This window comes from Heptranchias perlo, chromosome 15 (genome assembly GCF_035084215.1).
Source record: "Heptranchias perlo isolate sHepPer1 chromosome 15, sHepPer1.hap1, whole genome shotgun sequence".
NCBI lineage: Eukaryota > Metazoa > Chordata > Chondrichthyes > Hexanchiformes > Hexanchidae > Heptranchias > Heptranchias perlo.
The window spans coordinates 35,433,553-35,577,731 of NC_090339.1; positions in this window are offsets into that span (position 1 = coordinate 35,433,553).

Below are 144,179 nucleotides of genomic sequence, written 5' to 3' on the forward strand. Positions count from 1 at the left end.
TTTACTAATTTGAACCTATGTCCTACTCCCATAGTTTAATTTAATGTAGTGTTCCAGATTAACTTTCTCCATTCCATTTACTATCTTATATACTGCTATAAGATCATCTCTCGGTCACCTTCTTTCTGGGCTGTAAAGCCCAAGTTTCTCCAATCTTTCCTCATTACTCAGAACTTTGATAATAGGGATTAGCCTTGTGGCTCTTCTCTGCACTACCTCTAGCATTTAAAAGTCTCCCTTTTTCTTGGTGATCGGAAATGGACACAGTATTCAAGGTGTGATCTGACCAGAGCATGGTACAGTTTTATCACAACTTCCTCTGACTTGTATTCTACCGTTTTGGCTATGTAATTCAACCATCTATTGTCTTTGTTGATTGCTCTATGCATTGACTGGACATGTTGAGCATTGAGTCTACTAAGACACCTAGAACTCCCAGACAATATTGTTCCTGCATTGGTGCTGCATTACCATTTAATTGTTGCATTATTCTTCGTGTATTCTTGCTACTTCATTATAATGTTTACTAATGTGAACTACCAAATGATGGTGGCGAATGAAATGGACTCACAGCCCAGTCCATATCTCTGAGTGTTTAAGGGCTTTGTCTTACAGGCTGTCTCATGGGGTCCATCTCATACCATCTATCACACTCCATGGGCGTGATCTTGATCTCAAGCTGGGAATGGAGTGGGGGGGAAGATTTTCGTGTGCAAAACAGAGACAGATCGTGACCTTAATGACGTCAACAAATTTTACTTCCGGGCTTCACGCCTGGCAGCCAACCTGATTGACAGGCTGGCTGGCTGTCGGGCAGGAAGGCCTGTGGTAGCAGGCCACAGCTGGGGAATGGAGGGAGGAAGCGAGGGATCGTGGGCCAGGGAGGACATTGGAGGGAAGGGGAGATTGTGGGGCCAGGGAAGAAGATCGGGGGGCTGGGGAGGCGATCAGGGGAGCGGGGAGGACATCAGAGGGACTGGGGAGATCGAAGGGCTATGGAGAAGATGGGGCGATGGGGAGAAGGGGAGAAGATTGGGGGGGACAGGGAGAAGATTGGGGGGGCCAGGAGAAGATCAGGAGGGTAAGGAGAAGATCAGGGGGGTGGGGAAATGATCGCGGGCTTGGAGGTGGAGATCAGAGGATCGGAAGGTGGAGATCGGGGGGTCTGCTGCCTGGACTTGGAGATCGGAGGTTGCTGGAGGTCAGGTGAAGAGTCAGAGGTAGATAGGGGGCCACCAACTGGGGGAGGGGTCCACCATGGGTGCTGTGGTTCCACCAATGGGGGAGGGTAGACCGGCCGATCGCAGGGATCCTGTCGGCCAGGTGAGCTTGTTAGGCCTGAAAGAAGCATTCCTGCTCCTCCGGGCCCATAAGCAGTGCAATAAAGGCACTCACATCATGGATCCGGTCCTTCCCGCCTGCTTTCACCTGATGTGAATCAGAAGCGATGGGAAACCCGAACAGTTAAGGTTAAATTCATTTAAGTTTTCCAATACACAAAGAATTAAGTACCTTAAGTATTTCAATGAGGTACATTTCCCCTTTAAGTATCGGCCCGCTGGCTTTAAGTGGGGGCAGGACTTCTTGGTGTCTGTTGTGTGCATGCATACAAACCGGCCTGGGTTAAATCCAGAAGTGGGCGCGTTGGAGCCGGGATGCGGCCCCGCTCCAAAAAGCTGCCATTTTAACCTCCCACCTGCCCCCAACCCAATCTTGGGAGTTAAAATTACGCCCTATGTCCCATGGAGACCAAAAAAATCTGTGGCCCTTCCAGCGCATATTCCTGCTGTAACCTTAATGAGAACGGACCAAGTCCTAGATCCACTCAGTCCTAGCGTTCTTCTGGGCTGGCCTGTTGGTTGTGCAGCCTCCACCCAACCCAAACAAGGGCATCGACATCAGAGGAGCATAGCCAGAGTGGAGGGAACTCCCTGTGTCAACGGATTGGTAGGCAGACAAATGATAATGCAATACTAGATGGGAAATTATTTCTCTCAGAGACCCAAACTTTGAACATTTCATTAGCTATGTCTGGTTGTTTAGAACTTGGTTGCTCTTGATCAAATCTTGCACAAGAACAGATAGATTACAGAATTTAATCATTATAACTTTATTTGCTGTTATACTTCTGGATGTAATTGGGAAACTAGAGCTGACAAAGTGGCCAGCTTCAAATGAAGTGGATATTCAATCACTATATAATGTGATAGGAGTTTGTTATATTTTGCACCTATTAAATGTAATATGAAAATTACACTGTGGCCTTGCTAGAATATATATCTGTAAATTCAAGGATTTATCCATACCTGCTAGGCCGTGACCATATTCTGTTTCTACAACCCTGCTCTGATCCTTTTGTTTGGAATTTCCCAGGCTGGCACAGGCTGGAAGTGGGGACCACCTGGGGATCCAGGCCATGATCTCACCTGGACTTCCAAAGACAAAGGTACTTAAAAAAAACATAGCAATCCAGCACTATTACAAAGTGGGCCACTGGGGATACATTGAAGTTGCTTCTTGGGGGAATCTAGCATCCCCCAAAACCAGCAACCTCCACCACAATTTTCAGCCTGAGAACAAAGCTGGCACCCGAGAAGTGCCCTTCCTTCCATTAGCACTGGTGATATTAAAATTAAGGGACCTCCTCTGATCCTGCAAACTTTGTGGAGGGATCAGCAACAAAGGTCCCAGGTAGGTGCATCTTGGCACTTACGCTGGATGTGCACCCACTCGTTCCCCCTGTAGATTTTAGGCCCTGGTCTCTGAGTGGCTGCACAAAACTGTCATGTCAGATCATGAGACAAATGAAGGCTATTCAGAGCATAATATAAATTCATTATCGGTTGCTCTTGATCAAATTCTGTCCAAGAACATATAGATTACAGAATTTGATCATTGTAATGCTATCTGCTGTTATACTGCTGGATGTAATTGGGAAATTAGAGCTGACAAAGTGGCCAGCTTCAAGTGAAGTGGATATTCAATCACTATATAATGTGATAAGAACTCATTGCATTTTGCACCTATTAAATTTAATATGAAAATAACAGTGTAGCATTGCTGAAATATAAATCTGTCCACCCCTGCAAGGCTGAGGCCATATTCTGCTTCCACAACTTGCTTTGATCCTTTTGTATGAACTTGTTCAGGGATTTGTTCAATGAGTTCAATGAAGATTTTGCTGCTGGAATGTTTATCCTGGAATCCCTAATTCTAATTCAGACCCAAGTACCTTATTTGATTTTTTTCCTTCCCTAACCCAGAGTGCTGGGGGTGAGGCTCCAGATTACAATCAAGTGGCTCCTGCCAGAAAATGAATGTGTGTGAACATTGGGTGAGGATGGGATTGGACTTAGCTGTGATGTATCCCTAGGCGAACACCATACCTATGCTCACTGTCTAGGCTCGCACAAGAAGAATGGCCACTTTGTTGAGATTTAGGAAGGATATCATAAAATTGTACCTCAGCAACAGTCAGTAGGGTAGATTTTTGTCTTTACCATCTGGGCATTAAACAACATTTCAGGGAAAAGCAGAGAGGAAAATGGGGTGGGCAGGATTGCACGCCTATTACAGAATGGAGGGAAAATCAGGCAGGTTCTAAAATTGAATTGCAATCCTCCCTGGTAGATTTTCTTCTCTGTGCTCTGCCCAGGCCATGATTAACATCCAGGCAGTAAAGAAGAAAAGTTACCTCAGTGCCATCAGGACAGGAGTGAAGAATGTATCAAAGAAAAAAAGAAGTTAAAAATCAGCCACAGCAACTTGCATTTATATAGTGCCTTTAATGTAGAAATAGGTTCCAAAGCATTCACCGATGTATAACGCATATATGGGCGCAAAGCCAAAGAAGGAGAGATTATGAGGAGTGACCAAAAGATTAGTCAGAGGTGGGTTTTAAGGAGGGTCTTCAAGGGGTAGAGGAAGGTGGAGAAGCCAAGGGGTTTATGGAGAACATTACAGAAGGTGGGACGTAGGTTGTTGAAGGCATAGTCACCAATGGTGAGGCAAAGGGATGGGGAGATGTACAAGAGGCCAAGGTCAGAGGAACAGAGGGTTTGGAGGTGGGATTGTAGGGCTGGAGGGGGTTACAGAGATAGGGAGAGATGCCCTAGTTACAATAAGATGGTGTTCCCCGGGGGTCGGTTCTAGGACCACTGCTTTTTTTGATATATATTAATGACTTGGACTTGGGTGTACAGGGCACAATTTCAAAATTTGCAGATGACACAAAACTTGGAAGTGTAGTAAAAAGTGAGGAGGATAGTAATAGACTTCAAGAGAACATAGCAGATAAAATTTAATGCAGAGAAGTGTGAAGTGATACATTTTGGTAGGAAGAATGAGGAGAGGTAATATAAACTAAATGGTACAATTCAAAAGGGGATGCAGGAACAGAGAGACCTGGGGGTATATGTACACAAATCTTTGAAGGTGGCAGGACAGGTGGAGAAAGCGGTTAAGAAAGCATACGAGATCCTGGGCTTTATAAATAAAGGCATAGAGTACAAAAGCAAGAAGTTATGTTGAACCTTTATAAAACACTGATTTGGCCACAATTGGGGTATTGTGTTCAATTCTGGGCACCACACTTTAGGAAGGATGTGAAGGCCTTAGAAAAGGTGCAGCAAAGATTTACTAGAATGGTTCCAGGGATGAGGGACCTCAGTTACGTGGATAGACAGGAGAGGCTGGGGTTGTTCTCCTTGGACTGGAGAAGGTTAAGAGGAGATTTGATAGAAGTGTTCAAAACCATGAAGGATTTAGATAAATTGAATAAAGAGAAACTTTTCCCATTGGCGGAATAGTCGAGAACCTGAAGACAAAAATTTAAGGTGATTAGCAAAAGAACCAAAGATGACATGGGGAAAAACTTTTTTACGCAGCGAGTAGTTATGATCTGGAATGCGCTACCTGAAAAGGTGGTGGAAGCAGATTCAATTGTGGATTTCAAAAAGGAATTGGATAAATACTTGAAGGGAAAATATTTGCAGGGTTATGGGGAAAGAGCGGGGGACTGGGACTAACTGGATTGCTCTTACGAAGAGCCGGCATGGGCTTGATGGGCCGAATGGCCTCCTTCTGTGCTGTAACCATTCTATGATTCTATGAAGAGTGTTGGACAATGGAGGAGAGGCAATGGAGGAGGATCATGGGAACGATTGTGTCAATGACTGCAAAGAGGTCCATGAGGACAAGGAGGGATAATGCACCACTGCCACAGTCACAAAGATTGTCGTTTACGATTTTGGTTAGGGCCATTTTTGGTACTGTGGGAAGGTTGCGAACTGATTGGAAGAATTAAAAAAGAGTTGTCAGCAATGTGGACATGAATCTGTACGGTGACATCAAGTTCAAGGACCTTGGAAGAGAAGGTAAGTTGTAGATAGGTTGGTAGAGGGGTCAGGACAAAGGGGTCAAGGGTGGGTTTTTTGAGAGGGGTGATGACAGTGGATTTGAAAGCTAGAGTGGCAGTGCCTGAGGAGAGGGAAACATTTACAATATTGACTAAAATGGGGGCCAGGAAGGGAAGTTGAGTTATGGGGAGTTTATTAGGAATGTTATCAATGGAGCAGGAGGTAGGTGTCATTGATGAGATGAGCTTGGAAAGGGCTGGGAAGAGATGGAGGAGAAATTAGAGAGAGAGGAGGGTTCAGGGGCAAGGATGGAAATGGGGCTGGGGGATGGTTTGACTTAGTGGATGGGGAAGAGGAAGCAACAGAAGGAACTGAATGGATGGTCTCCTTCTTGGAGTCAAAGAAATCCTCACACTTGTTATTAAAGCTGAAGATGGAAGGGGCAGGGGAGAGGGATTTAAGGAGGTGGTTGGTAATAAGAGAAAAATAGTCTGGAATTACCTTTGTTCTTAAGAATGATCCTAGTGTAGTAGACCACTTTGGCAGAGGCAAGTGAGGCCTGGTAGAACTTGATGTGATCAATCCAGATTTGGCGATGAATAGCTAAGATAGTTGTGATCCAGGTATGCCAATTTGGAGCCCCTGGCCACCTCTGCTATATCTGAATTAAACGCTGAAAGGATAGAATTGCCTCCCACTCATATCTTATGTACAAGAGTAAAGGAGCATAGTGAAGCAGAGTAAGAGATGGAGGGACTAATATAGCTAAGACCCCAAAATAGGGCAAATGTCATTCTGAGGGAAAGCAGACTGCTTTGCCCCCACAGATCCAATTTTCTGCTTTACAAAATATTTCAGTTTTGTTGGGAAGCACTGGGAGCAAATTTCCAGAGACACAGAGAATTTATGATTTCTGGCTGTTTTGAACTACAGTCAGAGTGGCTGGGTTAGAAGGAGTAGCAAAGTATCCTGTCTCTTTAAATCTTTGATCCTGCCAATTTCAGCTCACCAAGCCTGAATTTTACTCAGTTTGTTAATTAATGCCCCATATCAACACAGAGCGAGATGTGTATTCACCGTGTTGGCAAAATTAAAATTATTTATTTGCCTATTGATGGAATTAGAGTGATTTCTCAGAGTGATAACCTCTGGCAGCTACTTCCAACAATCTAATTGATTGCCCTGCAGGTAATTGTCCCACCCATTGACAACTGTATGATCTTATAATCCTTTTGGGGAAAATGTAGAATCGAATGCTGAGGAGATTCATTCTTGTTTCTGGAAGTAGAAGGATGGTTTTTAATGAGGAGGGAGATCATTTGTTGAGTTCAGTACCCATTGTTTGTATGTTTTTGAAGGTCTCTCATACGTCAGATCTTAGATTATGGCATTTCAAGAGTTGATGGATTTCTTTCCAAAAGATGTGACTATTGTCTCATTCTGTTTACAGAATCAAAGCTTGTCAGGAGGCCAAGGTCATAGTGAATGCTATTTAGAAACAGAAGTCGGTCCTTTCAACTCTCAATTTCAGCCTTTATGTTTAAATCTGATGTTGGAAAAGTAGACTGATTTTCAATCTTCCCAATTACTGGGCAACCTACCCTAAAACCCGACTTTTCAATTCAGAACTCTAGTTCTCTCACTGATCTATAACCTTGGCCTCATTACTGTGATCCTCCTGTTACAACAGGCTATGTTAGTATAAATCTCTCTAACTTATTTGCCTACATAATAATAGTCACTGCAATTACAAGTAATTAATTATGACACTCTTTAAGATGTTTGTGAGAGATGTGATAAGGCACCATATAAATGCAAGTCTTCGTTTTACTTTTCCTCATTAAAGGAACATTCTAGAAAGAGAAAAGGCAATCCAGCTTGTCCGAGCCCACTCTTTCTAATAGGCCCTGAACAACCTGCACTGTTATTGACTGTCTCCAATTTATTTAAACTCCTAAGGGAAGTAAATAACCTCAAGGAAAAGCGGCAAGAAGAGAAAGTTTTGTGAAATCTCTCCCAATTATCAGTCTAACATCACTTTACATTATTGGCCCTGAGCTATTGCAGTCCACAGACAACACTACCATAATCCCAACAGCAGTGTAGCCATGCTGAGTGCTTTGTAGAATTTACAGCTCCTTGCTGTGCAATCAGTATATTTTTTACATAGAATTTTACAGCACAGAAACAGGCCATTTGGCCCAACAGGTCTATACCAGTGTTTATACTCCATACGAGCCTCCTCCCACCTTACTTCATCTCACCCTATCAACATATCCTTCTATTTCTTTATCCCTCATGTAATTATCTAGCTTCCCCTTAAATGCATCTATGCTATTCTCCTCAACAACTCCATGTGGTAGCGAATTCAAAATTCTCACCACTCTCTGAGTAAAGAAGTTTCTCCTGTGTTCCTTATTGGATTTATTAGTGACTATCTTGTATTTATGGCCCCTAGTTTTGGACACCCCCACAAGTGTAAACATCTTCTCCACATCTACCCTACCGAACCTCTTCATAATTTTAAAGACATCTATCGGGTCACCTTTCAGTCTTCTCTTTTCTAGAGAAAAAGCCTCAGCCCATTCAATCTTTCCTGATAGTTGTACTCTCTCAGTTCTGGTATCATCCTTGTCATTTTTTTTGCACTTTCTCCTGTGCTTCTATATCCTTTTTGTAATATGGAGACCAGAACTGTGCTCTAACCAAGGTTCTATATAAGTTAAACATAACTTCTCTGCTTTTGAATTATATTCCTCTAGAAATGAGCCCCAGTGCTTTGTTTGCACTTTTTATGGCTTTGTTAACCTGAGTTGCAACTTTTAATGATTTGTGAATATGTACCCCTAGATTGCTTTGTATCTCTACCCAATTTAGACTCTTATTTTCCAAGGAGTAGGTGGCCTCCTTATTCCTTCCAGCAAAATGCACCACCTCAGTTATCTATATTGAAATTAACTTGTCATTTACACACCCATTCTGCAAGTTTTTTAATGTCTTGTATTTTGTCGTATTTTTTATTGAGAAACCTAGAGTGAAGGGCAATGGCAAATAGTTCAGGACACCATCAAGGTTGAAAAGATAAAAGTTACACTTTGGTTTGTTTACCGCACCTTTTTCTTATGTAAGGCTTGACATCAATTTCTGTAAACAGAATGTCCTATAAACTGAAACCTGATTCTTTAATTCTCTGCCACATTAAGTTAGCATAGCCCGGGTCCAGCAATTAACCCCAATTGCAGTAAATTGCCTACTGAAGAACATATAAGATGTTAGGAACCACATTTTTTCTCATGAAACTCTGCAACAGATTAGCGAAGCATGAACTGTATGGATTCCCTACAGTCCTTCAGAGGTAAGGTTGGACGCTTGACACGTTCATTTGAAATTACTTTGTCTGCTATTTTAATGGAGGTGTTAACCTGTTTATTTTAAATCGGTTTATTAAAATAGCAGATGAAATTATTTCATACAAATGAGTTATGCAATCATATAGTAATATCACAGAGTCTATAAATCCTTCTGAATCCGATTGCATTGATCCTCATTATTTGCTCTGTGTCCTACTTAAGACCATCTGCAAAATTATCAATTTTGCTTATTATACGAGCCATTTTTATATACATTACTTCCTACTTACTATGTAGCTGTTTTTAACATACCTGTCTATAAATCCACTGTCAGTGTAACCTAGTGGTAATGCCACTTGCATTTAACAAATTACCCATTTATAACTTCCAAATTAATCCCCAGTTAAGAAGTAAAATTCCATTCATTCAGCCGATTTGTAAATTTCTTTTTTTCAGTAGCTCCTTTCATTTGGTGCAGAAGCTCAGTCTGCTGACAACATGAGAGCCCATTCATAGGGGGAGATAATGGAGGCTTCTTTCCCAGCACAAATGGCGCAGTAGTACACCAAAAATGGTGGGATATGATTTAATGCCCCGCTCCTACCAACAGAATGGCCAACGCTATATTTCCAAGGGCCTAACGCTGAGTGTCCAGAGCGCCTGCTGAGCCAGGCGGAGGCTCTTTAAATAGACAAATTGGAATCCTATGACGTACATAGGACACCAATTGGCAATTTAGGACTCAACTGGGCGGATGTGCTGTGGATGTTCCGCAGTTTCAGCTGGAAATCCTGACGAAGAGGAACCCAGAAGATAAGATTTTTATTTATTTTGTGAGGCTGGGAGGAGCAGGAATGTTCAAATTGCACAAAGTCAAAATCTACTCTGAGGGCAATTTTAATCTAATCCGCCCGGCGGTAAACTGACACGATCAGATCGGCCGCCTGTTTTACACACTGCCTCATTTTACTTTCCGTTGACTTCAGTGAAAAGTAAAATTGGACGGTGTGTAAAACTTACGGCCGATTGGATCACATCAATTTCCCGCTGGGTGGATTATGTTAAAATTACTCCCTTAGTCTGCTAAGGAATAGGGAATAGAGGCAGGAGGAGAAAACTCTAAATTTCTCCCTGTCCCTTGAAAGTAATGGAGAGAAATTCCAGGATCTCAGAGTTACATCAGTCGTTACGATCCAACTCTGACCAGTTCCAAATCATATGACATTCTTATGGTTCCATCAGGACTGGACACACAGTTCTTCGTGCACTATTGGATCATTTATAACTCTAGTTATGCTGTCACCTCAATCAATATCTGAATCACACATCAGACCATCTTTTTAAACAAATTAATTAACAAAGTACTAGCTATTTTTAATGGAAGTCTGTTCTATATTTCTTCCACTCAGTGGAGAAAAAAAATGCATATGGGGGTAATTTTAACCACCAAGGATTGGCATCGGGGGGGGGGGGGGGGCGAAGGGGGGGTTAAAAATTCAAAAATGGGAAACCCGACCCCAACGCCAGTTTTAAACACATCCAGTTTTAAAGGAGACGGGTTTGGGTGCGGCCAAGTAACCCGCTCTTGAGAGGCGGGATTGTCATTATAATATTTTAATGAGGGCATTTTCATGAGCTTTTGGCAGCAATTTGAAATTAAGGCCTGCAGCACAGGTTTCCGGGAAATTTGGCAGTAAAACAGAGGTGAGTTTGAGCAGCACTTCATGGGGCTGGTTAAAGGTCAGGTTTCCCGATATGAATAAAGTCTCAGTGCTCATAGCTACTTTCTCCGAATCCTCTGGTAAACGATTTGCTGTGAGTTCTTGTGGTAACAGACATATTGAAGAACTTTGGAGGTTTTCAAACAGAGAAAATTAGGATGGGTGGTGCCATGGCTGTTTTAGATTGTCTTCATCCAAAATCCAATCACCATCCATGGCAGCAAGATTGAGCTGTGGTGGACAACAGAGAGGAGAGCAACAGAGGGGCTGAGTTCGCAGGATGTACAGCCAGAGGCTCAGCTTCCTTGACCTCTCTGAACAGCAGTGCTTCCAGAAGCTCAGATTGACACGTCAGGTGGTTGCAGATATCTGCAGCCTCCTACAAGAAGTGCTTCTGTTTGCTGGACCTGGGGGCCATGCATTGCCAGTTGCTGTAAAAGTCACCACTGCCCTCAATTTCATTGCCTCTGGCTCCTTCCAGGGTGTCACTAGAGACATATCGAGGATCTTCCAGTCGGCTGCGCAAAAATCCTTTAGGCAGGTGATGGATGGGTTGTTTGCCAGGGTGTCCCTTATGTTAACTTTCCCTGCAACGACAATAGCCAGAGGGTTGTAAATCTTTGGAATTCTCTACCCCAGAGGGCTGTGGATGCTGAGTGGTTGAATATGTTCAAGGCTGAGAGATAGATTTTTGGACTCTAGGGGAATCAAGGGGTATGGGGATCGGGCAGGAAAGTGGAATTGAAGTCAAAGATCAGCCATGATCTTGTTGAATGGTGGAGCAGGCTTGAGGGGCTGTATGGCCTACTCCTGCTCCAATTTCTTATGTTCTTATGAACGGACTACAACACTCCTGCTGCTGACCTTCTCGGCCACCTCCAACCACGCCCTCTTCGTGACAGCAGCAGGTTTCTTCCTCCAGTTGCTTGGAAAGATTATCTCCTGCCTGCTCCTCACTGCACCCAGCAGTACATCAAGTGATGTGCCGTTAAATCGGGGCGCAGCTCTTGACCATCCAGAATCAATGTTTAAACTTTGCCTAGCTCCTCCAAATCCCATCTTTGGATTGGCCCTTTAAATAGTCGAGTTGCAATCGTGTCACGGCCGCTGTCGCGCAATGGAACCATGAAACCTGGAAGTAAAATTATAATTAGGCAGCCATGTTGAAATCAGACATTCTGACACGCCAAAACTTCTGATTACATCTGCATTATCCATACTTCTCAGCAACTCAAAGAATTGGCTCATACCCCTCACCCCTGTCAACTCTCTATTATCCAATTAGATGACGTCCAAATCTGTGAACCCAGCCTCATAATTTGAGTCCTTGGTTCATCGTCAATATGTCAATATCATTTGAATGTAGGCTACCAACAGATTGCTCACATCCTTCCATTGATTAATACAAGTTAAAAAACCTATAACAAATTATAATCAGATAGCCTTGAAATGCATCCTGGGACTTGATTAGCTTTTACCCAATTGCACCAAGTAATATAAAGAGCTTATGCAACTTAGAAATTAGAAAAGATACATTCATCAGGCAGTAGTTAGCTGTAATGGAATAAGGCCAGAAGCAGTCCTGCTCAAATATAGATGGCACACACATACACACAGGCACACACAAAAATATGCTGCCAATAAGCGAGATTCACATAGACACAGATATAAACACACTCACACACACACACACACACACACACACACTGCCACATTCACACAGTTGCACATGCAGATACCTTGACATGAGGGGGAATTTTAACCCCAAAGAACGAGTGGGTTGGGGTCGTGTGGGAAATAAAAATTGCTGAAATTTGTAGCCTGACCGCAACCCGGCTCCATTGTGCCCACTTCCGGTTTAACGGAGGTGGGTCGGTCAGTGAAATCTTTTAAGGAGGCTGTGTGCCTCCATTTTTACCCAAATTTTTATTTTTAATCCACGGAGGCTGGGTTTTCCCGGGCTACGGGATTCCCGGCAAGTAAAAGGAGGTAAGAAGGGCCAGATCCATGAGGTAAGTGCATTTACAGCACTGCTTGTGGGCCAGGAGGAGCAGGAGTGCACTCACCACCCCCTTCCCCCCCCAAGCTAACCTCTTTACACACCACAAAATTGGACCCCACGATATCCGACTTCCCCCACCCCCCCCCCCGCAATCGACCCCCCCATCCAAACCCGGAAGACCAGCTCTCCCCGACCCCCACCCCCCCATCCAAACCTACTGAAAAAATTAAAAAGACTGTACTACCATCAAAATCGTCATGACATGCGGGAAACCCTTACTTTCCCCCTGCTCTCTTTCCTGAGTAAATATCCAACCCATAGTCTCTATTTTGCTATGTACAGAACACCTTGGCTAAACTCCACATGGCTGGCATTAAAATCTTCACCTCATAAATGTCACATCAGAGGAAACTAAAATTTCATTCAAATTCCTGATGGAGGCATGATCAGGTATTTGAGATTAGTAACATTTCACTCAAGTGTCTGCTAAAAACTACAAATATTTAATAACCGTCACCATACCGAGTGTTTAATTAGCTCAATAAAATTACCAGAAATAATGAGCTCTGAAAGCATAGTCCTCTTGTGAGTGAGCGAGATCTTTCAGTGAGGCTGCATTATACGAATGGGATCAGTATAGAAATGTTTGGTAATAATGGGGTGAACATTTCCTCTGTACACTGTGTAACAAAATCTTAAACCAATTATTTATAAATGGGTTTACAATCTTTTTACAATAAGCCCGTGCAATTTTGCAAGTAGGAGTTGGAAAATTGCAACTTCAGAAACTTGCTACTTATACGCCAACATTTTCCTGACCTGGTTGCCTTCAAGTGATTCACGTATAGAATGTGCTAGAGCTTCATTTTACAGTACTTTAAATCCCATGATAGGTAGGTGCTAATGGAAGGGGGCTGTGATTTTCCTGAATTCTAGCACCACATGCGTAATGGACAAATCTCATCCATTTCAAACGGGAATTAAAGGCCAGTCGCATTCTTGCTTGTTGGATGGGATTCCTTAAAGCCGCACTATACTATTTGCTGCCATTCAATTATTAGCTATGAGGATTGCTTTCAATCTACTCTCAAAGACAACAAAGATAGAACAAAGAAGGATTGCCAGGAATATCAGATAGGGATATCACCATTGGCACATTAGCCAAACCCACCATTCTTCCACCAACCATATGTACAGGCTTATGCACAGCAGCCTGAAAATGATGGAGAGCTGCCTCTGAAGACTCAGGCTCATCAGGGAGGCAGTCACAGAACTGGGCCATGTACTTTGAGGCGAGTTGCAGCCAACCTTTATCATGGCGATGGCACTGCCAACATTCCTGCTCCTCCCGGCTCCATATTCAGATAAGTATTTTTTTAAAAAGTACCTTTTTGGTGACGTCCTGCAGCGGTCCCTTTAGGGATCCAAAAGGACCGCTAGTTAGACCATATGTAGACTACGTTTTCCTGACGCAGCTGGCCTGGTGACGTCTACGTTCAGGGCAGCCCAATTTTGCAAAGGAGGCCTCAAGCAGGCGTTTGACCCCATATTTGCATACGTAAAGGGCCGAATGCCTGTTTCAGGTGCGGGCCCTAGTTGCCTCTTTTTCTGCCTTTACCAATATGGTGGGCAGCACTCTTCCGGTGCGTAATGATTGCGCGTGCTCCACCCTCCATATCGGATGGTTAGATGCCCGTTTTGCATCTGAAAAACGGGAGCAATGCCATTGAATTTCTAGGCCTATGTTTCTACATTTATTATTTTTCTTTCCTCTCTGGCCTCTCTCTCGTTCTTTCTCTTTGCGTAAATTATGTTAGGAGTCAGCCATGTGTGGTTAAAAATAACTGTTATTCATTACTGAAGTAATTTCATCGAGTCAGCCATACTACAATTGTCAGCAATGTACGGACAACTGACTAATCTGACAAATGAGCCAATAACATAAAAGTTTAATGTGGTGGTAACTTTAACTGCAACAGGCAGGGGTGTTGCTGTGGTAGATGTAGTCTGAAGATCATGTCCCAGCATCAGGCACAATTCAGTGACTGCCTCTTTGCTGAATCATAGGTTTCAAAGGCAGGTCTCTTCTGATATGCCCAAATAACTGTGCCTGGGTCACTCATAAGACATAGTTCCTAGTCCGCCTCCTAGGTAACTGCCAGTGTAACTGCCTGTTCTCCCTCCTCAGGAATTCCTCCTCTTCCTCCAAATCCTGGAAAGCCATTAGCAGGCCAAATAGTAAACCCACAGTCAACACTGTTTGCAGCTGCCCAGGCAAATTTGTAGGAGCAGGAATGCTTCTGCAAGAAGTGTGCACCAAAAGCCGTGTTGAAACAAAGTTAAACAGCAGCAAGCAGCAGGCAAAAGACACAAGAAATAATGCACAACGTTCAGTTAATCAAGCCAAAAACATCAGTCAGAATACAGGACTCACTAATGTGGCAGTCTAAGTTTAAGTGGTGGAGTTCTCCAATGAACAACTTGCAGGTCTCAAAGTGTCCGTTTTGTGCAGGCACTTGATGCATCAAAAGCTGTGCTTCAAAACTGTACGGAGAATCCAGAATGGGATCACTTTGCCCTCCATATCGGATGGTTAGATGCCCATTTTGCATCTGAAAAACGGGAGCATCACCATCGAATTTCTAGGCCTATGTTTCTACATTTATTATTTTTCCTTCCTCTATGGTCTCTCTCTCGTTCTTTCTCTTTGTATAAATTACATTTAGGAGTCAGCCATGTGTGGTTAAAAATAACTGCTATTCATCACTGAAGTAATTTCATCGAGTCAGCCATACTACAATTGTCAGCAATGTATGGACAACTGACTAATCTGACAAATGGAATCCAGAATGGGATCACGAGTAATGTGACATTTACTGCCCAATATCTAGTTAAACAAGAGTTGGGGGTCATGACAATACGACCTTCCATGTATGTACTGGATTCTATGATCTCACATGCTGCACCATGTGCTTTCTCCTCACTTTTCAGAAGATAGACTGAAAAGCATTCTAGTGAGATGAGGCCAATCGTAACCTAACAAACTGGTTTATTTTACATGAAATACACAAATGAATATAATGCAGTCTTCTAATGAAATACATCCATTTCATGGTGCTCCTCATACTATGGACTATAACAAATATGCCATTCTACCCCTGTTAGTGAGCTCAGCTTACTTTACTAGCTGGCACTAAACTTTCCCTTACATGACATACGTGTTCACATCTTGGCCAGGAGACCCTCAACCTCTCTCTGGCTTTTTAGAAAGTGAGACTTCTATGCTCTCACATTAGACCAGGCTCAATCTGAATTGGACTGCCTTTTCCAGAGAGAGAGAGAGGGAGAGAGAGAGCGAGAGAGGAAGAGACAAAGAGACAGAGAGGCAGAGGCAAAGGGTGACCTTCCTTCCCTCAGCTCTCTGTGTCAAGTATTGCTCACTGAGCTGTCAATCAAATTTACCACCTTGAATAGGCCATACCCCAACTTTGGTTTGGTAGGCGTGGCTGTTTAGCTAAGCACCATACTGGGCACCACTGAATGAAAACCATACTAAATTTAAAGGTCTCTGGGATGTTTTCGATGACTCCCCATTTTTCATATGGTATATGGGAATACACATTGTGAAATGGCAGATTCATCTGTATTCAAACTAATTTGTCCTAAACAACATCCCAGATAAGTCGCCTCTCTGAGAGTTAACCCTTTGTGAACTGAATCTAATCATACTGCAACATTATAATATAAACTAACCTAAAATTATTTCCAGGTCAAATAAGTAAAATCTTAAAACTTACAAGGCCAATGAGGCCAGTGCATACACAAAACACTACCTCAAAATCTTTAAAAACTCTTGCTCCCGCGGAAGGGAAGCTCAGCACTAAGTGTGCTGAGGCCTATCTGCCCAATTCGTCAACAATGTGCTCTCTATCGAGGGACCACTCCAGAAGTGCACCACTGTAGAATTGGCTGTTATCGACCTACATTGCATACTTGGGTAATAGCAAGCCCTCGCTGGAAGTTAAAGCAGCAAATGCATATTGACAGATGTGCCCTACCTGTGGGCCTAGCTGGGTGTCAGTGTGTGCTATGCAACTAGGTTGTGTTACATTGATTTGAGGTGTGATGCCCTTGAAAGATGTGAGTATGGAAGGCTTTCAATTGTATGTTGCATCTTGAATGTATACCCTACAATGGTATGGGTATGCATGAAATACAAAGAAAGAGGTGTATATTTGTTTGAAGGCTTGGCATGGGTATGTAGTAAATGTGGAACAGCACTTCTGGAGTGGTCCCTCAATGGAGAGCACATTGTTGATGAATTGGGCAGATAGGCCTCAGCACACTTAGTGCTGCGCTTCCCTTCCGCGGGAGCAAGAGTTATTAAAGATTTTGAGCTAGTGTTTTGTGTATGCACTGGCCTCATTGGCCTTGTAACACTTCGTGGCATGCAATCTTGAGCTGTCGACCTAATACATACTATAGTTGGGTTAATTTACCTTCCCAGATGCCTTATTGTCTGCCATCTTTTTCTGCATCTATTTGCAGCTTCTGCAGGCAGTTTTAAGCCTGGCCACCACCTCCAGCCAGGGATGGTACATTGCAATCCTTTGGGGAGGGTGCCCTGGAGTGCGAAACGAGACAACCGTCTTCACATCCAACTCACGCAGCAGCATCTCCACTTTGGCAGGCATGGAAGAGGACGTCAGATGCTGCACTGCTCTGTCATTTGCCTGCAGACTCTGTTTTATGCCTCTACATTGGGTTTCCTTTCACTCCATTTTTTTTTCCTGGCACTTCTGTTCTCCCATTCACCCATTGGCCATGGCAAAGTCTATCAAAGGATTGAATTGCAAGCTTCAAATTCTGAGCAGTTTGGGGCCTTGGAAGTGACTCACTTGACATTATATCTGACTCACACCCAGTGCACAGCCCACTGGAGAGTTGCTGTGTCAGGCAAGTTCTGTAACATGGATCATTAATTTTACTGTATTCAGAAGTAATCCATTATTAATTATTAGAACCAATTAACTTTGAAACACATTACAGTAAAAATAATGAGGAGCTAGGCCATGGTTTATTGTACTGCAGAATGCAACTCATCCTAGCCTAACATCACAAATTGACTTGAGTTATTAAGTTGCTTTCGTATTTCCTTGAACACTGTCAGCTCCAATGGGTTGTGTGTTTATTATGGTTTGACAGACAGCAAGGCCAGTAATCATTGATCAGTGCAGCAATTTGTATTTGTCAAAAGGCAGCTTTTGTTAACTCAGTCTGAATGGAAGGTATGTTAGAGTGGGGCCTGCTTCATAAATAGATCTCACAATCCACTGTCAGACTTCAATTGGTCATTAAATTCAATGAAAGACCTTGATTGGTGAACACATAGACCCAGTTGTCACAGTTTGGGCTTTTCCCCAATACCTTTCTCCATAGCTAGACTGCAGTTTCTATAAGACCAAATCGCTTATTAACTGAAATCTGTATATCTATTTTTTGATGTACATGATTTAGAATCATAGAAATTTCAGAACAGAAGGAGGACATTTGACCCATTCCACCAATGCCAGTGCTAACTCTTCCAATGGAGCTTTCTACTCTAAACAGAATTCTCTGCCATTTAACCATGGCCATCCCAGTCTAAAACTTAACCATGAATAGTGGTAAATTGCTTAGTGTAGAATATATGGAAAGCCCATTATGTTTTTCCAACATCTTAGAAAGTGAAAAAATATCACATTGCTAGACCACAGTGTACAGAATAAACTACTTGTGCAGATTTATTTACAGATAAAATAATGCAAAGCAGAGAGATGGATAGGATATGATTCAGTATAATATATAATGAGTGAAATTGAGCTAGTCCACAAGGTATTAATATACCCTATTCTGAAAGCTACTTCTTGCAGTCTCTTGACAAAAAAACAGTTGGGTTTTTTCTTTCATGGTCTGTTGGGATGAGATGTTACACTTGAAAGACATAAGTAGCAAACACCCACAGAGTTTGCTGCATTTATGCCAGAACTGATAACGACTTAAAAATTCCCAGTTTATATAGGTTAATGTCTTTGAAGACAGTGCTGTCAACCAAGCACAATACATGAGGACAATAAAATGGAATGCTAATGAGCCGACAAACACACACCTGCTGAAGTCCATTACAGCATATAATTCAATTTGCAACTATTAACTAATTTCCTGATCCGTGGGCCTTTTCCTATTCCTAAAGATTATTCTATTCTTTACATACGGTGGAAATTCAACTACCTGGCATTAAATTGAAATTACTTCTGTGAGCATTTCACCTTTTCATCTTTGACATTGCAAGGGTTGGCCTCGAAATGTCTTTTCTGGGCATTTCTGAAAGTATTTTGGCTCTCCTTTTTACAGATGGTATTGCGATATTGACAAACTCACCTGGGAATCTAGTGCACTCTGCTCATCTTCTTAAACAATTTGTTAATCAGCGGGACATGTGGTGGGTGCTCTCAAGTGCAATATTAGGGCTTTGTATAGTTGAAGAGGAAATCTTAAAAGGTATTGATTGTAAGACACGTGGCATCTGTCCAAATTGTTAATTGATATTGGTACCTGGGAGTCCTGGTGGATGCCAACTTAAGGTCGGATTCAGTTCTTCAAAACCTTGCTGGGAGGGGGCAAAGGGCACTCCCCTTGCTCGAAGCAGTGCAGGGAAGAGCCACAAGGCTGATCCCTAGTATCAGGAGTTGGAGTTATGAAGAAAGGCTGCAGAAACTTTGACTTTACAGCCTGGAAGGGAAGCATTCAAGTCGTGATCTTATTAAGGTATATAAGATAGTAAATTGCATAGAAAAGGTTAACCTGGAATACTACTTTAAATTAAAATGTGGGAGTAGGACAGGGGGACACAGGTTCAAATTAGTATAATGTAACTGTAGTGCTATTATCAGGAGGTTTTTCTTCATGGAAGAGTGATCAGTACTTGGAATGGACTTCCAGGCAAAATGATGGGGTCAAAAAACCTGAGATCATTTAAGAAACAATTAGATGCAGCAATGGGGGGCGGGAGTTGTTCTGGGAGATGAATTAAAATAGGCAGAATGGCTTTATTCATCCATAAGTATCTTGCAATTCTGTGATCCCCAGCCTTAGAGCAAATCCTCCCCTACTGCAGCAGTGCAACAATTCCATTTGCTGCAAGCGTTGTCCTTTAAGTAGAATGACTAGTATTCAATTAATGAAGATCAGTGCTTATTCAGTGCTGAAACTGAAGAACATTTAATACAGTAAATCAAATCTCTTAGAAACTAGAGTGAAGTTAATTTAATTCATTAATTTATCTGCCAGACAGAGAGGAATTTCCTTTTCCATGCCTGGATTTATTTCCTAACAATTCTGCTTTCAGATTTCACCAAATGTGGAAACTTTTTGTGGAAAAAAAACAAGATTCATCATCTTGCAACACACCCAGGGCAGCCACAAACACACTGCTACAGAAAAAAGACAAAGGTCCCATGCCATGTGCACTCTTGAGAACCCATCCTCCTCCTCATTAATAACTATAGAATACTGGCTTCCAGAAAATCCTAGCTTCCAGACTGCAAACAATAGCTCCCAGACTAATCATCAATGCCAAACAGACTTTCTTGGGTGCAAATCTGGGGAGAACATCACCCATTTATTATACTTCATCCACCACTTTAATGGCACCAAAACCCCTGCTTCAGTCCTATCCCTGTATATGGAAATTCCATTTGATACAGTATAATGTGACTACCATCTCCCTGTGCTAGATGGAATGAGCCTTACAGAGACATTCCAGAAATGGGTCAGAACTTTTTATTCACATTGTACATTCACAGTTTACGTCAATGGTCATTCCTCCTGACATTCCTGTTCCAACATGGGACCAGACAGGGCTACCCCTTCTCCCTCTTCTCTTTACCCTGGCTTGAGAACCACTGACAACAGCCATAAGGACAAAACCAGAATCTTATAATTTTCCAAATCATCAAGCACTCAGGTTATAAACCTAACTACATCAAAACAGGAGATATGTTTCTCATGCAAGGCAATCCTGCACAAATCCTGCTCAAACATGGGTTTCAGATACCTGGGTATAGCAGTAATCCCTACACTTTCAGCAATGTACAGAAGGAATTATTTTTAGACCAGTACATTGAAGAGCCAGCCAGGGAACAGGCTATCCTAGATTGGGTATAGTGCAATGAGAAGGGGTTAATTAATAATCTTGTTGTGCGGGGTCCTTTAGGGAAGAGTGACCATAACATGATAGAATTCTTCATTAAGATGGAAATTGAAGTAGTCCAATCCGAAACTAGGATCCTAAATCTAAACAAAGGAAACTACGAAGGTATGAGGAATGAGTTGACTATGTTAGATTGGGAAGCTTCATTAAAAGGCATGACGGTGGATAGGCAATGGCTGACATTTAAGGAACGAATGCATGAATTGCAACAATCCTTTCTGGCGCAAAAGCACAAAAGGAAAAGTGGCCCAACCATGGCTAACAAAAGAAATTAAGGATAGTATTAGATCCAAAGAGGAGTCATATAAAGTTGCCAGAAAAAGTAGCAAGCCTGAGGATTGGGAGCAATTTAGAATTCAGCAAAAAAGGACCAAGAGATTGATTAAGAAGGGAAAAATAGAGTATGAGAATAAACATGCAAGAAACATAAAAGTGAACTGTAAAAGCTTCTACAAGTATGTAAAAAGAAAAAGATTAGTGAAGACAAATGTAGGTCCCTTACAGCCAGAAACGGGAGAATTGATAATGGGGAACAGGGAAATTAAACAAATACTTTGGTTCAATCTTCACGGAAGAGGACACAAATAACTTCCCAGAAATGCTAGGGAACCAAGGGACTAGTGAGAAGGAGGAATTAAAGGAAATTAGTATTAGTAAAACAATAGTGATGGAGAAATTAATGGGACTGAAAGCCGATAAATCCCCAGGGCCTGATAATCTGCATCCCAGAGTACCAAAAGAGGTAGCCATGGAAATAGTGGATGCATTAGTTGTCATCTTCCAAAATTCTATAGATTATGGAACAGTTCCTGCAGATTGGAGGGTGGCAAATGTAACCCCACTATTTAAAAAAGGAGGGATAGAGAAAACAGGGAACCACAGACTGGTTAGCCTAACATCAGTAGTAGGGAAAATGCTAGTCTATTATAAAGGATGTGATAATAGGACATTTAGAAAATATCAATGGGATTAGACAAAGTCAACATGGATTTATGAAAGGGAAGTCATGTTTGACAAACCTACTTGAGTTTTTAAAGAATGTAACTGGTAGAATAGATAAGGGAAAGCCAGTGGATATGGTTTATTTGGATTTTCAGAAGGCCTTTGATAAAGTCCCACATGAGAGGTTAACGTGCAAAATTAAAGCACATGGGTTTAGGGGTAATATACTGGCATGGATTGAAAATTGGTTAACAGACAGGAAACAGAGAGTAGGCATAAATGTGTCCTTTCCTGGGTGGCAGGCGGTGACTAGTGGGGTACCGTAGGGATCAGTGCTTGGGCCCCAGCTATTCACAATATATATCAATGATTTGGATGAGGGAACCAAATGTAATATTTCCAAGTTTGCTGATGACACAAAACTAGGTGGGATCGTGAGTTGTGAGAAGGATGCAAAGAGGCTTCAAGGCAATTTAGACAAGTTGAGTGAGTGAGCAAATACATGGCAGATGCAGTATAATGTGGATACATGTGAAGTTATCCACTTCGGAAGGAAAAACAGAAAGGCAGAGTATTATTTAAATGGTGATAGATTGGGGAATATTGATGTACAAAGGGACCTAGGTGTCCTTGTACACCAGTCACTTATAACAAATATGCAGATGCAGCAAGCAGTTAGGAAGGCAAATGGTATGTCGGCCTTCACTGCAAGAGGATTTGCGTATACGAGCAAGGATGTCTTACTGCAGTTTTACAGGGTCTTGGTGAGACCATACCTGGAGTATTGTGTGCAGTTTTGGTCTTCTTACCTAAGAAAGGATATACTTGCCATAGAGGGAGTGCAGCGAAGGTTCACCAGTCCGATTCCTGGGATGGCAGGACTGTCGTATGAGAAGAGATTGGGTCGACTTGGCCTGTATTCACTCGAGTTTAGAAGAATGAGAGGGGATCTCATTGAAACATATAAAATTCTGACAGGGCTAGACAGACTGGATGCAGAGAGGATGTTTCCCCTGGCTGGGGGGTCCAGAACAAAGGGTCACAGTCTCAGAATACGGGGTAGGACATTTAGGACTGAGATGAGGAGAAATTTCTTCACTCAGAGGGTGGTGAACCTGTGGAATTCTCTACCACGGAAGGCTGTGAAGACCAAGTCACTGAATATATTTAAGAAAGAGCTAGATAGATTTCTAGACACAAAAGGCAACAAGGGGTATGGGGAGAGAGCAGGAATATGGTATTGAGATAGAGGATCAGCCATGATCATATTGAATGGCGGAGCGGGCTTGAAGGGCTGAATGGCCTACTCCTGCTCCTATTTTCTATGTTTCTATGTTTCTGTCCCAACTCATAGCAACCATATATACTGCTATAGACAAATGAGGTAACCTGCTTATATTACTGGGATGGGCAAGCGCAATGAAGTTTAATATGTTGCCCCAGTGACCTGTTCCATCCCGGCACCAGCGCACCCACTTCCGGATTTGACCCAGGCGCGTTTGGTTGCATGCGTGCAACAGGCACCCGGAAGTCCCGCTGGCACGTAAAGCCGGCGGGCCGATTGAGTCGCCAGGTGGTCACAGACATCTGCAGGCTCCTTCATGCAGAGCTGATCCTGGCTGGGCCTGGTGGCCACGCATTGCTGTCGCTGTTAAAGTCACCACTGCCCTCAATTTCATCCCCAGGGTCTCTCAGACGTCTGCACATAATTGTATGGCGATGGATGGCTTGTTTTCCAAGACATCCGATTACGTCAACTTTGCCCCGAAGATATCAGCCAGACTGAGAGGGCAGTGGGTTTCAACTCTCTGGTTGGCTTCCCACGGGTGCAGGGCACAATTGATGGCGCACACACGTAGCAATACGAGCACCTCCACATGAGCCAGGACTGTTCATAAATCAAAAGGGATATCAATCCATCAATGCACAGCTGGTTTGCGACCACCGGAAGAGGTTTCTGCAGATGTGTGCCAATTCCCTGGCAGCTGTCATGATTCCTTCATTTTGCTCGAGTCCAACATCCCGGCCCTCTTCCATGCATAAGACAGACTTAGGGGCTGGCTCCTTGTAGACAAGGGATACCCTCCCGCAGACATGGCTCATGACACCTGTAAGAAACCCCACCAATGAGGCACAGCGGCGGTACAACGACAGTCACATCACCATCAGGTCTGGCATTGAACAAGCTGTAGGAATGCTAAAGATGCACTTCAGGTGTTTGGATCGATCTGGAGGAGCCCTTCAGCACTCACCATCTAGGGTGTGCAGAATAATAGTCGTGTGCTGCGTCCTGCACAACATCGCTCAGCAGAGAGTGTTACAGGTGGAGGAGCTCGAATGCGCTCATGAAGCATCCTCATCTGGCGGCAACGTGGCAGAAGAGGATGAGGATGAGGAGGAGGAGGACGAGGACAAGGACAAGAATGAAGATGGGGAGCCCATCGCCAGAGCAGCGGCACATATGGCTGCCTGTGATGCCAGGGATTCACTCATATCTAACAGGTTCTCATAATGAGATCTGAAAATAGTGAACTACTCAGTCCGCCTGGAACAATCGCCACCACCAGCCCACCCCTTCAATCATGCATACAACCATTATACCCAATGGGTAACATCATGCCTTGCCGTTCATGATGAAGCACATGAAAGGACGCTTTCACAAAAGGGGCTCAAGAATGGGCAAGACGTGGCAATGGTGGTGAAAATTATAACATTTAATGTGCAGTTAACAAAAAACAAATATAAATGAAAAACATGACATTCCGTCAGACACCCTTGGTGTTTACAACACCTTAGCCTTCCTCGTCCCAGCGCTTCTACGTGGTGCATCCCCTGTGGCTTCATAGAGATAGTGGCAGGTTGCTCAGATTTATGTCTTGACTGATATATCTTTCTCTGCATCTGTCAGGGGTACTATTTGTGGTGACCACCCCCTCCAGTCCTACTTCTCTTCCGTGCATATTGCACTCTCTTCTCCTACAAGGGGAGAAATAACAGGCTTGTGAGTAACTGATGGATGCATTGCTTTGGGTGAGGCTGACAATGAAGCAGATGCATCAGAGGGTGACTATCAGACAGATTCATCACGTTGCTTCAAGATTGGGGTGAGTGGGAGTGGTAGGTTCACAAATGGGGAGGTGAGGGAGTGCACAGAAAGTGATGAGAAGTTGATGAGACTTAAGTGGGTGTGAGGAGTGATGTGATGGAGTAGACGGGCCAACACAGAGTGAGTGAGGGGGGATTTCTTTTCACAGGATGTGGGTGAATCACCAAAAGTACTCACTTTTCCTGATCTATTTAGGTCATTAAATCGCTTCCTGCATTGCACCCAGGACCTGCGCACCGTGGTCCTGCTGCTGATCTCCTCTGCCACCTCCAGCCACGCCTTTTTGGTGGCAGAAGCAGGGCATTTCCTCCTATCCATTGGGTATAGGACTTCCCTCCTGCTTCTGACACCAGCCAGTAGCAACTCAAGGGTGGAGTCGCTGAAACGGGGTGCTGCCTTCGCCCTATGCTGCTGCATTTTAGAATTTTTCTCCTTTCTCCTTCAAAATCCATGGTTGCAATGGTCCTTTAAATACTCCAGTTCACAGCACATTATTCAGGTGTGCAGTACACCTGCTGCGCAGCTTGAAGACACGACACCCGGAAGGTAAATTAAGGGCCTTCAGTTCAGACGCAATCGGTCAAACCAATGTGCAGAAAATTTTTCTGGGTTTCCGACTTGACTCCTCACCCACCCAATGACTTCCCGCCGCTATGTTAAAATCATGCCCCTGCTTTATCTCTCCCACCCCTCTTAAGTAATGGAGTGACATGCCCAATTTTCCAATTTAGTTGCAGATTTTTGTGGTGGATTTGAGGCTGTAGTCTTTAAGAATGAATGTCCCTCTGTTTTCCATCCCAAATCAAGCTCAAAATGGACAGTAATTCAGAGAAATGAGAGATAAAATAGAACATTTTCGAAAAGAAATTGTCAGTAATGAATGACAATTAAAGGAACAATTCCTTCTTATCAGACACCAAGGGCTGGATTCTCCCCTTTGAGGCAGATTTCCTATTCACTCTCTTACCAAGCCTCTGCCTCAACCATTCTCTCAAACCAATTGACAGAGGGAGTGGACCTCCTTCTGTTAGGTACTCTAATTAAATCCCCTCCCTCAGTCACTCACATTTCCAACCTATCCACTCCCTCTGTCAATCACATCTCTAACAAATTCTGTCCCTCTGTTATTCATATCACCACTCACTCTCTATTCAATCCCTTCTCTGTCACTCTTTTCTCAAATTAATCCCTTCACTATCAATCACATAGTCACATCTTCAACCATTACCCCGCCTCTTATTCAAATCTGTAACCGATCCCCTCGCCCTGCTACTTATTCTAATACCAATCTCTTTCATGTGTCACTCACTGAAAAGTGGTTGCTCTGAGCATTTTGTGAAATTCTCTTTTCCCTTGTCACACAGAAAGCAGTTTGCTCCAAGCTATTAGGCCAGAGATAATTCCTTAATCAGTCTCTGCAATTGAGGTGCTTTTCCAATATATTCTGTAGACACTTAATTGCCTCGCATTCTTTACAATACAAGGATATAGCCCAATTCACATTAAAGATACAAACATTTTAATTGCCTTTATACCATCAGACCTTTATTCTTTGGAGGAAATCATTCCACATAATTACATTGAATTCATCTTTAATTGGCAAGAGTAAAGAAAAAAGCAGTACTAATCCCCTGCAAGATTACTGTAAACTGTCCTGGGGGATTCCAATCAAACCAGCTTTGAAAAACAGACACGGAAACTTGTGCACCTGAAGGATTTAGTACACCTTTTATCCTATCCATGGTGCAACAAGCAAAAACCCTTCAGTTTGATTCGCAGTGACACACTCTCAGAGTGAGGAGATACAGTGCTAATCTGTCACTCACCCCTCCAACCTGTCACTTACTGACATCCTTAACTGTCCCCACTTCTAACCTTTCACTCACTGATGTACTTGACTGACCCCCTCCAACTTGTTATTCGCTGATATTCCTGATTAACCCCCTTGAATCCTGACCAAATCTCTCCAAACAATTATACATAGAGATCCCTGACTAAACCCCTCCAATCTTTCGCTCAGTAACATCCCTGAGTAACTTCCTCCAACCTGTCACTCACTTGGCTAGTCCCCTCCAGTCCATCACTTATATCGTTCTATTTGTGTGTCATATGTCTAAATAGCCCAATGTGAGGTTAAAGAGGAATTACATGTGTAGGGAATTCCTTATTTCCTGTGATTCTTGGAACTAGATGAATAGTCAAGCAAAGAAAGTCACCCTCACTCACTGTAGTTTCATTAATCAAAAGTAATTATTTAATGATGTTATAATTCATTCGAGCATTCATGAAGCAAAATCAAACTATACATATGACTTTCCTCTATAAAATCCCATTGTACATTTAATAATTTTGCAATGTTATTACATAACGACTTAACAATTCATATACACATCAGGCAAATCATTAATACATATACAAGCTTCAAACCAAGGATTTTGCTCATCGAGGCCTGAAAGTGATCAGTTCTTCAATCCATGAGGTCCTCTTCTTCTTGTGTGATGTTTGACTGCAATGTGCATTCCTTGTGGCTTCCGTGTGAAGAGACTGTTCTTCTTTCAAAGTCATCTTTTATATTGTTTTTACCAATAGAATGTAGGATTGGGGAGTGTCATTCTTTTTGTCCAATCACTCCCTGTTGCTATCTCTCAATCATTAACATACCTCAGTGATTGACAGTTTAGGCTTCAATCATGTGACTGGAGACCCTTTGATGTAGAAAAGACCATGTGCTTCAAACATGGAATGTAAAAGGCCCCTTTACTATCTCTGTTTACGGCCTTTCATGCAGCAATAGCCACTTTCATGCTGATGTCTCCAATTTTGATTGCTTCAATGGTTTTTAAATCCATTCTTATACCATTTGACCGTATGCTGGATGCAACATTATTTGATGTTTTACAAATCCCAGTTTTTTGAACAGATTACCAGATAGGAATGAGAGGCCCATGCCTTTTTGTACCTATCATTGGTTTTGAATCTGAAGCCTTTGATGTATGCCCTTGTTGCCTTCTCTTACATAACCCCTTGCTGTGTTGAAAAGCTTGTGTTTCCAAAAGCCTATGGGCTAGAAATTGGACCATCTAGCGTCCATTGTTTCGGCGCTATGCGGCCTCTTGAAGTGCCAAGATGGTGTCTTGACTGTGCAAGCATGTTTCAAGTGTGACGTGCGCCGGACGCCATCTTGTTATAGGAGTTAGCTATGCGCAAATAACGAACATCGGCTGCATGTAAAGTAAGGAGAAAATGGATGCAATCAGTGTGCAACGCTGATTCAAAATGATAGACACCATTTTGAAACTTAACGCTCAACTCAACGCACAGTCTGAACATGTCTTAGTGTGCTTGGAGGACCCCCACCAGCACTATTTAAAGGGGCCATGCAGGATTTACAGGTTAGTAGCTGGATTATTGCTTTTGGCTGCCGATGCATTTGTAACTGTTTTTGGAGGTCTCCTATACTTGAATACTAGGAAGTGGGGACATTGCCTAACATTTAGAGCCAGGACGTGCAGGGGTGAAGTTAGGAAACGCTGCTACATGCAAAGGGTGGGAGAAGTTTGGAACGCTCTTCTGCAAACGGCAGCTGATGCTAGCTCAATTGTGAATTCTAAATCTGAGATTGATAGATTTCTGTGAACCAAGGGTATTAAGGGATATGGGGCTAAGGCGGGTTTATGGAGTTAGGTCACAGGTCCACCATGATCTCACTGAATGGCGGAACAGGCTCGAGGGGCTAAATGTCACTGCCACTTGCTGCCTCCTGATATGTGCCACCTTCTCCTGCTAGCAAGCAGGACGTGTGCCTGGGTGATGTGCCTGTCATGGTTGAATAGAATCATAGAATCATAGAAAGTTACGGCACAGAAGGAGGCCATTCCGCCCATCATGTCCGTGCCGGCTGAAAAAGAGCTATCCAGCTTAATCCCACTTTCCAGCATTTGGTCCGTAGCCCTGTATGTTACGGCACATCAAGTGCACATCCAAGTACTTTATAAATGAATTGAGGGTTTCTGCCTCTACCACCTTTTCATGCAGTGAGTTCCAGACCCACACCACCCGCACAGTGAAAAAAATTCTCCTCAGCTCCCCTCTAATCCTTCTACCAATTACTTTAAATCTATGCCCCCTGTTCACTGACCCCTCTGCTAAGGGAAATAGGTCCTCCCTATCCACTCTATCTAGTCCCATCGTAATTTTATATACCTCAATTAAATCTCCCCTCAGCCTCCTTTGTTCCAAAGAAAACAACCCTAGCCTATCCATTCTTTTCTCATAGCTAAAATTCTCAAGCCCTGGCAACATCCTTGTAAATCTCCTCTCTACCCTCTCTGGTGCAATCACATCTTTCCTGTAATGTGGTGACCAGAACTGTACGTAGTACTCAAGCTGTGACCTAACCAATGTTTTATTCGGTTCTAGCATAACCTCCCTGCTCTTATATTCTATGCCTCAGCTAATAAAGGAAAGTATCCCATATGTCTTTTTAACTACCTTATCTATCTGTCCTGCTACCTTCAGGGATCTGTGGGCAAGCACTCCACACCTCTACACCTCTCAGTATCCTCCCATTTATTGTGTTCTCCCTTGCCTTGTTTGCCCTCCCCAGATGCATTACCTCACACTTCTCTGGATTGAATTCCATTTGGCACTTTTGTGCCCACCTGATCAGTCCATTGATATCTTCCTGCAGTCCACAGCTTTCCTCCTCACTATCAACCACACGGCCAATTTTTGTATCATCTGCAAACTTCTTGATCAACCTCCCCCTACATTCAAGTCCAAATCATTAATATATACCACAAAAAGCAAGGGACCTAGTACTGAGTCTTGCGGGACCCCACTGGAAACAGCCTTCCGGTCGCAAAAATATCCGTCAACCATTACCCTTTGCTTCCTGCCACTGTGCCGATTTTGGACCCAACTAGCCACTTTCCCTTGGATCCATGGGTTTTTACTTTTTTGATCAGTCTGCAATGTGGAACCTTGTCAAAAGCCTTGCTAAAATCCATGTACACTACATCAAATGAGTTATCCTCATCGACCCTCCTTGCTACCTGCTCAAAAAATTCAATCAAGTTAGTCAGACATAACCTTCCCTTAATAAATCTATGTTGACTGTCCTTTATTAACCCATGCCTTTCTAAATGACGATTTATGCTGACCCTCAGAATCAATTCCAATAATTCACCCACCACCGAGGTTAGACTGACTGGCCTATAATTACTCGATCTATCTCTCTCTCCCTTTTTAAACAACGGTACAACGTTAGCAGTCCTCCAATCGTCTGGCACCATGCCTGTAGCCAGGGAGGTTTGGAAAATGATGGTCAGAGCCTCCGCTATTTCCTCCTTTGCTTCTCTTAACAGCCTGGGATACATTTCATCCGGGCCTGGCGATTTATCTACTTTCAAAGATGCTAATATCCTTATACATCCTCTCTCAATATGTTTATCCCATCCAATATTTCATACACCTCCTCCTTAACTACAATCTCTGCATTGTCTCCCTCTTTTGTGAAGACAGACGCAAAGGCCCCGATATTAGTGGGGAGGCGGGATGGCAGCGGGGGGGGCGGCAGCGATTGGGCGCGAGGGTAACCCGCCCAATAAAATCTGTCCGTTCCCCACCCAATTGCGGGTAAATTGGAGCCACTTAACGTGGCTTCTGGGTTTGCCGTCGGAGAGCTGTGCAGCGGGCGGACTGCGCATTCGCATCACAGACTGTCAGCTGGAGGAGCTCTATTTAAAGGGGCAGTCCTCCAATGACTGCTCCTGGTGCACAAAACCCAAATAGTACAATGGAGCAGCACAGATGAAAGGCTGCTCCTAGATTTAATGATGCCTCACTCCAGGTGCTACTGGATGGGGTGAGGAGGAGGATGTTTTCTACCCAGCCGACGGGAGGAAGTGGCCTGCCTCTGCCACCATGATCTGTGATCATGCTTAATATTGCCTTTTGTTCTCTTACAGGGCTTTCAGCGACGACTGTGACGGCGGAGGGCGATTCCTCAGGGGACCTGCCGGCCTCTGAGGTGCACCGTCACATCTGAGCGAGCCATCCACCAGTGCAAATACACACACATCAGTGGGTCCCAGTCCGCACTTGGTTGGGGTCGCATATGGTGAGTTACCACACACGTGAGCACGAGCAGACACTGGTGGCAGGGACAGATGTGGAGAGTCCGTGTCGGTGGGAGCACTCGTCTCCAGGCTCTGCTCAGCTGGACACACATGCTGAACCCTGGGAGCCATCCTTTAAAAGGAGAATGATTGAGGGGCAGCAGCATATTTGCAAGGTGCTGGAGTGAGGGAGCACGGAGTAGCAGCTATCGACGAAGTCTGGTTTCGACAGAGTCTATAATTGGGAATTTGGTGAGTGAGGGGATTCAGTGCAGTAAGGGGTGAGGTGCATTTGATTAGACAGCAGAGCGGAGAGGAGCGTACCAAGAGCGGGTCACAGCAACAACAAAACAAAACTGCAGTGTGACACACAGGTAAGGCAGGTAGGTGGTTGGTGGTGAGTAGCTCTTTTGTTTTCTTCTTTCTTAGGACTGTGGGCTAAGTAACTTATAGCATAAAATGAAATTTAAAAAAAAACTAAACTTAATTCAATAAATTAAACAAGGCCAGTACTTGGTTCAATCTAAAAATAATTTGATTGGCATTGTAGTAATCAATTAAATAAACATAATAGTTATGACATGGCAGGAGATGTGTTGCAGCTGCATTATGTGAGAGCTACTGGACAGTTTTGTCCAGGGCGACTACATCTGCGGTAAGTGTCTGCAGCTCGAGGAACTTCGGCTCTGAGTTGAGGACTGGAGTCCGAGCTGCGGACATTGTGAGGCATCAGGGAGAGAGAAAGTTACCTGGACACTTTGATCCAGGAGGCAGTCACGCCCCTTAGACTAAATACTGTTGAATTGGCACGTGGTCAGGGACAGGAGGGTGTGACTGCGAGTGAGGCAGGTATGGGGATCCTGGAGGTAACATTGCAGGAGCCTCGGCCTCTGCACTTGTCCAATAGATATGAGGTTCTTGCAGCCCTTGTGGACGAGTGCAGGGACTGCAGGGAGGATGAGCAAACTGGCCACGGCACCGTGGTTCAGGGGGCCATTCAAGTGGGGGGGGAGTAAAAAGGAATGTGGTTGTAGTAGGCGACAGTGTAGTTAGAGGGATAGACACTGTTCTCTGCAGTCTAAAGCGGGAGTCCCGAAGGCTGTGTTGCCTACCCGGTGCCAGGGTTAAGGATATCTCCTCAGGGCTGGAGAGAAACTTGGAGTGGGAGGGGGAGGATCCAGTTGTCGTGGTCCACGTAGGTATAAACGACATAGGTAGGACTAAGAAAGAGGTTCTGCTGAGGGAGTTTGAGCAGCTAGGGACTAAATTAAAAAGCCCAACCACAAAGGTGATAATCTCCGAATTATTACCTGAGCCACGAGCAAATTGGCATAGGGTAAATCAGATCAGAGAGATGAATGCGTGGCTCAAAGATTGGTGTGGGAGAAATGGGTTTCGATTCATGGGGCACTGGCACCAGTACTAGGGAAAGAGGGAACTGTTCCGTTGGGACGGGCTTCACCTGAACCATGCTGGGACCAGTGTTCTGGCAAACCGAATAACTAGGGCAGTAGAGAAGGCTTTAAACTAAATAGAGCGGGGGGGAGGGCTCAGGTGGGGCGAAGTTTAGATTGATAAAGAGAAAAGGAAGTAATACAGGAAAGTAATGGGGGTAATGATAAACAGAGTAGGCTCGATTTTTGCACCTGCGATCGGGTGCGTTCGTGGCGGGGGGGCTGCGAAAATCCGGGATTCCTGGGGCGGGTGCGGAGCCCGGCTCCAACCCGCCCACTTCCGGGTTCCCCAGTGCCGCGCTGACATGCAAGCGCAGCCCCCGCATGTGGGACTCCCGCCGGCGGGGTGCCACTTAAAGTACTTGAACAGGTACTTCAGGTTGTTTACAGTCCTGATTGACCTGATATTTTAGGAGGGCTGGGATTTTGAAATGAACTGAGACTGTTTCCCGTACTGGGGGAAACACTCCCAGTTGAAATGGACGTGTTGCAGCCACCAGCCTGTGGCAGCTGCAAAGGTCCATTTGACAGGTGGGGGGGGGGGGAGACCCTCACTCATTGCAGGAGGCCACTCTGTCACTTTGGACAAAGTTTGACCACCACCACCCTCCTCCTAACAATCAAATGCATAAACTTGCACACTTACCCCGGTGTCCAGACACATTTACCTACCTTGCGGACCCCCTCAAACTTCCAGATGAGGGCCGCCACAGCTGCAGTCATGACCTCCTGGGAGGACGAACAGCATCACCAGCTTCGCTGGCCACGCCATCCACCTCTGACATGTGGGACTCCACAACACAGTGCTGTGACACATCCACCTGCACAGCAGGAGGGAGGGCAATCGCAGAGAGAGATGCATCGCAGAGGGCACTACCCTCGCCACAGGGTCCACAGACTGAGGCTCAGCTTCCTGGACCTCTCTGAACAGCAGTGCACTGGAGGCTCAGAGTCACTCGACATGTAGTCGTGGACATCTGCAGCGTCCTTCATGCCGAGCTGCTCCCAGCTGGACCGAGCACCATCTTCTTACCTGTCAAAGTCACCACTGCCCTCAACAAATTCTCCTCTGCATCCTTCCAGGGTGCCACCGGGGACATCGCCAGCGTCTCTCAGTCATCTGCACAAAAGAGCCCTGCAAATACACCTACACCCACTCTGCAGTGACACAATGGGTGGCATCAAGTGTGCATGTTCATGGTGAACCCCATGAAAGGGACCTATTCCACAAGCCAGTCAAGAATGGGCAAGACGTGGCAGTAGTGGTGATAATAATAATATTTATTGTGCATGTGAAACAAAATAAATATAAATGAAAAACATGACAAATCGTCAGACACCCTGGTGCGTTCCCTTTGTGCTCACAAAAGCTTCGCCTTGCGTTTACGGGAACCCCAACGTGGTGTTACCCCTGTGGCTTCAGCAGAGGTAGTGGCAGGTTGCTCTTGTCCATGCCCTGACCGATGAGATGCTTTGGGCCGATGCCCTCTGGGTTTGGGTGCCCGTGAGGGCCCCTCCAAAGACTGCTCCACCTGCACCTGTGCAGGGCCAGACTCGGCCACCTGGAGAGGGGGCAGCATTGCGGGTACTGGTTGAGAGGGGGGCAATGGGTGAGACGTGGGAGCGCTTTGAATGGCGTCCCCACTTCCATGTCCCCTTTCATCATCATCCCTCCCGTGGCCCAGGCCCACATCACTCCTTCCACCCCGCTGGATGGCAGTTTGGAGGACTTGTCTGAGGCCTTGGAAGGCCACTTGTAAAGTATCTTTCAGCCTGTTCAAGGCGGCAGAATGTTGCTCACCCTGAATCCAAACGGCTGTTGTCAGGGCCTGAATGGACTCATTGTTGAGCCGTGCTTGACGCTCGAGGGAGGCCAGCCTTTCCTCCACTGCAGACATTCCCGCATCTACCCACGACACAATCTCAGAGATGCCTTCACCTCCCTGTGACGCTATCTCGGAGATACCCTCCTGTACCTGTGCCACCATTCCCCTCATGCAGGAGTTGGACTCCTCCATCCTCTGCGCGATTGTGGAGAGTGGCACCTGTTCCAGCACCTCGGCAATGTGCCTCTGCCCCTCGATGACTCTCCTTTTCACGGCTGGCCCCCAGGGTTCAGCATCTGGGTCCAGCTGAGCACAGCCTGGAAACGAGTGCTCCCACCGACGGGGACTCTCCACGGCTGCCCCTGCCGCCAGGGTCTGCTTGTGCTCACATGTGGCGTGGTGACTCACCATGTGCAAGCCCAACTAAGTGAGGACGGGGACTCACCGAGGTGTGTGTATCTGCGCTGGTGGATGGATGGCTCAGATGTGACGATGGACCCTCAGAGGCCGGCAGGTCCTCTGAGGAATCACCCTCCACGGTCACGGTGCTCGCAGATGGGCCTGCAAGAGAACAGAAAGCAATATTAGGCATGTGGACAGATGTTGAGGTGCTGCAGATGGCAAGTGATGCTAAGATCATTCGCTATCATGAGTGCTGAGTGTTAGCTTTCTGTCACCGGCCGCTTGTGCAATCCCAGCCTCGGCATCTGCCACGGACAGGCACTCCAGCGTGTAGCTGATCTCCAATGCCTGCTGCTCTGCATCTGTTAGTGCCACCTGGTGTGACGGGCTACCCCAGTCCTTGCCCTCTCCCGGCGTTCTGGCATCTCTTCTCCTATCAAGGCAAAACACAGAGGCGTGATTGAGTGATGGTTGCATGATGACCGGCTGCATACATTGGGGTTCAGCATGAGGGAGATGCATGGGAGGGTGCGTGTGCAACATAGCCATGATATTGTATGAGGATTGGGTTGCGTGGTAGTTTTCGAATGGGGACGGTCTGTGAGTACGTGCAGGCAAGGTGAGGATGATAGTTGAGTGGATGTGAGGAGTGATGCGAGAGCGTTGTGGTGGCAGTGCAGAAGGGGTTGTGTGGTGGAGGTGATGTGGAAGACGGAGTGTGGGAGAATGCGTAAGTATACTCACTTTGGCTGACCTGGTTAGGTCATTAAATCTCTTCCTGCACTGGACCCAGGTTCGTGGCACATTGCCGCTGCTGGTGACCTCCTTGGCCACCTCCAGCCAGGCCTTCTTCGTGGTGGAGGGAGGGCACTTCCTCCCATCGAATGGGAAAAGGATTTCCCTCCTCCTCCTCACCCCATCCAGCAGCACCTGGAGTGAGGAGTCCGAAAACCTTGGGGCAGCCTTTCCTCTGGCCTGCTCCATGGTTCAGCATTGGTTATTTGCTGCAGGAGGAGCATTGGTGGACTGCCCCTTTAAATAGCGCTCCTCCAGCTGCCAGACCTTGCTGCGCATGCGCAGTCCGCCCGCTGCGCAGCTTTCCAGTGCGAAACCCGGAAGCACAGGTAAGTGGCTCCAATTAGCCTGCGATTCTTTGCGGAGCACACTGATTTCACCGGGCGCGTTACCCACGTGCCCAGTCGACCCCCCGCTGAGAACCCGCCGCCCTGCTAATATCGAGCCCAAAGTGTCTGCAAAGGGATATTGACAGGTTAAGCGAATGGGCAAAAATTTGGCAGATGGAACATAATGTGGGAAAATGTGAAGTCATCCACTTTGGGAGGAAAAATAAAAAAGCAAAATATTATTTGAATGGAGAAATACTACAAAATGCTACGGATCTGGGTGTCCTCGTACATGAAACACAAAAAGTCAACATACAGGTGCAGCAGGTAATCCGTAAGGCAAACGGAATATTGGCCTTTATTTTTAGCGGTATGGAGTATAAAAGCAGGGAAGTCATGCTACAACTGTACAGGGTACTGGTGAGACCACACCTGGATTACTGCGTACAGTTCTGGTGCCCTTAATTAAGGAAGGACATACTTGCATTGGAGGCAGTTCAGAGAAGGTTCACTAGGTTGATTCCAGGTATGGAAGGGTTGTCTTATGAGGAAAGATTGAACAGGTTGGGTCTATACTCATTGGAGTTTAGAAGACTGAGAGGAGATCTTATTTGAAACATACAAGATTCTGAGGGGACTTGATAGGGTAGATGCTGAGAGGATGTTACCCCTCATGGGAGAATCTAAAACTAGGGGGCATAGTCTCAGAATAAGGGGTCGCCCATTTAAGACGGAAATGAGGAGGAATTTCTTCTCCCAGAGGGTCATGAATCTTTGGAATTCTTTACCCCAAAAAGCTGTGGAGGCTGAGTCATCGAATACATTCAAGGCTGAGTTAGACAAATTTTTGATCAGCAAGGGAGTCAAAGGATATGGGGAAAGAACGGGAAAGTGGAGTTGAGGTAAAAATCAGATCAGTCATGATCTCATTAAATGGGCTCGAGGGGCCGAATGGCCTACTCCTGCTCCTATCTCTTATGGTCTCTTATGGAACAGGTACCATGCGCACTCTCCACAATCGCACAGAGGATAGAGGAGTCCAACTCCTGCATGAGTGGAATGGTGGCACAGGTATGGGAGGGAATCTCTGAGATAGTGTCGCGGGTAAGTGCAGAAATGTCTGCGATGGAGGGAAGGCTAGCCTCCATGGAGCTTCAAGCACGGCTCACAAATGAGTCCGTTCAGGCCCTGCCAACGGCCGTTCGGACTCAGGGTGAACAACATTAAAGAGGCAGGCAGATACACTAGCACTGGCCTTACAATGCTTCACACATGAATTCCAAACTGTCATCCAACAGACTGGTAGGGGTGGTGTGGGCCTGGCCCAGGGGAGGGATGATGGCAAAAGGGGACATGGACGTGGGGACGCCACTCACAGCGCCCCCACGTCTCAGCCGTTGCCCACCTCTCAACCAGTACCTGCAATGCTGCCTCCTCTCCAGGTGGCCGAGTCTGCCCCTGCACAGGTGCAGGTGGAGCAGCCCTCACGGGCACTGAAACCCAGAGGGTGTAGGCCCAAAGCATCAAATCGGTCAAATCGGTCAAAGCATCAATGAACAAGAGCAACCTGCCACTACCTCTGCTGCAGCCATAGGAGGTGCACCACGTAGAAGTAGACAGAAGCAAAAGGCAAAGGTTTTGTAAGCACAAAGGGGATGCACAAGGGTGTTTGACGGTTTGTCATTTTTGAAATTTATATTTGCTTTTTGTTAAATGCACATTAAATATTATTATTGTCACCACTACTGCCACATCTTGGCCATGCTTGACTGTAACAAGGCTCTTTCATGAGGGTCATCATGAACGCCCACACTTGATGCCACTCATTGGGTCACTCTACAGAGGGCGTATGTGTAGTTGCACGACTATTTTGTGCGGGTGGTGGGGGGTGGTGACGCTGGTGAGGCCGCTGCTCTATCCAAGTGGTGAGGACTGGACTCTTCACACTGTCTGATGTTAGGAGAACCGTTCACATATCAGAGACTCCCTGGCCTCATGAGTGGCCAGGTGAGCCGCTGTTCTGCCTATGGGGTGTCCTCATCCTCGTCCTCCTCGTCCTCCTCCTCCTCGCCCTCATCCTCCTCCTCCTCACCCTCCCCGCCCTCCTGGCGCACGTGAAGGAACCTCTTGTGGTGGTCACAAATGAGCTGAGTGTTGATGGAGTGATAGCCCTTCCCGTTGATGAACAGTCCTGGCTCGTGTGGAGGTGCTCGTATTGCTATATGGGTGCAATCGATTACACTCTCCACCCGTGGGAAGCCAGCCACAGCGTGGAATCCCACCGCCTTCTCCGTAGAGCTGGGGTCATCCATGGGTAAGTTGACGTGGTGCGAGGCCCTGCGAAACAAGCTGTCGGTGACTTGCCTTATGCACTTGTGTGCAGATGACTGAGAGACCCCGCCGATGTCCCCGGTGGCACCCTGGAATGATCCGGAGGCGAAGAAGTTGAAGGCAGTAGTGACTTTGACAGCGACAAGGAAGGAGATGCTGCTCGGCCCAGCCGGGAGCAGCTCGGCATGAAGGAGGCTGCAGATGTCTACGACTACCTGGCGACTGACTTTAAGCCTCCGTATGCACTGCTCCTCAGAGAGGTCCAGGAAGCTGAGCCTCGGTCTGTAGACCCTGTTGCTAGGGTAGTGCCTCCTGCGACGTTGCTCTCTTTGTTGTTGCCCTCCGTGCTCTTGTCCAGGTGTCTGTGGCGCAGCACTGAGTTGTGGAGCTCCATGTAGCGGAGTTGGACGCCATGCCTGGCGAGGCTGGTGATGTTGCTCGCCCTCGGATGAAATAGTGAATGCAGCCATGGCGCCCCCCAATCCTGACGGTGTGAGTTGAAGGGGTCCGCAAAGTAGGTAAATATGTTTGCACAGCAGAGTTTTGGGTGGAAACACAAAAGATCTTGCAGCCAAAACTTTGTCTGAAGTGACAGAGTGCCCTGCTGCAATAAATGAGGTATTTTCCTCGCCTGTCAAATAATCATTTGCATCTCCCACTGGCTGCTGGCTGAAACACGTCTGTTGCAACAGACATGTTTCAGCCAGCAAAATTGCACCCCTGCCAAAGTGTCTACTCAGTCAAGTATTTCAAGTACTTTAACTATCTGTCAAACTATGTAAATTATCATCCCGCCGGCTTTAATTGCCAGTGGGACTCCCGCCTTCGGAAGCTGGCGCGCACTGAACGCGTCACTGGGGAACCCAGAAGTCAGCGGTTTGGAGCCGGATTTCTACAATTTTCCGAGCCCCCAATGCACCCACTCCACCATCCGAAAATCAGCCCCAAAGTATTCATTAAGAGCCATACCCACATCTTCTGCCTCCACACATAGGTTACCTTTTTGGTCTCTAATAGGCCCAACTATTTCCTTAATTATCCTCTTGCTCTTTATGTATTTATAAAACATTTTTGGTTTTTCCTTGATTTTATTGCCAGTATTTTTTCATGCCCTCTTTGCTTTCCTAATTTCCCTTTTTAATTTCACCCCTGCACTTCCTATACTCCTCTAGGCTTTCTGCAATATTAAGCTCTTGGTGTCTGACATAAGCTTCCTGCTGCCAATGTGTGTGGCCTGTGAGTTTTGGGTGGGCGGCTTGTAACAGTGGTAATGTATAAGGGTGAAAGGAAGCAACTGATTGGCAGAGTTGAGTACTGCTGGCCAGAGTTTGTTGGTATGTGGGTGATGGGGGGGTGCAGCACGTGGAGCAGTGGATGAGGCTAGTGGTGCAGTTGGTAGAAGACGCCACTTGACAGTTGACCTCACTCACCTTGACCACTCGTGACAAAGCATTGAACTTCTTCCTGCAATGCATCCGTGTTCGTGGTGCTGTGCACCTGGCATTGACTTCATCCCCCACTACCTGTCACTGCTTGTCTCGTCCTGCCTGAGGACTTACTTCCAAACGAATATCTCGTCCTGCCTGCGCAGGAAGCACCGGGCGCGGGTTAATCACAGATTGCGATTAACCAATTTAACCCCCTATGTGTTTTAAAAGCCTGACAACCTTTTAAACTCAATATTATCCATCGAGCTTATTTATTTAATAATCTAAATATCTATCTGCAGCACAATGTCTTCGATCCCGAAACTCATACTTCTCCAATGCAATCAGCATCATTGAGGGAAAACAGGATTTGCGAGCCCTGTTTACTACATTACTGAGTTTGCAGGTTTTCAAATGTCTTTATTTAAAAGGGGCATAGTTAACCCTCTCCTTCAAATGTCTTTTATTAAAGGGGTTTTGAATCCCACACATGTGTTTAGGGTAAAAATTACAATGGTGGTGCTAGTGGGATGGAAACAGAATAAGGTGGGACTTCTACACTACTAACTATGCATGTCTGTTTTTGCCTAAACTTCTGGTTCAAACACAAATTCATGGCCAGTTTCCATCCACAATGTGTGCAGGGCCTGGGAGCTCACAGACATGTGGCTAGAATTTGTGAGCACTGCTGCTCGTATTTAAAGGTCTGCAGCACTCTCTTAAAGCAGAACCAAACCAATGGTAGAAGCTCGCAAGGTGAAGTGAGTTTGGCCGTACATTACAAATGAAATTGAACTCAGTGCAGAAAAATAGTTAGATTCTATGATGCACCAGAGGAGGTCTTGCTGCATGAGGTATATATAAGGAATGTAAGAAATTGGTTCCTAGTACCCATAGAACCTGGCTACAAATGAGGAAGAAGGTGCCAGGCTTGAAAAGATCAGTGAAGTGTCCATGATCGTATGCAAGAGGATCATTAACCATGTCTACAGAATCAAATGGCACAACACATCATTCCCCTAGTATGAAGGGACCATCCTTGTAGTCTATCTTTGCCTTCAAATAACAATGGTATAGATGGTAGCCTTAGAATGAAAGTATTGTGACTGTGCCTGGGAAAAGGAAATTGATTTGGAAGATTCAGTGATGATCATCACTGACCAGCTGCACATTGATAGAATGGAACCCCTTTTGGTTCATGTAGACAAAGGAATTGAGTCTACAGCCCTGGATTGCCCTGTTCTTTGGGGAATCTAGCAATGTGATGTAATTGTGCAGCCCATCATACTGCTGTTCCTGTTCAGTGGGAAAAGTAATCAATGATTCAGGTCTGCTGAACAATACATCAGTCATGCGTTTGACACTTCTTTGTACTGCAAATTGACTTATATTGCCTATGTCCCCTGTGGTGCTGTAGAAGGAGCTAAAAGTTGAGGGTGGTGGTGACCTTGACAGCCACTGGCATTGCCAATCCTGTGGTTAGGATTGTTTGCAGGCCCAAAAACAGAAAGTGCTAGGTATAGAGAACAGGTTAGTCAGCATCTATAAAGAGAAAAGGCAGATTATGACTTTTCATGTGTGTAAGCCTTTATCAATTGGATACAAATTCTCAATTCCTGTGAAAAGCTTAAAAAACTGTCAAGTTACCCCTCAACCTCCTCTTCTTTGGAGAATAAAGTCCCATTGTTGACAATCTTTCCTCAAAGGTCAGCCCTCTAAGTTCAGGAATCAGCCCTGTAGGCGTTCTCTGGACTCTATCCAATAATTTTACATATTTTCTATAATATGGAGAGAAAACTGAACACAAGAGATGCAGCCTCACCAAGACCAGCTACAATTTCAACATTACCTCCTTAAACTTATAAATCATAATTTTACATATACATCCCAATATTTTTGCTTTCTTCACTGCCTGTGAATACTGAACCAAGGGTTTTAATAACTTATCCAATAAAACCCCAGGGCTCTTTTCTGCTTTATTATCTGAAAAATGTTGCCATTTATTGTGTAAACCATATTCTCATACTACTACCTGATCCATGGCTTTACACATATCCACGTTGAACTCCATCTGCCACCTTTTTGCCCTGACCTAGTCTGCCCAGATCTTTTGGATTATTGCACATTGGTTAGCATTTGTGTCAACTGCAAATGTCGATATCTTGGACGATATTCCGTCCTCGAAGCCACTTATAAAAATTATAAACAAGGGTTTCCAGTTGAAGCTACAATATTGTGGCATTGTAGCAATCAGATTGTCTTTGAGACTAGAATTCAGTCCCAGGTCTTTCAGTTAAGACCCTTCAGCATGGGAACTGCTCTCTTATTTGATTTTGTAAGTACAAATTGAAAATCTGTGATTTTGCGATATTTTCTTATGTACACAATATAAAACTTGGTGAATTTGATGATTGGATGAAAACCAATCAACTCAATGGAGTAGGAATCTCAAAGGAAAGAAAGAAGAGTGAGCTCGCATTTATATAGCACCTTTAATCACCTCAGGATTTCCCTAAGCACTTTACAGCCAATGAAGTACTTACTTGAAGTGTCGTCACTGTTGTAACGTAAGAAAGAGTCAGTAATGGAGCTTGAAAAGGATCTTTCTGGATTTATTTTCTGGCTGGGTGCTGACGTGACAATAATTCAGGAGCTATGGAACAGAAAGACAATAATCCTTAAACATTGTTTGTTCTCAGCATTTCGAAGCTCTGGGGGAAGAAATATTCTGGTCATTATGTGCAGCAACATCATAAGACATTCATGAAGACTTTCTCTGATATTTCTAGCACAATTGTAAACACATTGTAAAGGAATAATTTCACTAAAATATTGAACTACACAGCAACCAGAAGAATTCTTAACTCTTTATTCAATAAATCAGTGGCTTTAATATGAATTAGTGTTCCAGCCCAGGCTGTGACAGTACAACACTGTGTAGGCAGAAAGCTTACAATGCCAGATGCTTTAGATATGTCACGCACATTGCTATTATATTGCAAACATTTTCTATGTTATAACACATCTGACATTTCAACTGTCAGTAATTTTACCACCGTATTCTCAGTCGTACGAATACTTTAAATATTGTTAGTGCCACGCTGCACAATCTGATATTGGTTAAACATCACTCCATGATTACACAAAGTAACGTTTGACATCCTGATATTTGGAACCAAACACACAACCAGCTCTGCTAACTATGGTTGGAGCAGCTGTAATTTAAATTCATAGAATCATAGAATCATAGAAGTTTACAACACGGAAACAGGCCCTTCGGCCCAACATGTCCATGTCGCCCAGTTTATACCACTAAGCTAGTCCCAATTGCCTGCACTTGGCCCATATCCCTCTATACCCATCTTACCCATGTAACTGTCCAAATGCTTGTTAAAAGACAAAATTTTACCCGCCTCCACTACTGCCTCTGGCAGCTCGTTCCAGACACTCACCACCCTTTGAGTGAAAAGATTGCCCCTCTGGACCCTTTTGTATCTCTCCCCTCTCACCTTAAATCTATGCCCCCTCATTATAGACTCCCCTACCTTTGGGAAAAGATTTTGACTATCTACCTTATCTATGCCCCTCATTATTTTATAGACTTCTATAAGATCACCCCTAAACCTCCTACTCTCCAGGGAAAAAAGTCTCAGTCTATCCAACCTCTCCCTATAAGTCAAATTGACAGACTTAAGCCAATATATTTAATTATTTTTTTATACCGGGCTGAATTTCCAATATAAAATATTCATCGCTAAGTGACAGCAATGTTTCCATCCAACACTGCTATTCAGTCCAATCTACAAATGGTCTATTACTGCATTATCACAGGATTCTGAATGCATGTGGGAGGAAACTTAAGAACTGCAACAGCTTTCTTTGAGAAAATATTTTTCAGCCAAGAAAATCAAAGCCACATGCAACACAAACAAAAACAAGATAAAAGAGCAGTAGGTCTGACAGGAGCGGTCTAGAAACTGTAATAACCCTATCAAGCAGGAGTCATCATGCTGCAGGTTTTTAATTGGTATGTAAAATGGACATGAAGAAGAGAAAATGAAATATTGGACAAAGAAGTGATAAAAAGCATAATATGTCATCAAATATCATACGAAAATAAAAATTTTGCATTTCAAAATATTTGGGGCCGAGTTTCCATTCGTTTCAGTGCAATCCGGGCAGAATCAGTCAAACCAATGCTAAAGATCGGGGAATTTTAAACGTGAGTGAGTTACGCCCAAAACCACCTACACTCATGTTTTCCATGATCTTTGACACTCGTTCAAGATTCAATTCACCTGAATCAAGCCCTGCCCACAAAACTGGCCACTCCCCCATCTCGAAATTGCGAGATACTGCCGAATGTGCTGGTTAGTACAGGCTCTTCAAATTGTCCTCGTTTTCATAGGCGCACTAGTAGGCACGTTTAAAAGCTTTTTCATGTCAAAAAATATTTAATTTACTAAGAAACTGACTAGTGTACACCAATGAAACTATTAAATGGTTTGGTACAGTTTTTTTAAGTGATTTTCAGTGATTTTAAATCAGGTTACTCACAGGTGGAGGACTGGAGGGGAGTGCTTATTTTTGGTGATAAACCCATTTTCAGCTGTATTAATAAAACTGCATCTGGTTACCACTCTTAAATACATCAAGGATTACTGTTTAATGGAAAGAAAAGAAAAAGAAAGAATTATGTTCTATTACGCTGCCCAATTACGCTGGTTCATGGAAGATGTTACATTGTGATTATGCAAATGAAATTTAACATAAACTTGAAGCTTAACCTAACCAGCGGAAATTCAAGCGCATTTTGGGCGCAATTTCCCAATTGCACCCAAAGCAGTAACTCTACCCCATAAACTTTAAGTACTGCACTATGTGAAAGTCTACTAAAAATGATGGCCCCGAATTTAACTCTGGGTGGTTTTGGGTGGGTGGGTAGTGGGGTGAGATAGAAACTCACCCTCTGCACCAGAAAACAGACGCGGGAAATTTTAACTCTGAACAGGAGCCTCTGACTATTACTTGCACCCCTTCATGAACCTCTGAAAAACGCACAATGTGGTAGATTGACCACATCAAGCTGCAGTGTGATACCTGTCTTCTACAACTGTCTACCCTCTCAGTCTCATGTGAGCTCTTGTCCCTTTTCTCTTTCCTCTAGATCCTTCTCAGCAGGCATAGACCAGAGAAGACACCTCAGAGGAGGAGAATCCTTCTGAGGAGGCACTTTCATGCGCTGCATCACTCCCAAGCACCAGTACAGAGCCTAGCACCCCAGGTGGATTATAGAGTGGGTTGGAGGGATCTGCATGTGGTGAATCACTCAGCGCAAGTGAGCAACCGTAGATACATTGACAGCCCAGGAGACAGCTTGCCAGAGGGCGAGGTCCTTTTCCAATTTTGCCGAGAACGACAGAGATGCGGACTTCAGAAGCCCAACAAAGAGAAGAAAACTGCTTGCTTCACACAAGCAGTTATATGAGGTATTGCCAAGAGGTTTCAGTGTCATGGAGGAGGCTGTTTCCAGTCTGTGTGGTGTTATCTCGCATGGCATCAGCATTCTGCCGACTACCTTGGAGAGTGTGGCCACCTCCAGAGACACTGCAGCCGGGCCCTCAGTACAGGAGTCAATGTTCCCAGCCTTTGCAGCTTTGGTGGAAGCTCAAAAGGTTGCCATGCAGGGTCTAGGCTCAACCTTGGCGAGACAGTTGTCCACCTTGGACAGACTGGTGGACCGAACAGATAGGGGCTTTCTAGGAGTCAGTCATCTTCTGAAGTCTGCTCTGCTGCAGATTAGTGGAAGTCATGAGCTCCAGCCCCATGGCAGTAGCAGTGTATCTCCACACTGAGTGTATGGTGGGATGATGAGGGAATAGTACGTGCCCTAATGGCACTTTTGTTGCTGTCTCTTCTGTGAGGGGCACTCCAGTTGGTAAGGTACTAATTTCAGATGGAAAACACCTTTGACCACAAGGCGATCAGCAAGTGGTCCGCACGTAACGTCCTCGAGACCCTGCGGGAAAAGGAGATGGTGGATCCTGTCGGTTGGTTCCCCGAGCAGACTGTCAATGTCATTTGGCAGAACGCCTCATCGCCAGAGCTTTCAAACAAGCACCAAGACCTAGCTTGGCTGGTGGTGAGAAGGGCCCTTCCCGTCAGATCCTTCATGCACTCCCGGGCTCTCAGCGCCACCGCGCGCTGTCCCAGAGGAGGCTGCGGTGGAGACGAGACCGTCACCCATCTCCTTATGGAATGTGCCTTTGCAAAGAAGGTCTGGAGAGAGATGCAGTGGTATCTGTCCAGGTTCGTCCCGAGCAGTTCCGTAACACAGGTTTCTGTGCTCTATGGGCTGTTCCCGGGGACGCACACTGAGACGGACATCGGCTGCTGCTGGAAGACCATCAACTCGGTGAAAGACGCCCTTTGGTCTGCCCGAAACTTGCTGGTCTTTCAGCACAAGGAGCTGTCCTCGACCGAGTGTTGCAGACTGGCACATTCCAAGGTCCAGGACTACGTGCTGAGGGATGCACTGAGGATGGGTGCGGCCGCCGCAATGGCCCTGTGGGGAAAGGCAACCGTTTAGAGCCTTCCCGCCATTGTAAACCGAGGGGCTGCAATCAGGGAAAAACCCCCTCGGGCAGAATGTAAAATTCAAATTGCTGAAATGTACCTGTAATGAATCTGAAATGGACCAGAAATGAATCTGTAAGCAATAATCCGTGTTGAGTATGATGCAATGAGACACCCTAGAGTGTCATGAATTGTAATTATGTCCAATGTGTTCATTGAGCTGTACTTCACGTAACCTGCAAATTGTATAATCTGTATTGTGTACGTTTGGAAAGTGATATGACAACTGTATTGTATGTACTGCTGCAAATTTTTACTAATTTCAGATGGCTTTATGGAGTTGGAAGTCCTCCCAGGCCCAACATCATAGTCTACTGTGTGGACTTAAGACTGCTTTTCTATTTTTTTCACTCCTCCTTCCTCTAGATGATGATAGGTTCTAAGTATAACTCTGCAAAACTTATCGTGGGAGAATCATCTGTGGAGATGTGAGGGAGTATTTCCATTAATGGGCATTGAAACTGTGAGCTACAAGTTTTTATAATGACAGTGTTTTAGAAGACAAAGAGCAATTTACCTGATGTACAGAAGACAATTATAGATACAGGACATTGTACATGTTATTTGAAAAGTGTCACTGAATATTATTGGCAAGTCTATTATAAAAGACTATTTCAAAAAATGGTTCCCCCTTCATTTACTTGTTTGAGTACGCTCTGAGAGCATCAGGCACAGTCAATACCTCACCCAAATGGTCTTTTCATTCTGTAAGCTTTGACAGCTTGTGTCATCCACTATTCAATTGTGAAGGGCAACACAGGGTAGCTCAATTCTGCCTTCACCTAATACACACAGCAAGGATCATTGGATAACAATCAGGAACAGAAATCCTTATTCCCGGCCCCCCCACCCCCCCAACCTTCTCAAGTCCAGGCCAAATGTAGCTCCCTCACTGCTGCCTGACTGAAATCAACTAACTCAGCACAGACCTAGAATTGAATTTGGGATCTTACTGGTCTGTATGAATCAATTACACACTCGGCAGTACCTACTGAAACATTGGGTCCTTTCTGAGCATTTTGGTGATATTATTTCTTACTTATGAATAACTGTAAGAAAAGGAGAGGATGTGTTGGATGCCTTGGGAGATTTATATAGCCAGATAAGATCTCTTTGCAGCCAGGTATCTGTTTATCCCTGCAGGACATGTTTTTTATTATGTGCTGTTTTAGATCCCTGGTGCTTGCCCAGGACATCAATTGTTCAGTACACTTTGTGAGTAAGTGCTGATCTTCACTTTGCATCTGCCTGGGAGAACGTAGAATTGTTACGTCCTGCAGCCTGTCGAAGTGATCAGTCAGATCGAATTTCCTTGTTTAATTTTCTCTGTGCATTTATTTTAAACCAGTTAACAACTGTGTTAAATGATGCAGTCAGGAATTAAATTAAAACACATTAACCAGTGTGCTAAAAATAACACTAGAGAAAATTAAACTGCTTACAGAGTTAACCAGCAAGTAAATCCTGCACACATTGCACACAACAATTCAAATAACAAACGTATGCATATTTCTGCCATTTTTTGAGAAATTAGAATTTGTTTGACAGCCAGCTTCCCAATTATATCAAAATATTGCCGCTAACTACAGCAGCAAGGCGGGCGCTAGTGAGAAGATAATGGTATATACAGTATGTCATTGGCAGCTATGTCCTTTTGATAATTTCACCTACAGCTGCACAGTAAGAATCTCATTATCTGGATGAGTCACTTGAGCACTGAGTTCTCTCTATTCTCACTAACTATGGATACAATTTTGCAGCAGCTTCTGTAAAAAGATTTTCTGTTCACTCTTGATGTTGAATTTATAATGTGAAATGGAGAAACAGTCAAAGCAACAATCTTTCTTTCAATATTCTCTCCTCTCCACTCCTAAAGGCACTGGGGGTTAAATTGGATATTCCCTGAAAAAGGGCGCTGGGATCACGATGCGCGATCAACCCGCGCCTGTTCATTGCGTTGCAGGCAGCACACAACATTCGTGCTGCCTGCTGTTTTAAATGATAGCTGCGTGCAGCCAGTGCTACCTCGCTGGTGATTGGCTGCACGCATCAGCAGGGGGCCCGGATATCGCAAGTGGCTAGCGCTACTTAAAGGCAGCCTGCACCTCTTAAAGGGGAGGTGCACTGTGGCTGCAAGAAGTGGTGGGAGTCATTTGAGAAGTGATTCCTGGGCTGTGATACTTTGAAGAATGGCTGCGCCTGTGAGAGAGCGTGCACCAAGGTTCTCTGATGATGCACTAGAGGCCTTAGTGCAAGAGGTAGAGAGAAGGAGAGGCATCTTATATCTGCAGGGCAGCAAGATGCCCTCCAGATTTATGCTCAAGAGGCAGTGGAAGGAAGTAGCGGACGAGGTCAATGCCAGGAGCATAGCACCAAGAACATAGATGCAGTGCAGGAAGAAGTTCAATGATTTAACACGAGTTGTCAAGGTGAGTGAGTTCAAGTTTCAAGAGACATATTCTACCAACTGCACCACTAGCCTCATCCACTGCTCAATGCACTACACCCCCCATCACCCACCTACCAACAATCTCTTTCAATCAGTACGCAAATCTTCAAGTCAGATGCTTCATCTCATCATCACAAATTTACCACCATTGCAAGCCGCACACCCACAACGCACAGGTCACACACACTGGCAGCTATTCAACCATGACAGCTACATCCCAAATATCTTGCAGGACACTCACTGACACACTTCCCTCTTTCTTGCAGGAGAAGGTGACGCATAACAGTGGGCAGCAAGACAGGACTGGAGGAGGACAAGCGCTCCTATACATCTTAAGTCCCATGGAAGAGACAGTGCTGGCCATCATTGGAAGTGCCATCGCTGAGGCTGTGGCCACTGGCGGCGCTGGAGGGATCAATGATGAGGGTCTCTGCATACCTAATCCTCCTTCTCACTTCCCACATCTCCCTCATCCTACAATCTTTTCTGAATCACGTGCTGTGGATGGTGTAAGCACTTCTTACTTTCTCCTCTCCCCTCACCACAACACAACCCTTGCCCCTTTGTCACTTCAGATACCCAAGAACTGGAACCTGCCCAGTCGGAGGAGGCAGAGGAAGAAGACGGTGATGATGAAGAGACACCGTCACTCGATCCTACACTCGCGGCCACCAGCTCAGAGACTGACGCTGTGCATAGTTTCAAGGCTAGGATAGAGGAGGGATCTGCACGTGGTGAGACATCGGGCACAAGTGCGCGGGAGCCGGGACGGGGGTAAAGGATACCGCAGGTGCCAGTTTGCCAGAGGGCGAGGTTGCACACTAGTTCTGCTACAGAGGAGTCAGATGATGACGTCGATGGGCCAGGCTACAGAAGAAGGCTGATAGGCGTACACAACCAAATGCTTGGTGCACTGGAAAGCCTACACATAATGTCAAGGGGCATGGAGGAGTCCAGTTCCAACATCGCAAATGGCTTTGCGAAGTGCTTGGAGCCCATCCTTTCCCGCATAGAACAGGTGATCACCTCCATCAGCAACCATTGGAACCCACCATGTTGCAGTGTCTGATGACCAATGTCACAGCTTCCATTGCAGTACAAACATTTGCCATCAAAGGTCTGACTGCTGCCTTTGAAGCTCAGACTGCTGCTATCCTGGCTCTGGGTACCATTGGTGAAAGGGGCTTCCAGGGCATCAAGTCCAGCAACCTGTTCTCCAACAGATCACCAGGATTGCTGAGGCGCTGCCCCGGGAGAGTGGCAGTGGCTCCATGGAAGATGAACCTGCTGTCCTCTCTCAGGTTGACAGCATTCCTACTCCCACCCCTGCCACTCCACCAGTGCCCTTGCTGTTGCCTGTCATCTGGCCAGGCCAGACTGCAGCCCAAGCAGAGATGGTGCGGTCTGAAGCCGGGCCCTCCCGGCCCAGAGCTGCTTGAGGTCGTCCTCTATGGCCATCTGCACGCTCCTCAATTGAAGGTCAGCAGCTTTCCACCATCCATGCTCCAGCCACAGGGGATGCACCTCATAGGAGCACTAGGGTAGGTAAAGGTACACGGAAGACAGGCATTAAGGGAATGCACAAGGGTGAATAGTCTCATCTTGTTTGCATAATTTCATGTGTTAATTTATAAATGTGGATTTGAATTTGCATTTGATGGTGGTTTTTTATTTCTACGATGAGCTGAGGGAGGAGCCAAAGTGTAATCATAAGGAGGACGATTCGATGGTCATGTGAGAGAGGAAAGGTAAGGAATGTGGGACTGTTGGTGAATGGGGAGATGTCATTGAGGTTACTTGTATCACTCATTAATAATCTGATCACGCAGAGCCCTGGCAGACAGAACCTGTCTACCTTGTAGCCTCCCTGCCTCTTCCTCCACTTACTGCTGCACTTAAGAGAATTGGTCCCTGAAGACCTTCCTTTTATACGGCCACCTGCTGAGTACCCTCCTCCTCCCTCTTCTAGCAGCTTGTCCTGCTCTGTGTGGCCTTTCTTCATTCTCCCAGTCATGTTCCATTCCCAGAGGAAGCCCCAGCAGGCCACCCATGTCTGGAAGCAACTTTTATCAGCACTATATTTTAAATGCCACTAACAGTACTGCAAGACCAGCCAGACCACTCTCTGTAGAATATTGCAACTTTAGCCAAGTATAGGAAACATTCAGAAACATGTACAATTGCACCAGCTGCCAGAAGAAATAATCCAACAACCAACCTGTAAATACTTCATGACCCCTTTAAATAGCGCTGGTTGGGGTGGGGGGGTCCCTCGTGCCGTTTAAATCCTGTTCAGCTGTGCGAGGTTGAGACAGGGCGTTGAGTTCCAAAATTTCACTGGCTGCTTCAAATCAGCGTTGCACATTGGTTTGCGTCATCATCTCCCTGCTCTACATGCTGCCGGCGGTCGTTAGGCGCGCGTGCGCAAACACCTTTAGCAAGATGGCGTCCTGCGCATTTCACTCGGAAGCATGTGCACGCAACTCGGGCGCCATTTTCGGGACTTAGGTGTCTGCGCCTACAAAATGAGCACTACATGACCCAATTTCAACCCACTGACTCTTGCTGGGCTGTAGATTCCAGTTGCCCTCCAATATCAGGTTGAAATGACCATTTTTCATGTGCGAAGCTTGATAGTGAGTGTTGTAAGAAACATAGAAACATAGAAGATAGGAGCAGGGGTAGGCCATTCGGCCCTTCGAGCCTGCTCTGCCATTCAATATGATCATGGCTGATCCTCTATCTCAATACCATATTCCTGCTCTTTCCCCATACCCCTTGATGCCTTTTGTGTCCAGAAATCTATCTAGCTCCTTCTTAAATATATTCAGTGACTTGGCCTCCACAGCCTTCTGTGGTAGAGAATTCCATAGGTTCACCACCCTCTGAATGAAGAAATTTCTCCTCATCTCAGTCCTAAATGTCCTACCCCGTATCCTGAGACTGTGACCCCTCACCAGCCAGGGGAAACATCCTCCCTGCATCCAGTATGTCTAACCCTGTCAGAATTTTATATGTTTCAATGAGATCCCCTCTCATTCTTCTAAACTCGAGTGAATACAGGCCGAGTCGACCCAATCTCTCTTCATACGACAGTCCTGCCATCCCAGGAATCAGTCTGGTGAACCTTCGCTGCACTCTCTCTATGGCAAGTATATCCTTTCTTAGGTGAGGAGACCAAAACTGCACACAATGCTCCAGGTGTGGTCTCACCAAGGCCCTGTATAACTGCTGTAAGACATCCTTGCTCCTGTGTAAGACATCCTTGCTCCTTTATTCTACCGTGGTGGCATCACAGCTGAGCTTGATCAGCCCAATCTACCATCTGTGCACACCTTCCAGGAAGGATCACTGGATAGAAAGAAAGAAAGACTGGCATATTTATGGCGCCTTTCATGACCTCAGAACATCCCAAAGTGCTTTATAGCCATTTAAGTACTTTTGAAATGTAGTCACTGTTGTAATGTAGGAAACACGGCAGCCAATTTGCGCACAGCAAGGCCCCACAAACAACAATGTAATGATGACCAGATAATCTGTTTTAGTGATGTTGGTTGATGGATAAATATTGGCCAGGATTCCGGGGAGATCTATCCTGCTCTTCTTTGAAATAATGCCATGGGATCTTTTACATCCACCTGAGAGGGCAGATGGGGCCTTGGTTTAACAGCTCACCTGAAGGATGGCACCTCCAACAGTGCAACACTCCCTCAGTACTGCACTGGATAGTCATCAGGATTGGGAACCATGATTGATTTTTCACACCCTTAGCCCAGAGACGCTCGGGCCTATTGTAACAACCCAATAACTCTTCCACTTGAGACAAGTTAACTCAGCATGACAAGGGATGAAACTTGGAAGCTTTTTTTTACTGATGCCAGGAAGTTACCTTGCCCAAAGACAGTCGAACTCCAGTTTTCTCCAAAACTCATGGTTGCGGGTAAAATGCTTATCGAGTTACATCGAAACTACAGCACAGAAACAGACCATTCCGGCCCAACCAGTCTGTGCCAGCGTTTATGCTCCACACAAGCCTCCTCCAAGCCTCCTGGTGAAATTGCCCAGTGCCTGTTTTCTGTGCTCTCTAGGCTATTCTAGTGCTCCAATGAGGTGATTCCCCAATGGCTGGATCATGGGAGGTGGAAAACTGCTGTGGGGGCTCTTGAGATGGTAGGTGAACTCTAGGAGCTCGGGCCCAAAAGGATCTGACTAAAGACTGCAGCATCTTGGTAGTTGCCTCAGCGAGTGATGGTGCATCTCCTGGAGTCTCCCCTCCTCCTCTTCTGCTGCAACATGGCCAGGGACTTCTGATGGACCTAGAAAGAATGAAAAGGAACAAGAGTTCGCCGGTCTTCGCAAGGTTAAGCAGCAGCAGTAATTACCACTGGGTTATTATGCAGACTGTGTGAGAGAGTTCAGTATAAGGAGAGAGGAGGAGGAAATTCCCTGCTGCCCACATCCTCCAGCCTCTCCATCCGCAACACTGCACCTCTCTCCCTCTGATATCGATATCAGCTTCCTCCATTGGGGTGAGCAGTTGCATATCTTGCCATCGGCATCCTGTCCTGTACCAGTTTATCCTGCAGGAAGAATGGGGTTGGGTTAGTGAATGTCCTGTTGCAGGTTTGGGAAGATGTGTGAGGCAGCTGAGGTTAATCTGTGTGCTGAGAGGAAGAAGCAGCAGGGGTGAGGAAAAGGGGGAAGTGGATGTGGGGGCAGTGGCGAGTGCTGAGTGTGCAGGTGGCTACATGAAATTGTGTCCTGTTGCTCTCGTATGAGAAGAATGGGAAGTTGAAGAGAGAAGGCTTGGTAATGCTGGAGCTGAAGTAGGATGGTGCAGGGCTGTGCAGAGTAAGGGAGATGTGAATAGCTTATCAGCTTTGGTCAGGTCATTGAATTTCTTGCAGCATTATTGCCATGCCCTGGGAGCGATGCTGGTGATACATGAAGGGCCACCTCTCTCCACTGCTGCTGTGCAATTTGCCTGGACAACTGACGGCAATCGGGTAGGTAAAGGACGTCCCTCCTACTGGTAACTTGCTCGATCAGTACCTCCACGGTATCATCCACAAACCTGGTGGTCCTGGCTGCAGTCATCTTTTTCTCAGGCAGTGGAGAAACTGTTTCACTGTTGATCCATGAAAAAGTGCACCTCCCCTTTAAATGGTGCAGGCAGTCTTTAAATCACTGGAGCCCCGCTAGATTTCCCATCCTCCCAATGGGTGATCTGCCAATAGATGGTGTGAATCGCGCAGACAGCTCGCCCTTGATATTAAAATGAGGCCTGGCCACAAAAATGGTTCAGGCCCTCCACTTTCATCAGGCGGGCATCACGATGCCCCACCCAAAGCCTACACCATACACACGGCAAACGAACATCAGCCCCTGACTTTCAAAAGATCTATTTTAATGCAAGAAAATCCTTTACTGGTATCATATTATGGAAATATGAAAAAAATTATTTTATGAAAAATATTTAACAAAAATATGTACACAAATATATTTCTAGAAATTCTTTTGTCCTCTATTTTAGCAGAGGCCTTAATCCATTTAAAATAAAAATGTTAAAGCCTACATTAAAATGGAGGACAAAGGAATGGTATACAGATGAGTTAAGTTTTGGTATGCTAGTATTGCAAGGAGTCGCTTCTAACCTAGTATTCCTAGAGAGCATCTGGCCCCACTAACTTGTGACTCAAGAGTTGAACTATTCAGCAACCAATCCTTTAGTTTTTTTTATACCTAGGGAGTCGTTAAAATGCCTCCTAAATATTCCTTTTTCAGAAGGCCCTTTTTCCATTAATGAATCATACAATGCTTCTTTTATTCATAGCTGATAGCTTTGAGGCATTTGTTTGCTGGCAGGAGCTTGTGACAGACTATGTGGCTGTCGTTTCATCCCCACTTTCTGATTGTAAAGCTTGAAAGATCACCACATTTCATCTTCAGCTCTGACAATTCAATTCACCCTGCTCTCATCACTAAATGCTCATCCTCTCGAGATTCCAGCTAGGGAGCAGAAGGTCCCCGCAGTTTTGATTTACTTTCATCAAACCTGTAGCTAATATCAAAAAGTAAGAAAGTGTTAGTGTTCCACACCTGCCCAACAAGTACAGCCTGGGTACCTATCCTGATATTATTGCTGCTTGCAAAATATTTCCTTTATTTTGTAATCTTACCCATATTTTCAACTCTCCCCACCCTCCAGTGATTTCTCAGTGCCCGGAGCGCGTGCCTAAAACAGGCGTTAGGTCACTTGAATATGTTAATCGGGGGCCTAATGCCAGTTTCAGGACCCCGCTGCCAAATTCAGCAAAAACTCTGTATACTCATCACGGTTTTTCTGGGTTGATAACAGCCCAACCAACGGCCCTTAAAGATTTTATTTTTTAATTTACCTTAATGTGGAGCACAGCAATACTGTGTGCTGCTGCCTGCCCACGCTCGCCTCTCTCCCATTCTTCTCCTGCTCCCCCCAGGACTTACCAATGGGACAGCTCCGTATTGAAACCAAATGAAATTTCCAAGGCAAACTGCATTGGGACGTCCAATTGGTATCTGCAGCTTGCCAGAATGATGTAGTTGAAGCCCGAGGCCCATTTCCCAGTGAGTCCTGGGGTTTGGTCGTGTGTTTCACGCGTGCTGCCCACTTTGCACCAGTTTTTAGTGCGGGAGCAATTTCCCAGTCTCAGAATTATTTATTGAATCACTCATATGTAAGTGACAGTGGGAATACCTGTCAGAACCAAATTTATTCTTTGTTGATGTTATCACCATCTCCAGAGACAACACAGAAATAAAAACAAACATACACAAATGAGGTATTGTTTCAGCTCTGCGTCTCATGCAGTTTGCTGGGATCATTTCAAAGCTTACAGAAAACAATATCACTTTGAGTTTATAGAATACTCCAGTGGGTGCTGGAACATCACCCAGTCCCTGTCAGTCCACAGGGAGAAATTCGCAGCTTGGAAGAAAAAACAACATTTATTTATATGCTCTAGCACTTTATTGTTGATCTCTTCTCCCCACACAGGCTTTTATTGAGTGTTGCAACTTTGAGATTCTTAATGGTGTTCAGAGGACCTTAGGGATAAAGCAGAGGCTGTGCTGTGGAACCAAAACTGCAATGAAAATGTAATGCACCATTCAACAGGCTCTGTTATTGCTGATACTCATCATGCGTTTTACTACAGATGTTGTTACTTCCTTTTTCATTCTCACAAGCACAGGATTCTTGTTGTCAGTTGGATCAGTGGATAGGTGTGTGAATAAGACTGTTGATGGGTGGACTGGTAGCTGAGTGGAATTCATGGGTAGTTGAATGTGTAGACAGGATGGTGGATGAGTTAGTAGTTCGTTTGGAAGGTACATATATTAACATATGAGCACAAGGGTCAATAGATGGGCAAATGAGTCTTAGATGGGCAGACGGGCTAATGAATAGATAGATGGATTAGTGAATGGAAAGATAAGTAAGTGTGTCCGTGGATGGGTCACTGGATGGTTGGACTGTTCAGTGGATGAGCATTTGGTTGGTTGGATGAATGGATTGGTGGATGTATAGGTATATGGTAATTGGTAGATACATAAATGGACAGATTGTTGGCTGGGTGATATATGGATGGATAGATCATGGATCAATGGATGTGTAGTTGAATATCTTTATGGATCAATGGACTGATGGATAGGTGAATTGATGTACTGATTAATCGGTAGATGAATGCATTGGAATATGAATTGATGGATGGTTGGATTGGTGGATGGATGGACGGGTGGATTGGTGGATGGACGGGTGGATGGATGGGTGGATGGACGGGTGGATGGATGGTTGGATTGGTGGATGGACGGATGGATGGATGGGTGGATGGACGGATGGATGGATGGACGGGTGGATGGATGGACAGGTGGATTGGTGGATGGACGGATGGGTGGATGGATGGGTGGATGGATGGACGGGTGGATGGATGGACGGGTGGATGGATGGGTGGATGGATGGATGGGTGGATGGACGGGTGGATGAATGGACGGGTGGATTGGTGGATGGACGGATGGGTGGATGGACGGGTGGATTGGTGGATGGATGGGTGGATGGGTGGATGGGTGGATGGACGGATGGATGGGTGGATGAATGGACGGGTGGGTTGGTGGATGGACGGACGGATGGATGGACGGGTGGATGGATGGACGGGTGGATGAATGGACGGGTGGATTGGTGGATGGACGGATGGATGGATGGGTGGATGGACGGATGGATGGATGGACGGGTGGATTGGTGGATGGACGGACGGATGGATGAATGGACGGGTGGATGGATGGATGGGTGGATGGACGGGTGGATGGATGGACGGGTGGATTGGTGGATGGACGGATGGATGGACGGGTGGATTGGTGGATGGACGGATGGATGGATGGATGGACGGATGGGTGGATGGACGGATGGATGGATGGACGGGTGGATTGGTGGATGGACGGATGGATGGATGGGTGGATGGACGGATGGATGGATGGACGGGTGGATTGGTGGATGGACGGATGGATGAATGGACGGGTGGATGGATGGATGGGTGGATGGACGGGTGGATGGATGGACGGGTGGATTGGTGGATGGACGGATGGATGAATGGACGGGTGGATTGGTGGATGGACGGATGGACGGGTGGATGAATGGACGGATGAATGGACGGGTGGATGGATGGATGGGTGGATGGACGGGTGGATGGATGGACGGGTGGATTGGTGGATGGACGGATGGATGAATGGACGGGTGGATGAATGGACGGGTGGATGGATGGATGGGTGGATGGACGGGTGGATGGATGGACGGGTGGATTGGTGGATGGACGGATGGATGGACGGGTGGATTGGTGGATGGACGGATGGATGGATGAATTGAATGGTGGATGGATGGATTGCTGGATTAATGGGAGATGGTTACATTGTGGTATGGATGGCTGAGTATGTAAGTGGCTGGACATATAAAGAGAAACACTGTAGCAAGTTACTTTTGACTTATTTGGTGGGTTTCTGATCAGCTTATAGTACCATCTTGGTCCATGAAGTCCCATTTGTGTGGATGGTTACAATAGAATCCACCACTCTATCAGTTACTGCCCCCATTGAAAGAGGAAAACTTCTGCTATTATGTATAGCTTGTGAAGCATATTCTCAGGTTCCCTGTGTGAATTACTAATCTGCCTGTTGAAAATTGTTTAACTTTCACACTGTAGTAGAGATGTTCCCAGAGGAATCGTGAGCTCCAATCATAATATTAAATTCTGATGAAGATGCTTCTACCCAGAAACAATTAATATTAACCTGGGACTTAAAATTATCAAGTATTGTTAGAATATAAATACAATGGCAATTTAATTTTCTATTTTTGATTTACTATCTCTCCGCAACAGATGATGCCCTATAAAGATATATTTTTTACTGAGCATACAAGTAATATTTGAAAAACATTGTTAACCTTTTGGGTGCTTAAATTCAAAATACAGCCGTTCTCACTGAACAGTAACAGAAGGATCTTGGTGCAGTAGCTCTGTTTGATTAAATACAACAGTGCTGTGCTTGAAAATCCCCACTCATCGGAATCCTCACTGCACCAGTGAGTAGTGTTGAGCAAAGTCCCTGCCTCTTTCACACCGGCAAGAATTGAAGGGAGGGGAAGAAGGGAGAATTGTAGAGTTAGATACCTTGACCTCCCAGCAGGTGGTTACAGAATGGCCCAAATGTAAGCTGAGGAGGATTTTTCTCTGCCTGGTGCTCTTGCCTAGTTATGAATTGGAACCAATTGAATATTTTGCAATTACTATCCCTTTGCCTGGCACTTTCACCTGATCGTGGCATGGACCTACTGATCCTTGCCCATGCCCGTGCCCGTGCTTTCACTGATCATGGTATGGCACTATGTGCTTAGTGCTCTGACCTGGTCATGGTGTTGGGCTATGATCCCTGTCCCTGTTATGTCATCTGGTCACAATGTATAACTATTGTCCTTTGGTGCTGTTCCCTGGGTAAACTATCATTGCACTTTATGCATGTGGTTTTCATAGCAATACACTTGGAGAACCTGCAGAAAATTCCTGTTCTGGGTCATTTCAAACTCAGGAAATTATCAAGGTTCAAATGATACATGCTGCTCTTTGAAATAATTTGGAACATAAGAAAAAACAACAAGTGCTTTACCACTAAGTGAAGGTAAAAGCAACTCAGCTCAAACATTTCCCTTCCACATTTCCCATTATTATTTCCTCACCAGTACTGGAAACTAAAAATGCAGGGACAGAACAGGCATCCAGTGTTGCCAGGAGAGATGCAATGCTGACAAATACCTAAAGGCCAAAGCAGGATTGGCAATCGATGAAGGGAAGGTAGACTGACTGGTCTGTGTCGATTTTGTGCACTTTATTGGAACTTACAATTATTTTCTTTAAGGCTGCCTTCTCTATAAGCTGCTGCAGACATCAGACTCCTGCAGAAGCAACCATTTACCACCACCCCCAGTAGCGAGCTCCCAATTGTATATGGGAATACCACTTGGAGCCCACTAAAAAAAATTAAATAAGGCTGACTCCAGAAATGTTTGGTTGGGGTCAGAAGTGAGGAAGTCAGACAGGTTGGAGTCCTGCCCCGACAGAAGTCTGCTGTTGATTGTGGTGGAGAGCTTATATATGTTGCTGTGTTTCAATGCTTCTGAGGCAAATTCTATCTGTAAGTAAATAAATCTGACTATTACTTTCAGCCAGTCTACATTAGTCTGAAGTGTGGTATTTTTTCACCTTCAAAGGAGAAAGGATACCGCAGTCTGCACCCCACATAATCCCTATTGCACTAGATACTACATTCCAAAACTAAGAAGCAATTGTTCATCTTGTCACAAAAACAAAAGCATTGAGGAAAACCTGAACTACATCAGTCATATAGTAATGATCCCAAATGATAGCAAATGTTACCCAGGGGTGAGATGCTAGTAAAACCCTCCCAGAGACCCGAGGGGCACATATCCATGGGATAGCACCGTCCTAATGTTTCTTGGAGAGCAGCCCTCCATGTGATAGCTCCCTCTCAATAACTCCGTGCACAGACCCTCCACGTGATAGCTCCCTCTCAATCACTCCAAGCACAGCCCCTCCGTGTGATAGCTCCCTCTCAATGACTCCAGGCACAGCCCCTCCATGTGATAACTCCCTCCTAAAGCCTTCCAGCAGCAGCTCCTCAAATTGTTAGTTGCTTCCTAATGCCTGCCTGTGGGGGCAGCCCCACTCTAATTGCTCCCTCCCAGGTTCTCAGGTATAACTCATCTGTGTAGTAGATCTTTCCTAATTCCTTAAATGCTTCTTTTTGTTAAATGAAATTCATTTTTCCATTGCTGTTGTGTCTATTGATGTGGATATATTGATATTCATTAATTTCAACAGCAGTAAAGGAAGTCTCAAAACTGCAGCCATTATAATATTTCGCTGCCCCACCCAATTCTGCCCCTTTCTTCACAATGTTACTTTAAACAGTATTTGAACTACATAATTCTAACACTGTTAACAATTTCTCCAGGTCTTTCTGTGCTGCCAGCAGTTACCAGGGTACTCTACAAAGCACAAGTCAGGAGTGTGATGGAATACTCTCCACTTGCCTGGATGAGTGCAGCTCCAACAACACTCAAGAAGCTCGACACCATCCAGGACAAAGCAGCCTGCTTGACTGGCACCCCATCCACCACCCTAAACATTCACTCCCTTCACCACCGGTGCACAGTGGCTGCAGTGTGTACCATCCACAGGATGCACTGCAGCAACTCGCCAAGGCTTCTTCGACAGCACCTCCCAAACCCCCGACCTCTACCACCTAGAAGGACAAGAGCAGCAGGCACATGGGAACAACACCACCTGCACGTTCCCCTCCAAGTCACACGCCATCCCGACTTGGAAATATATCGCCATTCCTTCATTGTCGCTGGGTCAAAATCCTGGAACTCCCTTCCTAACAGCACTGTGGGAGAACCTTCACCACACGGACTGCAGCGGTTCAAGAAGGCGGCTCACCACCACCTTCTCAAGGGCAATTAGGGATGGGCAATAAATGCTGGCCTCGCCAGCGACGCCCACATCCCGTGAATGAATTTAAAAAAACTGAGATTGTGTTACAGTTCAAGTTGCATCCTTGCTCTGTCCTGCCTTGATCACAAAAATAAACAAGAAAACACGCTTCTTCTCTATTTAAATACAATGAATAGTTTTCTCACACATTCCTGTGCTTACAGTTCTGTGGTTTGAGGGAGACATTGGGGGTAAATGTTAACTCCGCCATGACAGGCGGGAGACGGTTGTGGGTGGGGGGGTTAAATTGTTAAAAATATGAAACCCGACCCCAATCCGCCGCGAACGTGCCTACTTCTGGATTTACTGTGGTGGGTTGAGGGGTGGGCGAGTAACCCGCTCTGGAAAGGTGGGTCCATAATTATAATATTTAAATGAGGCTGCATTCTTCAGATTTTGGTAGCCATTTAAATTTAACAGCTGCAGGCTGGGTTGCCCAAGGCTCGGGAAACCCGGTAGCTGAAGGGAGGCGGAAACTGCCAGATCCAGCAGGTAAGTGCCTTTCCAGCACTGCTTGTGAGCCAGGAGGGACAAGAGTCCTCCCCCGGCCCATCAAGTACATCTTCTGCCATGATCTCTCCCCACCTCGCACTGCCCCCCCCCACCCCGTGATCTCTATCTCTGCCCCTGGGATCTCATCCCCCCCCGCGATCTCTATCTCTCCCCCCCAGGATCTCTCCCCCTGTGATCCCTGTCACTCCCCTTGCGATCTCTATCTCTCCCCCCGCAACCTCTATCGCCCCCGTGATCTCTATTGCCCCAGTAATCTTTATCCCCTCCGTGATCTCTATCCTCCCCACCATCTCTACGTCTCCCCGTGATCTCTATCCCCCCCACGATCTCTATCACCCCCACGCGATTACTGCCTCTCCCCCCTGCGATATCTGTCTCTCCCCCCTGCGATCTCTTATCACTCCCCCCGCAATCTCTATCTTCCCCCACACGATCTCTATCTTCCCCCCACGATCTCTATCGCCCCCCCCCGCAATCTCTATCGCCCCCCCCCCCGCAATCTCTATCGCCCCCCCCCCCGCAATCTCTATCCCCCCCCCCCCGTAATCTCTATCCCCCCCCCCGCAATCTCTATCCCCCCCCCCGCAATCCCTATCCCCCCCCCCGCAATCCCTATCCCCCCCCCCCCCGCAATCCCTATCCCCCCCCCCCCCGCAATCCCTATCCCCCCCCCCCGCAATCCCTATCCCCCCCCCCCGCAATCCCTATCTCTTCCCCCCCAGCAATCCCTCCCTCCTTCCTCACTGCTGCGCTCCGAGCATCCCCCCACCAAACCCCCCGATTCTCTCAATTGCTGGGGACGTCTCCAGCTGTCCCCGGATGCTGCCTACAACAGCAGGCTTTCCCTCCTGTCCTTCAACCTGGCCAGCTGCTGGGTGAGAAACCAAGTAAAAAAATTCTCGATAAATTCGACAGGACCTCCGCTTGCTCGTTATTCCCGGGTTTCCTGGCCATTGACATGTGCCCCCACTCCCTCCCCGCCTCCCCGTAAATATCGTTGTACCCAAACTGCCCCAATGGCTCACTGAGTTTATCCAGTAAATAACTGAGCAATACAGACGAAGAAGGTTCCAGAATCAATCCCCAGTCTGTGCTGAATTCAATCAGGGCAGGAGTGGAGATGCTGCAAATGGGATCAACACTCTTGGGTTAGGAAGGAGAAATCAACCAATATTCCCTCTCCTGAACAGTATGCATCGAACCCCTGAGAGAAAGATGTGCGCTGATGTTGGGTTAGGATAGGATTGGGTTCAGCTCTGATAGCCCCCGAGTGAATAGCCTCCTGACGTTCGCTGTCTGTGACTCATATTTGAAGAATTCAAATTGAATTGAAGTACTTCTTTGGCCGTGAAGCGTTTTGGGACGTTCTGAGGTCGTGAAAGGCAAGTCTTTTCTTCGCTTTATCTCCATTTAGACAAAGTAACGGAGGACAGTCGGCCGCTGTGAAATCATACTCAGCCTTCAGGAGATTGGGAAGAAAAGGGAGAAAATTGACAAAAGAAGAGGAACAGAAGAAAACAAAAAGAAACTGCTTTGGGCAGTGCTTCCTGGGAAGCATGACTTCATGGTAATGAGCTGTGCTCTGTCACTATCGGCAAAATTCACTAATAAATCCTGCCTCATAAAGCTGCTATTTATAATGATTGCTTTTACTGAGCCAAAGTTCCGAGAAAAGAAATGATAAAACAACAGCAGTTTGGCATGAAAAAAATGGTTTTATGAGGCTGAATTTACTGTTTATCTGATAATTTAATGAACTTGCGCTGGTAAGAAATGGATAATAAATACAGCAGCTCTAGAAATGGAGACGCTGTTAACTAACATCCATAGAAGAAATACAAATACTCACATACACAAACCCACACATAAATATATATACACACATGTTCAAAGACATGCACACCGACAAGTGAAAAAAAGACAGAAAGAACTTGTGTTTATACAGTGTCTTTCATATCTTCAGGATGTCCCAAAGCGCTTCACAATCAATGAATTTACTTTTGAGGTATGGTCATTGTTGTTATGTAGGCAAATGTATCAGCCATTTTGTGCACAGAAAAATCCCGCAAACAGCACATCAAGGACCAGGTAGTCTATTTTTTGTGCTGTTGGTTGAGATGAGACTATTGACCAGATCACTAGGAAAACCTATCAATTGGGTCCTCAAATTGTAGGCCGAGCTGGAAGACACTGCCGGAGCTCTGGCCAAGGAGGTGTCGAGTCTGGAGTCCCACCTAAAGGACACCCAGAAGCTGCTCCAGGAAGAGAAGAAGAAGAGGCTGAAGCTGGGGTGGCAGGTGGTCTCCCTGCAGGTTCAGTTGGCGAATGGCGAGAAGAGACGGGCGCTGGTTAGACAAGTTTGCAAGCTACTCGAGTAGCTCCAGCGCCTCAACAAGCAGCACCAGACCGAGATGGAGGACCTGATGAGTGCCATGGACGGTGTGAGCAAGAGCTTGCACGAGCTGGAGAAGGCGAAGCGAGTGCTGGATCAGCTGGTAGAGGAGATCAGGACCCAGCTGGAGAAGTGGGCCAACGAACTGCAGGGCATTGAGGACGCTAAGCTTTGCCTGGAGGTCGACCTGCAGGCCATAAAGGCACTTCACAAGGAAGAGAAAATCCAGCTAACGGTGACTGTCGCCAGCCTCCAGCAGTCAGTCAATGAGATGGTTGATCAGAAGGAGCTGCACAGGTTCAGGAGGAAAGGCTGACCAGACAGCTCGACGCGATGAACGTAGAGATCATCAAGCTCCACAACTGCTTGATGCAAAAGGAGGAGGAGAAGAAACTGAGATACTAGCTGACAGAAGATTCACAAAGTAAAGAGCGGGCGGCCCAGCAAGTTGTCCTCGATCTCCGCTGGAAGTGGAAAACCCTCGAGGAAGCCCTGAGGGCCAAAGAGGACACGATGATCAGTTTGGAGAGAGATGGAAGCCGAAAGAAAGAGTAAGTTGCAACAAGTATCCACACTGAAGGAAGATGTGCAATGAGAAGGCTTCGGTAGTCATGCAGTGTGAGACATTGAAGGTAGAGAAGGAAGCTGAGCTAGAGAGGCTCACTAAACTGATTCAGACCTTGGAAGGTAATCAGATCGCCAATGAAGACCTGGAGAGAGAGAGAAAGAGAGAGAGAGAGAGGGGAATGAGTTGGTGCAGAAGGCGCAAGAGTTGGACACTGAGGTTGTGGAGCTGACCTCTCAAAACCAAACCTCCAGTCAGCCCATGAAACCCATATTGAAGAGGTTGTGGCTCTTCGAAGGAAGCAAGAGGTGACTGAAGGTCAAAGGTGCCAATCCATCGATGAACAGGTGGAAAGATCTGCAGAGTGATCTTTCTGATGCACTGACAATGGTCAAGGAGATTGACGGCAACTTGGAAGAGTACAGGAACATTTAGCCGGTCTAGGAGAGTCCACGGAATAACGAGACCCTTCAGGAGCAACTCGCTTCCCGGCAGGTGACTATCGGAAGGCTGGAAAACGAGAGAAAGGACCATTGATGAGTTGAAGGAGCCAGTTATTGCAGAGGCTGTAGCATCTGTGGAGAAGAGATTCTGTAGATCAGGTTCCACAACCCGCTGAGGCTGATGCAGGTGTTGTACAAGGACCGGTGATAAAAACTACAATTGCCATTACAGAGGCTGCAATAGGACCAACGGCTGGCTGCAAAATAAAGAAGATGGTAACAGAAATAGTTGGGACCGTTTGCAGGGCTCTCGGTTTTTCATCCCAATCAGCGCAGCTGGAAAGAATCGAAATGGAAACCCAAACGGATCGCAGACAAGAAACCGATAGGGCGGTACTTCAATGGTGAAAAGGCACCAAAAGAGGATGAAAGGGAGGTAGCCAACGGAGCGACCGATAAACCTGCAATCAGTTTGGAGTCTCCTCGCGATTGGACCTCCACTAAATCTTCAATTGAAAGGTGCAAAGAAGAATCAGCACCCCAGAGGTCAAATAAGGACCAGGGGAGGAAAGATTCCTCTGGGGGAAGAGGAACAAAGTGCAAGGGTAAAACCCACAGGAGGGTCAGATGGACCAAATTGAGGGGTAGGCGCAAACCGAGGGAATCAAGTGAAGTGAGGGACGGTTGCTTCAAAATGGAGGACGAAGCCAAACGCTAATGCTCGGAAAAAGCGACGCAGTCGCTCATCATCTTGCCAAGTGTGGCTGATGAGCAGCAGCTGGCACTGGAGTGGTTAAAGGAGAAACCTCGAGAAATCAGTTCCAATCTCTGAGGAAACCCAAGGAATGGGATCCTTGGTCACCACCAGGGTTTGTTCACAATCTTGTGGGTTCAAGTGCCAGTGCGGGCAGTGGAGAGTTCAACATCTACAGACCTCGTTGTCGAAGGGAGGACATAGGGAAAGGATTCAAGAAAAAACATAAGGAGAGCCAGAATGAAGAATGCTGAAAAGGCTAAGCTATCGGCAGGTCTGATAATGTCCTTTCGCAAAAAGGTGGTTGTACCAGAAATGCAAGGCAACGAGCGGGAAATTTCCACGGGGAAAACCCGTCATGAGGACTCCTGCGAAACGGAGACACTGGAGTCCGCACAAAAAGGAAAAGCTGAAAACTCAGACGCTGCGTCAGTGGCCTTAGGAAATAGCCGAAGGGACTGTCCATGGAGCATGTGAACATGGACAGCAAGGTTTTGAAGTGATTGAGAAGGCAATTATTGAGCGTGGAGCCAAGTCGGCCAGGGAATGCTGGTGCCCTCTCCAGGGCATACTACCTCGTGGCGCAGGCTGCTATTGCCGATGGCTCTATGCTGGGGAGGAGGATGTGTAGCAGGGTAATTGAGGGCTAGTAAGTCAGCCATAGGCTGGTAAGGGCCCTGATCCCCAAATAAGCGTATGGCCCTTTTAAGAAGTAATTGAGGCTGGAATGGGTGGAGACCTTCCTCTGTCAGGTGAGAGTAAAATGGAGAGGCAAAAGAGAAACTGGGCTAAAGCAGGGCTCCTTGAACACAGTTCCTGAAGAGGAAGCTGGAAGGCAACTGGGGCTGGCCTGGGCTCTAAGACCTGAAACTGGGAAAGTGTACTCTGTGTTGGCAAAGGTAATATATATTAGGAAAGTGTACTAGGTGTTGCCAAAGGTGTGACTTTGTGTGGTGTGAATTAAAAGAGAAGAGTTTTAAAGTATGAATTGGTTAAGGACTATTGTTTGTCATATGAAGGAGGTTATGAGACGGTAGGACCCTGTGACAATACATATAATATCTTGTCATGGTTGGTTCCATTGAATCAATCCTCATCTTAAATAAATCCATTTGCAAATTGTTCTTTCTAATTAGAAATAGAAAATGTTGGAAATACAGTTAATACCTGTAAAGACAGAAAACATGTTGTTAATGTTTTGAGTGTATAACCCTTTATCAGAACTGACCTTTTTGTTATTGCAGATTTTCAGTATTTGCAATTTTTTTCCTTTTTTTCCTCTTTCTATTTAGCACCTCTTACACTCTTATTGGGAATGGTTTAAACTTGCAGAAATCACCGTTACTTGGCAGTAGCAGCTTAAAAATGGGGTCGGCAAACTTCCCGCCGACTATCGGTCCACTGCCACTTTGACAGGGAATTACCACTGGGCGGCTGAAGTGCCTGCCTGTTTCAGGTGATAGGCCCCTTTTTTTAATAAGCAAATCAGGGTCCTGTAACATACATAGGACCCTGATGGCTGTTTTAAGATAGAATTGGTTGGAGCATATGCCAAACATGCTCTGACCATTTACACTGGCAGTAGAGCTGAAGATCCCCTGGAGAGAATTTTTAAATTATTTTTGTGGGGCCAGGAGGGCCCCCTCAGTGCCCCACAAAAATAATTTGGACTACTGCCACCTTGGGTTCCCCTCTCCCTTGTGTGATCGTGATTCCCCACTCCCTCCTTATGTTGTTGTCAGCCTCCAGGCTGATTTTGTATTTTATTTTTGGATAATAATTTTAATGAACAATGGCCAAATAACAACTTGCATTTATATAGCACCTTTTTAATATAGTAAAATGTCCTTAGGTGCTTTGCAGGAGCGATTATCAAAAACAAAATTTGACACTGATCCAAATAAGGAGCTATTAAGACAAGTGACCAAAAAGCTTGATCAAAGAGGTAGGTTTTAAGCAGTATCTTAAAGGAGGCAGAGAGGTTTAGGGAGGGAATTCCAAATCTTAAGGCCTAGGCAGCTGAAGGCGTGGCTGTCGATGGTGGAGCGATTTAAAATCGGGACTGTGCAAGAGGCAAGAATTGGAGGAGGTTACAGAGATCTCTGAGGAGGTTATAGAGATGGGGAGGGGCGAGTCCATGGATAGATTTGAAAACAAGGATGAGAATTTTAAAAGCGAGGTGTTCCCAGACCGGGAGCCAATGTAGGTCAGCAAGCACAGGGATGATGGGTGAACGGGACTTGGTGCGAATTAGGATAAGGGCAGCAAAGTTTTGGATGAGGTCAATTTTATGGAGGGTGGCAGATGGGAGGCCAGCCAGGAGATCATTGGAATAGTTAAGTCTAGAGGTAACAAAGGCATGGATGAGGGTTTCAGCAGTAGATAAGCTGAGACGGGCGATGTTACGGAGGTGGAAGTAGGCAGTCTTGATGGAGAGTATATGTGGTCGGAAGCTCATCTCAGAGTCAAATACGATGCCAAGGTTGCGAACGGTCTGGTTCAGCCTCCAACAGTGGCCAGGGAGAGGGATGGAGTCGGTGGGGGGACCAAAGGCGTTTGCTTCGGTCTTCCCAGTATTTAGTGGGAGGAAATTTTTCTTATCCAGCACTGGAAGTTGGACAAGCAGTGTGACAAATCAGATGGTGGAGGGGTCGAGGAAGTGGTAAGGTAGAGCTGGGTGTCGTCAGCGTACATGTGTAACCTGATGTCATGTTTTCTGATGATGTTGCCAAGTGGTAGCATATAGATGAGAAATAAGAGTTGGCCAAGGATAGATCCTTGGGGGACTCCAGAGCCAATGGTGTGGGAGCAGGAAAAGAAACCATTGCAGGTGATACTCCTGGCTGCGACTGGATAGATAAGAATGGAAGCAGGCGAGCACAGTCCCACCCAGCTGGATGATGGAGGAGGATAGTGTGGTCAACCGTGCCAAAGGCTGCAGATGGGTCGAGAAGGATGAGGAGGGATAGTTTACCACTGTCACCTAGGATGTAATTTGTGACTTTGATATAGGCTGTTTCAGTGCTGTAGCTATTGGTGCACTGTTGAGGGGTAAATTGTTGGTTACTGAGAGTTTTTGGGAGAATTCACTCCTTAATAACCTCAATTGTTGTTGCCTTTAGCTGCAGGACTAAATCATGAACCATAATATCGGTAGGTTGAGCTTACTAATGGAGGAAGCACATAAGTCATTACTCAGCAGAGCAGCTATTAAATGGCACAAGGAGACACTTTACACCTATCTTTGTTCAGGGGAGAGTAAGCCATGGAGTCTACTAATCAAACTGTTTAAAAAATGCAGGCATCAAGGGATCACTTGACTGATTTGATGATCAGGCTGGAGAGATGGTGTAGGAGGGAAGAGTTCAGATTTCTTGAACCTTGGGGTCAAGGGCAGGAGTGACTTGTACAGGATAGATTGGCTTCACCTTAAGGCTGGGACCAAAATTCTTTTTGGGGGAGTAACTCTTGTTGTGAAGAATGACCTAAACTGATGGCAGACGTAAAGAAAAAAAGCTAAGGACGTAGGAAAGAATAAAAGAGACAAGGAGAAAAACTGATCAGAAGGAGGGTAAAGGAAGGTTACAAAATTGGTGGGGGTGGGGGTGTGGGTGGGTGGTTGAGCTGTTTGAAAGTTAAGGCACAAAGTAATGTGAATAAAATTGGTGAGCTGGAGGCACAAATTACTATGGACAAAGAAATAATGTAGGTTAGGGTTAGAGCTAAACATTCCTGGTTACAAAATATTCAGGAGGGATGGAGTAGGGGGAGAAAAAAGGAGGGCTAGCGAAGTTAAAGATTCCATTATAGTGCATGGAACATAAGGGTGATATAGGGGATGGTGCAAAAGCTAATTTAGTTAGTTGGAGTTAAAGAATAAGAATTGTTACCCTATTGGGAGTATACAGACAGCCAAATAATGGAAATGAGATAGAGGAAGAGCTATGTGAGCAAATTAAAGAAAAATACAAACAAAAACTATAATAATGTGTGACTTTTTAATTATCCTAAGATAGACTATCTAAGAATAATAGAAATGACAAAGTGAAGAAATTTGTACAGGGCTGCTTTCTTGATCAGTACATTTTATGTCTTTCAAATATCCTTTTGATCATGAAAGAAGTGCCAGAGGACTGGAAGGGTGCCAAGAAAAGGGGATAAACCAAGTAACTATAGACGAGTCAGCCCAACATCGGGGGAGGGGAAAGAAACAAGAGGCCATAATATGGGATACAATTAATACCCAGCTAGAGAGATGGGTTAAGTGAGGATAGCAATCAGAGGGGGGGGGGGAAAATTGATAAGGCCTATTATTGGGCGCGGGGTGGCATGATCTGCTATTAATCCGCGCCCAATGACCCCTGTGCAGGCAGGACGAGAACTTTGGCCTCAGTACTTTCAAGCAACGTTGAAATCCAGGCCTTGCACGATGATTGAAGGAAATTCGCACTTTCCACCAGCAGGGGGAGCCCCAATCCCTTAAAGGGAGGCTATGGGCATCATTTTAGCACCCGCTATCGGGTGCATTCCTGGCGGGGGGGCTCCAAAAATCGGAGAATCCCAGAGCTGGACCGGAGCCCGGCTCCAACATGCCCACTTCCGGGTTCCCCACTGACGCACCGGCGTACGTGTGCAGCCCCCGCTGGTGGGAATCCTGCAGGCAATTAAAGCCAGCGGGGTTCCACTTGAAGGTATTTATTTTGCTTGTTCAGGTCATTAACGGACCTGATTAAAATCCCACCCCTCCTCACATAATCCCTTATAGAAAACTGGGACTGTTTCCCATACTGGGGAAACACTCCCAGTTCAAATGGACGTTGCAGCTGTCAGCCTGTGGCAGCTGCAAAGGTCCATTTGACAGGTGGGGGGGGGGGGAGGAGACCCTCACTCATTGCAGGAGGCCACTCTGTCACTTGGGACAAAGTTTGGCCTCCACCATCCTCCTCCTGACAATCAAAGTCACCAACTTGCACACTTACCCCGGGGTCCAGAGACATGTACCTACCTTGCGGACCCCCTCAGATGTACATCTTCCGGATGGGGGCCGCCGTAGCTGCAGTCATGACCTCCTCTGAGGGCGAACAGCCTCGCCGTCCACCTCTGACACGTGGCGCTCTACAACAGAGTGCTGTGACACATCCACCTGTACAGCAGGAGGGAGGGCAACCACAGAGAGATGCGTCGCAGAGGGCACTATCCTCGCCACAGGGTCCACAGACCGAGGCTCAGCTTCCTGGACCTCTGAGCAGCAGTGCACATGGAGGCTCAGAGTCAATTGACATGTCGTCGTGGACATCTGCAGCCTCCTTCATGCCGAGCTGCTCCCGGCTGGCCCGAGCACCAGCTTCTTACCTGTCGCTGTCAAAGTCACCACTGCCCTCAACAACTTCTCCTCCGCATCCTTCCAGGGTGCCACCGGGGACATCGCCGACGTCTCTCAGCCGTCTGCACAAAAGAGCCCTGCAAATACACCTACACCCACTCTGCAGTGACACAATGGGTGGCCTCAGTTGTGGGTCTTCATAGTGATCCTCAGGAAAGGGCATTATTGCACAAACCAGATGAGATTTGCAAAGACGTGGCAGTAATGGTGACAATATAATATGTAATGTGAGTTGGTCAGAAATTCAATATAAGTAACAACCATGACAAACCCTCAAACACCCTTGTGCATCCCCTTCATGCTCACGACATGTTTGCCTTACGCTGCCTACTGCACATATGTGATGCATGCCCTGTGGCTGCAGCACAGGTAGTGGCAGGTTGAGTGAGACTGACTGTGAAAGAGATGTATGAGGGTGAGTATGAGATAGAGCCATGAGATTGTATGAGGATTGGGTTGAGTGGTAGTGGCGGGATGAGTACTGGCGAGGTGAGTAAGTGCAGGTAAGATGAGGATGAGGTTTGAGTGGGTGTGAGGGGTGATGTGACAGTAGTGTTGGCAGTGCAGAAGGAGATGTGGGGTGGGGGCGGTGATGTGGCAGATGGAGTGTAGGGGAATGAGTAAGTGTATTCACTTTGGCTGACCTACTTAGGTCATTGGAGCGCCTCCTGCACTGTATGCAGGTGGGCGATATGTTGGTGGTGCAGGTGACCTCCTCTGGCGGCAGAGGCAGGCCGCTTCCTGCCCGCCCACCGGGGGGGGGGGTGGAATCTCTGTCCTCCCCTCCTCCTCACCCCATGCATTGATACCTGGTGTGAGGCATCATTAAACTGGGAGCAGCCTTCCCCTTGGGCTGCTCCATGCTGTAATTTTTTCTATTTATTGCAGAATCTGTCAGTGGAGGACTGCCCCTTTAAATAGAGCTCCTCCAGCTGACAGATCTTACTGCGCATGCGCAGCCCGCCCGACGCGCAGATCAGCAGTGGGGAACCCGGAAGACAAGGTAAGTGGATCCAATTGGGCTGCGATCGTGCGGGTGGCTGACTAATTTCACCGGGCGCGTTACCCACGTGCCCAATAGACCCCCTGCCGCGAACCCGCAGCCCTGGTAACATCGAGCCCTATGTCTTAGAGGTAGCCAGTACCTGTTGGTTTTTGCTGAAAATAACAGTCTGCTGTCTGAACAGAGATCAGACATTGTATATGTAAAACACAATGCAGGTCCTGTCCCTATGTTTACAAATTGATGAATTATGTTAAAACATTGAATAAAATTTGCACACCACTAAATTCCACATCCTCCAATCTGCATGCCAGACCTCAGCAATCTGCTGATCTGAGTTTGTCCCAGGCCTGCGAGAAAGCGTGCACCAAGGTTCTCTGATTTCACTGATGATGCACTCGGAGTCTTGGTGCAAGAGGTGGACAGAAGGAGGGGAATCCTATATCCGCAGGGGGGCAAGAAGTTCTACAGACGTGCTCAAAAGGCAACGGGAGACAGTCAATGCCTGGCGCACAGCACCGTGAACATGGAGGCAGTGCAGGAAGAAGTTCAATGCTTTGACACGAGTGGTCAAGGTGATTGAGGTCAAGTGGCATCTCCTACCAACTGCACCACTAGCCCCATCCACTGCTCCATGCACTACACCCCGCCATCACCCACTTACCAACAAACTTTTTAATCAACACTCAACTCTTCCGATTAGATACTTCCTCTCACCCTTGCACATTACCACTGTTGCAAGCCGCACACCCACAACTCGCAGGGCACACACACTGGCAGCTATTCAACCATGACCGGCACATCACCCAGACACATGTCCCGCTTTCTTGCAGGAGAAGGTGGCGCACAATGGGAAGCGGCAAATGGCAGTAGCATTTAGCCCCTCAAGCCTGTTCTGCTATTCAATGAGACCATGGCTGATCTGTGACTTAACTCCATAATCCCATAATACCCTTAGTTCACGGAAATCTATCAATCTCTGATTTAGAATTCACATTTGAGCTAGCATCAGCTGCCGTTCGCAGAAGAGTGTTCCAAATTTCTCCCACCCTTTGCGTGTAGCAGCGTTTCCTAACTTCACTCCTGCACATCCTGGCTCTAAATGTTAGGCTACGTCCCCGTGTCCTCGTATTCAAGTGCAGGAGACCTCCAAAAACAGTTACAAATGCATCAGCAACCAGAAGCAATAATTCAGCCACTAATCTGCAAATCCTGCATGGTCCCTTTAAATAGTGCTGGTGGGGGGGGGGGGGTCCTCCAGGCACTCTAAGACACGTTCAGATGGTCGTGGTTATGACTCTATGTGTTGAGTTGAGCGTTATGTCCCAAAATGGTGTCTATCACTTTAAATCAGCATTGCACACTGATTGTATCTATTTTCTCCTTACTTTACATGCTGCTGGCGTTCGATATTTGCACTTGCGCTAATACCTATATTAAGATAGCACCTTGCGCACGTCACGCTGGAAACTTGCGTGCGCAGCCAAGACGCCATCTTGGCACTTTGGAGGCCACGTAGCGTCAAAACCACAGGTGCTACACAGCCTAATTTCTAGCCCATAGTTCTTTGGGGAAATAAGTGTATTAAAGGAAATGCAGTGCATGTTGTGCATATGGATTTTCAAAAGGCATTTGCTAAGTTGCTGCATAAGTGGCTTATTGATAAAATTAAGGACACTGTATAGCAGCATAGATAGGAGTTGGTTAAAGAACAGAAAATAATAGCAGTAAATGGGTGGTTTTTGAACTGGAGGGATGGTAACTGTGGGTCAGTGTTAACACAGGGTCAGTGCTGGTATCATTGCCCTTAATAAATTTTATATATCTATATCGAGTTGGGTGTAGCAGGTACAATATCAAAATTTGCAGAGGTTGCAAAAATAGGGATTGTGGTTGTTTTTTGAAGAAGACGGTAAGCAACTTCAGAAGGACATACAGGTTAGTAGATTGGGCAAGTGGATGTCAGATGAAATTTGATGTAGGGAAATGTGAGGTGAAATATTTTGGATGGAAGAATGAGGAAATATATACACATTTAAACTTTGAAGGAAGTAAAGGAGCAGAAAGACTTAGGGATTCAGATACACAAATCTTTAAAAGTAGGGTACTAAGCACCTGCCCTAAGTTATACACTCATAATCTAAATCATTTTGTACTGAATCACCCTAATAACTAACAAACTCATCCTGTTCAGTACTGTCATGAGATGCATACCATGCATGTCCATTGTGCAGCTTGGGAGAAATAGGAAATAGCAACCCAGAAATTGTAAAGGGGCTAGACACAGGAAATCCTTATGAGCCAACCTAGCTGCATGATGTATGTTCATTTAATGTTCGATAGGCTAGCAAAGCCCAGAAATTCTGGGAGTCCCACTCTGCTGCAGGAAATGCAATGAGACAAGGCTTCCATCTGCCCTGGTCCTGACCCTGCCCGAGATCCTGGGATTGGGGTCTTTTGAATAGTAGGAGCAGGTGTCTGTGTCATTCACATTGCTTCTTGGGTGGCCGCCTCGCAGGGGCAGTGGGATTTTGGCATGGCACTTTACCACTCTGTTAGGGGGCTGATCTGGCTTAAATCTTCAAAGGTTAAAAACCTATACTGATTCCTGTTTTTTTTAATTTTTGTGCAGGTTTTAACCAGTTTAAAATAAACAACCAGCATAAAAATAGCATGCAAAGTAATGTAGTACAAGCACTTATACATCAACTTCATCAATTGGAAATTTCTGTCCCTTAATGGCTTGCTGAAGATAATTAATAATGAGAAGGGCAGACTGGAGGTGGTCCCAGACACTACAAACCTTTGACTCCTTTTCACATCCTGGACATCATAGTGAGTGATTGTGTTGAAGGAATGGGGTGGGGGGGGGGGGAAGTCTGAGATTCATAGTTAGCCAAGCTCATAAGCTAGTACGCTATTATTAGGGAATTTTTTTTTTTCTGCAGGGATAAGGTGCAAAGGTGAGTACATGAATTTCAGGGGCAGACTCGATGGGCTGAATGGCCTACTCCTGTTCCTATGTTCCACGTGACTGGTTTTCCCAGTGTGGAAGGGGCAAGCGGGCAATAGAACATCGGGCAAAGATTGCTTGGATCATAATATTGAAATCCCAAGTGTGATTCCCTGATTTTCTCATGGGAAATGCATTGTGCTTCGATTGCCCATATAAAATGGCAATCAGAGTCTGGCATGTTCTGGGCTGAGGAAGTCACTGTAAAAAGGGGACAGCTGCTTATTTGGATGAAGCTGTATTTTTCATTTGGAATTTTGTTTATTTTTGGAAATACTTGCTACAAGTTTTTGTCAGCAAGATTTTTCATTGTCAAAATCAAAATTCCAGGTATGGGAATGCCTCTAGTGTTATTTAGAGGAGGGGGGTAAAAAGGATATAAGGCAGATTCGATTGCACCAGGAGTGGACTGCTCTTCCCTGTCCTTACAAATGCAGCTATGCCCACAGACCCAGGCCTGAGGAAAACTGTCTTCATAGATTCTGCTTTAGCAGGGAGGCAATAACAAAATTGCTGTGTCCTAATCTGCCCTGCAGACAAGGTCCACCACAGGAATGGCCCTACCAGTAATAATCAAGGTCCCTACAGCCCTGAACTTTTATGCCACAGACCCTTGTCAAGTCACCATAGAACATCAGCAGTATCAGACAACCTGCAGTCTGCAAGATCCATCAAACAAGTCACCGGCACGTTCTTCGCCAAAGCAAATAACTTCATCATCCTCTACAAATCTGACAACTGAATGGATGCCATCATTTTTTCACATCATAGGATTCCCCAAAGTCCAGGGTGTTATTAATGGAACCCATGTTGCCATCTGGAATGACACACAATTACATGGCCTCATGAACTGCAAGGGATTTCACTCTATCAATATCCAGGTGATCAGTGACGAGCAACATGGGATCATTTAGGCCACTATCTGCTTCCCAGGCAGCATTCATAATGGCTACATCTTGAGACAATTCTCTGTGCCTGTGTTGTTTAGAGGAGAAGGTAGACAGCCAGGACAGTATCCAGGAGATCCAAGCTACTTTCTTCAACCCTAGCTCATGACATAATTGAGACAATCACAAACAGCATCAGAGTGAAGGCACAATTCACTCACCTTTTGCTAACCTTATGAGGTCGGTTTTGTCACAGCAGGTTTTCTTTTTTTGATCGTGCTCAGAAAAACGTGTTCGGATGCTTTCTGGATTCCAGCTGAAATGCTTTCTGTTTCTGGTATATTTCCTTGAAATGTGCCTATCAGTGACAATTACAGCACTGTGCTTCTCTAACTGGACAAAAATGTTTGGGATGTACTGGAGATGTCCCACATTTATTACAGGTCCTCCAGGAGTTTTAATTCCCTTTTTATACTCCTCACTGGGAGTATACTTTGGCTGCTGTATTTTGCTGGACTGCTGTGATCTTATCAATTTTTTTTAACTGGTTGATATTCAGTCTCCCTACCGGCAGCTGCCTGATCCATACCTGCTGCCCCTTATTAGCTTCACTCTATCTCATTTCAATCATTATTTTATCAAGGGTTAAAACGGGTTCTAACTAGAATCTTTCAGACAGTCTCTCATCTTGTTGTCTCACTACTATACAATTACTAATGATTTTGTCATGCTGAGTACCACAGGTGCAGGGTTTAGCCAAACAATATAAGACTCTGATTTGAATTCATGTCTCCTTTGATTGATTTTAGCTCTTTCAAAAATCACATTTCTGTAGACTACAACATGAATTTCAAATCAATCCAAGACTTTCCATAAATACTCCATCATTCACAAGAGTTGTAAAGAGCACAGCATATCTTTTGCTTCCTCACCATTGAATATATTAGTGTGCTAATCTGATTTAGTTCTTCTCTTATCTAATCTGAAACAATTTCAAATCATTGTATCCATGTTGCCAGGCTGGTAACTTATTGAAATCAAACTTGTCTGGTACATAATATGTATGGATGTAGGTCATACGGCCCTCGCGAGCCTGCTTCGCCATTCAATAAGATCGTGGTTGATCGTCGACCTCAACTCCACTTTCTGCCCAATCCCCATATCTCTTGATTCCCCAAATACCTTTCTCTGACCCTTGAATATACTGAACGACTGAGCAACCACAGCCCTCTGGGGTAAAGAATTCCAAAGATTTACAACCCTCTGAGTGAAGAAATTTCTCCTCATCTCTGTCTTAAATGACTGACCCCTTATCCTGTGACTATGCCCCCTAGACTCTCCAGCCAGGGGAAACAACCTCTCAGCATCTACCCCGTTAAGCCCCCTCAGAACCTTTGTTTCAATGAGATCACCTCTCAGTCTTCTAAACTCGAGAGTATAGGCCCATTCTAATCATTCTCTCCTCATAGGACAACCCTCTCATCCCAGGAATCAATCTAGTGAACCTTTGTTGTAGACCCTCTAAGGCAAGTATATCCTTCCTTAGGTAAGGAGACCAAAACTGTACAGTATTCCAGGTGAGGTCTTACCAAAACCCTGTACAATTGTAGTAAGACTTCCTTACTCTTGTACTCCAACTCCCTTGCAATAAAGGCCAACATGCCATTTGCTTTCCTAATTGCTTGTTGTACTTGTTGAACTTTCTGTGTTTCTTGTACAAGGACTCCCAAATCTCTCTGAACACCAACCTTTATAGTTTCTCACCATTTAAAAAATATTCTGTTTTTCTATTCCTCCTACTAAAGTGAATAACCTAATTTCTTCACATTATACTCCATCTGCCATCTTCTTGCCCACTCACTTAACCTGTCTACATCCCTTTGTAGACTTTTTGTTCCTCCTCAGAGCTTATTTTCCCACTGAGTTGTGTATCAGCAGCAAACTTGGATACATTACACTCGGTCCCTTCATCTAAGTCATTATATAGATTGTAAATAGCTGAGGCCCAAGCACCGATCCTTGCGGCACCCCACTAGTTACAGCCTGAGAATGACCCGTTTAACCCTACTCTGTTTTCTGTCCTTTAACCAATCCTCTATCCATGCTAATATATTACCCCCAATCCCATGAGCCCTTATCTTGTAACAACCTTATATGTTGCACCTTATCAAATGCCTTTTGAAAATCCAAATATACTACATCCACTGGTTCCCCTTTATCTACCCTGCTAGTTATATCCTCAAAAAACTCTAATAAATTTGTCAAACATGATTTCCCTTTCATTAGACTGTGTTGACTCTGCCTAATCAGGGTATGATTTTCTAAGTGCCCTGTTACCACTTCCTTAATAATGGATTCCAGCATTTCCCTGACGACTGATGTCAGGCTAACTGGCCCGTAGTTTCCTGTTTTCTCTTCCCCTCCCCCCTCCCCCCTCCTTTCTTGAACAGCTGGGTTACGTTTGCTACCTGCTAATCCGCTGAGACTGTTCGAAAATCTAGAATTTTGGAAGATCACAACCAATGCATCCACTATCTCTGCCCACCTCTTTTAAAACTCTAGGATGTAGGCCATCAGGTCCAGGGGATTTATTGGCTTTTAATCCCATTAGTTTCTCCAGTACTGTTTCTGTACTGATATTAATTACTGTAAGTTCCCCAATCTCATTAGCCCCTTGGTTCCCCCTATTTCTAGTGTTTTTTGTGTCTTCTACTGTGAAGACAAATGCAAAATATTTGTTTAACGTCTCTGCCATTTCCTTATTCTCCATTATAATTTCTCCTGTCTCAGCCTCTAAGGGGCCCACGTTTACTTTTGCTACTCTCTTCCTTTTTACATACATGTAGAAGCTCTTACAATTCGTTTTTATATTGGGCCGGAACTTGCTCCGACCACTTGGCAAGGCTCTCCACACCTCCTGTGGATTAAAGTACAAACGTACTTACTGTAGGTGGTCTGTAAATTTGCTGGATTCTGAGATCTTCCTCGGTGCTGTGTTCCGATATCAGTGCAGGCCACGTGCGCATGGAAACACTGGGACCGCAAGCCCCGCCCATGAGGCATGTTAAACTCATAAATTTAAAGTGACATTCCCTGTTAGTCTAAATAAAAATTTATCATATACCTTTATTATAAAAATGCAAGGAAATGATTTATAATATACTGAAATTAAAAATTAAATGTTTTAATCAAAATATTCAAATAGGAATAATTAGACATTCCACATTTTTAAATGTAATTTTTTGTTGTTTTGCAGTCATTATAAGTCTCTGTGCTTTTAAAAGGCAGTGTAGGACTGGTATTTTCAAGCGTACCTTCTCATTCAAGCGTATCTTTGTTCCAGGTGGGCAGATGGGTAAGTTTACGATTGTTTGGTGATTGTATTTGATTGTGGTGTAGTTGGCCCTTTTAATTCAGGATTGTCAAAGTGCCGTTGAACCAATCAGAGCAAGTTTGCGATTTCAGGGTTTTAATGCGCATGTGTGCATTCACGAATTTTCTCTGGATTCAACGCCGGTTGGGATGGATGCCATTATGGAGCGGCGTCCAAGGTAAGTAAGTTCGGGGCCATTACTTGCTAGCTTACTTTCCTGTTAATCATTTTTTTGGTCATCCTTTGGTTTCTAAAACTCTCCCAATCCTTAGGCTTACTACTCTTGGCAACATTATAGGCCTCTTCTTTAATCTAATACTATCCATGAGTTCTTTAGCCAGCCATGGATGAATCACTTTTCCCATGCAGTTTTTATTTCTCAATGGAATGTAAATTCATTGATAATATTGAAATATTTCTTTAAATGTTTGCCATTGCTTATCAACAATCGTACCTTTTAATCTAATTTCCCAATCTACCTTGGCCAACTTGCCCCTCATACCTATTTAATGGGTTTTATTTAAGTTTAAGACTCTATTTTTGGACTCAAGTACGTCACTCTCCAACTCGGTGAAATTCTTCATATTATGATCGCTCTTCCCCAGAGGATCCTTTACTGTGAGATTACTAATTAACCCTGTCTCATTACACAATACAAGATCTAAAATAGCCTGTTCCCTGGTTGGTTCCATGATATACTGTTCTAGGAAACTGTCTCGAATGCATTCCATGAACTTGTCCTCCATTGCCAATTTGATTTGTCCAGTCTATATGAAGATTAAAGTCCCCCACGATTATTACATTACTGTTGTTACAAGCTCCTTTAATTCTTGATTAATACTCTGTCCAATGGTATAGCTACTATTAGGGGGCTTATAAACTATTCCCACAGTGTTTTCTGCCCCTTGTTATTTCTTATTTCCACCCATACTGATCCTGATCTACCAAGCCAAGGTCCTTTCTCACCACTGTCCTTATGTCAGCCTTTATTATCAGGGCTACACCCATCTCTTTTCCATTCTGCCTGTCTTTTTGAAACGTCAAGTACCCTGGAATATTTAGTTCCCAACCTTGGTCACCTTGCAATCATGTCCTTGTAATGGCTATTAGATCAAACCCATTTATTTCTATTTATGTAACTAATGTGTTTATTTTGTTACGAATGCTCTGTGCATTCAGATAAGGAGCCTTTGATTTTAACTTTTTTTTACCATTTTTCCCTGCTTTAACCTTATTTGTTGATGCACTATTACTGTTAAACTCTCTGTCCCTTCCTGCCACACTCTGCTTATCTTTACCCAAATCACTACGCTGCTCTGTTGCTTTGACATTTCTCATTAGATTTTTAAATTTCCCCTCACCTGACCCCCTGCCCCCACCTTTTTCTTTTAGTTTAAAGCCCTATCTACAGCCCTAGTTATTCGATTTGCCAGGACACTGGTCCCAGCCCGGTTTAAGTGGACCCCGTCCCAACGGAACAGCTCCCTCTTTCCTCAGTACTGGTGCCAGCGCCCCATGAATCAACCCCTGTCTCCCACATCACTCTGTGCCATGCATTTAACTCTCTGATCTGTTTATCTCTATGCTAACTTGCATGAGGCTCAGGTAGTAATCCAGAGATTATTTCCTTCTGCAATGCTGCTTATTAGTTTAGGCCCTAGCTCCTCAAACTGTCTCAGCAGAACCTTATTCTTAGTTCTACCTGTGTCGTTGGTTCCTATGTGGACCATGACAACTGAATCCTCCCCCTCATGCTCCAAGTTCTTTTCTAGCCGCGACGAGATATCCTTAACCCTGGCACCGGGCAGGCAACACAGCCTTTGGGGCTCAATCTTGGCTGTAGAGAACAGTATCTATCCCCCTGACTATACTATCCCCTACCACTACCACATTCCTTTTTACTCCCCCACTTGAATGGCATCCTGTTCCACAGTGCTGTGGTCAGTTTGCCCATCCTCCCTGCAGTCTTTGCTCTCATCCATTAAGGTAGCAAACACCTCGTATTTGTTGGACAAGGTCAAAGGCTGAGGCTCCTCCATCACTACTGCCTGGGTCCCCATACCTGCCTGACTCGCAGTCACACCCTCCTGTCCCTGACCACTGAGCGAATCTAAACGACTACCTAATCTAAGGGGTGTGACTGCCTCCTGGATTGAAGTGTCCAGATAAATCTCCCCCTCCTGAATGCATTGCAATGTCTACAGTTCTGACTCCAGCCCAACAACTGAGCTGAAGCTCCTCGAGCTGCAGACACTTACTGCAGATGTGATTGCTCGGGATCTCGCTGGTCTCCACCAACTCTCACATGCTGCATATAGAAATAAGCCATTTTCTCTGCTTGTAAAATCTCTTTTACCTCTTTGTGGATCTTGCCTTTTTAAGTCCTTTTGTCCTGTTTGGTCCCTGGCAAACTTGTTCTTTGTTTATCATGGTTTTTAGATGATTCTTTTAATAAAGAACAACCAATACCACCATGATGCATTATGGTTTCTTTATGAATGGACACAAATGCAAGAACTTGCCAGAATATAACATCAATATATTTTCTAGGAGCTTTCTAGCTTCCAACTAGGCCATGGAAACTTTAACTACACACAACCTATAACAGATTATGCCCATTTTTTTCTATCTTTGCAGTCACTCAGCACTCTTCTATGGCCTTTATTTACATTGCACATAGATGACATAGTACCTAACTACAGTATGCCTGTGTGGATTTTGAAGTGAGCACAGACTCAGGATTGGCTGTAATGCCTTCTGCTACTGACACTCATTACACAGGCACACACAGGAATTGTAAACAATTTTACAACACCGAGTTATAGTCCAACAAATTTATTTTAAATTCCACAAGCTTTCGGAGACTTCCTCCTTCCTCAGGTGAATGGTGTGGAAATGGAATTTTTGAATCCTTCGCATTTGAAAATCACAGAACAAGGACTGGTGATTGCTGCCCGTTGCCAAGGCAATCACAGTGAGCAGACAGAAAGGTGTCACCTAAAAGGCCACCGAATATACAAACCCCCAAAAAAAGAGAGAGAGAGAGAGAGAGAAGGAAGACAGTCAATGACCCGTTATATTAAAAACAGATAACATTTGTTCGCTGGTGGGGTTACGTGTAGTGTGACATGAACCCAAGATCCCGGTTGAGGCCGTCCTCATGGGTGCGGAACTTGGCTATCAATTTCTGCTCGCCGATTTTGTGTTGTCGTGTGTCTCGAAGGCTGCCTTGGAGTATGCTTACCCGAAGGTCGGTGGCTGAATGTCCATGACTGCTGAAGTGTTCCCCGACAGGGAGAGAACCCTCCTGTTTGGCGATTGTTGCGCGGTGTCTGTTCATCCGTTGTTGCAGCGTCTGCATGTCTCGCCAATGTACCATGCTCTGGGGCATCCTTTCCTGCAATGTATGAGGTAGACAACGTTGGCCGAGTCACAGGAGTATGAACCGTGCACCTGGTGGGTGGTGTCCTCTCGTGTGATGGTGGTATCTGTGTCGATGATCTGGCATGTCTTGCAGAGGTTACCGTGGCAGGGTTGTGTGGTGTCGTGGACACACAGGAATAACTTAGATAAGAGGTGACCAGTGCATGTGGTACCATACTCAGCAAGGAATCAATCCTTTCATGATAGAAGGTAGAAGAATGTTAAGGAAATTTGAAAAGCATATACATATAATAAATAATTCATGGCAAGAATATTACAGTAGTTATGGATATGTTTATTTTGCAGAGGAAGATTTTCCCACTTTCTACCAAGTGTGAGAAGCATGGACTCCCATACTGATGGATTAGAATAATGAGGAGTCTTGGGATGTCTCATGGTCAGATGTGGATTCTGAAGCCAGAACAGTGGCTCCTTTACTGACAGCCTGAGATTTTTGTCCCTGCTTCTTGTCTGTAATGTGACCACATTGACTGATCTCATTGTAAGTAGCTTTATCAGATATTTTGTGATTATTGAACTCCACAAGACCAATCCAAGTGTTGCTGTTGCTATGGGAATACAGTGGAAAGAATCTGCAATATTTCAGGAATTGGTGTTGCCATGGAGATGGAATCAATAGAGCTATTGCATTGTGTTAGAAGCCTGAATCCACTACAAATGCAATAAGCTATGTCTCTTGACTCTCTATTTTGAGTTAAAGGAGCTGTACTATTGAGAATTTCTGCCAGAAACAAAAGCCCTGATTTTATGCTCGCCCCACCAGCCCCATTCTCACTGCTTGGAGCTTTAGTTTTTGGTGGAAATTCTCAATAGCAAATGTAGGCTTTAAAATGTAAACTCGCTTCTGTTGCTGTGGAACAGGCTACTATGTGAAAATTTAAACATTTATCACATGCATCTGTTGAGGAAGAGAAATGTAAGCACTTAATAAGGAGGATAAAGCTGTTATTGGACTTTTGAGTTAATAACCCAATGCTGTAAGAAGAATAACCTTTATTCAAGAAGAACAAGTGAACAAAGCTCCTACACTAAACTTACAAAAATAATACATTTCTTGCATTTTTTTTCTGAAGTGTGTATTCTGACAAGTGACAACATGTGGAACATTTTGTCTCAAGCTGGGAAAAAATAAACTCTAGGCTGGGGTTTGCATTATGAGGAGTACGAGGGTGGAAAAAGGTCACGAGGGACTCAGCTGATGTAATAGCGCTATGACATCACAAAATCTCTTAAAGGGAAGGTCACCACTTGTAATTTTCTTTCCGCCAGGGACATGATTCAGTGCCAGCTCAGTCCAGTGGTGTGTGGAAAATATATACTGAAAGAAATTTCCCTGTGTACTCCCACAATTAACAGAAGATATTAGAGCTGAAAATGAAGTGAAATATATAAGAAATAAGTTTTAAGGTTACTTTTCCCCTTTCTATATGTGATTTCTTCTGCCAGTTGCAGGTCAGAAAAAAATCTGCTCAGCAGCAGTGAGCCAGCAATGGGAGGGCAGCAGTGAGCATTTTCTCCTACCTGCTGCTTTGATATTTCACCTGGTGTAAACAAAAGGTTTCATGAGACATGAGGAACGTGAGTGTTGTACCTGGTACAGAATAATGAGTGAAATATTTCAGTTGTATTTGGTCTATTGTAAACCCAATAAATAATCACAGGGAAAAGTGGAACAATTGAAGTGAATGAGAGGTGGATACATGGGGCAGAGTGACCACATCCCACTCTCACAAGCTATCCTGTCACACAACATCTGAGATTTCCCTCTGCCTGTTATGCTGTAGGCTGGCAGTGGGCTGAGCTGATGAATGATTGCACTGGGAGCTCTTCTGTGTCTCCTGTGTGACAGATGGGAAATTTTTAACTAAATAAATTCTTTTTTTCCCTCAAAATGTAGGACTTTGTTTTCAATTTTCTAGCTCCAAAGGGATTCCAGAAATATTTTCAAGTTTCACTGTATATCCCTTCCAAGTACTTACCATTCAGAATAGTCCCAGGTCATCCAAATACAGCCTCTCTGACAGTGCAGCTCACATTCTGCTTTACTCACTGACTGATTTCCTCAGGTAAACGGATACTTCTCTGGAAGTGTCCACTTCATCACTTCAATCAGGTCCCTGCTCTCTTAAAACAACTGGAATGTTCACTATTCCCCTCCTACTGATGTGAGTCTGTAGAATCATAGAATGATACAGTGCAGAAGGAGGCCATTCGACCCGTCGTGCCTGTATTTTCTCTTTTGGAAGAGCTGTCCAATTAGTTCTGCTCCCCTGCTCTTCCCCCATAGCCCTGCAAAATTTTCCCCTTCAAGTATTTATCCAATTCCCTTTTGAAAGTTATTATTGAATCTGCTTTCACCACCCTTTCAGGCAGTGCATTCCTGATCATAACAACTCACTATGTAATTTTTTTTTCCATATGCCACCTTTTTTTGCCAATTACCTTAAATCTGTGTCCTCTGGGTGTCATCCCTACTGCCACTGGAAACAGTTTCTCATTCACTCTATCAAAAACCTTCATGATTTTGAACACCTCTTATCAAATCTCTTCTTAACCTCCTCTGCTCTAAGGAGAACAATCTTAGCTTCTCATCTCTGCATAATTAAAAGTCCAGCATCTCTGGTACAATTCTAGTAAATCTCCATTGCAACCTCTCCAAGGCCTTAATATCCTTCCTAAAGTGTGGTGCACAAAATTGGACACAAACTCCAGCTGGGGCATAACCACAACAGAATTGTAATGAGGTCCATTTGATCTTGTCCAATCACAGCAAAATCCTAATGTGATCCACAGGAATGAGTGCATGGAATATAGGAACAGGAGTAGGCCATTCAGCCCCTCGAGCCCGCTCCGCCATTTGATAAGATCATGGCTGATCTGTGATCTAACTCCACATACCTGCCTTTGGCCCATATTGCTTAATACCGTTGGTTGGCAAAAAGCTATCTCAGATTTAAAATTAACAATTGAGCTAGCATCAATTGCCGTTTGCAATTCTGTGCACCACACTTTAGGATTCCATTGGAGATATAGGGATAATAAATGCATGTATTTGGAGTGTTTACATTAATAGAATACACTAAAATTAAGTTTTGAATTATTTGTATTTGGTGCCAAAGACCAATTCAGTTACCTGGCTGATTGCCTTTACCAACCCTGATGGTCTAATGTCATCTTGTTCTGGCCCATGCCCAGTCCCCTTCAATGTGCAATGTCACTATGGCTTTTATTTCCAATTTTTCTACCTGTTTCCTCCCCTGAGTGGGGTTTAGAATGTGCTGCTTCATCTACACAGACAAAAGCTTGGCAGTGATTTGTGGATCACTGGATTTGTGGATAGTGGTTGCTGCCCTGAATACGATGGACAGCCCTTGTTCTATGCCTCGATATAAAGCAACTGAAGAGGCAGCAAAGAGTTAATGGGATTAGGAGGGACAGAGACGAGGGCGGATGGCTGCCTCCAGAAATGCTTGATGTGCTTTTTAAAGAACTATTTTAGTTGAGAAACAGGTTTTTGTTGTGAATATTTTATGGCTTTTACAACTGTTATATCCTCATGAAAAATACATTGAGGACGCATTAAGGAACTAAAGAAAAATGGGGTATCTCATACCAGCATCGAAATAATACAATGTTCATTCAGAGACGGTGGCCCCAATATTAACTCAGAGCAGGGGGGAGGATTTTCAGGTGGGAAACGAGGAAGTAAGGGTTTCCCGCAAGTTGTGACTATTTTAATGGTAGGTCGTCTTTATCAGTTTTTCAATAGGTTTTGCGTCCGACATCCAGCCAGATTAACAGGATGGCTACCTGTCGGGTGGGAAAGCAGCCGATCGGGATCTTCGGGGTTTGGATGGGGGGGGCGTCGGGCAGAGATGGGGATCTTCGGGGTCTGGCTGGGGGGGCGTCGGGCAGAGATGGGGATCTTCGGGGTCTGGCTGGGGGGGGCGTCGGGCAGAGATGGGGATCTTCGGGGTCTGGCTGGGGGGGGGCGTCAGGCAGAGATGGGGATCTTCGGTGTCTGGCTGGGGAGGGCTGATCGCGGTAGATGGGGGATGTCTGACATTGTGGGGTCCAATTGCAGGTGTGTAAAGAGATTAGCCTGGTTTGGGGGGGGGAGGGGTGTGGGGGATGCACTCCTGCTCCTCCTGGCCCACAAGCAGTGCTGTAAATGCACTTACCTCATGGATTCAGCCCCTTTCGGCTCCTTTTACCTGCCAGGATTCCTGCGGCCTGGAAAAACCTAGCCTCCATGGGTTAAAATTTAAAATTTAGATTAAAAATGGAGGCACGCAGCCTCCTTTTAAAAGATTTTACTGGCCGACCCACCTCCCTTAAACCCAGAAGTGGGTGCGTTGGAACAGTGTTGAGGTCGAGCTTCAAACTTCTGCAATTTTTACTTCCCATCCGACCCCAACCTACCGTTCTTGGGGTGGTTAAAATTCCCCCCTGTATTACTGACTGCTTGCAACACTCTTCACTCACCACCTATTACTGGCTATCTGTCCCTAGTTCAACAACCTGTCCCCCAACCATTGGAAGACAATTCAGGACACTGACCTAGCCATGGATACAGGACTGTCCAGGATATCAATCCAACATGAGACATTGAACAACTTAACCTAGCCAGGGCACAAGGCAAATTGAGGCATAGGAGAGGCCACGTTACAAGGCCCAGCGGTAATATAGGACAATTTAACTTACAAACCTAGTCAGGATCACAGGACAGTTGAAACCACTGACCTAACCATGGGGCACAAAATAGCTCAAGTTCACTGGCTCAACCAAGAGCACATGGCAGTCTGATGTACTTGCCCAGCCAGGGTCCCAGGACAGTTCGTCACTGATCAGCATGTTAGTCTTTCTTTAAATATTATATCCTTTTGCTCCCCGGTTTTCCGTAGAGTCCCTGTCAACATAATGCAACTGAGAGCAGAGAGGTGTGCAAGCAGTTCCTATGTGTGCACCAGTGCTGCTCTAAGCCTGTTGTAAAAGTCTGGGAGGAACCCAGAGACCAATCTCTGTTTATTTTCTTTTTCTAATGATAGAAAGGTACCTGCCTCCATTTTTACACCCATCAAAGTGTGGGGTGAAGACATTCCTCTGTATTTATCATACACCCTCTATCTGTGACCATTTATCACTCACGTTACGGTCCACTGACCCCTCAGGCAGTCTCATATTACCAATAGGTGGGCTGCCTTTTTCTTGCTATCTATCCATCAATCTCTGTTAAGTATTCTCTCTCGCTGTATATATTTCTGCATGTTTTGCTTCTGACCCTGTCTCTTCTCGTGTCTATATCTGTTTCCAGCTTGTTACCGTGTGTTTGATTTTTGTCCATTCTTTCTTTGCTTTCTTCCACACTCTAACTCCCAGCATTTCACTGTCTTTCCATTTCTGACTTTTTATATCTTCCCCGCCTCTTTGTTTTTTGTTCCTTGTCTCTGCTTCGCCGTCTCTCTCTCTCTTTCTTGCTTTCTTCTTGATGGTTGTGTGTGCGTGCGTCCGTCCTTCTGGACGCCTCTCCGTCTCTTCCCATACGCTGTCCTTCTATATCTCTGTCTCTTCCAGTGTCTGTGCCTCTTTCTATGGATAAGATCTATGTGTATTTGGCTCTTCGTGCCTCTCTCTTAATCCTCTCGTTGGATCCATGTTTCTGTCGTCCTTTCTTATTACCCCCTCACTTATTACTCTTTCTGACTTTGTTCCCATGGAGGGAATTTTTACCCCCCAGAATGGGTGGGCTGGGGGTGGGTGTGAGGTCAAAATGACAGAAGTTGGAAGCGGGACCGCATCCTTTGTCGCGTCTACTTCTGGGTTTAACCCAGATGCGTTTGGTTGCCCGCGCAACCGAAACCTGGAAGTCCCGTCCCCACTTAAAGCCGGCGGGCCAATTGTCAAAGGTGTAACGTAGGTAATTTAAACATTTTTTTTGTAGATTCTGCACTAGAAACGGTTTTAACTTCTGTACATGTTTCCCATGGCTTCTGAACGACACCATTGAAATGGAAGTGAGATGCAGCAGAAGCTCATTTGGACCTTTAAATTTGTGATTGAGACATCTCAATAAAAGGTCAGGTATTGTAGCTGGGCACTCAGTTCTCTCAGGCAATCATTTGGCTGTGAGTTCTTTGTGTTTAGACTGAGATTTCTTTGTTGAGACTGGGAAATCTTGTGTTCAGACATATTTACCAACATTTTGGAGCCTCTCAAACTGACATCAGGTAGGGGGTGTAATGGATCTATTCCACATTACATTTGAGGCGGAGGAACTTCACCATCCGTTGTACAGATCTTGTGCAGCTCTGGGATCTGCAGGTGCACAGGACAGAGGTGCACAACAAGGATCAGGGGAAGAAGGGAGGGGCTGAGGTCGCAGGAGGCACTACTCATGTGAGAGGGTCTATAGCCAGCGGCTGAGCTTCCTGGATCTGTTTGAGGAGCAGTGCCTATGCAGGCTCAGGTTGAGTCGGCAGCTGCCCGCAGATGTCTGCAGCCTCGTTCAGGAAGAACTGCTCCTGGCTGGACTTGGTGGCCACGTGTTGCCCGTCGCACTGAAAGTAACTACAGCCCTGAATTTCTTTGCCTCTGCTTCCTTCCAGGGCTCCACTGGTAACATCTGCAGGCTGTCTCAATCGTCAGCATGCATGTGTATAAGGCGGGTGACAGTTGTTTGCCAGAGTGTCCGGTTGCGTGAACATCCCCCCCCCCCCCCCACCCGTGACAACAACAGCCAGAATAAGGAGGCACTGGGTTTTTCCTCTTTGGCTGGCTTCACATGGATGCAGGGCGCAATTGATTGTGCACACGCGGCAATCCAAGGACCGCCACATGAGCCAGCAGTATTCATTAACCGAAAGGCCCATCATTCCATCAATACGCAACTGGTGTGTGATCACAAGAAGAGATTTCTGCAGGTTTGTGCCAGATCCCCTTGTAGCTGTCGTGATGCCTTAATTTTGCACCAGTCAAACATTCTCAACCTCCGCCAGGCAAGAGACAGACTTAAGGGCTGTCTCCTTGGATACAAGGTATACCCCCTGCAAATGTGGATCATGATATCAGAGAGGAGCCCCACCAATGAGGCACAACAACGATACAACCAGAGCCATAACACCACCACCTATGGCATATTAAAGATGTGCTTCACATGCCTCGACCGGTCTGGGGGAGCCCTTCAGTACCTGCCAGCGAGTGTCCCCAGGATAATTGTGATCTGCGTCCTGTACAATATTGCGCTGCAGAGAGGTTTACAGGTGGTCGAGGATGAAGACGCTCCTCAATCATCCTCTGTCAGCGGCAACATTGAGGAAGAGGTTGAGGAGGAGGAATATGGCAATGATACACGCAGCGCTAGACCAGCCATCACATTGCTGCTAGGGATGCCCTCATCTCTCAGAGGTCCTCATTATGACATTCCAAAAATAAAGATCTTTGACATACTTTTGCCCCCTGGCAAAATCATCATCACCCACCACCATCAAAATCTCTCCTCCTTCTTCCCCCCCCCCCCACCCCAAACCCGCTGCCTCTCACCTTTGCACAAAACAGTCCTTCAGCTATGTATATACACATTGCACAGCTGGCTACTGGGTGTTGCCACGTATTGGCATTGAGCATGAAGCAAATGAAAGGTCTATTTGAAAGCCTGGAAGCAATATCGTAAAAGACTTGGAAATGGTGATGATGAATAAATTTTATGTGCCGACATAAAAAGAAATATAAATTACATAACATTTGTTCAAACACCCGTGTGCATACCCTTGGTGAACTACAATTGCTCTTTCTACCGCTTCAGTGCAATGCATCACCTGTGGTTTCAGCAGAGGTAGAGGCAGGCTGCTCAGATCCCTGCCCTGACTGCTGAGATGCTTTTGGCTTATGACCTCTGTGTTTTGGAGCCCGTGTGGGCCCCTCCAAAGAATGTACCACCTGCACCTGTGCAGGGACAGACTCGGCCATCGGGAAAAGAGGCAGCATTTTGAGTACTGGTTTGGGGGAAGGGGGGTGCAACGGGTGAAACATGGGAGCGCTTTAGAGTGGAGTTCTCACTTCCATGTTCCGTTTTGCCATCATCCCTCTCTTGGGCCAGTACTACATCACTCCTACCACTCTGCTGGAGAGCAGCTTGGTAAAGATCAGAGATGTGTTGTAAGGCCGCTGATAAGGTATCCGTCATCCTGTTGAAGGAGGCAGACATCTCTTGCACGGCAGTGGTCATGGCCTGCATAGACTCATTTGTGTGCCGTGCTTGAAGCTCAATGGAGGCGGCTACTCTCTCCATGGCAGATATTCTCGCACTTACCTGTAACATCGCTCCACTAATGCTGGAGTTGGACTCCTCCATCCTCTCCGCTCTTATGAAGTGTGTGCGTGGCACATTTACTAGTACCTCACAAAGGTGCAGCTGTACCTCAATCATTCTCCTTCTCAACGATGGCCCTCGGGGTTCAGCACCTGACGAAGGAGAAAGCCTCCGAAAGGTTGTGATTTTCAAATAAAACTGTTGGACTATAACCTGGTGTTGTAAGATTCCTTACATGTGTCTAGCTGAGCAGAGCTTGGAGAGGAGTGCGCCCACCGACGTGGATTCTCTACAGCTGCCCCTGCCCCCTGTGTCTGCTCGTGCTCACTTGTGACTTGTGAATCACCAGGTGACAACCCAACTATCTGTCAACAGAACCCAGCAAACTGCAAGTATCTGCGCTGGTGCATGGCTGCATATCCTGTGACGGTGCACCCTCAGAAGGAATGATGTCCTCTGAGGAATTGACATCATCCATATCAGCAGAATCTTCTTGTAGGTGGAAGGCCTTGGAAGACAAAATAAAGCCCTTTTAAATAATGCAAATCCGATCGTGTCATCCGGGTGCGCAGTATGCCCGCTGTGCAACTTAGGGACGCAAAACCTGAAAGCAAAGATAATTGACTGCAATCGAGATGCGATCGCAGATTTAAACACACTCACTTTGCTTCCGAGTTCCCCACGTGCAAATCCACCCACCCGCTGAGTTCCTGTCTCAATTTTAAAATCCAGGCCCATATCTCACTTATTCCTCTTTCTCATTAATTCTCCCTATATCTCAGTGTCTCTCCCTCCCTGTCTCAATTAGTCGTCTGTTTCTGTCGGACTCTGTCTCTTTCTCTGCCTTTCTCTTTCTTGCTCTGTGTCTCTCCCTTTCTCTGTTTCTGTTATCCCCTTTGTCTTGGTGTATTGGATGTTATTAAAGCTGATCTTTTTGTTCCTGTGCATTTTTCACTATTTGTCTCTTCCCCTCTTTCTTTGTCTCTCCCTCTGTCTCTCTGTTTCTTTCTCTTTGTTTTTCTTCTGTCTTCCCCTCCTTGTCTTGGTATATTAGAAACTTTTGAAGCCGATGCCTAGCTTTTTACTAACGTTTTGCCTGACAGGATATGATATGAGATGCTGCCTGCAAATGTGAAACAAATCAATCAAGCAACACAGCTTTATAGCAGATAATGAAGCGATTGGTCTTACAGAGGGAGAATGCTGGCCGCCCTGTAACACTCGCACTGTCTGTAATACAGTCAATATCCCACCCCATCAGGCACATATATACATCAGAGAAAATAGGGACATTATTTAAGTGGTGAGTTATAATAGCAAGGAATATAACTGAAAGAATTGATTGACCATTTTCTTTGCATTAAATAGGTGCCGTGCTGCGTTTCAACCATTGGCGGCTTATTAAGATATCAATCAGAGGGAATCAAGCATGTTATTAAAGTATCACACAGTGACATGTTTATCACTTTACACTGAATACATTCATGGCTTCAGACACATAGAAATATTCACAGTAACTCCTGGGAATATGATCCTGGGAATATGTAATGCTGCACAGACTGAGCTTGGAATTCACAGGTCTTGCTGAATTGGAGACAAACCAGCACAGTATCTGTATTCAAGAACAGTAGCAAATCTAATCCAGGAAACTACAGACCTCTTTGTCTTACATCAATAACTGGTTAAATTATGGAACGGATCATCTGAAGCAAACTTGTGGATTATCTGTATAATAATAATCTGGTGAATAACAATCAATATGCCTTCGGAAAGGGAAGATAGTTTCTGACCTAATTTTTAGGAAAAGTGACATCCCAACTGGACTGTGAAAAATCTTATAATTTGGTTTACCTGGACTTCCAGAAAGCATTTGACAAAGTTCATTGCAAAAGGCTATTAAATAAGCTTAAAGTGATAGAATTCAAAACAAAATATGGAAACAGATAAGAGACTGGCTGAAAGTAAGGAAGCAGCCGGTATTTGTTAGAGGGGTGGATGTAGTGCTGAGTTGAATGATGCAGGGAAAGCTGTTCTTAATCCATGTTAACAACTTCAATTCAGAAACTCAATGTAAATTGGTCCCATTTGGAATAGTTAGCAAATTAGGTGGAGAAAGTCAGAGGAAACAGCCTGGGACCTACAAAAGGAGTTCAGTAAAATCCATAAATAGACAGAAAAGTGGGCGATGGAATTTAATACAGATATAAATGCAAAGTATGGCACAGTGGAAGAAAATTGGATATCATGCATAATCTACCAATGGTGCAGAAATAGCTAAAGGTGCGGCTGAAAGAGCTCTTGGAGTGAGAGTAGATTCAGCATTTTATAGTCTGGATTTCTCGATGAATATTGCATGATTTTTGGGCATTATTCAGGAGGGCTGAGACAAGAAATGGGGTGAGGAGCCAATCTGCTGCCATTATGTTCTGTGGACAGCAAAGTGCCCACTCTAAACTGGATGGACATATCTAAATAAGGCAGTAATAAAGCTGTGACATCTTACATCCCAATTTTTCTGTCATTTCTGCTGTCTATGCAGCAATCATGCCCATATAAAACAGGCGTCCAGCATTGCTAGGTACTACAGAAAAGATGGAAGTGATTTAAAGGACTGAACAGTACTTTCTAAGGACTCACTAAAAGCTTATTTCCCAAGTGATCTGTTTTTTTTTGCTACTGACATTTGCTTGAGATGTCCCTTTTTCTGTGAGGCTCACATTTAACTCTTCCTCTCTAATTCTAAATGGCTGGGATTCTCCTCTGTTTGGTATGTTTGCAGGAGGCAGTCCTAACTCCTGCCAATGTAAAACTACCACTAACCCATCGCAATTTCCTCTCAGATACTTCATTAGCCATGCAGGACAGTTTGGAGAACAGAAAACCGCTCTTCATTGGCTTACTGCCATTGGGAGGGAGGAAAATGCAGCACAGTGGGCCACATCTTGACTGTGCTCTGATCTTAGTTCCATTTCTGAGGTTCAGATTGATTTACAAAATTAGGGCAAATGTCTGGGCCACGCTGCTGGGGTGCCCGTCTCAGGTGGGGAAGGAAAAGGTCGGAAGGAGAAAAGACTGATTGATTTGTATAGCATACCCTGTCATTCGGAACTAGATACTTGATCTGCTGAAACCACTTTCATCTCTCTCCATCTTCATCACTACGGCTATATTGAATCAGGATATTGTTCCTCCTCCTCTCCACCTCCTGCACCAAGGCTTCCAGTGGCCCATGGCCCAAAACATTGCTAAGGCACAGAGGACAGAAAATACGTTATATGGCATCTGATCAGTTGTGCCTTTTTATATACACCTCATATTTTGGTGGATGTATTGTACACCCTACGGCCTAGGGATTCAGTCATGCGTGAAAATGTAAAATCCATGCTGCCTGCTTATTATAATTATTTGTGCGGCAGCCAGCGCTACTTGCGTTGTTCATTGGCTTCGTGCCTCTCGGGGTGCCTGATATCGGGAGACCAGGATGCTACTTAAAGGCAGCCAGCACCTCTTAAAGGGCAGGTGGATTCTGGCTGCAAGTCCTGTTTGGCAACTACTTGTAATGGAAATAGCCGAAGGAGGGAGAGAGCGGGCACTAAGTTTTTCTGATGCTGCACTGGAAGCCTTGATGCACGAAGTGGAGAGGAGGAGGAACAATATCCTGATTCAATATAGCCGTAGTGATGAAGATGGAGAGAGATGAAAGTGGTTTCAGCAGATCAAGTATCTAGTTCCGAATGACAGGTATGCTATATAAATCAATCAGTCTTTTCTCCTTCCGACCTTTTCATATTGTTATTCTCGACTGCTGAACTTGTTACGTCCTTCAGTCTTGCTGTCTTTTTACAACCTTCAACCTTTTAAAACCCAAGCTTGCATCATCTAATCTCTACTTCCTCATATATCTTGTCTTTGCTTCTAGTCTTTTCAGTCTTGGTATTGACCTGCACTGTGGATCTTGGCTCCTTACTTTGGATTATCAGTAAGGAAACTCCAGCCAATTATCCTGCTTTCATTCACAGAGATCAGTTTAAAAAAAAGTTCAAAACTGTGTGATCTGACTTGATCAAAAATTAAAATGCAATACAATAATAATATGATGCACAGCATTAAAAGTGATCCTAATAAACTCAGTGGAACATGTAAAGAAACAAAAGGTGGGTCTGGAGGAGCAGTTCTGCCACTCTGACCTCTCTGTCCTCGGCCTTCTACACAGCTCCATTGAAGCTCAACGGAAGCTCAAGGAACAGCACCTCATCTTTTGATTAGGCATTTTACAACCTTCCGGACTCAAACATTGATTTCAACAACTTCAGATCATAATCACTGCTCCCATTTTTTCGGACAGCAGGTGCTGATAATGGTTCTGCTGTTGCCATTTACAACTCCTAGACCCATCTTTTGTTTCTTTACTTGTCCCATAACCACCCCCTTAATGAGTTCTGCCCTCAGCCCTATCACAGACCTTCCCTTTTGTTTTTTCCTCCCCTGCTCTCCTCCCTCGCTCTCCTCCCCCCTTCCCCTGGCACAGTACTTGCTTATAAACTGTTAAATCTGTAACTTCTTCCCGTTCTGACAAAAGGTCATCGACCTGAAACGTTAACTCTGTTTCTCTCTCCACAGATACTGCTTGACCTGGTGAGTATTTCCTGCATTTTCTGTTCTTATTTCAGATTTCCAGCATCCGCAGTATTTTGAATTAACCAATGATTGTTTATGGGTCACGTATCATGGTGCGTGATACTGATAAACATTAAAATCAGGAGGTGGTCCCCCAACTGAAATACAAACTCTCCAACATGGTTATATTGATATTGGTACCAAGAGGGAAAGAGTTTGTCGTGACAATATTTCAAACAAAGTTTCTTTGTATTTCTGTTAAACCATGAAACAATGGGAGGATAATCCCATTGGGCCTGCTTTTACATCTGAGAGAAATGCCTCTCACAAAGGCTACTTGGAGTAAGGAAGTGGGAGGTATCTGCTGATCGATACATTGAGTATTTCAGCGTGGAGGGGAATTAATCAAACAGCAGTGAGATAAATGGAAACATTATGTAACATTGCTGATGTACCAGAATCAGCTGCAACACCAGAGTCAAAGGCACCAGCTGCCAGCTGATGAAAACAGTCCACACACTCCAGGAATCAGTCGCGAAGTCAATCATCTGTTTTTTTGCATGAGAATGAATTCTGATTTAATTCAACTCAGATGGTGAGGCTAATCCCTGGTCAAGTGGAGACTATCTATGCTACTGTTAAGTGGAGTTCAGGGAGCTGAGTGACCTGCACTGGCCAAATCTATAGCTGAAGTGCTGATGGATCACATTTAGTTTTGTGTAAGACAGCTGGGTCGAACCAGGTTTTAGCTCTGGTACAAGAATATCTGTTGATCTATTGATGCATTTATCATTCTCAGTAATTAGTGATACATAGTGGATCTGCTGCTATCGGTGTGTTTCAGCTACCTGGACTCCATTCAGACTCTTCTGCCAGACTTCAAAGACTTCATTAGTGTACTCAAGTTCCCCGATTTTTATATTCATGCATGGACTGGATGGAAGATGTTAATGACAAGATTAGGAACCACCTGATTGGATGAGAGTTGACCCAGCAAAGATATCTAGATTCAGCCTCATTTTAATAAAGAGGGCCATCTCCCAGCCCATAAAGAGCTGCTGACAAGTGCAAATGAGAACATTAAAGGTAAGTTACTGAATATGGATGTAAAAGTTGTGTTAGCTTTTAAAAAGGCTGTATATGCTTTTAATGCACAGAAATATATAGAAGTTACGACATGGAAACAGGCCATTTGGCCCAACCAGTGCGTGTTGGAGTTTACCCTCCACACGAGGAAATAGTTCTAATCATATTTACCCTCTATTCCTACATTACTTCAACCCCTTTTCTTTCATCCACCTATCCAATCTAATCTTGAATATTGATATAGTTACTGCCAGAAGGATGTCTGACAGAAGGTGGCTGTCAGGCTCAATAATATGTTCACTACCTACAAGACTTGGGAACAGATGTGGAAGAAAATAGTATACCTCAAGTAAGCTGACAATGTAAGTCTATCCAGTGGTTCCATTTGACAGATTCATGGACCACATATGCATATCACAGTGTGGCCAGGCAACCTGTTGTATTTTTAGTATTGGCCGAAGCCAACCTCTCGTACATGTTTCAGGTCTTACATAGCTGACCATGCTATGCAAGACCTGAAACGTGTGGGGTTGGCCGCACAGCACACACTACTGCTATAACTTACAATTAAGTCTTGACGTGCATGTTTTCAAAGGGATTCACACAAAATCACTGTAACACAACCATGCTGCATAATGCATAGACATTTATTAACATCACTGATGGACTACAGCATTGGCACACATTTGTCCTTGAGCATATACTACTTCAATTGATAATGGGGGTAATTTTAACTTAATCTGTCCGGCAGGAAACTGATGGGATGGGATCTGCCGTCCGTTTTACATCCCGCCCATTTTACCAGGGGTTTCTGCAGATCTTCCGCTGAAATTATGGCAGATAATTGGGGAGAACACTATGGATATTCATCTGCGTGGTGCCAGAGGATGAGCAGGAACTGCTGGTCACCATCACAGATGCCCAGTAGTTTGGGAGATGCAGCAGTTCAGTGCCTTCAGGCTACAGTGTTACACTCCTGCTTCTAGTCAGCAGGAAAGATGAAATAGCTGGCTATGCTGACCGATGCATCAGCCAGTTGTTTCATATGTCTGTAGGCAGCACGTTAGCTAACATTGCAGATGATGCCTATGCTAGACTGGAAGGAAGCAGAACCAAAGAAGTTAAGAGCACTAGTAAACTTGCTTGCCACTGGCAGTGCCAACCGTATCTTGTAGATTGTCTACTGTCTTTGCTGTATGTGGCACAATTATGTCAGTACCTCGATAGATAATATTAGCCTATGCAGACACTGTTCCTTGGACAAATCTAGGGTAAGTCAATTTCTGCATGTAGTAGTGGCTTGGAAGCAAATATCAATGGCCGCAGTCTTCCTCTGGTGCAGCCTCACCTGCCTGGCAGTGGGAGTGAGTCTTTGGCTTAGTGGTAGCATTTGCATCTCTGAGTCAGAAAGTGCAGGGTTTGAACTCTGCTCCAGACAGCTCCGGCTCTGAATTTTGGATTAACATCCAGCAGTATAATCGCCTCAGGCAAGTGTGGATGGCCCTCTTCATTGTATGGTATGTGGGAGCCCATGAAACCCTCCCATCGTATAGGCAAACCACCCTATTGGCTGGTATAAATATGGTTACATTGGGGCTTGTCAGACTGTTAACCAGCCTGCAAATCTTTCCACTGCTTCACATCTACTCCAAGGGAAGAGTGTAAAGGTAAGACAACAACCTGCCTGGAAGCACTCCATCTGATTTCTCAGGTATATTAAAACCTTGGAAATAAATGGAAGATTTTCCACTTATGCCATGAGCGCTATCAGGAAATTACATACCTACGGTCATCATTTTCCATCCATTAATTTCCCAAAGTGGAAAAAGACTCTCCTTAGCTGTCTTTTTAACAATACTCAAATTGGAGATTTAATCCTATCCCTTCTTGTTAAAAACACTTCTAATTTTCCTACAATTGACAGAGTGAGGATACGGTAATGGTACATTGGTCAGAATGGGTAAGGAAGACAGGGTAAATATGTGATAATAGTGGAAAAGAATAATAGTGGAAAGGGCAACGGCAAATGGTATCAGCATGGATCATAGTGGACCAGGTCAGCATGATGCAATTGTAAAGAGCTCATGGTGAGAGCTCATGGTCAGTATGAGATCAATTTGATGGCCAATATAAGATAGCAGTAATCGTCACTATGATATAACAGTGATGGCCAGTCTCAGATTGGCAAGGGTAGGGGCAATTGGAGTGCAGGATTTTGTCCTGTTGAGGATGTGGGCTGCAGCATTCTGGACAAGTTGTGGAGGTGGGGACTAGGAGAAGTCAAATGTTGAGATGATAAAGACGTCAATTATGATTTTGGTGGTGGCAGAGGAAAGGTAGGGTTACAGATGGGTGATGTTGTAAATGTGGAAGAAAACCTTCTTGGAAATAGAACAGATGTGGGGGGGGAGGGGAGGGAATTGCAGCTCAGGGCCAAGCAGTACTCTGTGGCTATGCAGCTCCTGAGTTAGACTGAAGTGACAACCAAGGCCTAGTCAAAGTTAGTGTCCATAAGCGCTGTTTTACAAAGATTAAACTTGACAAAATTTTGGCTCATCCATATATTTATGTTGGGCAGACAGTTGGAGCGTATAGTGACATCCTCGGGAACAGTGCAGGAGGCAGAGAGGTGAAGCTGGGTGTCAGTTTAACAGGTTTCTCACAGGCTGTTTGTTATATGTATGTTGCCATACTGAAACACTTTGAGGAACAATTGTCTGTCCCAAGACTCTGTCTTGGCTTCTTGATGGAAACCTAACCAGGCTCATAGAATTTATATTATGATTGATCTACGGTGACAGTTAGTATTGGCAGGAGAGGCCAAGGTGTGCAGAGCTTGTCATGATTTGCTGTGCGTTCAATTGATATTGATATTTTTTTGTGATGTTCCTTAATATGAGAGCTGACAGTTCTATAAAATGGAACATTTTCTGGAGCTTTATATAGCAGCAGCCAAAGTACCTAAACTGAGTCTCAGCCTCCAGTCAGCCCAGAGCGATACATTTGTTTTACACAACTTTATTCCCGATCAGTTCAGAGCGCAGGCAGACACATCGAGGGTGAAATTTGAGTTCGGTGGTAGGGCAAAACAGGCAATAATGAATTGGCAGTCCCATTTACACCCTGCCCAATCCTCTTTTCCATTGACTTCAATGAATTGAAAATCAGATGGGATGTAAAATGGGCTGCTGACTTGCTATCGCCCGTTTTACACTATTGCTGAAGTCAAATTTCACCCCCATTCGGTACAGAAATACCTTGATTCAATGGCTTGCAAAGACCTTAAACCCCAACATGCATTTTTATAGCACCCTTCACATAGAAGAACATGTCAGAGAACCTTACAAAGGAAAGAAAGAAAGAAAGGTCAACATTTTCTTCCTCGGCAGCTATGCTGCTGTCAATGTGATGGATCGGGAATTCCACCTGCTTGACAATCGTTTCACTGACCCTAGCACATTTCTGTCAGTTATCCTAATTAAAGTATTTTTTCAGCCTCCCAGTGGAGTTTCTCAGTGCAGTGCTGAGGTAACGTTGTATTGTTGGAGAATTTTGGATGAGATATCAGGGTAATTTCACAATCCAGTGCTTCCAGCGAAGAGGTGAAGAACCGCACTCACCGACAACGCAAGTCAGTGATAGGGCCTTGATTTTCTTACCCGTGGACCCTATGAGTGGAGCTTCCTACTGGAATCACCTCTGCTCTACCCTTTCTATTCCACTTCCAGTGGCTTCAATGGAAAGAAAGAACTTCATTTATATAGCACCTTAAAGGTTAAAGGGAGATTTAATGCAAAGAATTACAAAGAATGTACAGCACAGAAACAGGCCATTAAGGTCCATGCTGGTGTTTATGCTCCACGTGAGCCTTTGTCTAATCCTATCAACATATCCTTCTATTCCCTTCTCCCTCGTGTGTTTATCTAGCTTCCCCTTAAATGCATCTAGTCTAGTTGCCTCAACTACTCCTTTTGGTAGCGAGTTCCACATTCTTACCGCTCTCTGGGTGAATAAGTTTCTCCTGAATTCCCTTTTGGATTTGTTAGTGACTATCTTATATTTCTGGCTCCCAGTCTCCCCCACAAGTAGAAACATCTTCTCTACCTATCAAACCCTTTCATAATCTTAGATCTCTATCAGGTCACCCCTCAGTCTTCTCTTTTCTAGAGAAAAGAGCTGCAGCCTGTTCATTCTTTCCTGTTAAGTATAGCCTCTCATTTCTGGTATCATCCTAGTTAATCTTTCTCGCACCTTCTCCAGTGCCTTTATATCCTTTTTATAATACGGAGACCAGAACTGTTCACAATACTCCAAGTGTGGTCTAACCAAAGTTCTGTACATGTTTAGCATAACTTCTCTGTTTTTCAATCCTATCCCTCTAGAAATGAACCCTAGTGCTTGGTTTGCTCTTTTTATGGTCTTATTAACCTACATTGCTACTTTTAGTGATTTGCGTGTCTGTACCCCTAAATCCCTCTGCTCCTCTACCCCATTTAGACTCTTATTTTCCAAGGAGTATGTGGCCTCCTTATTATTCCTACCAAAGTGCACCACCTCACACTTACCTATGTTAAAATTCATTTGCCAATTTCACGGCCATTCTGCAAGTTTATTAATATCTTCCTGTATTTTGCCGCAGTCCTTGTCAACATTAAGTATACCCCCCAATTTGGTGTCGTCCGCAAATTAATAGAGGTGTTCAAAATTATGAAAGATTTTGATAGAGTAAATAAGGAGAATCTGTTTTCACTGGAAGGAGGGTTGGTAACCAGAGGACAAAGATTTAAGGTAATTGACAAAAGAACCAGAGGGGAGATGAGGAGAATTTTTTTTAGGCACGAGTTGTTATGATCTGGAATGCACTGCTTGACAGATAGTGGAAGCAGATTCAATAGTAACTTTCAAAAGAAAATTGGATATATACTTGAAAAGGAAAAATTTGCAGGGTTATGGGGAAAGAGCAGGGGAGTGGGACGAATTGGACAGCTCTTTCAAAGAGCCAGCACTGGCACTATGGACTGAATGGCCTCCTTCTGTGCTGTATAATTCATTAATTCTTTCACGACCTCAGGACATCCCAAAGCGCTTCACAACCAATGAAGTACTTTTTGAAGTGTAGTGAGTGTTGTAATGTAGGGAAATGCAGCAGCCAATTTTTGCACAGCAAGGTCCCACAAACAGCAATGAGACAAATAACAGTCTGTTTTAGTGAAATAGAAACAGAAAATACTGGTAACACCCAGCATCTGTAGAGAGAGAATCAGAGTTAACATTTCAGGTCAATGACCTTTCATCAGAACTGGGCCAGAACAGTGTCATGGGATCTTTAATATCCACCTGAAAGAAGCACACCAGGCAAGAACAACTTCCACTCAATTTTAGTGGCTTTGAAAATTTCCTGGACTATTGATGCACTGCTGATACTCTGAAAACTGAGAGGAAATCTTGTGCAAGACAAATTTGAGCTTGCGGTCTTTCAGAAGCCTCCAGTGCACTTTCTATCCCGATAGCTGGGCCAGTCAGTTCTGTACCGGTAGGCCTCGCATTCAATGTATGGAAGGGGAGGATGATGGGAAATCTTACAGATGATGTCACACTGTCAGCCTGCCCTCATTAGCATGTCACTACTTCCTTTCTAGCGAGTCTCGGTAGTGCTTTGAATGGGAGCGTGGAAAACCTGTTGGACAACTGCGTGGGACGAAGACTTGAAGGAGCATGATTCTGATCCACACTTGCCACTTCTGTGCAGGTTTTGGAATCAGGATGGTGGCCAAATATCCAATCCCTTCACTTGGCTTTACACTGCCCTGGAACAGCGTGAATCTCCTTCTGTTCCAATATTGATGTGGAGATGCCGGTGATGGACTGGGGTGGACAAATGTAAGGAGTCGAACAACACCAGGTTGTAGTCCAACAGCTTTATTTGAAATCACAAGCTTTCGGAGCTTTGCTCCTTCGTCAGGTGAGTGAAGAGTTCCATAAAGGCACAGCATATATAGTCAGAGAACAATGCCTGATGATTACAGATAATCTTTCTAACTGCCCTTTATCACACCTCGGCAGAGAGATAATCACAGCAATCAAAGCTTTCGGGGGGTGGTGTTCAGACAGGTTAATCAGGGAAACATTACATCCAAGAATACTGAATACACAAGGGGTCAAGTCACAAAGACAGAGAGAGAGAGAGAATGACCAGTTGTATTAAAAACAGATAACTTTTTTTCGCTGGTGGGGTTACATGTAGCGTGACATGAACCCAAGATCCCGGTTGAGGCCGTCCTCATAGGTGCAGAACTTGGCTATCAATTTCTGCTCGACGATTTTGCGTTGTCGTGTGTCTCGAAGGCCGCCTTGGAGAACGCTTACCCGAAGATCGTAGGCTGAATGTCCTTGACTGCTGAAGTGTTCCCCGACTGGGAAGAAACCCTCCTGTCTAGCGATTGTTGTGCGGTGTCCGTTCATCCGTTGTCGCATCGGCGAGACCATGCAGACACTGCGACAACGGATGAATGGACACCGTACAACAATCGCCAGACAGGAGGGTTCCCTCCCAGTCGGGGAACACTTCAACAGTCAAGGACATTCAGCCTCCAATCTTCGGGTAAGCATTCTCCAAGGCGGCCTTCGAGACACACGACAATGCAAAATCGTCGAGCAGAAATTGATAGCCAAGTTCCGCACCCATGAGGACGGCCTCAACTGGGATATTGGGTTCATGTCACGCTACATGTAACCCCACCAGCGAAAAAAAGTTATCTGTTTTTAATACAACTGGTCATTCTCTCTCTCGACTTGACCCCTTGTGTATTCAGTATTCTTGGATGTAATGTTTCCCTGACTAACCTATCTGAACACCATCCCCTGAAAGCTTTGATTGCTGTGATTATCTCTCTGCCGAGGTGTGATAAAGGGCAGTTAGAAAGATTATCTGTAATCACCAGGCATTGTTCTCTGACTATATATGCTGTGCCTTTATGGAACCCTTCACTCACCTGACGAAGGAGCAAAGCTCCGAAAACTTGTGATTTCAAATAAAGCTGTTGGACTATAACCTGGTGTTGTTCAACTCCTTATATTTGTTCCAATATTGCCCAATTAGTAAATATATAGCAACTTACTATTGGCGTATTTCAGGCTATCTTTTTCCATTTCATTTTCATCCAGCTTGCGTTTGTACTACCAAACCATAGGAATGGAAAATCTCCCCAAATATTCTTTCAATATTTACAAGAAATGTAATATTCCCTTTGTCCAGCTGGAGTCTTGCGGTCTGGATGTAGTTATCCAATCTGGATGTAGCCTAAAATTTGTAATTTCAAACCTGGTTTAGAGTGCCCATTTGGTCCATTGAGTTTGTTGCTTAGAGTGCGTATTGTGGATTCTCGTGTTAACCATGAATTTTGCTTCATTTCATGGGCTGCTATAAATTCAGGATGCATTTTTGCATTATATTGACTTTCACATTGCTTAACAAGTCAATTTCAGACACTGTAGTTTAGTCACTATCGATAAACCTCTCTGATACTGTAGCATAATAACAAATTTTGTGAGTGCAGACGCAAGCTAACAGCCCATTTACTATAAGACGCTAAAATGTGTGTGTCTCACATTTTGATTTGTATATAAATTGCTTTTTTGAGAAATGCAGAACATCAAACTGTAAAATTCCTGAATGCAAGTATCAGACCTAGTGGATCGAATCCCCATGGTTTAATAAACATATTCTCAAGCTGGCATTTTTCACTTCATATCAGTGAATCACTCTGTACATGGGTGAATCTCTCCTTATACCACTGATTCATTCCTTGCACTAATAGATCACTCCTTCACCTAATGAATCACTCCTTGAATCATAGAAATTTACAGCACAGAAGGAGGCCATTTAGCCCATTGTGTCTGTGTTTACCAAAAATGAGCTATCCAGCCTAATCCCACTTTAAATCTTCTGGTCTGTAGCCTTGTTGGTTAATGGCACTTCAAGTGCACATCCAAGTACTGGTGAATCTTTCCTTATGGCACTTCAAGTGCATATCCAAGAACTGGTGACTCTCTCCTTACACCAGTAAATTGCTCCTTACACTGGTGAGTCATCTTACCCCAGTAACTCACACTCCTTATTCTGGTAAATTACTTCTTGTACTGGTGAATAACTCCTTACGTACCTCTCCATGATTATCTTAGAGGGTAAGGACAAGCCCAAACTCTTCTCCACTATTAATCACCTCTTTCAGACTCCTTCCTCTGCCCCTCCAAACAAAGCTCCTCTCTGTATCCTCGCCCAGTTATATCCTAAGCGCTCATCAAAGGCAACAAATCATGAGTGCTACCTCCTGTTCCCTTGTACCCCTTCCGACCCCATTCTTGATCTCTGTTTGCTGCTGATGTAAATGGCTCTTGTTCCACAGGTGCTATTCTTTTTCCTTCAAAATTACTGTGATTATCACCTTAAAAAGCCAACTCTTGACCCCTCTGCTCTTTCCAACTGCAGTCCCATTTCTGATCTCCATTTGCTTTTAGGTGACTTTAACTATCCTAAAATAGATTGGGATAAGACAAAAGTTTGTGTTTAAAATGTAGAGGGGGTTCTTAGAATTCATCGAGGACTGCTTCCTTAATCAATATATTTCATGTACAACAAGGAAGCATGCAGTGCTGTATCTAGCTCTGGGTAACAAAGCAGGAAAAATGAGAGATATAAAGATAGGAGAACACTCAGAAAATAGTGAGCATTGAAAACAGGGAAAGAAAAAGGGGAGTTGAAGATAAAAAAAATGTTGGATTGCAAGTTAGCTAATTTTAGTAGGCTGAAAGGGGTCATAGACCAGGTTAATTGGTTTCAAAATTGGCAGATCAAACAGTGGACCATCAGTGGAAATATTTAAATAAGAGATGGATAAGGTACAGATTGGATACATTCCAAACTTAAATAAAGAGGGTGCATTAAGAGGTTAGAGCAGGAATAAGGTTTAAACAGAGGCAAATGGTAAATACAGGGAGATAAAACAGAAAATAAGAAATAAAAAAAAGTATAGAAAGTACTTAAAAGGCAGATCAGGAAGGCTGAGAGGAAGCATGAAAGAAGAATGGCAGTCAACATGAAGGGAAATAGCAAGAGTTTTATATGAGAAGGGGACCTAAAAGTGGTGAGGGCCTCTCAACTGCTGTGGGAGCATTGCTGCTATCGTGCCCAACCTGAAAGACTCCTTCATGTATTCAAAAGGACACTGGATTTTTAAAAAAAGGGTTAAAAGTAGAAAAGTCAGCATAACCAAAGCGTACGCATCCAGAATTTTGAAGCAGCTTGAGGAGAAGATAACAGAGATACTAACCATAATTTACTAAGAATCCTTGAAAATGGGAATTAGAACAACAACAGTTTGCATTTATATAATGCCTTTAATGTAGTAAAACGTCTCAAGGTGCTTAACAGAAGTGTTCTCAAACAAGATTTGACTCCGAGTTACGAGGACAGGTGACCAAAAGCTTGGTAAAAAGGTAGGTTTTAAGGACAAAGGACTGGATGGTGGCAAATGCTGCACCCATTTTGAAGAAAAGGCAAAGGGATGAGACACAAGTTATAGGCCAGTTAGTCTTACATTGGTTGGGGATAAACTTCCAGAGTCCATAACATTAACTGAAATTAGTGAATGCTTAAAAAGGCATGCGCTAATCAAGGCAGTCAGAATGGATTTGTACAGGAAAGGTCATGCTTAACCAATTTAATTGAATTTTTTGAGGAAATCTAGAATGTGTGAATCAAGGGAATGCAAAGTATATTGCTTGAATGAATTTTCAGAGGGCATTTGTTAAGGTGTCATATAAAAGACATGTTCTGAAAATGAATGCAAATTGTATTAAAGGGAATGTAGCTGTATGGATAGAGAAATGACAGGGGGACAGAAAACAGACATTAAGGTAAATTAATGCTTTTCATATTGATATGTGCATAATGGTGTGCCCCACAAATCTGCACTGTTTTGTTTTTCATTTATATCAATGACTGGATTAAGGCACACGATGAATGATATCAAAGTTTGATGATACCAAAGTGGGAGTTATGGCAAACTGTGGGGAAGAAGGTTTCACAGAGTTATCAGATGGTTGGCAAATGCAGTTCAATACAGAGAAATGTGGAATAAAGAAAGAACTTGCATTTATAAAGTGGCCTTCTGTGAAATACCTCAGGGTCTTTTGCTATGTTAAAGGTGCTACAGAAGTTCATGATGTTACTGTTGTAACTGTACACTGGTGTGAATTACTTTGTACACTGGCAAATATCTTGTTAAAGTTGTTAATCATTTGTTACGTGATAAATTAGTCCTTCCACTGTGGAATGATCCTTTTATACCAATGAATTATACATCCCCGGCTCGTCCGCACTCACCCCGCACCCCCCCTTCCCCCACCACCATTAAAATTGAGGCCAGTGATGCACTGTTGACTGACAGATGTGCTTGATGTCCCCCAATAACCTGAAAGATACCGAGGCAAAAAAATTTAAGCCGATGATGATCTTAACTGGAGTTGGCAGTGCCATGTCAGCCCTGGAGCGTGGCTGCAGATTCACTTGCAGAAGGTTGCAGATCTCTCATACCACTTCCCTGAGCAATTAAAGCCTGTGAAAGCACTGCTTCTTTGTAAACTCCAGAAATGTCCTGCAAATAGAGTTGTCTAAGAGGATGATGTCAGGTAGGTGCCCTCCTTCTGCAAGGGTGCCTTCCCTCCCTGGCATACTAGGTGCACCCTCCTCCTGTTCTTCCAAATAAGCAAGGTATAATGGGATCTAAAAAGGAACTCCCATTCTACTGAGGGGATAGTAGCTCCAATCCATTCTTTATATGGAAGCATTGTGGACCCCTACTTGTGCAGATTTCTTCACAAATTAAGAAACAGCAATAGTCCCAAAATTGCAAAGATCAGCTTTCTGCTAACTGCTGCCTTTCCCTTTAAATTGCAGTGTTACCACCCTCAGCACCCACCTTATATGGAGATAGCCTGCATCTGATCTGTGACCAGCAAAAGGGAAGTTGGTCGCAGGCTCACATTTTTTTTCACTTCTTCTTGCATTTAATTTAAGTAAGTGCTTTTTTCAGTTGTAATTAACCATAAAAACTAGTAGCAAGATTCACGGGCAGGTCAATCCTGATGTAGACCCACCATTGAAGGTCTTCACACATTTCTCCTACATGTTGAGTGCCAAACATTGGTGCAATTGGAGTGCAAAGCAGAAGAAAATTGGCCCCTGAGATTGTGTCGCTGTTCAATGGTAACAAGTACACAACTCACTTTGAAGTCTCTGACAACCTGTCGATAACATTAGGATGAAGATTTCACCAGCTTCTGCTCTGAAGTGGAAACAGGTGTGTGAATAGGCCCCAGGTGTGTCAGTGAGCAGTAGGGAGCAGTGGCCATTGATTAAGTGACAGCATGCTTTCTGTGCAAATAAAACAGCTTTTACTGTTGAAATAATAGCAGATTTTCAGCATTTTGTTTTGCGTGTGTGGCCTCCAACCTAGGGCCATCAATAAACAAATCAGAACCTGGATTGATATAAACATAGGAATCTTGCTCAGGTACCACAGAATGGCTGAAATAGGATATGGAAAAATGTCACACTGATACAGTTGGAAGTGTTTCTATTAGATTAACACTAACGCTGATTTCTTATGTTCTTATGACACACATATAGGGTAAGAGTACAGGGAGTTTACTTTTCTTTTAACCACGCTGTACCTAATCTGAGAGTGCTTGATGGGGCAGTATGGAGAAAGCTTTACTCTGCATCTAACTCATGCTGTATCTGGTCTGCAAGTGTTTGAGTTAATCAGAATTAATCCAGGCAAAATTAAAGAATATAAACATAAATAAGATGGAAGTCCTAGACTGACTAAAAGAGCTTTAAAACAATAAATCTCGTTCCAATCCTGTGTAAAATAATGGAATTAATTATCAGCTGCAAACTTGAAGATTATCTTTATAATAGCAATTTAGTTAACAGAATTCAACATGAACCCAGAACGGGGAAAATCCCACCTGACCAACCTCTTTGACTTGTCTGGGGAAGTGACATCCCAAGTGATTTGCGGTAAACCTTATGACGTGTTGTCTTTAGATTTCCAGAAGGCATTTGACAAAGTTCCACATGAAAGGATATCAGCTAAGCTCAAGGCTGTGAGAATTTAGGGTAAACCCTGGGTGAAAAACAAATATTCTTTATAGGATTTATGTTGAGCTGAGGGTAAATACTAATTGGGGTGCTCCAGGAATTGGTGTTGAGATGATTACTCTTGCTAATTTATATCAGTGACTTTGATTCAGAAATCCAATACAAATTGGTGAGATTTACAGATGATATCAAATTGTGAGGGTTAGTGAAATCAGAGAAAGCAGCATAAAAATTACAGAATGAGTTGGAAGAAATATGTAAGTGGGCAACGAAATGGCAAATTAAATTTAATACAGACAAATGCATGGTACTGCACATAGGAAGAGAAAAAGGCAACATGCATACATCATGAATGGGGTTGAAATAACTAGGGATGAATTTGAAAAAGACTTAGGAGTCTCAGTACACTCGATGCTCAACATGTTGAACTAATGCACAGTAGCAGTCGACAAAGCTAATAGAATGTTGAACTGCATAGCCAAAAGAGTAGTATACAGGTCAGAGGAAGTCATGACAGGAAAGATGTGATTGCACTAGAGAGGAGATTTATGAGGATGTTGCCAGGACTGGAGAATTTTAGCTATGAGGAAAGATTGGATAGACTCGGGTTGTTTTCTTTGGAACAGAGGAGGCTGAGGGGTGATTTAATTGAGGTGTATAACATTATAAGGGGTCCAGACAGAGTGGACAGGAAGGACCTATTTCCCTTAGCAGAGATGTCAATATCTAGGGGTAAGATTTAAAGTAATTGGTAGAAGGATTAGAGGGGAGCTGAGGAATTTTTTTTTACCCAGGTGATGGTAGGGGTCTGGAACTCACTACCTGAAAAGGTGGTAGAGGCAGAAACCCTCATCACATTTAAAAAGTACTTGGATATGCCCTTGAAGTGCTGGAAGGTGGGATTAGGCTGGGTGGCTCTGTTTCGACTGGCACAGACACGATGGGCCGAATGGCCTCCTCCTGTGCCGTAAATTTTTCTATGTTTCTATGACTAAACCATACAGTGCTTTGGTCAGACCCCACCTTGAGTACTGTGTCCACTTCTGGTCACCAAGACACAAGGGACACATTCAAACACTGAGGCAGTGTAAGAGTCATGGGGCTGATCCTTAGTCTCAGAGATCTGAGTTATGAGGAAAAACTGGAGAATATTGGGCTTTACAGCCTTGGAAAGAGGTATCTGAGTGATAAATGTATGGAAAGGTAAATCCAGAAAATGACTTTAAATTAAATTGCAAAGGTAGGACAATGACCCAGATGTTCAAATTAATAAAAGGCAAATTTAGGACTGATATCCAGAAGTTTTTCTTCACACAAAGAATGGGGTCCCAGATAGAATAATGGGGTCAAAGATCCTGGAATTATTTTAGAACCAGTGGCATGCTGCAATGTGAGGGGACAATAGGGTCATTCTGGAGAGATGAAATAAGATTTGCCAAATGGCCTTACTCATCTGTAATTTTCTTGTGATCTAATGATATAGATAAATAGGCATCCACCCGTGCCAGTAGCAGTGCCACGGGGCACCTGCTAAGTGGGAAGGAAGAAATTTACAGCGGAGAGCAGCTGCTTCATTGGGGTGCTGGTGGAGCTGGATGAAGATGCTGCCCTGAGGAAAAAAAAATAATCTGTTTCCAAAAAGCCTGATTATTGCAATAAAAACATGTTTTCAAAATGTTGTGGTCCCCACTTCTGCCAGGATGCAGTCCTAGCACATCCATGTATGCTTGCTTTATGCAGACATATATAACACTGGGGGGCAACGGAGGTGGAACTGTTAGGAATTCTGGCATCCTGCCAGTCCCACCTCTTTCAGTGACATCACTGCTGAAGCAGTTAGATGCAAGGAGCACGAACTCCACAGTTGGCAGAAGTGCTTCTGCATGTCAGATGGGGCGGAGACCTGGCATCACTGGGTTCCACACCAAATTGCACCCATACCTGCCCCAATAATGTCTTGGACTGAGGATTTCAGACCCTGTCTGCCTGCCAAATTGGAGGCTTAGGAGGCCATTTAGCACCTGGAAAATGGGCGCTGTGCAGTTGCATTTCTAGGCCATTATAAGGTCGTTATGTCATTGCTGTTTGTGGGACTTTGCTGTGTGCGAATTGGCTGCCGCGTTTCCTACATTACAATGATGTTTACACTTCAAATGTACTTCATTGGCTATAAAGTGCTTTGGGATGTCCTGAGGTTGTGAAAGGTGCTATAGAAATGCAAGTTCGTTCTTTCTTTCTTGTTCTTTTTTTCGAAATTCATATCCCACCACTTAATGCTCCATGCACCCAATTAATACTCTGTAATGTCATAAATCATGTATCTAATTAAGCTAAGGCACTTATGCTCATGGGATTAAAGAGCCAGTGGTAGCGTGGATACAAAATTGACTATGGGACAGAAACCAGAGAGTAGTGGTGAATGGTTGTTTTTCAGATTGGAGGGAAGTATACAGTGATGTTTCCCAGGGGTCAGTATTGGGACCACTGCTCTTTTTGATATATATCAATGTCCTGGACTTGGGTATAGAGGGTATAATTTCAAAGTTTGCAGATGACACGAAACTCAGAAATGTAGTAAACAATGTAGAGGATGGTAACAGACTTCAGGAGGATATGGGCAGACACATGGCAGATGAAATTTAATGCAGAGAAATGTGAAATGATGCATTTTGGTAGGAAGAATGAGGAGAGGCAATATAAACTAAATGGTACAATTTTAAAGAGGGTGCAGGAACAGAGAAATCTAGGGGTGCACATACACAAATCTTTGAAGGAGGCAGGACAAGTTGAGAAGACTATTAAAAAAGCATATGGGATCCTGGGCTTTATTAATAGAGGCACAAGGAGTTAAATTGGACAACACCAATAATCGGGCGTTGGTAGCGCGATCCGTGATTAACCCACGCACGGTGCTTCCTGCGCAGGCAGGACGAGACCTTCGTCCGGCCTGAGTACTTACCTCAATGTAACGTTAAAAACCAACCCTGCCACGAGGATTCAAGGAACTGTGCACTTTCCACCCAGCAGGGGGAGCCCAAATCTCTTAAAGGGAGGATGCCTCTTAAAATCTCAAAGGTTACCTGTTATTTGCTAAAAATAACAGTCTGCTGTCTGCACGGAGTCTGAACAGAGATCAGACATCGCACACGTAAAACACAGATGCAGGTCCCATCCCTATATTTACACACTGATGAGTTATGTTAAAACATTGAATAAAGGTTGCGCACTACTAAAGCCCACATCCACTAATCTGCCTGCCAGACCTCACCAATCTGCTGATCTGAATTTGTACCAGGCCTACGAGAGAGCGTGCACCAAGGTTCTCTGCTGATGCACTAGAGGTCTTGGTGCAAGAGATGGACAGAAGGAGGGGCATCCTATATCCGCAGTGGGGGCAAAAGGCTCTCCATATATATGCTGAAAAGGTAGTGGGAGGCAGTCAATGCCAGGCACATAGCACCACGAACATGGACGCAGAGCAGGAAGAAGTTCAATGCTTTGACATGGGTGGTCAAGGTGAGTGAGGTCAACTGTCAAGTGGCATCTCCTGCCAACTACACCACTAGCCGCATCCACTGCTTCACCCACTACACCATCCATCACCCACATACCAACAAACTCTTTCCATCAGTACTCAACTCTGCCAATTGGATGCTTCCTCTCACCCTCACACATTACCACTGTTGCAAGCTGCCCACCCACAACTCACAGGCCACAAACACTGGCAGCTATTCAACCATGACAGGCACATCACCCAGACACACGTCCCGCTTTCTTCCAGGAGAAGGTGGCGCAAAACAGGATGCAGCAAGTGGCAGTGGAATTTAGCTCCTTGAGCCTGTTCTGCCATTCAATAAGATCATGGTTGACCTGTGATCTAACTCCGTATACCCGCACTAGCATCATATCCCTTAATGCATTTGGAATGCTTTTCTTTATTAGCCAAGGCAAAGAATGTAAAAGCAGGGATGTTATGCTGGAACTGTATAAAACACTAGTTAGGCCACAGCTTGAGTACTGCACATAGTTCTGGTCATATTACAGGAAGGATGTAATTGCACTAGAGAGGGTGCAGAGGAGATTTACGAGGATGTTGCCAGGACTGGAGAATTTTAGTTATGATGACAGATCGGATAGGCTAGGGTTGTTTTTCTTGGAACAGAGGAGGCTGAGGGGAGATTTAATTGAGGTGTACAAAATTATGAGGGGCCTAGGTAGAATGGATAGGAAGGACCTATTTCCCTTAGCGGAGGGGTCAATAACCAGGGGCATAGATCTAAAATGATTGGTAGAAGGATTAGAGCAGAAATGAAGAAAAATGTTTTCACACAGAGGGTGGTGGGGGTCTGGAACTCACTGCCTGAGAGGGTGGTAGAGGCAGAAACCCTCAACTCATTTAAAAAGTACCTGGATGTGCATCTGAAGAGCCGTGACCTGCAGGGCTACGGACCAAATGTGGGAAAGTGGGATTAGGCTGGGTGGCTCATTTCTCTGCCGGCGCAGACACGATGGGCCGAATGGGCTCCTTCTATGCCATAAATTTTTTATGATTCTAATGCCCTTGATTCACAGAAATCGGTCAATCTCAGGTTTAAAAATCACAATTGAGCTAGCATCAACTGCTGTTTGCAGAAGAGCGTTCCAAACTTCTCCCATCCTTTGCATGTAGAAGCGTTTCCTAACTTCACTCCTGCATGTCCTGGCCCTAAATGTTAGGCTATGTCCCCGTGTCCTTGTATTCAAGTCTAGGAGACCTCCAAAAACAATTACAAATGCATCAGCAGCCAGAAGCAATAATCCAGCAACTAACCTGTAAATCCTGCATGGTCCCTTTAAATAGCATTGGTGGGGGGTCCTCCAGGTACTCTAAGACACATTCAGATGGTCGCGGTTAAGACTGTATGTTGAGTGGAGCGTTAAGTTCCAAAATGGTGGCTAAAACTTTAATCAGCGTTACACACTATCCATTTTCTCCTTACCTTATATGCAGCCAGTGTTCGCTCTCTGCGCATGCGCTAATACCTATACCAAGCTGGCGTCTGGTGCACATCATACTAGAAATGTGCGTGCGCAGTCAAGGTGCCATCTTGGCACTTCGAGAGGCCGCATAGCGCCAAAATAACGGGCGCTAGGCGGCTCAATTTCTAGCCCATGGACTACAAAAGCAAGAAAGTTATGCTAATCCTTTATAAAACTTTGGTTAGGCCTCAGCTGGAGTATTGTGTTCAATTCTGGGAACCCCACTTTAGGAAGGATGTCAAGGCCTTAGAGAGGATGCAAAAGTGATTTACTAGAATGGTGCCAGGGATGAGGGACTTCAGTTATGTGGAGAAGCTGGGGTTGTTCTCCTTAGAACAGAGAAGGTTAAGGGGAGATTTGATAGAGGTGTTCAAAATCATGAACTGTTTTGATTGAGTAAATAAGAAGAAACTGTTTCCAGTGGCAGATGTAACCAGTGGACACAGATTTAAAGTGATCGGCAAAAGAGACATGAGGAAACAATTTTTTTATGCAGCGAGTTGTAATGATCTGGAATGCACTGCCTGAAAGGGTGGTGGAAGCAGGTTCAATAGTAACTTTCAAAAGGAAATTAGATAAATACTTGAAGGGAAAGAATTTACAGGGATATGGGGAAAGAACAGGGGAATTTGCCTAATTGGATAGTTCTTTCAAAGAGCCGGCACAGGCATGATGGGTCGAATAGCCGCCTCCAGTGTTGTATCTACAAAAAAAAAAATTAGTGCTCAACCTGTCCAATTCAAATCCAGCATAACCCGCTAGTACTCCAAATACCCATTTATATGTGGGTTTTTGGTGCACTGCATTCTGAGTAGTGTCTGGTGCTCTCTTTCTGTGTAATGCATAAAAACCTTCTTTCTATGCTCTTCTCTTCCTCCTTTTCCCCCTTTCTCTCTATTTCCTTACATTTATCTCTGAGTTCAAGCTCCAGTGGCATGCTTTACTAATATTTAAGTGGATTAATGCAGGGTAGAATTTCCTGGGAGAGTTGCCTGCTCTGGACTCACAGGTAATCTGCAATATTGTATGATCCTGATACTTGCTGCAACTTAGCTCCTGTCTCCAGAAGCTGTAATAAAACTGGTATGAGTTCATTAATGGTAACAATGCTGTTCTACATAATGTACAGAGGATTATCTCTAAATGGGATAATTAATTGTAATCTCTGTAACTGGGCAAATTCATTAATCACAATAACATCTACACGATGCTCCACATCTCACCGGTCTGATTCATGAATTATTCTGCACGGCTCTGCCCTGCTTTCACCGACTGGTCAAGTCCCGGTGGAATATTGTGCAATAAGAATATGATTATCACTGTGCACTAATCCTGTTACATTAACAAGCTTTTACTGCTCCAACATTCACATCTGGGGAATCATCAGCTGCAGTGCTGAGAATTCAGGTTAAAATATTACTCTGTGTAATCTTTGATTAAAAAATGAATATGTGAGGCAGAGAATTCACATTGTGGTTACAATTTCACTTTTTGTATTCTGAATTTAAAGCATTTGTGCATCTAACACCAGAGTCCAGTTCTGCAACCCATGCACCTAACTGCAACTCAAACCCTAAATCTGACACAAACCCAAACCTTAACCATTACATTAACACTAATGCTGGTGCTATTACTGAGGAAAATCCTAACCTTAACTCAAATCCTAACCCTGACACCAGCTCTAGTGCTAACATTCAGCCTAATCTTAACTCAAATCGTAACTCTTACATTAGTTTGGACCCAGACTGAAGCCCTAACACTAATCCTAACTTGAAGCCTAAAGCTATGCTAGTTTCAACCTTAACACTAAACATAACTCAGGCAGCTAACCTTAACTTAAACACCCTGACACTAACATGTTTTTTGGATTGGAGGGAGGTGTACAGTGGTGTTCCCCAGGGGTTGGTACTGGAACTACTGCTTTTCTTGTTATATATTAATGACTTGGACTTAGGTGTAGAACCATAGAACATTAGAAAAGATACAGCACAGAAGGGGGCCATTGGGCCCATTGTGTCCACACTGGCTCGAAGAACAACCAGGTGCCCATTCTAATCCCACCTTCCAGCATCCGGTCCATAGCCCTGCAGCTTACAGCACTTTAGGTGCAGGTCCAGGTACTTTTTAAAAGAGTTGAGGGTCCCTGCCTCTACCACCAATTCGGACAGCGAATTCCATACACCCACTACCCTCTGGGTAAAAAAGTTTTTCCTCATGTCCCCTCTATTCCTTCCGCCAATCAGCTTAAATCTATGTCCTTTAGTTCTTGAACTCTCTGCTAGAGTTAACAGGTACTTCCTGTCTACTCTATCTGGGCCCCTCATAATTTTGTACACCTCAATCAAGTCACCCCTCAGCCTCCTCTGCTCCAAGAAAAACAACCCTAGCCTATCCAATCTCTCCTCATTGCTGCAATTTTCAAGCCCTGGCAACATTCTTGTAAATCTTCTCTGCACTCTCTCCAGAGCAATTACATCCTTCCTGTGACGTGGTGACAGGGCCAAATTTGCAGATGATACAAAACTTGGAAGTCTAGTGAACAGTGAGGAGGATAGTGATAGACTTCAAGAGGATATAGACAGGCTGGTGGAATGGGCGGACACGTGGCAGATGAAATTTAACGCAGAAAAATGCGAAGTGATACATTTCGGTAGGAAGAACAAGGAGAGGCAATATAAACTAGAGGGCACAACTCTTAAAAAGGGTACAGGAACAGAGAGATCTGGGGGTATATGTGCACAAATCGTTGAAAGTGGCAGGGCAGGTTGAGAAAGCGGTTAAAAAAGCATACAGGATCCTGGGCTTTATAAATAGAGTACAAAAGCAAAGAAGTCATGATGAACCTTTATGAAACACTGGTTTGACCACAACTGGAGTATTGTGCCGAATTTAGGAAAGGCGTGAAGGCCTTAGAGAGGGTGCAGAAAAGATTTACTAGAATGATTCCAGAGATAAGGGACTTTAGTTATGTGGATAGACTGGAGAAGCTGGGGTTGTTCTCCCTAGAACAGAGAAGGTTGAGAGGAGATTTGATAGAGGTATTCAAAATCATGACGGGTCTAGACAGAATAGATAGAGAGAAACTGTTCCCATTGGCTGAAGGGTCAAGAACCAGAGGACATAGATTTAAGGTGATTGGCAAAAGAACCAAAGGTGACATGAGGAAAAACTTTATTACACAGCGAGTGGTTAGGATCTAGAATGCACTGCCTGAGGGGGTGGTGGAGGCAGATTCAATCACGGCTTTCAAAAGGGAACTGGATAAGTATTTGAAGGGAAAAAAATTTGCAGGGCTATGGGGATAGGGCGGGGGAGTGGAACTAGCTGGATTGCCCTTGCATAGAGGTGGCATGGACTTGTTGGGCCAAATGGTCTCCTTCCATGCTGTAACCTTTCTATTATTCTATGAAGCCTGACCCTCACAGTAATCATAACCCTAACACTAATCCTGAAACTTACTGTAATCCTGACCCTGGTGCTATCCTTGACCCTAACACTAATTCTAATTGTGAACCTAATCTTTATCCTACCCCTACTTTGAACTAACTCTGATCGTTACCTTAACCTGACCACGACCATGATCCTAAACACTAGACTGATCCTAACCTTGGCCCGAACCCTGATCCATATGCTAATACTAACCCTGCCACTGAGACTAATACTAAATCTGATCCTAATCCTGATGCTGACCCTAACCCAAACCTTAATCCTGACTTTGACTCTAACCCTCACCTTGGTCGTAACATTGACTGATTCTTCTGCTAAATGTCACACAGTCATTCCTTCTGTTCCATGTCTTTATTCTTACTGGGAGAGGTGTATCCTTTACCACAGAGGCTGGTAAGTGATTGCATTAGATAGTCCCAAGATTGGAACCAGAGACCTGTGGCTGCTAAACTGTCTTCTCACATTGCTATGATATCTACTGATGGTAAAAGAAAGGAGGATTTGAATTTATACTCAAGTCCTTGTACAAGAAACACAAAAAGTTAGCATGCACGTGCAGCAAGCAATTAGGAAGGCAAATGGCATGTTGGCCTTTATTGCAAAGGGGTTGGAGTACAAGAGTAAGGAAGTCTTACTACAATTGTAAAGGGCTTTGGTGAGACCTCAACCGGAGTACTGTGTTGGTCTCCTTATTTAAGGAAGGATATACTTGCCTTGGAGGCGGTGCAACAAAAATTAATTCCTGGAATGAAGCAATTGTCCTATGAGGAGAGATTGAGTAAAATGGGCCTATACTCTCTGAAGTTTAGAAGAATGAGAGGTGATCTCATTGAAACATATAAGATTCTGAGGGGGCTTGACAGGGTAGATGCTGAGAGGTTGTTTCCCCTGGCTGGAGAGTCTAGAAGTAGGAAGCATAATCTCAGAATTAGGGGTCAGCCATTTAAGACTGAGTTGAAGAGGAATTTCTTCACTCAGGGTTGTGAATCTTTGGAATTCTCTACCCCAGAGGACTGTGGATGCTGAGTCGTTGAGTATATTCAAGGCTGAGATAGATAGATTTTGGAGTCTAGGGGAATCAAGGGATATGGGGATCGGGCTGGAAAGTGGAGTTGAGGTCGAAGATCAGCCATGATCTTATTGAATGGTGGAGCAGGCTTAAAGGGCTGTATGGCCTACTCCTACTCCTATTTCTTATGCTCTAATACAGCACCTTATCATGTCTCTTAGGAACGTCTTCCCTCTGAACACAACAGATCTATGAGAAGGCATTACCGGGGCAGGACCCAACTGCTAGGGTTACACCTTGGACTAAATCCTATCAGTCAATGAAAAGTAATAGCCTCATCAAAAATACTCGGATCACACATTTAAAAGTCAAAATCTACAAACAATTTTAAGAACAAACTTCTACATATTAACATAATGGGGGTAATTTTAACCCCTAAGAACGGGTGGATTGAGGGCGGATGGAAGGTTAAAGTAGCAGCTTTTTGGAGTGGGACTGCATCCTGGCTCCAACATGCCCTATTCCGGGTTTAACTCAGGCGTGTTTGGATGCGTGTGTGCAACAGACACCCGGATGTCCCGCAGTCACTTAAAGCCGACAGGCCGATATTTAAAGGGCCAATTCAGGCAGTTGAAACACTTTGGCTTCTTAACTTTTTTTGGATTCTGCAACAGAAAGAAATTTAACTTCTCCTGAATGTGTCTCCAGTGGCTTCTGAAACATGTCATTGGAACGGAGGCGAGTTGCAGCCAAAGCTCATTTGGCCCTTTAAACCTGTGATTGATACATCTCAATAAAAGGTGAGGTATTGCAGCTGGGCACTCAGTTCTCTCAAACAAACCTTTGGCTGGGAGTTCTTTGTGTTTAGACTGCGATTTCTTTGTTGAGACTGGGAATTCTTGTGTTCACACAAATTTACCTCAAACTGACAAGATCAGGATAGGGGGGTCGGGGGGGGGCGCAATGGATGTATTCCACAATATATCTGAGGAGGAGGCACATCACCATCCGTGGCAGGCATGGTGTGCCGTTCTGGGATCTGCAGGTGCACAAGAGAGAGGTGCACAACAAGGACCTGGAGAAGAGCAGAGAGGGGACTAACGGAGTGGTCGAGGTCGCAGGAAGCACTACCCATGTGAGAGGGTCTACAGGCAGAGGCTGAGTTTCCTGGACCTCTCTGAGGAGCAGTGCCTATGCAGGCTGAGATTGAGTCGGCAGGTGGTTGCAGACGTCTGCATGGTCCTTCAAGAAGAGCTGCTCCCGGCTGGACCTGGTGGACACGCATTGCCCGTTGTAAGTAAAGTCACCACTGTCCTCAATTTCTTCACCTGCGGCTCCTTCCAGGGCACTACTGGTGACATCTCCAGAACTGTTCATAAATTGAAAGGGATATCACTCCATCGATGCACAGCTGGTGTGTGACCACTGGAGGAGATTTCTTCAGGTGTGTACCAGATTCCCTGGCAGCTGCCATGATTTGTTCATCTTGCGTGAGTCCAACATCCCGAATCTCTTCCACACAGAAGAGAGACTTAAGTGCTGGCCCCTTGGTGACAAGGGATATCCCCTGCAGACGTGGCTCATTACACCTGCGAGAAACCCCACCAATGAGGCACAGCAGTGGTACAACCACAGTCACATCACCACCAGGTCTGTCACTGAACCAGCCATAGGAATGCTGACGATGTGCTTCAAGTGCCTGGATCGATTTGGGGGAACCCTTCAGTACTCACCAGCAAGGGTGTGTAGAATAACAGTCTTGTGCTGCATCCTATACAACGTAGCTCAGCAGAGTGTTACAGATGGAGGAGGTCGAATGCACTCATGAAGCATCCGCATCTGTGCAGGGGCAGATTTGGCCATTGGCCGATGAGGCAGCATGTCGGGTAATGGCTGGGTGGTGGTGGGGGAGGGGCAACGGGTGAGAGGTGGGAGCGCTTTGAGTGGAGTCCCCTCTTCCATGTCCCCTTTCACCATTATCCCTCTCCCGGGCCAGTGCAGCACTCCCACCACTCTCTGCTGGCCGCGTTCTAAGGCCATGCCTAAAGTATCTGCCTGCCTGTTTAAGGTGGCAGACATGTTGGCATCCGTAATCCGCATGGCCGTTGTTAAGGCCTGCATGGACTCATTTGAAAGCCGTAGTTGAAGCTCAATGGAGGCTGCCATTCTCTCCATCGCAGATTTCCCGCATTTGCCTGCGTCACCACTCCACAAGCGATGGATTTGGACTCCTCCATTCTCTCCGATATTGTGGAGAGTGTGCGTGGAACTTTTTCCAGTATCTTGCAAAGGTGCAGCTATACCTCTATCATTCTCCTTCTCAACGATGGCCCCCGGGGTTCAGCATCTGTGTCCAGCTGAGCAGAGCTTGGAGAGGCGTGCGTCCACTGACGTGGACTCTCCACAGCTGCCCCTGCCACCAATGTCTGCTCGTGCACACTTGTGAGTGGTGACTCACCAGGTGATAACCCAACTCTCTGGCCAACAGGACCCACCGAAATGCCAGTATCTGCACTGGTGCATGGCTGTATGTCATGTGACAGTGCAACCTCAGAAGGAATGAGGAATCGTCTTCTTCCATTGCAGCTAAATGTTGTTGAAGCTGTAAAGGCCCTGGAAGACCACAGAAACCAATATTAATTATTCATTGGAACTGTGACAATCTTTCCACTGACCGTACTGAGGTCTGGAACAGTTCAATCGTTGATAAAATCATTTCATCATTGCATTTTGCCCTCTCTTCTACAAGGGGAGAAAGAACAGACCTGTGAGTGACTGAAGGTGACATCTTCACCCAATGGATGCATTGGTTTGGGTGAGGCTGACAATGAAGCAGATGCATCAGAGGGTGACATTCAGACAGATTCATCACATTGCTTCAGGATTGGGGTGATCGGCAGTGATGGGTGCACAAATGGGGAGGTGAGGAAGTGCATAGAGAGTGAAGGTAACTTGATGGTGAAACTCAAGTGGGTGTGAGGAGTGATGTGATGGAGTAGGCATGCCTATACAGAGTGAGGGAGGGGTGTGAGTGCATTTCACAGAATGTGGGTGAATCAACAAATGCACTCACTTTTCCTGGCCACGGTCATTACATTGCTTCCTACATTGAACCCAAGACCTGGGCACCGTGCTCCTGCTGTTCAGCTTTTCTGCCATCTCCAGTCACGCCTTCTTGGTGGCAGAAGCAGGTCTTCCTTTCAGCTGGCTACAGCACGTCCCTCCTGCTTCACACACCAGCCATTAGCACCTCAAGGGATGCGTCGCTGAACCTGGGTGTTGCCTTTGCTCTTCATCCTTCCATTTTGCTTGTTCCTCCTTTCTCCTTCAAAATCCATTTTTGTATTGGCCCTTTAAATACTCCAGTTCACATCACGTCATGTGGGTGCGCAGTAGGCCCTCTGAGCAGCTTGGAGACGCGAAACCTGGAAGTAAAATTAAGTGCTTTCAATTGAGTTGCGATCGCTCAATCCGAGGCACTAAAATTATTTCCGAATTTCCCATGCAACTATTTATCCACCCGCTGAGTTCCTGCCGCCATGCTAAAATCATGCCCAATGTGTTTGAAAAGTAGATGGGAAGTTCTCATCCCCATATAGTGTTTAAACTGTCTGTTGGGCTCCTGTCTGGATTGATTGGTCATTTATAGTGATTACCTGTTCCTAGTAATCATCCACTCACAGTTTTCAAGTGTCTCTTGTGACCTCCTGTACAGTGAGATTAGTAACTAATTAATCGTCAGCGTACAGCTACGAGGATAAATTAACAAACTTCAAACAAGGGTATCGATTAGAAGGACATTTTTGCTTACCGAGTGGTGGATATAGGGAATAAACTCCTAGGTAAAGCAGCTGTTCCTGTATCATTTTTTTTAAAAGGGCTGCTTCTGAGCCAAATGGAACAGAAGGGCCCAAGTTTGGTTTCTGGTCCAGCTGAATTAGCTGCTTTCAGCCAGGACAACAATTGGGGCTGCAGTGGTGAGAATTGGCTAGGATTCCCACTCCTGATTGCTATCCAAGGACCTTTCCTGGAAGTACATGTATGGAGATCTGGTGACGAAAGGTGCAGGCTCAGCTTGTCGTCAGGGCTAACAGATAAATAATGGCCAAGACCACTGGTTTACAGTTTTCATGCAGAAACACACAGAATCATGAAATTCAAATCCCCAAAACCGCTGATTTACCACTTAAACAGTGCTCTATTATACTTTAGTCCATATTAGCCCAAACTTTATCTCCCTCTGAATAGAGAAGTTCTTTCTGATGTCTGTTCTAAATTTGCTTTTCATTCATTTTTATTTATGTCCTTTGGTCCTATTTTGAAGTAATATTTTAGGGCCTTGAAATTACACTGTGAGATAATCGCCCAGATTTTGCTGTCAAAGTAACAGTGAGGTTAATAGCGCTCGTCGTTATTTATGTGCAAATGTTACAGCAACTTCAGGCGAGAGGCAGATGCGGGTAAAATGCGAATATCCAGAAGTCGCTGTCCGAGATGCGACATTCCGCCATTGGCTTCGCGTAAACGACATCTTGCTGCCTGCCTCACCGTTGAAATGAACTGAACGGCGTGAAGTCGCTGTATTTGCGCGATAGTTGCAAACTAAGCTCGCCACAAAAAGTGAAGTTTTGTCCATTCCCTTCTAAGTACCCTTTTAATGATGTGATAAGTGTTAATTACTGCCAATCAACCTCTCTGGCACTGAAAATTAACTATTACAAGTGTGGAGCCTCATTCCTTCGGGTATTAATTATTGTTGGTGATTTTTAAAATGTAAAATTTAAAATTTTAACATTTTTTGTTTGCTTTTCTTTTCTCTCTCTGTCTAATCTTTCTTTCCCTCACTTTCTGTACTTGATTTGACATTGAATTCACCCATTCTAAATTACACTTCCTTCTCAGTCCTTGCGCTGTTAATTTCACAACCCTTCAATCTGATTGGTTAAGGAGATACACAGATGCTTGCCCTGTTCACTCAGGTCCCAGATGCCCGGTTTCATATGCTGCGACTCTATCACCTTACACTTTCAGCAACTTGTCACGCAAAAAATTAAAAACCTAAACGTGCAAGGGCAAGTCTAACTAATAGCAGATGCCATTAGATGCCCTGCTACAGCAAATTATGGGCCAATAGCATATGGTCATTTAACTTGTTCAATGTTATGACCCTGAGACAACTGTTTTCACCCAAAAATGGGTGGAGGGAGGGGGAGATCCTGGCCAACCTCTCTGCCTCTCTACCTCTCTCTCCTCCTTTAAGATGCTCCTTAGAACCTACCTCTTTGACCAAGCTTTTGGTCAGCTGTTCTAGTATCTCCTTATATGGCTTGGTGTCAAATTTTGTTTGATAATGCTTCTGTGTAGGGTAATCCTTAATTCTTGTGACTCTTGAAACTGGACAAATAATCAAGCAAAGAAAGTCACCCTCACTCACGGAAGTTTCATTAATCAAAAGTAATTATTTAATGATGTTATAATTCCTACAAGCATTCATGACGCAAAATCAAACCATACATTTGACTTTCCTTTATAAAATCCTATTATACACTTAGTAATTCACAATGTTATTATGTAATGACTTAACAATACATATACAACCTTTAAACCAGGATTTTGCACATCAAGGCAGCTTAGAAGGGATCACCTTCTTGTGTCTTGAGGTCCTCTTCTTCTTGCATGATGTTTGACTGCAGTGTGCGTTCCTTGTGACTGCTGTGTGGTGAAGAGACTGTTCTTCTCTCAAAGTCTTCTTTTACATTGTTTTTACCAATTGGATGTAGGATTGGGGAGTGTCATTATTTTATGTCCATTCACTCCCTGTTGCTATCCCTCAATCATTAACATACCTCAATGATTGCCAGTTTAGGCTTTGATCATGTTACTGGAAACCCTTTGATGTAGAAAAGACTATGTGCTCGAACCATGAAATGTAAAAGGCCTCTTTACATCTCTGTTTACGGCCTTTCATGTAGAGATAGCCCCTTTGATTTCTATGCACAGACATCCATGGTCCTGATGTCTCCAATTTTGATTGCTTCAGTGGTTTCAAATCCATTCTTACACCATTTGACCATATGCTTGATACAACATTATTTGATGTTTTACAAATCCCAGTTTTTTGAACCGATTACCGGATAGGAATGAGAGGCCCATGGCTTTTCACACCTATATATCATTGCTTATCTAGAGGAACATAGGAACAGGAGTAGGCCATTAGCCCCTCGAGCCTGTTCCGCCATTCAATGAGATCATGGCTGATCTGTGACCTAACTCCATATACCTGCCTTAGCCCCATATCTCTTAATACTTTTGGTTAACAAAAATCTATCAAACTCAGATTTAAAATTAACAATTGAGCTAGCATCAACTGCCATTTGTGGAAGAGAGTTCCAAACTTCTACCACCCTTTGCATGTAGAAGTGTTTCCTAACTTCACTCCTGAAAGTCCTGGCTCTAATTTTCAGGTTATGTCCCCTAGTCCTACACTCCCCAACCAATGGAAATAGTTTCTCTCTATCTACCCTATCAGTTCACCTTAATATCTTGAAAACTTTGATCAAATCACCCCTTAATCTTCTAAATTCCAAGGAATACAATCCTAGTTTGTATAATCTCTCCTCATAACTTAGCCCTTGGAGAACAGGTATCATTCTTTAGAGGTACACACCTGTGAAGCACCTTGGGACGTTATACTATGTTAAAGGCGCTATATAAATGCAAGTTGTTGTTGTAGTCTTGTCTGCAACTGTCTTTAATAGGCTCACAATCTCTTTTACCACTCTCTTTCTCTTAATATATTTTTTAAATGTTTTGCTGTTAGCTTTGATAGTTTTTTTCATATTGTCTTTTGCATCTCATATTACTTTCTTTATATCCTTTTGTTGTTTATTATAGCTCTCACAGCCCACTGGATTTCTACCTTTGTAGAACTATTCTAAATTTTTTGAAAATCTTTTGCTGCATCCTCTCTTTCTATCACTCTGCTATTTTGCTGTCATCATCAAATTTGACCAGTTTATAGCTGGTTTTAATACCTAGGTCATTCATGAAGATTATAAATAACAGGGTCCCATTGACTTCAATAGAAATGAAAATAGGGAGAGGTGTATAACGGGCAGCTAATCTGATATCGCCCATTTTACACTATCGTCCGAAGTCAAAATTACCTCATTGAGTCTGGAGGTGACAAAGACATGTTTGTGAGTTTCAGTGGCAGATGGGTTAAGGTAGGGTCGGAAGCGAGTGATGTTGCAGAGGTGGTAGGCAGTCTTTGTGATTGAGAGGAGATAGGGTTGGACACTCAGCTTGGGGTCAAAAGAGGTGCTGAGATTATGAACAGTCTGAATCAGCCTGGGACAGCAGTCAGGGAGAGTCGTAGGGTCATAAGGAAGGGTAAGGAGTTTTTAGCGGAGACTGAAAATGATGATTTTGGTCTTTCTAGTGTTCAATTGTATGAAATTGCTGCTCATCCAAGACTGGATTTCGGACAAGCAATCTCACAGCTCAGAGACGGGTGTGGGGTTGAGAGAGGTGGTGGAAAGGTAGAGTTGGGTGTCATCAGCATATATGTGGAAGCTGACTCCATGTTTGCAGATGATATCGCCAAGGGGCAGCATATAGACAAGGAAGAGAAGAGGGCCAAAGATGGTTCCTTGGAGGACTTCAGAGCAATTAAATGATGAAAGTAGTCAGAGGCTCAACTTAATCAGGACAGAGAATATACACATATAAACGTTATAGACTATAAAATAGAATTACTTCCCACTTCCATGAAGATTGAAAAATAGAGTATGTATTCAGTTTAGAGACCCAGGCTAGAGTTAAGTTAAAGTTCCTATACTTTAGCTGCTATTTAAGTGGTAATGGATTATCTTCTTCATTTGTCTGTTGCTAGTTATTAACCTGCTCTCACCCAAACAGTGAGAAAATTAATGAAGTGTTTGGAGATGCCAAGGTTGGGCCTGTGAGGTGTATGTCATTCTACCTAAGTTGGCAACATTTAAAGAGCCTTGTATTCTAGGGCAAGGTCACTGACACCTCCAAGCAAAAGCAATCTCAGTTTCCAATATCTCAGGGAGCATGAGTCAACAGCTTTAGGATTTATTTTGTGTTCAGATAGTTAGTTAGCACTTTTTCACTGTGTGAGTATGGCTGCACTTTTTGTTTTAAATTATGTTATTGAGTTATGGAGAAAGAATTATGCATGAATTGTATGGGAATAATGCAGGAGTGATAAGAATAGCAATAAACTGCTATTGCTCCAGTCAGATTTTGGTGACAACACTGTAAGAATGAATACTGATATGTATTGCACATGGAAGGAAGCAGATGATTTATTGCAGAGTTAGACCCTGTACCATAAGGTTAGGTCTGTAACCAAAGATTGGAGATGAAGGCTAGCATTCTATTTGTTCTCGCCGGAACTATAAGATACTTCACCTAGTGTTAACTCCGCCCACCTTTGGAGAGAATAAAGGGGTACATAGAAATGGAGATCCGGTCCAGATTATAAGAGAATTTTGTTGTTACGCTTCTGTGCTAGCAGATACTAGATGGTGGGAGTCAACATTCATAAAGAAAAGCAGGCATCTCACCCTCCATAAACCCCAACTTGTCCAAAACTCCACTACTCATATTCGGTCCCTCAGTAAGTCCTGCTCACTCATCACCCCACCCTTGCTACCCTATGCTAACTCCCCATCTGCCAATGCATTAAATTTGAAATCCTCATCTTCATTTCAAATTTTTTGATGACTTTGCTTTATCCTATTTCTATAATCTCCTTCACCTCTATATCTGCTTCCAAATGCTCCATCCCTCTGAATCCAGTCTACTTTGTACACCCTACTTTTGCCCTATCGTTGGTGACAGAGCCTTCAGGTGCCTCAATCCTACTTTCTGGAAGTCCCTTCTTAAACCTTTGTACCTCTCTATCTTTGAAAACCTTTTCAAAACCCATCTCTTCGATCAAGTTTTCAATCTCCCTTCCTGACTTGGCTTATGTTTTAATTACCCTTATCTGTGAAGCATGTTAGGGAACGTCTTTATGTTAAAGGCACTACATAATGTAAGTTTTTGTGTTTGTTTATATCTGCTACCCCAAGCAGTGTATCTGTTGCACCAGGTCATGTCTCTGCTGCACCATGTGTTGTATCTGGCGTATCAAGCATGATACCTGCTGCAACAAACCCTGTATCTGCTGTACCTATGTGCTGCATCTACTACACCTGTGGTTGTGTCTTGTTCATGCTTGTGTTCATTAGTTGTAGCTGATATCTTATTTGCAAATTTCATTGATTGATTGAGACTGGATTTCATTTTTTCTAATCGGGCTCGTTCTTATCGACTTACATTTTGGTGCTTCAGTCGGCTGAACTTTGACCAACTGTATGATAAGGCACTACAAAAGGTCCCCTGTGAAACCTCTGTTCCCCAACCTTTGTTTCTGTGTGTGAGACAAAGCTATTAGCAATCAGTGCCAGGTCTGCAATGTAAATCAATAAATGTCTCATCTGTAATTCCTTTTCCCTAATTCAGCTGATGGCTTCCAGTCCTGTTATGTTGGTGATGCAGAAATAACTCTGCAGGATTTGGGAGGTTTGTGGGGTGAAATACTGCTTCTTCCACAGCTAATGGCTCATGCCGTTGTCTGGAATTCCTTCCATATAGAATAATCTGATCTTTGTGTACTAAATTCCTATCTGCATGCCTTGACTCGCACAATCAACTCCTTCAAGCGTACAACATGAAACGTGGCCCTTGGCTTCAATATATATTTCTAATGGAGTTCAGTTCCCGTATAACTGAAGGCAATGCAGATAGATTGAGTTGGAATGGATTTGACAAGTCTGCTGTTATGTTTAGATTATGTGTGCAAGGTCCACGAATGGTCCGCCGAGAACTGGAACTTGACATCTTGCAGTATTGCTGTACTGTGCATCAGTGTCACACCTGAGGAAGAAAGCCAGGAAAGAACAGTTAAAATTACATTGATTTACATAAAAAACTCAACCACTCATCAATCAATCAATCAATCAATCAATATCATTGATTTTCCTTACGATAATGTAAAACTTTCCATTAAAAACATTAGCCTGGAAATTATGCTGTGCAATATAATCATCTGAGCACTTAATACACTGGTATCAAATGCCACTGTTTTAGCAGAGGTATGACCCTGCTAGGTTGTGCAGTATGCAGCAGACTAAAATGATGTGGGAGACTCTTTGTGGGGTGTATTGTAGGACGCCCCCTTACCCGTTAAGGCACCTGAATCTCTGATTCAGTAGCCTGATGGTGTGGTCAGTGATGATCTTGGTGGTCCCCTGGTGTGGTGGGGTTGCGTAGGGGTGTCATGAACCATGCGTGTAGGGGGTATCTTTTGTCCCCCAGCAGCCATTCTGCCATGTTCCTGGAAAGGTCAAACATTGTGGGGGGGGGGGGTTGGTGGACTGTTGTAGGGTAAATACACCTTGTCAGCTGCCAGGTACCTTGCATAAACTTGTATGATCCTGTTTCAATGATCGGACAGTACCTGGACATTAATGGGGTGGTAGCCTTTTCTTTTCATGAGTGCTACTGGCTGGTGTTTTGGTGACCTGATGGCAACATATGTGAAGTCAACGACGCCCTGGAAGTGAGGAAAGCCAGCCACTTCTGCAAATCCCCGAGCTCTCTCCAGCAAAGTGACTCTTGGCCCGTACACCCTGTGTGTTGGGTATCGCCTCCTACAAGCAGCTCCCCTCACCTGCTGTCTTCTAATAGGCCCAGCTGCTGCTGGTGTTGGTTGCTTAGACTGCAGCTGCTGTTCCTCTTTCCATTTGAATGAATCTGGCAATAAAAGCACCCATAAGCAGATAAAGCTTACTGAGGGTAAGTAAAACAAAAAATATCAGAAAGAAGCGACCTAGAAGCTAAAAGCTCTCCCGGCAATCCAAATAGCACAAAGATCCATCATCCACTTACCTGCAGCTGAATGCCCCTTTAAATACTGCTTCAGTGGATCTGAGAGACCAATCCAAATGGGTTTTACTGGCAGGCGGAGAACTAGGTGGGATTTCCTGCTTCCATGTAAAAATAGTGCCAGGATCCTAATTGCATCACAGGACGCCAATTTACATGTATTCATGAGACCCCTACCTGCCTCTGCCAGGCGCCTCAGTTGACTTAGAAAATTGCGCTGTTAAGATGGCGGCAGATGGGAGCAGAGGAGTAAGTATTCTACTGCTAATTTAAACACCCACCCGCCTTGTTCCTGTTGGGCACAGTGGGTTAAAATCACTGCAGCATTTTTCATTTCCTACATCAGCTATCCTGTCATCTCCCTAACTGGCATTGCCATTTTAAGCCTGGGAATTACATAAATGCCAAACTACAAAACTTGGAAAAGCTGACCTACAGCTTCCAAAGAGCTGACAACTCAAAAGCCAACATACAATTGAAAAACAGCCCTGAATAAAGGTCAGTGACCATGACCACTGCTTCAAGACAACTGAATAAGTAAAATTCCTTCTCATTACTTTGGATTTCAGGATTTTTATTAGTGTTTTGCAATGACATTCTGCAATTCAGTTTATTTTCCGGTGAAAACTTTATTTATGTCGTATGAAATGACGTAGTTACAACAGGAGCAGAGGAACATGAACTTGTCATGACAAACTGCAGCTGTACCCAATATTCTATCAGTTGTATTATACAGGAAAAACTAAAGGGGAATTGTAAGTCCTGGGTGGTAGGCGGGCGGAACATGTGGCAGACTGTCTGAAAGGTAAAACTGGAGGCCTGATCTACCTTAAGGGCCCGGCCTCATTTAAATGGAACCGGTGTGCTGCCCGCCCTGAATGGCTGTCCAGGGGCACCTACAATAGCAGATTGTCTCTGGGCTGCCAGCCCAGCAACAAGCTTAGTCCTTGGAGGGTAGGTTCGGGAGGGTTTCAGGAATGCTGATGGGGAGGTAACGTAGCAGAGGCCCAAATTATTTTTGTGGAGTCCAGGGGATTTCTGCTCCTGCTGCCCCCACAAAAATACATTTTTTACTTACCTTGGAGGACCTCTGCTTCTGGTGTGACAGCTTCTATTGAGCAGAGTTTGCATGGCGGACGCTCCACCCAGTAGGTCGTAAAAATGGCTTTGGGGTTGTATCTACGTAATGGGATCCCGATTAGCATAAACTCATGAGGCTCCCACCAGAGTCAGGCAGGTGTCTCAGCTGCCCGGCTTTAAGATAGCCACAGGGCAGAAAAAGAGCCGTAAATGGATCGCTTTGATCATAATTTCTGTACCACCCGGTTTCCGCCAGGTGGAGGGAGTTAAAATCTCCACTTAAAATGCTCAAAAGTACAATTTTTGCATTGGTGGATTTAGACATTTTTGAAGGGACAACATTTATTTTGTAAGGGTGTCTGACAGCGTACCTTCCCTGCCCCAGAAAATGTAGATCTTTGATACGGTGCATTTTTCAACATTTTGAAGTGTACTCTATTCAGCATTTGAAGTCAATAATAATTTATTCTGGAATTTAAAAAAAATATATATTAAGTAGCCTTGAAATTCCAATGACTGGGCAGGGCGTAAACCTGATTGGGGGTGGGGGGGGGGGGGGTGGGGAGAGAACTGCCCATCTAACTTATGCCACTATGAAACAGTATAGTGTTTTACAATCTTAGAACAGTAGCTGAGGAAGGCTGATGTTGGTATTTTAAAGGTGAATTGCTCTGTTTCATTGTGCTGTTAAATAGTGACTCAGAATTTACTTTGGATTGGTCTTTTCTCAAAATGTTTATTTTTGAAGCTTCTAGCTTCATTTGGAAGTCGCCTGTTTATATTTTTGGAAATTTCCCTAAAATATACATGTAGGCTGCAGTGTGAGTTTCCTGTTGGGGATTTCTCTCTTTATGATGTATGTGTTGCAGGAGGAGGAGAAGCCAGGAGGCCAGGCTTATAAGGCAGTACCACAGGAGGTCCAGACTTTCCCACAGATACTAAGTCGCCAGGATTTAAGGAGGCTGTGGTTCATCCCAGAAGCCCTGGAAGAGCTTTGCATCAACCAGCAGGGAGATCTGCAAACTTTCACGGAAAAAGGACTGCACTTACTGCCACGCAGAAAGTCATTACTGTGTTCAATTTCTTGGCCACTGGCTCATTCCAAGGGGCAACAGGTCACTTCTTCCTGGTCAGTCAATTTGCTGTTCATTCTTTCATAAGGCAAGTAATTAATGTTCTCTTTTCCAGGGCAGTCCAGTTCATTGCACTTGACACAGGAGCAAGACAATTGAGTGAGCAGGCCACTAACTTTTATTGGATCACAGGGTTTCTGCCAGTGCTTGGAGCTATAGATAATACTCTTGTGGCTATACAAGCCCCTACTGACAACCAACACCATTATGTCAATAAAAGGGATTTCACTCCCTTAATGTCCAATTAGTGTGTGACACAGGCACAGGTTTCTGTATGTCAATATTCAAGGAGCTGCGAAGAATCATTCATCCTGCAACAGTCCAGAGTCCCTAAAGTCTTTCAGAATCAAGGGCCAGTTGCTGGCTGGCTTCTTGGAGATAAAGGGTATCCAATACAATGGTGGTTTCAAACCCCATTGAGAAAGACCACAAATGAAGTGGAGAAACGGTACAATGAGGTTCACATCTATAGTTCAATTAAAATTGAACAGCCAATTGGCATGCTGAAAGGGAAGATTCAGGAGCCTAGATAGGTTTGACGGCTCCCTCCAGTATGATCCCAATGTTGTCTCACAAATTGTGATGGCCTGCTGAGTCTTCCACAAATTTGCTCTTCAGAAAGGCCTGCAAATTGAGATTCCTGAGGAAGATACAGAGTCAGGAGCTGAACCCACTGAGACAAAGGAACTCAGACATGAGGAGAGACAGCTGCAGTGAGAGAGTTGTGAGACAAACTCATCAGAGATTCTTCCACTAATGTCTGATCATATTTTAGCTGTATATCATCTGTAATAAACATGATAATCCACTTAATCTAAATGTGCAATCCTTCAGAACACTCCATTCATCATTAAAAGCACAGACCTATAAGGGTCCCGAGTCCATAAACACCCTTTGCAGTTCCAGTGGAAGTTTATGTTTTCAACAGAAAAATCATGAACATAATAACAATATTTCTGACAACAACAATCATATAAGGTTTCTGAAACTTTATAACTCAGAAGTCAATTAGACCCATGATACGGGTGTATGCCATTTAGAGTCGAGATGAGGAGAAATTTCTTCACTCAGAGGGTGGTGAACCTGTGGAATTCTCTACCACAGAAGGCAGTGGAGGCCAAGTCATTAGATGTATTCAAGAAGGAGCTAGATATGTTTCTTAATGCTAAAGGGATCAAGGGATATGGGGAAAAAGCGGGAACAGGTTCCTGAGTTAGACAATCAGCCATGATCATTTTGAATGGCGGAGCAGGCCCGAAGGGCTGAATGGCCTACTCTTGCTCCTGTTTTCTATGTTTCTATGACAGACTGCTTCTATGGACTTGGTGGGCTGCACCCTCAGACGTACTTTCTTCTTCCCTCCCCTCCCCTCCCCCCACATATTTTCCAGGCCTCCCAGATGCATCTCATCAATCGCTGGTAGGCCTCATTCCTTTGCCCAGCAATATTTTAACGAGATGACTCCATGATTTCTGATGGTGACGGTGATAGGAAGCTATTCTATGAATGCACTCCTTTTGCATTCCTTCATAGATTGAATTCCAACTGAGAACAAAGCCACTAGCAATCTTATTGTTGATTCTGAAACAAGCCCTGAATTTGTTTAGACTCAGGTAAAAACATCATGAGAGTTTGCTATGCCGGTGCAAGCGTGGAAGAATGGAACCCTTGCCTTCCCTAGCCCCAAACCACAGACCCTGTCCCAAATCCCAGGGATAGGGTTATTTGCATAGCTGGAGTGGATGTGTGGTGTCTGCAAGGATGCATCTGTAGCACCTGCTATAAACAGCCAACTGGAATGTCAGAACAGCTCCATGCTGCTCTAATAACAGAGGGAGGCCCAGCAGACTCTGAAGAAACTCCTTTTCTTTAGATTTTCTGTTCCCAATTGAGCAAATTGGCCAATCCCTCTGGGGTAGATTATCTATCCCTAGTAAAGTTCTGGGACTTTTTTAAGGCCTTACTGGGACTCTCACCAGCTCTCAGTTGATAGGAGTTCTGCTGAGGACCAAGCAGGGCATAATGTTGCTTACTAAAGGTCTGATTAAGACCTCCTTCCCCAAATTGGAATAGACCTACCTGTGCCTTTGTACCTGAGAGGAGCTGCAACACTCGGAATGAGGCTAATTAGAGACAGAAGCTGGTATGTGTGATTGGCATCGTCTGTGGCAGAGCGATCCCAGCAGGTCACTGTCTGTTGAGATACAAAGACTGAAATCACTGACAGTTGCTGCTGTCTTTAAATGCCCTGAGGAACATGAATAACCTTTAAAACTTTTTTTTGCCAAAGGCGAGTTGAACTCAGTTTGTTCCTTTCACAGCCAGTAATATTCTTGGCTTCTTTATAACTGAAGTTTGAATGAAAAAGGCTTAACTATTGTACATTAAAGTTTAAAAGCAAAATTATATATAACAGCATTTCTGCCCCTGCTAACAGAACTCTATCTTCATTGATCTGGGTGGAATGGTTTGCTTTCGATTTGTTGTTTAATTGATACATTGTAAGAAACTGATTGATAAGGAAACGTCTCAGACATAAATACACCAAACTGACATGAAACACTGGTAGGTACACATCTATAAGTGCTCATACAATGCTTAGAAATTACTGTTTCAGTGCCATTGAGGGGTTAATCGCTTCGGGTTTATAAGTGCTATTGTGCATGTTCATACTGTTTTTTGAAACAGAAATAAACTTATAGTATAATGCCCATGTGGCATAATCAATAATACTGACTAGTGCCTGTTAACTGCCCTAAGCAGCTATTTAAAGTGCTGCAACAGCCCGGGAGAACCCAGGACACCTGTTTACTCAACAACAACAACAACTTGCATTTATAAAGTGCCTTTAACGTAGTAAAATGTCCCAAGGTGCTTCACAGGAGCGTTTTCAAACAAAATTTGACACCACCCACATAAGGAGATATTAGGACAGGTGACCAAAAGCTTGGTCAAAGAGGTAGGTTTTAAGGAGTGTCTTAAAGCAGGAGAGAGAGGTAGTGAGGCGGAGAGGTTTAGGGAGGGAATTCCAGAGCCTAGGGCCTAGGTAGCTGAAGGCACAGCCGCCAATGGTGGAGCGATTAAAATCGGGGTAGCGCAAGAGGCAAAAATTGGAGGAACGCAGAAATCTCGGAGGGTTGTAGGGCTGGAGGAGGTTACAGAGATAGGGAGGGGCGAGGCCATGGAGAGATTTGAAAACAACAATGAGAATTTTAAAATCGAGGTGTTCCCGGACCGAGAGCCAATGTAGGTCAGCGAGCACAGGGGTGATGGTTGAACGGGACTTGGTGTGAGTTGGGATACGGGCAGCAGAGTTTTGGATGAGCTCAAGTTTATCGAGGTTAGAAGACGGGAAGCCAGCCAGGAGAGCATTGGAATAATTGAGTCTAGAGGTAACAAAGGCAGGGATGAGGGTTTCAGTAGCAGATTAGCTGAGGCAGAGACGGGCAATGTAATGGAGGCGGAAGTAACTGGCCTTAGTGACAGAGCGCATATGCGGTCGGAAGTTCATCTCAGGGTCAAGTAGGACGCCAAATGTGAATGGTCAGGTTCAGCCTCAGACAGTGGCCAGGGAGAGGGATAGGTTTGGTGGGGGGGGAATTGAAGAGGGATGTACTTGGTGGCTAGGGAAAAGAGTTTGTGGCAGGGACCAAAGACATTGGCCTGGGTCCTCCCAATATTTAGTTGGAGGAAATTTTTCTCATCCAGTTTGGACAAGCAGTGTGATAAATGAGAGACAGTGGAGGGGTCAAGAGAGGTGGTGGTGAAGTAGAGCTGGGTGTCGTCAACGTACATGTGGAACCTGATGTTGTGTTTTCAGATGATGTTGCCGAGGGGCAGCAATGTTCCCCAACAATTGACCGTCCAGTAGAGGAAAGCAAGTTTCCTGGCACTGGAAACAGTACTGGAAGAGAGGAAAGAGAGAGAAGAGGAACATTTATGGATTGATGGCTACCCAGAATTGGAGGAAATAGCAGAAAGATGAAATGCTATGTATAGAACCTGCAAAAGCTGGAACAGTTGAAGAAAAATGTCAGGCCTGAAGCAATTTTCTAAGGTCGGCCAGAAATATTGCTATCCATGACAAGCACCTGCAACAAGTAGACTGCAATAAGCTCTGGCCTTTTGCTCTGACATACTTCAAATCCTTTCCTATTGAACTGCACTAACCTACAAGAGAAGGCTGAACAATGCAGTACTGGCATGAGAGAATCAAGACAATGAATGTTATGATGAATGGGGATATTTCTGTATAGGAGAGTTACAATGAGAAAATGCTTATGCCAATCCACATGGGCAATAACAATTCTTAGGTAGGATTCATATAAAGAAGACTTGTAAGACAACTTAACAGGAAAATGCCTGTTAAATTTATATCAGGCAGAATGGCCTTGATACTGTGCAGCTGCATGACATTGTCTGTTCTCCATCAACTTGTAAAATCTCACCACTTTTTTTTGTTTTCAGGACAGTGTATAATCAGCAGGAGGAGACTTATACAGGTGACGGTCCTACCCATTTTAAACCCCTGACATTGTTGGGCAGGATAGTATTAAAAGAGTGCTACTGATCAATCTTTTGTTTCTTAACTTGTCCCATTACCACTTTCCTTGCCTTGCGCCACCATCCCTTTTGTCATTTAATCACTCGTGCCCTCCACTCTATCAGAGACCTTCCCTTTTGTTCTTTCCTCCTCTCCCCTCTCACCCCCCACCCTTTCCTTGGCTTTGTACTCGTTCAAAAACTTTAACTCTTTTAACATCTTTCAGTTCTGATGAAAGGTCTTCGACCTGAAATAATGTTGTGCTCGATTTTACAATGGTGGCGGGTTGGCAGTTGGGGTGGAGGGGGGAGGGGGGAGGGGGGGGTGAAAGTGCGCTTGGCAAACCCGCATGAACAAAACTTACTGTTTCCGACGCGATCGCACATTGATTGATAGTGATTAACGTCCTCTCCGGGTTTCGCACCCAGCAGCTAGCCTGATTGACAGACTGGCGGCCGTCAGGAGCTGCAACACAAGGGGGTGGAGCAGGAAAGAGAAAGAGCGAGACGTCATCCGGCGCTGGAACGGAAGATTGGGGGGAGGGGGGAAGAGGGGAAGATCGGTGGGGGGGTGAAGGGGGGGGCATCAGGGGGTCCTTGGAGGGGTGAAGGGAGGGGACATTGGATGAAGAGGGGGACATTGGAGCGGGAGACATCGGACATCGGAGCAGGGTGCAAAGGTAAGTTCATTTAGTGTTTTCACTTCCTTCCATGGTTTTTTATTTAATTTATTTAGTTGTTCCCTGATCTGGTCCGCCACGCCTGGTTTCACGGGGCATGAATCAGAAGCAGTGGGCAAGCCGCCCAGGTAAGTTAAAAATCTTTCTAAGTACTTAATCTGTCACAGATAAAGTGCCTTAAGTACCTCAATGGAGGTACATTTGGCTCTTTAACGGTCATCCCACCAGCCGGCGGGACTTCTGTTTTCGGGTCGCCCGTGCTCACGCAGGTGGGTCCCTGGGAAGTTCGGAAGACGGTGGGTTTGAGCTGGCTTCTGAACCTGAACAGGATTTCTGTAATTTTTGGAGCTCCCTGCCCCCAATGCACCTGCAATTTCCTCCTAAAATCACCCCCGTTAACTCTGTTTCTTTCTCCACAGATGCTGCCTGACTTGCTGAGCTTCTCCAGCATTTTCTGTTTTTATTAAAAGAGTGGGGGATGGTCAATCTGAAAGTTTCCCTGGAACCATAATATTCATGTCATGGAGTCTTGTACTGCTGATTTTCCGCTCTTAGATAATAGCACAGAGAGTATCTTTCAATCAAAATAGTGCTTGATGGTAATTATTTGAGGCAGTGTTTTGAAATTTCGTCTCTTCTGTTTCCTCAGGAATGGATCAACAGAGTCCCTGAGCAAGTCCACACCTCACAGTACCCTACATCACTGATATCACCTCTGCCAAACACTAGGAAGGACAGCTACATAAACCCCAAAGGAGGAAGCACAGTGAGTCAAAGGCCATGGATGAGGAGCAACAAGTGGCATTGGTTGCACAAGGCCTGGCTCCTGGTAGGCCTGGAAATCTAGCATTGTTCCTATTTCTACTGCAGTACCTAGGGATTCAGATCTCATGAAGCTTACAAATAGTGATTGCTTGCTGAGCAGGATTGTTTACTGGCAGGATTGTTGGCTACTTGGTGTTTGTGGGATTTGGGAAGGAATATGGAGGAATCCACTATCTGGATCTCTTCAGCCTTGGATGAACAGTTGTCTCTACTGTGGATCATTATGGAGTACATGGCAACTCCTGAGGCATCTGCAGCATAGTCCTCAGTGATGCAGGTCATCGACATCTCCCACGTCTATTGAGTATCAGCTTGATTTAGTTGGTAGTACTTCTGCCTGTGCGTCAGAAATCTATGGGTTCAAGCCCCACTCCAGGACTTGAGTACATAATCTAGACTGACACTTCAGTGCAATACTGATGGAGTGCTGTACTGTTGAAGGTGTTGTCTGCCCTATTTGAAGTAGAGCAGCATGTTCTCCTGGTGTCCTGGCAATGTTCTTCCCTGAAACAACACCCACAAAATATTAACTGGTCATTTACCTCATTTGCTGTTTGGGGGATCTTGCAAATTGGCTGCTGCATTTGTTAACATGACAACAGTGATTCTATTTCAGAAGTAATTCATTGGCTGTAAAGCACTTTGGGACATCCTGAGGGCATGAAAGGTGCTTTATAATTGCAAGTTCTTTCTATCTTCCATTAATGCCCATGGTGCTGTTAGACAGGCCTTAGACTCAAATCTTAAATATTCACTCTTTGTCAGCTTCAGTATGCTTGAAGATCAGATATAGACAATCTTGAAGCAGGAATTCACAGACCTCTCAGTTACCTAAAGTTATGTTCTCAATCACATCAGTGGGTACATTGAGAGAGTGCATAGCAATGCATGGCTATTAGTATTTAAGTGGTTGGTTCTCAAGCCAATGGCATACTTGGCACATCAAATATTCATGCTTAAGGAACAGTAGAGGTATCAGAGGCAGGCAGGATCAGCCACCACAATAGCACTAGATTTGGCTGAATCAGAGTTAAGACCCATTGTCTTTTGTACAACTAGATGATTTAGGGCCAACAACATCTCAACAGGTTGGTGGTGAAAGCCTGCAGCCAGCCAGCACACTTAATCCATCCATATGGAATCATTTAGTTAAAAGAACAAGTCTAGGTGTTGCATGCTGCACACAGTCCACTAACACAAGAGAAAACATAGTCGCAAAACGCATTATCAACAGCCACACACTACATGATTAATTGAGCATGCCATTCTCCCCTAATTAATGCGCTGAATTCATTTTTATAGGCTAGCAATCCCAAAAGCTTGCCAGCACTAGTCTTTCCTATTATAGACTGCATGAATTCATGTCTTAACCTAGAGTTTCTTTTTCTGGCCGGAGAGAAAAACGAAACCTCTTTCCTCACTGACTGTTTCTGCTCCAGATTCACAATTTTCACACAAAGGCAGAGATCCAAATGTTTAATCTCTGCCTTTCCTCCAGCTCTGAATTGATAATCGTTAATGAAAACTGCCACCTGGATTGAGGAACCTCCCCACTATGACATCTAGATTTCCTGTTCAGTTAAGCCATTTTCTGGTCTCCATGAATTAAACCAATACAATAGTACAGGTGCTGATTTCTCCAGGAAGTGTTGGAATGTGCTAACAGTCCTTACTTATCTCAAACTGAGATGGATAACGATTTTAATGGCTAACCCATTTCCTTCGAGCAAGTTCATCAAAATTATGAACCACTCTTTGTTTTAGTGGCTCCAGGCTTTTTACTATCAAGCTCGAAAAATATGCTGCATCTCTGGGAATTAATCAATCATATCCTGAGGCAGATTTTATATCAAAAGAATATTATACCTTAAATTAAATAACCCCTCCAGGCGAAACTAGGAAAAAATCTCAAAAGAAGACAAACACAAAGGACAGAATGACATCATGCAATGCATTTCCCGCCATTCATTTATTTTATTGGTTCATGGGATGTGGGCGTCACTGGCAAGGCCAGCATTTATTGCCCATCCCTAATTGCCCTTGAGAAGATGGTGGTGAGCCATCTTCTTGAACCGCTGCAGTCCGTGTGGTGAAGGTTCTTCCAAAGTTCCAGGATTTTGACCTAGTGAAGATGAAGGAACGGCAATATATCTCCAAGTCGGGATGGTGTGTGACTTGGAAGGGACATGCAGGTGGTGTTGTTCCCATGTGTCTGCTGCCCTTGTCCTTCTAGGTGGTAGAGGTCGCGGGTTTAGGAGGTGCTGGCGAAGAATTCATGCCTTGGTAACACTGAGCACAAGGATTGCAGATGAATCAGTTACACAAAGAAAAGCTGGAATTTTCAAAATTTAAATTTAAAAATAAAATTTCAATCTTCAACCAAAATCTTCGACAGGTAGGCCTCTCAGACAGTTCTGACAAGAACTTTTGTTTCCAGCAGTGACTTGATTTAAATGGCATTGACCCTAATAATAAATATTTAAATCTAAAATACTGATTATTTGAATTCACTCTACTGACTGCCCGCCGCCAATAAAAAAATCATGGATGCACCAACTACAATTTTCCATCCATTAAATTCATGGGCAGCACACCACAATTTTCCAACATACACGGCCAGTGGACATGGATCCCTCCTGGTAGTGTGAACTTGGGAAATTACCCCTAATGACGTATTCAATTTTAATAAAGACTCGCAATGAAATTTTAAAAGTTTTAGTGCCCACCTGCTGATCCCCTTTAGCCAGTCTCTGTTGGACCTTTCCCATTGTTGGTCTACAACTGTCAATCAAACACACTGAACCAATCAGAAAGGTCAGAAATTAATTGGGTCAAATGTCACCTCATTGGTCAGCAGCCTTGTCAATGAAACACATTGGATCAATGAGCAAACACAATAAATATTCTAGTTCTGAAGAACATAAAAAACTTATATGGATACATTTTTGAGTTAATTTCTGGTACAATCTACAATTTCTCCCTAAAGTACCAGCAGTAATGAAGAAAGATACTATAATGGAAAAAGAGAATGCAGATTGTAGGGGAGGGATGAGTTTGTCATTTATCTGAATAAATAATTCAATCCTATTTCAGTTCTTGATTGAGGATTTATTATTTCTTGAGTGAGTCAAAGCCTCCGGTAACTGCCAATGTTTATTTTTTGTCTAGAGCACAGATTGAGGTGGTGCTGTGGGTGTTAGAGACTGAATTGCACAGATATGCTTCCTTGCTAATATCTGCCAGCCCAACTGGATGATAAAGTATTTCTTCTACAAGCTCCATCCATCACAATATTTAGGGAGACAAGGACAGACCACAGATGAACCCTGCAGCAATACTGAACCATCATCATCAGAGAGACATCACTCTTTGACCAGATGTAGCAATACAACAAATTTAATGTTAGCAAATATTTTATCAATGTGCATAAGACTAGATATACTCATACCTAAACTATAACTGTAGATAAGCATGAATGTCACATTCCCAGATAGGTCTTGTTTGTGTCCAGCTGCTCACAGACTGGTGTTAGAAACTACAAGAACAAGAATGACACTATTAGGTTTTAAAATTACATACTTTTCATTATATAGGGAGGAAGATGACCAAAAAGAGCTGTGAGTGTAAGCATATCTTTCTTTATAACAGGTTCTGTTTCCCTAACAAAGAACTCTAGACAGTTAGCTGCTATAGCTGCAGCGAAAGTGAGAAAAAGGGAATAAAGCAATTTGTAATGATACAATTTGAGTATTTATGAGATGTTCCTTGATTTCAGAAAGTGTTCCGTTTTGTACAGATCAGTGACTGATGGGAATGGGCAAAACTGCCTGAAAAGGAGGCACCACTAATAAAAAATATGGGGCCTCCTCCTATAATCAGTAATTTCAGATCATAATCATCAAATTCAAGTCAATAATGCAGTTACTGTCCTGAAATGCTCGCCAGTCAGGGAACACTTCTGTGGATACTGCATGGTCATACTCTATGGTCATTTGGGCATGCTCTAGAGCTCTAAGCATGAACAAACACATCAATAAATGCCAGTGCAGTAGATTATTGCAGTTTAGCAAATTTTAATCCTGAATGGCTAAGAACTGTTGCAAATCTAGCCAGAAGTGTATTGTGCTAATAGCATGGAATTTACTCTGGTCAGCTCATCAGTGTAATTATTCACAGTATCAGATATTGCTTTTGGATGTGTGCAGGGAGTTAGCCTGGTGGTAGGACTGGAAAATTGTGACAAAATGAAATGTGAAAGGATGTGGACAGTTCATGTGGCAGAATAGGAAAACCAAAAATTTGGAACGGTTTAAACAGCCTTTCAACTCATTGGTAGTCTTAAGCAAGACTAAAGGGGTGTGGGGTGTGGGGGTGGGGAGGAGGGATAAAAATGACAAGCAAATTGAAGTGAAAAGAAACTCAATGTGTAACCATGAAATGGAGTCTGTGGGCAAGGGATGAAGCAGCTCAACGCCCAACCCCATTTGATGGCTGGTGAAGTGGAGATGGCACTGAATGAGGTTGTTGTAAGATGAGTGGCCCTGTTTGCCATTCCATGGTACCATCTCTATAGGTTAGTATTGCTGCATTGGATCGAAGGAGATGGACACATGTTGGAGACTGCTGCTTTTTTTTTTATTCATTGGATGTGGGCATCACTGGCAAGGCCAGCGTTTATTGCCCACCCCTAATTGCCCTTGAGAAGGTGGTGGTGAGCCGCTGCAGTCCGTGTGGTGAAGGTACTCCCACAGTGCTGTTAGGTCTTTTTGTAGCAGGGTTGTACAATTGAGTGGCTTGCTAAGCCATTTCAAATGGCAGTTAAGAATCAACCACATTGCTGTAGGTCTGGAGTCACATATAGGCCAGACCAGGTAAGGACAGCAGGCTTCCTTCCCTAAAGGGTTTTTACGATAATCCGGTAGTTTCATGGTCATGCTAGCTTTTTATTCCAGATTTTATTTGATTAACTGAATTCAAAGTCCCCAGCTGTTGTGGTGGGATTATGAACTCATGGCTCTGGATTACTAGTCCACTAACATAACCACTATGCTATTGCAGCCTCGGGTTACTGTTACTGACTGCCAGGCCTATACTGCATGTTAGCTGCAGATGTTCTTGCAGCATATAGCACACCTCTCTATCTTGCTCTCTGCTGATCTGCAGTCTGTGAAGATAGTTCTCCATGATCATTGTCAGATAGGTGTGGCAGGGCCTGCAAACACAGTTGGTGACATCTTAGTGGGTACAGCCAATCAGGTTATTGATTATCCTGGCATGCCTCATTTCATTAAGTATCACTTAAAGCATTACATACTTGATTGGGGTGCTTCTGAAGAAACATCCAGCAATAAGGTTAGTTAATCTTTCATGTATTGTATCTGTGCCATCAAGTCTGCTGTTACAGCCTCACACGAGAATTGGAGCATCCACATGCACTGATTCTCTGTTAAAGTAGGGTGCGTATACCTCTGTTTGTAGATGTGGGTATGAGGGGTCTGGTGGTGTAGCCTCTGTTGGCTACTGCTTCTTCCTCAACAAAGCTCAGAATAGGAAGATTTCTGTTGAGAAACCCATTGTGACGTTAATGTAGCTGTACAAAAATGAAGCAGTAGAACAATTACCATAAAGGTTCCCGGCAAGCTAAGTGATAGTACGTTTTTTTAAAAAAACATGAGTAATGGGTCTGAAATTTGTTCCTTGAATCTCCTTAATTGGCCCTTTAAACTTACTTCCCTATAATGCTCATTCCCTAGCAGAAGCACAGTATATAATGGTGTGAAAAGCACTCAATGTTTCTATTTCATAATACCAGGTGCTTTCCAGATACTTTTTCACATGCCCAGTGCTTCCATAGACTAGCTCTCACTTCCTCCAAACTGAGTCGTGACCTTATGAGCAATGTATCTGATAATGTATTGTACACATGCTGGCTGTCACTTCCTATGAGCTGGTGTGACCTTATGCACAAAGTATCTGATCGTATAGTGTGTCCAGGCTGAACAATAAACCCTTTATGGTACTGATTAGCCACTGGAAATAGTGCAAGTTGCCTGGTATTCCTCTGGTCTCTTGGACTGATAAATAACACGATAGACCAAGGCCCAGAAATTGAATTGTGTCCGAATCAGGCCGTGATCCCAGTGCAGTGAAGGGACTCAGGAAAATCCGAGGGGAGGGGGAGGAAATCGCGAAGGGGGCGAGCGGAGGGCAGCAGCGGCCTGCAGTTTTAATTTCCTACTCCCCTTGGCTCCACAATAAAATAAGTAAAAAACCTCAAACTTACCTTTTGATAGCAGCCTCTAGTAGTCCCTTTAAGGACTACTGGGTTGGCTGCCGAGCACCTAAAAAAAAACTGATTGCAGCATGCATGGTGCTTGCACACACTGAAGTCACTCGCAAAGGGGCCTGAAACAGGCATTAGGCCCATTGCCTATGCAAATCGGGAGCCTAACGTCACTTTCAGGAATGTACTCTGAACACCTATGGAGCAGCCCAATTCAATATGGTAGGTGGCGCACTTCCTGCGCGGAATGAGCACGCGTTCACAGTCCCTTAGGCATCTGTTTTATTCTTATAAAAGGTGATCGAATTTCTAGGCCAATACATCTTAGACTATAAACCAAATCAGATTATTAAGAGGTAAAATTAAACAAACAAAAACAATTGCACTAGATTACAGTAAAAGGATACTCAATTTCTTGCGAGCATTTTAAATCCATTTCAAAATAATAATTCTCACAACTTGGAACACACGTCTGTGAGGAAAAGCTTATGCATGAACTTGGATATTCACAAGTGTTTCACAGGCTCCCAGCTAGTTAACTGCCTGGCAAAGCAGATATTTGCTTCAGAGCTTCGATTCGGGGCAACAGTTACACCCAACCTCTGTGCTGCAGCTTGAGCTGAGGCAAGGAATATAAAAAGGTACATTACACAGATA